The following is a 144,179-nucleotide window of genomic DNA, read 5'->3' as shown; positions in this document are numbered from 1 at the left end:
TTTAACTGTTGGTTAAACTGTCAGATACAAAGAGGTATTACTGATTGGGAAAACATGTTTTTTTTCAAAATGCATTATTTAATAGTGCCGTTGCAGCAGAATTCTGCCCTGAAATCCATTTTTCAAAAGAGCAAACAGATTTTTTTATATTCAATTTTGAAATCTGGTTCTGGTCTGGTTCAGAGGTTAATATTGTTTATTATTTGGTGATTTAAATGGTTGAAAGGGGTTGTTCACCTTTGCATTAACTTTTAGTATGATGTAGAGTGTGATATTGTGAGACAATTTTCAACTGGTTTTTATTTTTGATTATTTGTGGTTTTTGAGTTATTTAGCTTTTTATACAGCAGCGCTCTAATTTGCAATTTTAGATTGCTAGGGTACAAATTACCCTAGTAACTATGCATGGATTTGAATAAGAGACTGGAATATGAATTGGCTGAGGGTTGGAATAGAAAGATAAGTAATAAAAAGTTGCAATACATTTGTAGCAATACAGAGCATTTGTTTTATTTAGATGGGGTCAGTGACCCCATTTGAAAGCTGGAAAGTGTCAGAAGGAAACCGCAAATGATTAAAAACGAAAACAATTAAATAATGAAGACCAATTAAAAAGTTGCTTAGCATTGACCATTCTATAACATATGAAATGCTACATTAATTGTGAACCATCCCCTCTTCTGGAAAAACTCAGTATTTGTTGAAATAAATGTAATTTTATGCCTTAGCAAACCAAGGCCACCTGGAGACCTGTCATTAGAGATCTTATCAGAGGCACAGTGCTAAGTGAATGGTCAATTTGCCTGTATCTGCAGCTCTGTGGTTATGTTCCAAGCTGAATTCACTCTTGGCCCTATGCAAGTCTATTCATGTTGTTCCTCATGCAGCTCTGCTGACTGTTATATTGATTTAGCCCTGACAAGGGAATCCAGAGCTAGTCATACTGTGCAGAACACTGTTCGTGTAATTCAGCTGGGGTTTTCTTGATTTTCACAAGGTTACTTCCCAAAAGGTGAAATCACATAGTTGCACAATCTATGCAGCGTCATCTGTCCCCAGATGGTTGTTATGGAATAGTCTCCTTTCCTAGAAGAGTTGTTAGAGGCAATCCAATCAGTCATGACTTAATGGCTTCTTATAAATAAAAATTAAATTGCACTGGATTTGAAAATGTGACAAAAGAGGGCAAAGTATGTATCAAGATATGATTATTATTTTACATGAGATCACAGAGAAAAGTTTGTCATTATTATTATGTTATATGCCCCTGATAATTATACTCGCCGATGTCCATGTGCGCCATCAAGTACAGGTATGGGACCTGTTATCCAGAATGCTCGAGACCTGGGGTTTTCCGGATAACGGAGCTTTCCATAAATTTCCATAATTTTCATACCTTAAGTCTACTATAAAATCTCGTAAACATTAAATAAACCCAATAAGCTGATTTTGCTTCCAATAAGGATTACCGTATATACTCGAGTATAAGCCGTCCCGAGTATAAGCCGAGGTACTTAATTTTACCTCCAAAAACTGGGAAAGTTTATTGACTCGAGTATAAGCCTAGGGTGAGAAATGCAGCAGCTTCTGGTAAGTTTCAATCAAAAAATTGAGGGTTTCTGCTCCCATTGGAGGTGCCGGCGTTTCGTTTTTGGATGCCGGCGACCATTCTTGGACGCTGGCGAATATTCTTGGAGATTATTCTTGGACACCAGCGACTAATCTTGGACGCCGGCGACTATTCTTAGACGCCGGCGACCGTTTTTGCGTTTGACCCGAGTATAAGCCGAGGTAGAGTTTTTCAGCATATTATAGGGGCTGAAAAACTCGGCTTATACTTATACGGTAATTAAATCTTAGTTGGGATCAAGTATATGGAGTATAATGGAGTCTATGAGAGACAACCTTTTCTGTAATTCAGAGCTTTCTGGATAATGGGTTTCCGGATAATGGATCCCATACCTGTAGCTCCCTGTAAAACATAAGTTGGATAATTCCTAAAAGTTTGGGCGCACATTTTGGACACATGATTATCACAAAAATGAAGCAGTTATTGTGTCCACGTAACAATCACTTGTCGAGAAAGTGCACCCTCACTTTCAGGTGATATCCTTTCAAGTGAGCAAGGGGCTATTTTCAACATTTTGTGCATCCACCAGTGAACTAGCAAATACCCAAGTAACAACTCTCCGAATTTCTTTGTGTACATTTGGTACCAAAGCAGTTTACACAGAAGTGTTACCAAAAGTCAGATTCAAGATTTTAACCAATGGGCCATTCAAAGCAACAATTATATAACTTTAAAATAGTATCCACATGCCAAAAATTATTTTTTAACCATTATCGTGATAGTGAAACATTTTGCTGTAGTGTGGTGGGTACCAAATCACAAGCCTTAAGAAGCTGGTTGAATTTCTAGTGCTGTTTCTGCATGACGTAGACTTTCCTTTTAGTTGTAAAGGCTTGGGAATTTTTTATTAACGTGATTAATCAGCAGTGCCACCGCCTCCTTCTAATGACTCAATTCTCAAACAATATTCAGCTAGAGAATATTCTGTGCTAGTTAGAAAGAGAGGTCATGTTCTGATACTAGAAATCCCATCTTTAAACTAATTTAGTACAGTTATATGAAAAAGTTTGGGAACCCCTCTTAATTCTTTGGAGTTTTGTTTATCATTGGCTGAGCTTTCAAAGTAGCATCTTCCTTTTAATAAATAACATGCCTTATGGAAACAGTGGTATTTCAGCAGTGACATAAAGTTTATTGGATTAACAGAAAATATGCAATATACATCATAACAAAATTAGACAGGTGCATAAATTTGGGCACCCCAACAGAGATATTACATCAATACTTAGTTGAGCCTCCTTTTGCAAATGTAACAGCCTCTAGACACCTCCTATAGCCTTTGAGCTAGGAGTTAATTACACTAGAAATTAGGGACCTGTTTAAGGGACTGTACATACCAGTGCTTAAACCTGTGCTCCCTTGTGTTCTGTTTCAAAGCTTTCAGCTGCAGGGGAGCGCAGAAAGGAACGCAGCCTATTAATTTAAAGGGGCCCGCACTTCATGTGCAGGCACACTCCGTGGAACGGAGGTCAGCCTGAAATGCCTGCTTTGGCATATTTGAGTTGACCTCCACTTTGGTGCTCTGTACTTGCAAGTGGATTGGCACCCTCCAGTGGGCTCCTTTACCTTTACACAAAAAAAAATCAGCACGATTGGCAATTGCAAGTTGGGAAAAAGCCCCTGGTTGTTTATTTTTGAAAATCATGTAATGTCTTAGTGCATGCTCCTTTGTCAGACATAACAACCAGTGAGGGGGTGCAAAATTCAGAGAAACCGCACTTATTTATACAGGTAGCAATAAGAATAAATAGTGAGTTTAAAGTCCCTATTAAAATTGTATAATCTTTAGTCGTTTTTTTTTAATTTTTCAAATATTTAGTTCAAAGCGACACTTTTTATATTGTAAAAACTCTCACTAGAATAAAAAACTATAAAAAAAACAAATAATGTATAATGTAGTTATTACTGACCAGTATCATTGTAGCAACAACAAAGCAATAAACACTGAAAAATGTAAACATACAATCGCTGCCTTCCCCTACCAGGTGGGAGATGCAGTATCCGCCCGTGATATATTGAGGAATCCATTATTCATCTCTGCAAACAGGGAGCAATATAATTTAACAAGCTTTATTAAAGGAGAAGGAAAGGCTTGGTGCACTTGGGGATGCCAAATCGTAGGCACCCCAAGTGATTGTATGGACTTACCTGAAACCCTGGGCCGGTGCTACTATCAGCAGAAAACTGCACCGGCCCGGGGTTATACCAGTGAGTACCACGGAGCGATCCACTTCCGTCTTCTTCTTTCTTCAAATTTCCCTGGGCAAATGCATGCGCAGTTGAGCGTAATAGCCAACATTTTAGTTAAAGTTTAGCTTTTCGTTCTACTGTGCATGCGCAGCCGCGAGGACGAAGAAGATTGCTCCATGGCCCGGGGTTTCAGGTAAGTCAATACAATCACTTGGGGGTGCCTAACATTTGGCACCCCCCAAGTGCACCAAGCCTTTTCCTGGGTGGCAGAGCACTTGTAATTGCCCATCCATAGACTTTTTGTAACTTCCATGACTCAACAGTCAGGTGATTATTATTTACAAGTGACAATAGCACCAGCATGACACATTTTATATAATATATATTTCTATTCTGCTACCCTATACAAATGAAGGGTGTATACTTCAACTATACACCTTGCATACACAGTTATATTTACAGGATGTGAACGAGCCCTGCCCATTAGAGCTTACTATCTAAAAAATGTTCAGGAGAAGTAATATGCATTTAGCTTTGCATAAACAACTGTGGACATAACACAATGCAGATTAGAGTAAATTTAAGCTAAATGCTGCTTGGTCTCTATATATACTGACTGCCTCTAAGTGATACATTATTGCACATTAGCACCTCTCTTATTTATCTTGCTCATAGGGGAAGCCAAAATAAACACATTTGAGACCCCAGGCCTGTGTATAAACAAGCAATGTTCAGTGTATTTATATTGAAGACATAGAGCCCCAGTTGACCGGTTTTTCCCTCTAGGGTTGTCTCTTTCTACAGAAACATATCACAGTGGGAATAAGGCCACACAGAAGACTTGTGTTGCACAGAAAAGTGATGCTTTTTGCCTCGTTGTACGAAGGTAGTGAGCAGAGTCGGCGGTTTGTTGGATGGTTGCTCTGCATAAATGCCTCTTTTCATAGAAAGCAATCAGAGGATCCAAAGCATTGCGGGCAAGTTGGCATGTGGTCTGGAAAGATGCTGCTTTCCAGCACTTGCTTAGAGGAATGGTGAGCACATGCTAGGGGACAACCGTTATGCTTCAACATCTTTACTTGATTTTAGGCTTTCTAAGTAATATTCTATGAATATGTGACTTTGGGTCCTTTTTTACATGTACAGCTGTCGTTATATAAGTCCATATGCACTGGTAAAATGTCCTTTTTTGATGTAGAATAGCGATACTTCTATAGGATCAACTGTCCCCTACATTTGATTCTACAGATTATAGTCCTTCGTGCCAGAGGCACAAAAACCCAGCTACAGTCCTTAGAGCTAGAGGCACATACACCCTGATGTGATTTCATTCTACCTGAACTCCGAACCCTCTATCTGTTTGCCTTACATGATCATTTCTAAGTACGCTGTGTCTTTGTATCCTCCAGTCTACCTGTACATTATTTTTTACATTTTCTTTGTTTGTGTGCCTTGCAAATCCATTGTCTTAAGGTGGCCATACATGGATAGATCCGCTCGTTTGGCGATGTCGCCAAACGAGCGGATCTCCCTCCGATATGCCCACCTTGAGGTGGGCAATATCGGGCAGATCCGATCGTGGGCCCTAGGGCCCAACGATCGGATCCTAGCATTCGCAAACGGGCGGTTGGATTGCGGGACCGCATCAACGAACAGATGCGCCCGCGATCCGACGGGATTTTTAATCCCATCCGATCGAGATCTGGCCGACTTTCGGCCAGATCTCGATCGGGGAAGCCCGTCGGGGGCCCCCATACACGGGCCAATAAGCTGCCGACTTGGTCTGTCAGCAGCTTTTATCGGCCCGTGTATGGCCACCTTTAGCCTGGTAAATTATATGCTTCCTGTAAGGGGCCTTTTCATTGACTTAAGCTCCCCATAGACGCGCCGATTCTTCTTGCCGAACGATCGATTTTAGGGAAGCCCGACCGATCCTTCGAAATAATGGTGCGGTTAGTGGGATTCGAACGATCGTACATCTTACGATTTTTCGGCCGACATCTGTCAGGAAATTGATCGGCCAGGTCAAAAAATCTTTGTTCCCAGTGCAATCTATCTATGTTTGCAGGGCCAAGCAGGCAGCTCCCCTTTGTTTTCCTGGCAAATTGGTCTTTTTAGTTGATGGTAAATTGTACGATCGTTCTGAGAAGATCGTGGTCTCACGATCAGAATCTGATGTTTTAAAAATCTCAACATCTATGGCCAGTTTAACTTAAACTTTAATATCTGTAGTAAATGAGAGGTAGTGGTGGTTTCTTCCCCAGAAGATTTCAGAGCTTTATAATTTGGTCTTATAATGTCTCATTAAAGAAAGAAACCAAATCATGCAAAAGTGACTTAAAAAGCACACTAGAACAAGGAGTATTGCTATATATGTCTGATCTTTCTAGATACGGGTATGGGACCTGTTATCCAGAACCCTTGGGACCTGGAACTTACCGGATAACCGGTCTTTCTGTAATTTGGATTTTCATACCTTAAAGGGATTCTGTCATGATTTTTATTGTGTAGTTTTTATTTCTAAATTACACTGTATACACTGCAAATAATTCACTCTACAATATAAAATTTAATTCTTGAACCAGCAAGTGTATTTTATTTAGTTGGTGTGTAGGCAGCCATCTCGGGTCAGAAAGAGCCAGCACTAGGATGGAACTGCTCTCTGGCAGGCTGTTGATTCTCCTACTCAATGTAACTAAATGTGTCTCAGTGGGACCTGGATTTTACTGTTGAGTGCTGTTCTTAGCTCTTCCAGGCAGCTGTTACCTGGTGTCAGGGAGCTGCTATCTGATTACCTTCCCGTTGTTCTGTTGTTAGGCTGCTGGGGGGGGGGTGGGGGGGTGATATCATTCCAACTTGCAGTGCAGCAGTTAAGACTGAAGTATATCAGAGCACAAGTCACAATACTGAGAGCAGCTGGGAAACCTGACAATATGTCAATCTCCAAGTCAGATTTCAAAATTAAATAAAAAAAACAAAAATCAGTTTGCCTTTTGAGATTTCAGTGCAGAATTATGCTGGAGCAGCAATATTAACTGATGTGTTCTGAAAATTTTTTTTTTCCTATGACAGTTTCCCTTTAAGTCTACTATAAAATCATGTAAATATTAAATAAACCCAATAGGCTTATTTTTAATTGTAAATCAAATGAAGTTATAACCAATCACCTCTCCATGTTGAAATTATATTAAATAATATTGGCAGCCAGCAGCCCTCCAGGTGTTTATAAATTACAATTCTCAGCACACACTGAAAGACTCTGGCCATAGGCTGAACATATATGTATTACAGGACACGGATATATTGCTGACCCCTGACTGGAGGATGACATTTCCACAGGCCTTCAGAATTGTCCTGTCACAGGACTGTGTTTACATACCCAGGTTTTAGACTTGGCTGGAGTTATTTTGCTGATCGAGACAAAGCCCGTGTTACATGATCTTTGACCAGAATGCAGTGACTGATATATTTATTTTTTTGCTGACACTGTGTGGCTATTGTGCTAGAAAAGGCAAATTTAATCTTATAAAGAATACATTTATATATAATGTGAGTAGAGCTGAATACAGAAACCTAGTAGTGCAGGCCATACGGATGAATTATCTTATTAAATAAGAATTACGTACACCTATATAAGTATATTTTATTCTGTTCCTTATACTATTCACTTGTATGGTCTAATTTATGTATTTTGAGTCAGATCTATGATATCTAATTTCACTACCATGGGGAAATACATTCACAGGAAGTCAACCCACATCTGACCCTAACCCACCACTCCACCACCACACAACCCTAAACCGGTGCTCCTCTGAATTTATATATCTGTGCAACAGCAGCCTCACTATGGTGTCACGGAAGAGGCCGATCAGTTGCTAGTCTATACAAACGCTCACTGGAGGCAGAGGCCAGCACAGTAAAGGCATAAATTGCAGAAGGAAGAGTTAAAGGACCAGTAACATCAAAAAAAAATTTAAAACAAATTTGTTTGTATACAATGAAAAAAAACCACCAAGACATATTCAACTTTAAAATAGCAAAGTCTTTTTTTTAAGAAATAACTTACAGAAAGTCCACTTCCTGTCTTCTTCAGAAAAGGCAACAGGGTGACCATCCATCCTGCGGCGCTCGATTTCTCCTCCCTGGCTTCCCTCTCTACTCCAGCTCATGCTGCTCTCAGACGTGGCCACACTGACACTGCGGATCTGGGACTAAACAACCTCTCCTCCCGGGCCGGGCTGAACCTGTCCCTGCCATTACCTTCAGCTCCATCCTGCAGTAATAATGCCAAACCATTATATGTTTCTATACAGAATGAGAAGTATAATTCCCAAAGAGCTGCTCCAGGGCTAGTTCTGCACGTGTCAGGTGCTGCCAGTCTCTGCAACGGAGAAAGAAAATATTTAGTAAGGAAATAATGACTGCGCCGAGTTGTTGCCTATACTTGTGATTATCGCACCGACTAGAGACTTGATCATAAATAACAAACTGCCTAAGAACTGCGCTACTGACTTGTTGCATTTTAAATTCGATCGGGATGACGCAAAGGTCCGATCGTACGAATCCTCGATTTGTACTATTTTCGGATCGTGTGTGGAGTGTACCGACATCTGTCGTGCCATGCTGATTGGTCGTTCAGTCGATCGGACAGGATAGAACATTTCTGTCGGCTGCCGATAATATCTCTGCATGTATTGCTGATCTGACGAACATTTGCTCATCTGTTTTTTCTACTTTATTTGATCTGAAAGGTTAGTGGCAGGTCGGGAGATAGGGGAGGTCCAATCGTTCGATCTTTGCATCTATGGCCAGCTTTAGGCTACTGCCACATGCGGCTGTTTCTTGGCCTGCACAAGCCAGTCTATAAATTAAGGAGGAATACCGGGCCGGGTGGGAGTTGGGAAGGTGGCGGGTGAGGGTCGAGAATTTCTCAACCCGCACACCACTACTTAACCTATAATAGAGAAAAAAACATTTGTAGTTGGCATCCTGTTTTTTCCAGAATTATCTATCAATTCTAAGCAGCTGCACCTAGGCTATATTCCTATCTGCTTCTCATAGTAATCTAAGGGAAAAGCAGGCCTCTGCTCACTGCTCACTTCTCTGTTTACATTATATGTGCAATGTCCAGCTGTAGGAGACCCAGTGAACTGTAAGTTGGAGGGGCCTGGACACATTGTACAATGGCAATAAAATTGTAGCCTCACTAAGTGTTTTTTTGGCTGCTGGGTCAGTGATGCAGCTTTTAAAACTGGCTAGAGATTTAATAATATAGTTAAAAAGACTATAAAATGAAGACCAATTAAAAAGTTGCAGGACAGGATATTCCATAACAAAATAAAATTTAACTTAAAAGTGAACTATCCCTTTAACATATTTGGGAATTCATAGTATAGTTTGCCATCCGCTTTTGGATTGGACTCTAAGGGGCTTATTTATTAAAGTCCGGATGGTAAAAACTCGGTTTTTTTACTATAAAATCTAAATTTTTAGTTGCAAAAAAAACTTACATTTTTCGAGATTTATTATACTCATAGGCTGCAAAAAGTTCAAATCCGAAAATCTGGCATCTCAGACCTGCCAAGGTTGTATATAAGTCAATGGGAGAGGTCCATATCCTATTTGGAAGTTTCTGTGATCTGTGCTGGAATTAGCACAAAAATCTAACTATTTTGGCCAAAAAATTGTGTACGATTCAGAAAAAATGGCGAAAAAAAGAGCGAAAGATCTGAAATCATCATATGATTCAGGTTTTCGCTCATTTTTATCAAGTTTTTCCCCGATCCGATTAAATCAAGTTTCTTTAATAATAAATAAGGTCAAATCGTGGATTCAAGTTTGGTCTGACTTTTTTAAATTAAATAATCTGGAAAATTCAGATTTTAAATAAAATGTAATGTTTTGCTAGTTTCACATGCTCCTAGAATATCAGTGGCTATATAACCATTTAGTTAATTTAAATGAGAATACCCCCAATTACAAAAACTATTACAAGCATGAAAACTGGGGTTTACCGGAATTTGGGATCTTTCCGTAATTTGGATCTCCATACCTTAAGCACTTTCATTATTTAAGTTGACTGTATCTACATTCCTGAGACAATTTTTTTAGTATTTTTTTTTAAAAAAAAATAACAATCCAATTGGTTTTAACATTAATTAACCCCAATAGGATTGTTTTGTCTCCAATAAGGATTCATTTTATATGCTAGCTGGGATCAAGTACAAGGTACTGTTTACAGAGGAGAACATCATTTTTATAAATTTGAAATATTAGATTAAAATGGAGTCTTTAGGCGATTTCCTTCCTGTTACTCAGAGCTTTATGGATAACTGATTCCATAAACGTTTAAAAATAGATATTCCACTTTTTCTAGCAAATAACCAGTGGATGACAGGGGTATTTGAGAGCCATATTAACTAAACACATGCCCCTTTATGTACGATACCTCTGTTGCAGGCGCAAAGCTAATTCAGGAACATGATACCGAAAACAGAGACTTAGGAATATGCTGCTGGGGTAGATGCCGACATGTTCTATTTTTGGCTATTTAAGTGCTTCCTACCTTCATTGACTTTACAGTGGGACAGGTGCCAAGTGGTTCTCAGAATACAGAAAACGAAGGATTGTTGGCTAGAAAGGAGTTTTAAAAGGGATAATCTGATCAGTTCAACAGAAGGGTATATATTCACTTTATTTTCTTTATAAAGGTTCTCTGAGGAAAGGCTAAAAGACTGGGCATTCTACAATGGTTGCTTTATCTACATATGTGTGTTCAGAGCAGTGGGTGCAGCCATGATTGTTCTCATGAGGTCACTTCATCTACAGACTAATGAAAAGCCACCTACAGTCGCCAAGTCATCAGGAAAAATAGTTAATTGCTTGCTCAGATTTAATAAACACTAACCTTTAAACAAATCATCTCACTTTATTACCTTGGCTGCATTGTAGCTCTGTGCTAATGTATTTTTAACAAAGCTCATTAAATGTTGTAACTGGTATAAGCTGTGTGTGGTTGACTGTAAGTCTGAACTGGCAGCTTTTGGTTAGTTATTTATCTAATATAATCTTTTTGAGTTGCCTTTGACTCTGAGCTGTACATGTGATAGCCCACCCCATGATCTAGCCGCTTGCTCTGGGCCACTAACCCCATGGATCCCTCTTCCTCTTTAGATCTGAGGATGCATGTGATTTATTTTGTATGTATTTTATTAATATCTATCTTTTTAATATTAGTTGGAAACAAACAAATATATTTCTGATGAGGTATGATTGTTGGCCTGCCGATTGATTCCAGGGCTCTGCTGTTAAACTTATTTTGAAAATGCTCCAATTGATCTTTGACATTCAAAACTATGGAAAAGGAGGTCTTAAGAGTTCTCATGGTATTCCTAGCGTATAGCTGTATCCACTTGAAAGCCACTAAAGCTAACCATACAGTGGCGTTTTCTATATGGCAGCGCTGTCCAACTGGAGACCCTCCCCTAGTGCTACCCCCCCCCCCACATGAAAGTCTGCCTGCCGTGACTGCTCACCTTGTGTAACCCTTAAAAAGTATTGGTTCTGGGGTTCACTAGCCCCTGTATTGTTTACAGCTCAAATTCAGAATGTAATCCCCTGCATTGTTTACACCTGTAATCCCCCCAGTATTATTCACTTCTATTGTTCATACCCCTAAAGCACTGTACTATTCACATCTCAGACCCAGACTGAAAGTGCCCACATTTGTCACCTGTTCACACCTCAGACAAACTGCTTGAGGGGCACCAGCATTGCAGCACAATATGAACTGTGCATCTAAGAGTGTTCCTGATTGGTTTCCCCATCTCCTGCTGTATTCTGTTTGCCCTATGCTACTTTTGTGTGCCATATTCTGCCTGCCCTATGATCCCTGTGTGCCATACTCTGCCTGCCCTATGCTCCCTGTGTTTGCCATACTTGACCTGCCCTATGCTCCCTGTGTTTGCCATACTCGGCCTGCCCTATGCTTCCTGTGTGTGTCATACTCTGCCTGCCTTGTGCTCTCTGGGTGTGCCATACTCTGCCTTCCCTGTGCTCCCTGGGTGTGCCATACTCTGCCTGTGTGTACCATAGACTGCATGTGGAAGGTGAGCCTTTGGAAATTGTTATTAGGGGCCCCTTAAGTGCTGGGAGGGTGCTGTGTTATCCACATGGGGAGGAGGAGACATGTGGATTGAAGGGTATGTTTTAATATGCCTTACATTTTTCACATATGAGTGATATCTCTGCAGTGGGCACCGACCATTTGCTTTTTTTGGTGTGCTACCACCATTAATGTGGTCATGGTCATAACCGTTCTTGTGGTAACATGGATGTGGTTTAAAAACAGGGAGTGGTCAACACTGGCTTCCATTATGGTCCCTCCACCAAGTAGACCAGACAAATTCTGGCCCTAGGTACCACAGAAGTTGGACAGCACCACTATATGGTATTGAACCGATCAGTCTGCCGAATGACCGGATACCATACAAGGCCACTTTTCAAGGCAGCTCCTCTTTAGTTCCACTTCTGTTAATGCACTGGCAGGCATGATACTTCAACAATCAATATCCATATTAAAAAAGATATTATAAAGATGTTACATGTCACTTCTGTTTCCAGAAGTTGCCTTGCAAGAAAACTTGTGTGTGGTTCCTGAATTAATACAGCAGTTAAATTGATGCTTACATATTTGGGAACACTCCTGATTTATGTGCTCATAATAGTGTTTGCATATGGCTGTATTTTCCAAATGAGAACAGCCTGAACTTCATATATGGAATGAGATACCTTCTTCAGTTTTTAGCTAGTGTTGGGAAGCGATTTCAATAAATCCATGACATTGCTTTGGCACAGGTTAGAATTCATTTATAGTTATAATTGATGTGCCAGCATCATGTTAACGGAACAGTAACACCAAAAAGTGTTTTCAAGTAATGAAAATATCATGTTGTACTGTTGCACTGCACTGGTAAAACTGCTGTGTTTGCTTCAGAAACACTACTATAGTTCAGATAAATAAGCTGTAGCAATGACGGAAATTGTAAAAAGGCTATATGTCACAGGATAAATTGTGGATAACAGATAACATCATTATGCTCCACAGAGCTAATCTGATATCTGCTGTGTAACCTGAGACTTTTCTCCTTTGAATGGCTGCACAGCAGTTTATTTATATAAACAATAATAATGTTTTTGAAGCAAACACAGCAATTTTACCAGTGCAGGGCAACACTGCATTATATTTGTATTACTTAAAGGGATCCTGTCATCGGAAAACATGTTTTTTTCAAAATACATCAGTTAATAGTGCTACTCCAGCAGAATTCTGCACTGAAACCCATTTCTCAAAAGAGCAAACAGTTTTTTTTTTTTTATTCAATTTTGTTGAAATGCTTTCTGGCAGGCTGCTGTTTTTCCTTCTCAATGTAACTGAATGTGTCTCAGTGGGACATGGGTTTTTACTATTAGGGTAAGGACACACGAGGAGATCCAGGGAGATTTTGTCGCCTGGCTACTAATCGCCTTGTCTTTTGAGCAACTATCTCCCTGAAATTGCCTCACTGAGGCAACTTTGGGCAACTATTGAAAACGCATCGCCGTGTGTGCATTAACGCAGGCAACTTTTTATTGTAGCTTATGGGAAAAAACGCTGAGGCAGTTCAGGGAGATAGTTGCTCAAAAGACAAGGCGATTAGTAGCCAGGCAACAAAATCTCCCTGAATCTCCTCGTGTGTCCTTCTTATATCTACCAGGCAGCTGTTATCTTGTGTTAGGGAGCTGTTATCTCGTTACCTTCCCATTGTTCTTTTGTTTGGCTGCTGGGGGGGAAAAGGGAGGGGGTGATATCACTCCAACTTGCAGTACAGCAGTAAAGAGTGATTGAAGTTTATCAGAGCACAAGTCACATGACTTGGGGCAACTGGGAAATTGACAATATGTCCAGCCCCATGTCAGATTTCAAAATTGAATATAAAAAAATCTGTTTGCTCTTTTGAGAAACGGATTTCAGTGCAGAATTCTGCTGGAGCAGCACTATTAACTGGTTCATTTTGAAGAAATGTTTTTTCCATGACAGTATCCCTTTAAAACTCCTGTTCCTTTAACACAGTGTCAATATTATGGCCAGTGTATATAAAATATCTGGTTGCATATCAAGGTATAGATTTATGCCAGGTTGAGGTAATGTAATGTTGTTCAGGCCTGCCCAACTAGGGACCAATGGTCCTGATATGTCTCCATAATTGTCAGCATGGGCGCCATAGACGTGTTTTATAACATCAATATTTTAATATAATTTAGCTCTCAAACATGTCTTCTTTTAGATTATATGTCCACATCATGGAAGAAGGTAGGAACCACTGTTTTAGATCAATGTAATTGGTTATGGAGCAGCGTTACAAGGCATAGAAGAATCGGGGCAAATTATTGGTAGCATAAATGGTAGAGTTATGGGTCTCTTTTGACCAGCTGCAACGCTTCACATACAGTTGCATGCATTTATTGTCAAATAAACACATCATGGGTATATGGCCTGCTTTAGCTATAAATAAAGGAACTGCCCCAAACGCGCTGTGTGAACTGCACTATATGTACTTGTTTAGAATTTATTTTAAACTTTCTGGTGTTCTTGGTCCAAGTCATCCAGTTTTATTACTGGTAATCACATATTGCAAGATTTCTTAGGGCTCTCTGTTACTTGAGGTCCACACCTTCCTCAAATTACCCAATTTCTTCTCAGGACAGATTACCAGGAGCTGCATTGTAAGGAATGTGCCTTTTCCATGAATAGTTTTCACTTTTTCTGTGTGACTGACAGGTCTATGAATAAGAAGAAGCCTAAGGGTGAAAACTTCACATGGGTTAGCAGTGCCGGACTTTTCTTGCTTGTTTTCTTTAAAGATAAACCACTAAGGCTATTAGCACAACTGTCAGGCAACATCTCAGCTACAATTCCTTGTTTTCTACTTGGTTGCATCTGTCACTCTCCTTCCTTCTTGGAGAACACTCATTCTGACAGCTGTCAGTGTTAATGCCCAAACACGTCTATAGCGACTACATTTTTAAGTAAATGGGGCCAGTCTCAAATGAAAAGCCTAATCCCAGCATTGAATGGACCTCTCAGTCTTTACACTTTAGGAGATGGGATGAGAGGTGGGTTTGATGTTTCTTCACTGCACTTAATTCTGATTTTTCCTAAGCTTAAACATTGTTTTGTTACGTTACTGACTGTACAGCCAGCCACTCAATCAGACAATCAGTTCTCTATCTGGCTTTATCTGATCTGGTCAAGAGAAGGCTACACATTGCATTGCATTTTTTATTAAATGGGTGACGAAGGGGAGGTTTTTGGTTGGTTCTATTCCATTAGCACATGGATTATTGCTGCCTATTGTAGTAAAGTCTGTGAGCAAAACTGTGAAAAGCTGCTGGGCATTCTGGGTGTTCTTAATCTGGAGATGTTTTGGGTGTTTTGCTTAATTCTGTTTATGACAATATCCATAGCGTAACACACCTGCAAACACGCTGCCCTTTTATGTGATTCGGCATTGATGAATTATATTTATAGAAAATTATACTGTATTAAAAAGTAATTGATGCTTTTGGTGTGAGTAATGATTTGTACATCAGCTGGATATTTTGTATTCAATGATATATAAGGTATTTTTACTGTATTGCATTGCTGGTAATATTTAAGCTTCTTATGTGATGTTTTTTTTTATTTCTCTGTTTAGATTCTAATGGATGGTTGGAGCTGGAAGTTAACTTGTTTTCCTGGAACGTCCTGTTGAGTAACATTGGGTGCACACGCTTCACTTGTGACTCATTTTCTGGTTGTGAAAAAGCAAATAAGGAGCCTTTTTCAATAGAATAAGGTGCTTCTGTTAAACAACAGATTCACAGGTATAAAAATGCCTATACTTAAGCAGCTGGTCACCCATCCCACTGCCTCAAAGAGGCGCTCACGGGCAGACCTCACAGCAGAAATGATCAGTGCTCCACTGGGCGATTTTCGGCACACAATGCACATTGGAAGGGCGGGTGATGCCTTTGGAGATACATCTTTTCTCAGCAGCAAAGGCGATAATCAACCAGAATCAGAAGAACCTGTTTCCAAGCCAGGGTTGCTTTCTAGAACTTTTCGCAGCAGCAAACGGTCACTTTCAGTGACACGCAGTGACCGCAGAGACATGTTAGGTTCCCTCAGGGACTCTGCTATCTTCGTAAAAAATGCTGTTTCCTTGCCCCAGTTGACTGAGAAGGAGGCTGAAAAGACTTCTTCCAAGAAAATGCCAAAAAGCCTCTCCTCCAGCCCAGTAAAGAAGGTGCATGAAGAGCAGCATTTAAATGGGGCATCTGCTCAAAGTCCAGCAACTGTTCCTGATGCAGCCTCTGTAGAGAGGGAATTTGGAGAACTAACAGACTTGCCAGAGCCTGCACCAAAGAGTAGCTCTGGTATGAAGCATGCAGAGTCTATCATGTCATTCCATATTGACCTAGGCCCATCTATGTTAGGGGATATCTTAAGTGTCATGGACAAAAGTCAATGGGAGAAGGACCTGGACCATAGCCTTGATGACCTTGATGGAAATGGCTCTGTATCTTCTTGGAAAATGGATCCTCCACCAACATGTTACTCATCACGTGCCCCTAATTCAGAAAGCAGAATGCCTAGAGTAACCAACAGTCAAGCTACCAAAGACAACCATTCTAAGTCTAGAGACAGATCATTTGTCGCAGAAGACAAACCAAAGAGGGGAAGAGACTTTTCTTTTATGGATGAGGAAGAAGAGGAAGATGAGATCAGAGTGTAAAAATGACTCATTCTCAAATCCAAAACTCTATGTATTTTTCTAAAAAACAAAAACCTGCTACTATAGCAGCTAATACCACATCCTTGTTGATGTGTGTCCCCAATGCAGAAGTTGACTAGGTAATTATACTTCCATCTATATTCCATGTGGAACCAGGATGAAAAGGTTTTTTTCCCATCAAACATTACAAAAGTATTTCCTATGGATATATAGGGTCAATGAAAAGTGATTTGGGTCTGTTCACTAGGGTACAAGACCTTGGCCCTTGCTGGGTACTGGAACAGAGGATGTCAGATGTAAAGCCCTTCTTAAGTTCACTTAAAACCACAACTGAACAGTGTCTAGACTCTCTTTGAACCTCTGTATATATGCTTTGTCTAGCCTCTTGTCCTTCTAACTTTGATAATAGAAAAATTATTGGAACTGATGTTTAGACTGATTGCAAGAGGAGAGGATGACTTTGCATGTCCGATTCACTTTGTCACATTCCTTGAACTAGCCAGTTTCTGGCATTCTGTGTTTCGCCTGGAAACCACAAACTGTGACAATCTACGATGAATGGGTTGTGTGTTAGGGGCAGTCTGCTGTACAAAGTCTTCACAAATACTGTGTTCTAGTTATTGAGTACTCAATCTTTGCCTAGTGAATAACTAATGGAGGTCTGCCAACACTAAGGGGTCACACGGTTTTGAGTAACATTGTGGTTGCACTTTCATAAATAATAGTCAGTTATGTATACAGGCTGCCAGAGGGTCTCACAAAGCAGGACCGTACATTTTGTCTGACTGTTTAACCGTAGACGCAGTGAATACTAATCTTAAGAGTATTGTCATATTTATAGTGCTCAGTATAATAAAATAAGACACTATGCAATTTGGCCATTAAAAATATGGTTACCCATGTCATATAATCTCTAGAATTTAAATGGAACATTAATTTTTGATTTTTTTTTGTCTGCTGCTTGAAAAAAATTAAGAGCATTGACCAAGGAGAGAAAGATATTGCATGGTCTGTTCAACCACAAAATTGGGGATATTTCTTGCCAAGACACTGACAAATTTACTGTATATGGAATACAGATTTATTTAAGTTCTGTACCTATTTTGTGCTGTTGTTTGCATAAAAAAAAGCTTTTTTTAATTCTTGTTTTTATGTTTTTCAATATCTCATGGATGATTTCATTTAAAGGATTACAACAAGATTCTAGTGAATATGCTGGGGTTACCGACCAGAGAACAGGCATTTGCTGGCTATGAAAGTAAATAAATATGAATTGGAAAATATAAAAAGTAGCATTTATTTGCCATAAATGGAAGCTAATATTAAACCTTAAATTAATATTAAACCTATTAAATTTTTGTGGGCAAGTTTTTAAGGGGAAAAACTAAATTTTTTAGAGAGAAAAAATGTTCTGAAGCTGAAATCCAAAAATACTTCAGCTAAAACGGCAGATGGTCCCTTTAAAAATTGGAACATGTTTTATACCTTCAGGATGTTTGATGTTGGTTTTCATATAACTATTCATTAAATTCGGGTTGTTGAGCCAACAATTCTATCGATTTTTCGGAGCGACAGTTTTCCTTTTTCCCTGCATCGATTTATTGGTAAATTAAGGGGATTCGGGTTTGAGAGTTTGGTTGAGTTTTTTTTTAGTTATAGTGAGAAAAAGGCAAGTTTTAGTAAATACCCGTCATTGGAGAAAAATAATGTGCAGTGGCCAAAACTGTCTGAAAAAATTTAAGACCTGTGAGTGCAGATCTTTCTAGATCAGTATAATCAAAACGGTAATTGATCCTGTCCAATTAGCAGCTGATTTTGTCCAGTAAAGAAATATAATTATGCATAGATATGAGCTAAGCGGATTTCTACACAGGAATGGATAATAAATAGCAAGGTTTGTAGAAATTATGAAGAAATTTATAATAAGCAGACTAATATTTAAACGTAAAAATTCATTAAAGGGGTGATTCACCTTCAAACAACTAGTTGTTTTCAGATAGATCACCAGAAATAATGACTTTTTCCAATCACTTTCTATTTTCTATATGTGAATGTTTTTCTAATATTGAAGTGTAAAGGGTCATTTTTCACCTTCTGAAGCAGCCCTGGAGGGGGTCGCCGACCCTGCAAACTGTTCTAAATTGATACATTTAGTTGATACATTTCTTATCTTTGTCCCTGCTGAGCAGAATCTCTGGTTTTCATTACAGGCAGCTGTTAGAATTGATACAATTGTTGCTAAAACTCTAGAGATGCTGCTGAGAAATGTATCAACTCAATGTTGCAAAATTGTAACAGTTCAGAATCTGCGCCTGAATTACTGAGCTGCCAGACTCAAACACCAGAGACAGGAACATTCAACTTTAAACTTAAATTTTGGAAAAACAGTAAAAAATAAATAATGGAAAGTAATTGGAAAAACAACTGAATTGAAAAAAGTGTTTGGAAGGTGAACAACCCCTTTAAGGCACTTTCAGTTGTTGGTATTACTGCCCATTTAATATGTATAATATTGGATGACTAATCCTGGTTACAACTTGGATGCCATCCACTGGACAGTCTAAAATCAACCTACCGGTATGTGACTGCTGGTATGAAGCTGCCCCTGACCCAGAGAATGCACTGTCCAGGCATTTTTGTTTGCTGATAAACAGTAATTTGCCTTTTAAGATCGCCTTAGAGCAACATATGTGGATCAGCCAGCAACTAAGTCAGCTTGACAGATTCTCCTTCAATCTTGTGAGGCTACTAAAACCGGTATTACCGGACTTGGAGGGGAGAGTAGTTGCGAACATCATATTCTAAAACAAAGCTGGTTTCTTTAAAGAGTTAAGTCTTCCTAGATTACTTTTTAACGGTTTATGCTCCACAATGAAATGTATCTGTAAGAGAGCTGACTGGTGTTCCCCAAGGTTTTCTACTGTTCTTGGAACCCTCAAAGGAAGTTCTTTGAAAAGATAAATTTTTTTTTAGTTATTGCCAAATACTGATAGATTTCAGAGGAGTGGTTACATTAAACTTTGCTTTCCCGGCCCAATAAAAAGAGGAACATTCCCTGTATAACTGGTCATGTTATTCTTTAAGGAGATGACCATGTGATGATGCTTGACACTAAGGGGATTATTTATCAAAATCTTCTGATTTTACTATTACACTATACTATTACTATTTAAAAAAGTCCAACCAAACTAGAATCCATGATTTGACCTAATTTATTATTAAAAAAGCTAGATTTGATCAGATCAGAGAAAAACTCAAGTGAAAATCCTAATAGTCTGATTCGTGATTTTTTTTTCTGGAATCACTCACCCAGAATTTTTCGATTTATGTGCGAAAAGCCCGAAAGTCAGATTTTCGGGCTAAATCCAGCACAGACCACAAAAACTTCTGTTGACTTATATACAACCTCGGCAGGTCTGGGAGATGTCAGATTTTCAGATTCAGACTTTTTGCAGCCTCGGGGGTATCATAAATATCGAAAAATTATTTTACCACTACAAATTCAGAATTTATAGTAAAATAAAACTTGAATTTTTTGAGTTTTTGGCTTTGAATGTCAGTCTTTCATTTTGGACGGCTTATTTTGTCATTTTCCCACTGACAATGTAAGTTAATGCCAATGGGAAAGTAAAGGGGAATATCATTCCATTCTTTTGACTGCAAAAAAAAAATACTTACTTAGAAGAACAATTTAAAAAATGGAACTGATCATAGATGTGTCCCCTAATTCTAAAATGGCACAGATGTGCAACTTAAGTCAATCAAAGAGAAGACTGGGCAGCACATAAGAGAAATATCTATCTGTAAAGTTAGACTGGAAGAATATTTTCAGGTGCTAAAACAGGAGAGATTTAACTATGGGTTTCCTAGGGAGATCTCCTTTAAGATTGCTGTTAAATCACATTTAAGAGGTAGCAATACTGAAGGGATGGCATATATTAAGGTTAAAAAGCAGTGGAATTTTCCATGTATTCCTGTTAAAAACACACATTTTAGGAATTTGTTTTTTTTTTCTACAAAGGGCCCTTAGAGCAAATGGAAAAAGGCAGATGTATGGAAATAGTGAAATAATATTGCTCCTCCTGTCACATGCCAGCTCTGGCTGTCCCTTCTGCTGCCTTGGTACACTAAGGCTTTGTCTGGCATGCCAGTCACATGATCTGAGTCCCGGGGGGGGGGCATAAGAGCGAATGCATTAACTCATTCATCGTCAATTTAAAGTGGGTGCGCTGACAGTAAAGGGAGAATTAGCCTAAGACGCTAATATAGAACAGAACATTGTATGCTCCACTGCCTCTAGCTTCCCTCAGCGCTGCTGAACATTAAACTTTAAGAATATACTACTGTTTAAAATGTTGTGTTTTAATTTAAATCGTGCAATATTCTTATTTCCGGTTTCCTTTTTTAGCAGTAAAGTTATCCTGCTACAGCTTTTGTGTCTGCACAGTTCATGGCTGATTGAATAATGTCTCTGTAGTAATGATGTGCGGGCCAGCCCGATACCCATGGGTTTACCCGCAGGTTCAGACCGACCTCGCTCTCCCATTTATGGGTCGCAGGTAGGGTTGCCACCCGGCCAGTATTTTACTGTCCTAGCCGGTTAAACACCTGCTGGTGCCAGTATTACAAATTTACCGACAATGTAGATCTCTGCCCGTCCCCAATCTGCTCAAAATTTACCTTTTTTGCTGCTTTTTGGCCAATCTCACATTCTGGCTTTGCCCCTTTACATCACAGCCCGCCCCCTTTTACATCACGGCCTGCCACCTTTGTTCCCACCCCCACCACCAGCCAGTGGAAATTTTATTAAAAGGTGCCATCCCTAGTCGCAGGTTCGGGTTGAGCTCTTCTGCCTGCTTTCCCATCCCACGACCTTACACTTCCGGTTTTATAGCTGAACTGATGTAACTATAGGACTGAGCTCTTGATTAATTTGTATCAGTTAATCATAATTTCTCTGTCTTGCTTTCTGCTTACATATTTTGTAAACACTTGCTTGGCTGCTGAAAACATGTTGACTACATATGTCTCTGTTACCGTATTCTAGTCTCACGAAATATATGAGTGGACTGGTCTGTTGTCAGGAAAATAAATAAAGTTCAGTGTTCACAAGAAAAAACCTCTCTTGCTCAAAGGCAAATAGTACACAGGGCTCATTTATCACAAGGGCAAATTGCTAAACACTAATGCAAAGAACCATGGGGCAAATTCACTAACCTCTGAAAATTCGCCAGCGACGGCTTAGCTCACATCGCCACACTTCGTCAGGCGAAAATTCGCCAGGACAAAGCGAAGTTGCGTCCAGGGGGCCGAACGATGGCGATCGTTAGTTTGAGCTGGCCAACTACGTCAGTCATCCCATATCTGGCCAGTCCTATGCAACTTACTTGCTGCTTTCAAAGTAAAACTCCCAAACTTGGCTGCCCTTTTATTAGACACCAGTGGGATCACCTGACTATAGCTGGGAAGGGTGGGAGCTACAACATGGAGCTTGTCACTGCTCCTGTATAACTATAGCAAACAAGGGAAAGTTGTGCTCACCACTAATTTTTAAAACCATTAGGCGGGGGTGCAATGAGGGTGTGACCACAAAATACATATAGTCAAATACAAGAGTCCTCTGCACTCAACCCGTTATCAATATATTTAAGACAGAGACATTTTGTGCATACTGCTACTAAAAAATGCCTTACCCTTTAAAAAGGGTAAGGCATTTTTTAGTAGCAGTATGCATAAAAAGGGTAAGGCATTTTTTAGTAGCAGTATACAGTAGTAGTCTCTGTCTTAAATATATTATGCTTGAAATATTTTATTTGATTTTCACATTAAACAAATAAAATCAATAGACAGCAAATATGCAGAAGAAGAGAGAACGGTACAGTCGACTAAATAGTATGATATTGTCAAAAAGTATACCATATTAGAAAATTAACAAGAGCTAACAAAAATTAACTAACTAACTAAGTCAGTGGATGCAAATATAATAAAAGAAAGAAAGAAAAAGCCCATTAATAATCTGGAATGTCGGATAGATCTTTTACAGTTGAAGAAACCGCATAATATGATCACCAGTTTTAGAGTTGCATATTTCAAAATAAGGAGACCAAATCTGCCTAAAAAAATCTTTAGAATCACTTCCTTGAGATTTAATAATTAAGGCTTCTTGCCAGCAAAGCTGATTCATATAAGAAATGGTGTCCGATAATGAGGGGGGTTCCTTATGTAGCCAAAAATTAAGTAAAGCTTTCCTGGAAGCAGCTAAAAAATAAGTAGTAAGTAATTCATTTTCATGGGAGATAGACATTGACTTAGAAGTTGAAGAAAGCATATTATTATCTAGATGCAGTACTGCAAGACCTGGAGACAATTTAAATTTTATCTTTAATCTTGTATTCAAAAAACTAGTGACTTCCTTCCATAATAAATTAATCTTTGGACAGGACCATAGGTAATGGAAAAGTGAAACATTAGTCTCATCACATTTAGGGCAAAATGATAGAGGAGCATTAGAAATACTTTTAGAAAACATTTTCCCATAGCCTAAATGGATAAGCTTAAAATGCTGAACTCTCCAACTCTGCTAGAATCAATTTATTTTAATTATAAATAGATTTCACCAAGTCTAAGGGAGATACTTGAGTTTGCAAAAACTCAGACCATTTGATGGAAGAATTTGATAATGGGTGTGAGTCTATACTATAAATATTCCAAAATGTTTTAGATAAAGAGCCAATAGAAATTGAACAGGGGTGTCTTAAATATATTGATAATGGGTTGAGTGCAGAGGACTCTTGTATGTGTCTATATGTATTTTGTGGTCACAGCCCCATTGCACCCCCGCCTAATGGTTTTAAAAATTAGTGGTGAGCACAACTTTCCCTTGTTTGTGATCGTTAATTTGGCAAGCAAGGCGAAGTTGCGCTAGCGTTAGCTAATTTGCATACGGCGGAAGGTAAATTTCAATGGACGTATCTGTTGCAGCAAATACATTACACAAGCCCAGGGAACCTTAATAAAAGAAAATCGAGTTGTTATAATACCCTACACATGAGCCCTGTGTATAGTTGATGTGTCATATGTAAGGAAATGTAGGGGGGAAGCCGGGTACCCAAAAAAAAATTTACGATCTTTTGCAGCCTATCACCCTGAAAAACTGAAAAGCTCTCATCTCTCAAAAAAATATAATTATTAACCTTAATATAAATTCTTGGTATGTAATGTAGGCTTCTTACTAACACACACTACGGTCAGTTTTATCAGGAACAAAATTAAGCTGCATATTTGGATTGTGGGAGGAAAGTGATGAAAGTGAGGCAAGCAGAGAACAAACCACATGAGCATAACTCTGGTAACAAAGGCACTGAGAACATCATCAGTGTGAGGCACAATTATAACTACTGTACATCAGCTGACGGACAATGGGTATTCCATATTATTAAAGGCAGTTCATGTTGTTCTGGTGTCTTTGTTAGGGCTTTTATACACCGGAGCAGGACCGGACTGGCAATCTGTTGGTTCTGACAAATGCCAGAGAGGCTGCTATAAGGTGCCATAGAAAGTCAGTATTTAGTGGGCTGGTTGGGGCTGTTTGGGCCTCTATGTGGGCTTATTGGGCCTCTGTGTACCTGAAATGCCAGGGCCTATTTTAATTCTCAGTCTGGACCTGCACAGGAGTTTTTTTTAAACGCATGAGAACGACAAAAAAAAATGCAACCCTCTGTTCTATTAGCTGAACAACATACTGCGTCTAAACAAACGCACTAAAACGCAAATGGAGTACAACGCAACTCGGAACATGAGAAAAGGCAGAATATAATGGAATCAATCAGCAAATGCCTTTATTTGTGTTAAAAAAAAAAGCAGAAAAATATGCCTGTGTGTAAGGGCCCTTAAGGTGGCCATAGATGCAAAGATCCGCTCGTTTGGCGATGTTGCCAAACGAGTGGATCTTTCCCTGATATGCCATTAACAGGCATGGCTATATCGGGGGTAATCTGATTGTTTGGCCGTATGGCCGAACGATCAGATTACGATGTGCCATGGGCTCCTGCGGGATCGGTCGGGTCAAAATGATCAAACCTGATCGATCGACCAAACGACCGATCTCCGCAGGACGAAAGATGCCGGCACACGCCACACACGATCCGAAAATCGTACGAATCCTCGAATCGTGCGATCGGATCTGTGTGTCTATGGCGACCTTAAGAATAACTGGCTTTGCCCCAATTAATAGAACCTCTTTTTTCCTACATCTCCCACATTTTGGTGGCATTAGACAATATAATATGTAATCCTCTTCTCTATTCCATCACTTCCCTCTTATTTTTTTTTTTTTACAGTGCATGAAAGTGAAGTTCTAGCCATATTAGCTACAGCTTCACCCCACTTCTACTTTCTCCATTTAGGTAGAACAAATACATTTTAAGATCCTTCTAATGTCCTTTTCTTCTTCTTTCATTCTGACTTTCACTGACATTTTTTGCAGGAGAACTGTCGTTGTACTTATACATAATGGACGCTGGAGTCTTGGAGGACTAGGCAAGAAATTTCGGATATAAAGGGAGTATGAACAGTACATCTGGTTAAATGAAAATTTGAGGAACTAGTGGTTGTTCTACCATCGTTGAGTAGTATTTCTATAGAAATATGTTAAATCAACTGGACTTGCTGTGTTTTTTCTTGAAGATGTTTCACCAGTCACCCAACTGGCTTTCTCTTCAGAATAACTTGTACATAGGATCTTGCTTCACTTTATATCCTTCAAGCAAGATCCTATGTACATGTTATTCTGAATTGAGCAAGCCAGCTGGATGACTGGTAAAACGTCTTCATGAAAAAACACAGCAAGTCCAGTTGATTTGACTTATTGCTATAGCTATACCATGACCTAGATGAATGAGAAGTTTCACAAACAGGTTGAGTAGTATTGATTTTCATCCTGTGTTCTATGACAACCTTTTGAGCTTTGGTAGTGTAGGAAAATAAATACAGACGCTTAATATTCATGTAAAACTAATACTAAGATACCATCCACCAGATTCTTTATCTGAAAGCCTAGAACAGAATAGAACATCTGATCCCTTCAATGGGAAGAAGTAACAATTAGATGTAGAACAGGTATACCCGTTTAGATGAAAACCATCTCTGTCAATCCTGTCTGCTTGCAAGAAAGATTTTGGCTAGGCAACTACTCTATTGCACTTCACCTGGTCTGAGGTGGCGAAGACAAGTCTGGCGATAAAGGTAACGGTCAGTAAAATCAAAAACGTATTGAATTTGCGTAGTAACACTCTTTCGCCAGACCAAAAATTTGCCTGGCGTTAGAGTGAGAAGTTGCACCAGGGTCTATCTTCCTGGCTAAATTACATCACACTGGTGAATTTTCGCCAGTGTTAGCCACTTTGCCCTTTAGTAAATTTCCCCCTAAATATTTAAACACGTCATAAGCTACCAAATATATCTGTAATATCTGAGATAAAGACATAGGAATGTCAAGCAACAATAAGGACTGGTGGGAGGTAAGTGCCTGCTGCAGGCTTCACCACATTTTAAAGGATAATGTACTGCTACCTAGCACTGGTGAAAGTTTTGTGTTTGCTTCACTATAGTTTATATAAATAAGCTGCTGTTTAGCCACAGGGGTGCCATTCAAGCTAAAAAAAAGAGAAAAGGCACAGGTTACACAGTGAATAACAGAGAAGCCATATAAAACACAAATGTATTCTACAGAGCTTATCAGTCCAGGGCAGCAGTACAATTTATTTTAATTACGTTGATACGCTTTAATTTTTTTTGGTGTTACAGTTTCTTTAAGAGTTTTGATTTTTCTGGTGATTGAGGACCGTATCAGCTAGTTGATGCGGTCCTCGTCCTGTCAGCGCCCATTCTCTCTGCTGTTTATGGGCATATTGGGTAAAGATCTGCTCGTTTGGCAACCTCACCAAACGAGTGGATCTCAATGTATATGGCCACTTACAATGTATTAATTTAAAACAGTTAAAGAGTCGGCAACCCACTCAGAGCTGCTTTAGAAGGTAAAAAATATAACTTTACACTAAAATATTCTAAAAACAGTCACAAATCAAAAATAGAGAGTAATTGGAAAACGTCTACATTTCTGGTGAAGTATCTGAAACGGAAAACCGAATTTTTTTTTGAAGGTGAACAACCCCTTTAAGTCCAGGGCAAAGATCCTACTGCAGTTCTTCCCTGACAGTTCTTAATACACACATTGGTATATATTAGGGCTCTTAAACATAGGCATTTATGCTTGTGTTCCCATACAATGGATTTTTTTCATGTTCCCATTTGAGAATGCATGAGTTAACATTCTTTTCTATTGTGCTTGTACCCAAGGCATTATGCCAAGGGCATTTGGCAGTTCAGTGTTGTTCCCTGGGTACAGGAATCTTTGGAAAGTATGGGCTCTGCCGCATTGTTCCTGCATACGAACGCATACATAAAAGCTTGACTGTGAGAGTCTGGAAAAAACCTGAAGTGTTATTATCAGGTAAAAGAATCCATATCAGCACATTTTTTAGTGTTTTCTAGTAATTTATTATTAGTAATTGCATTTTATTTCCAAAACATTACCAATGTGCATGTGGTAGAGAGAAAAGTTGAAATAAAGGAAAATGTTTCATTATATCCACCAAAATAGTGCTTTGTTTGTGCATTTTCTAAGACTCTAAAGAATGTAAACATACCTGACCTGCAGGTGTGTTGTTCTCAGTGGGTCTCAGGTAGTCTGTAACAGACCTAAACTGCTATCTAAGAGTAGGACTACACGGATGTTTTCGGTGCGATCCGACGCACTGCGACAAATCACATGTGACAGAAGTAAGGTAAGTGAATGCATTGTCGGATGAAGTCACAGCGTTCATCCAACGCGACACGACTGTCGGATGTAGAAGCAGCGTTCAGCGTCTGCATCCGACAGTGGTGTTGCGTTGGATCAAGGCTGCAACTTCATCTGACATTTCTATCTCTTACCTTATTTGCGTTGCAAGCAGTTTGTCGCAGCGCGTTGGATCGAGCCGAAAACGTCCGTGTAGTCCTACCCTAATTCTGTAGGACCTACACAAGGGAGAGAAGCAAATGCAACTGCAGGCTGCCCACCTCTACATGCATAAAACTGTTCACTACTACAGAGAACTGCTTTATATGTCAAACATCCCATACAAGTTTCCAAAGGACTTTATTAAAGAAAATAGACATGATAGAAATATTAAAATGATCATGTTGTAGATCCCTTCATTAAAATGAGAGGGTTAATGTGGGCCTACCTGGAGGGTTTTTTTCATCCATTTTATTTATTTAGACTGGTTGTGTGGCTGCTTAGTAAAGCCAGTGCAAGACATCTTAAATCTCAAATGTGCTGGCTAATAAAGCCCACACTCTGGTTGGGGGTAAGAAAATACTATTGTTACCCCCAACCAGAGTGCATGCTCTATTAGCTCACACATTTGGTTGGGGATAATATTTTTGCCCAACAGGTGCACTTTAATTCCATATTTAATTTTCTCCCCAGCTTTGTAATTTACCATCTGTGTGGCTGATATTAAGGGAAGATGTGGATACCCTTCCTAATATTGGTTTTCACACAGGTTTCATGGGAAATGCATGATGCATTATATATACTAATATCACACCTTCAAGTCACCCTTTAGCTCTCATTCCAGGGCTGGGCCAAGCCAACCAGTTGATACTGCTGCCCCCAATGAGCGCACACCTGATAGCAACCTTGTGTAATCACGCGCCGTAGGTGAGGGACCGTGGAGGGAGGGATGGAGGAGAGAGCGACAGAAGGGAGGGAACACGGAGTAGGCATAGGCAGACGACCTTTTAAAAGGAACCTGCTCAGCGACCCTAGACAGGTGCCTACCCCTAGTTACAGCCCTTCCTCATTCACACAAATGACTACCTTAAGGGCTCTTACTGACGAGTGGTTGAAGCTACGCTCCCCTGCGTTCCGTTTTTCTGCGTTCAGCCACAGGGGAGCGCAGGAATAGACACATTTAGCTTTTTTCAATGGGGCTGTACTCACACAGGCGCGTGTAGGCGCCGAACGCTGGTTGAGACACAACATGCTGCATTTTTCCCGTGTTTGGCGCCTACACGCGCCTGTGTGAGTACAGCCCCATTGAAAAAAGCTAAATGCGTCTATTCCTGCGCTCCCTTGCGGCTGAACGCAGAAAAACGGAACGAAGGGGAGCGCAGCTTCAACCGCTCGTCAGTAAGAGTCCTTAGACTTTGCTTGTATTTCTGTGGCAGCATGAAAATTTCATCTAATTATGCAGTCATTTCCACAAACATTTTGGAGTGACAAGACTTACCTGGAAGTGACAGGTGTGGGTTTTGATTTTCTCAACAAGTCCTATTTAAATAAGCAATGCTTTAAGGGCTCTTCCATGCGGGCATTTTTCCCTGGGCTCCATTTTAACTGGTTCATTAATGCAGTCGACTCTTCCTTATGGCACGTAACTGCAGAATGCAACTTTATATGAGTGCCCCTTTAAATGAATAGGATGCATTTCTTACTGCAGCTGAGCACAGGGCAAAATGGCAGGAAGCCCTAAGGGCTCTTACTCACTGGCGTTCTGACCTGCGCTCCCCTGCGTTCCGTTTTTTGGAGTTCAGCCGCAGGGGAGCGCAGGAATAGAAGCATGTCATTATTTCAAATGGGGCTGTACTCACTCAGGCGCGTGTAGGCGCCGAACGCAGGAAAAATGCAGCATGTTGCGTCTCAACCTGCGTTCGGCGCCTACACGCGCCTGAGTGAGTACAGCCCCATTTGAAATAATGACATGCGTCTATTCCTGCGCTCCCCTGCGGCTGAACGCCAAAAAACGGAACGCAGGGGAGCGCAGGTCAGAACGCCAGTGAGTAAGAGCCCTAAGTATTAATAAGCAAATATATATTTGCTTTTTCTCTGTCATAAACACTGTACTTTGTCCTTGATGATAACTAAGCTGCAAAAATATTGCTGGCAAAACCTTCCTGTTCACCAGAAATAAAGACCTTTTTTCTATTTGTAAATGTTATTCTGGTATTGAAGTTTAAAGTTGTCCATATTTTTGTTTCTCTGTCTGAATTTATAAGGAGCTATGACAGACGTAGAAGTTATAAATGACAAACTATGGGACCTGTTATCCAGAATGCTTGGGACCTGGGGTTTTCCAGATAAGGGATCATTCTGTAATTTGGATCTTTATACCTTAAGTCTACTAGAAAATCATGTAAACATTAAATAAACCCAATAGGCTGGTTCTGCTTATAATAAGGATTATTTATATCTTAGTTTGGATCATGTACAAGGTACTGTTTTGTTATTACAGAGAAAAAGAAAATCATTTTAACAATTTTGGATTATTTGGATAAAGTGGAGTCTATGGGAGACAGCCCTTCCATAATTCGGAGCTTTCTGGATAACGGGTCCCATACCTGTGCTTATTTCCCAAAGGGCAGCTGCTCCTCAGTGTGATATCACTTCCTGCAAACTCCATTAACAGGGCTCCTATACCGACAAAGGGCTACCTTTAAAGTAAATGTAACAGGTAAGTGAATGATCAACGATTTAGAAAACATTTAAATGACAACTAACGCAAGTTTAGTCACAGCCTTCATTAGGAATGTTTCACATTTTAATCAGCTGCTGAAACGATTCCTTTATCCTAAAATGGGGTTGGAACCTGCATTATGGAGCCTACTGAAAATAAGCAGAAAAATCATGATGATTTTTTTTTTGTTTATTGGCATCAAGGTCTGTGAAGGATTCCAGAAAACATGTAGCCTACATGAAAGTAAATCAAGATGTCTTGTCCTTGGAAATGTTGAGTGGGATATAAATATGTAAGTGACTGATTTACGAGATCCAACATAACCTTTTAGCAGAGGTTAAAATAAATTCCTATACAAAGATTACCTTGAGGCAGCCTGTCTTCTCTTCTGCATAATTAAGTCCTAACACTCTCCCAGCTGCTGTTGTAAAGCTAACATGAACTCACTTAGGGCTTGTGCACATTAGCGTTTTTTGTTGCACTCCCCTGCTTCCCCAATTGGAACTCAACATGCTGTGTTTGCTTACATGCGTCATTGTGAGGACGCCATTGAATAAGACAAATAAAAATTAAATAAAAATTGCCTGTATCTGGACCTCAGCTGCCCCACGATTGAACGAATTTAACCCGTATGATGGGGAGCACAGGAAAAACCACTAATGTGTATAAGCCCTTAAATGTACAGTGTTGTGGATATAGGTGTATAGGGGCCCTTAAACACTGTTTTTTTTTAATGCATTTGAAGCATCAGCTAATTGATTCCATTACATTCTACCTGGTTGTCCACAGGAGCACTCAGAGTTGTTTTATTAGATGCGACTTGTGGCATTTTCTTGCACTTGATGCATGTTCAAAAGGCAATAAAATAAAATGATGAATTTGAAACTCACAAAAACATTTAGTTGTATTTTTTTTAAAAAAATGCATATAAATGCAATTTATGTGTTTTTATCACTCAGCATGCATTTGTAAATGCATAAATAAAAAAACTCCTGTGTGTGTAAGGGCTTTTACAGACTAGTGTTTTTAGCTGTGCTCCCCTGTGTTCCGGTTTTATGCGTTCCGCCGCAGGGGAGCGCAGGAGTAGATGCACTGAATTCTTTTCAATGCAGCTGTACTCACACAGATGCATGTAAGCAACGAAAACAGGTTGGGATGCAGCATGTTGCATTTTTTCTGTGTTCTGCGCTTACATGCGTCTGTGTGAGTATAGCCCCATTGAAAAGAATTTAGTGCGCCTACTCCTGTGCTCCCCTGCGGGTGAACGCATGAAAACAGAACGCAGGGGATCGCAGCTAAAAACGTCTGTAAGAGCCCCAAGTACTATTATGCATGTGAAAATTCCCAGCAAGCCACTAATAAAGACAGTAAAAAAACATTTAGGGGCAGGGCTTCCTAAGCAAATGTGATTTTTTTGTTCGTAGCATCTTTCCAGTTGGTCTTCATTTTGTTTGTTTTGTTTTTGCCTTCCAATTCTGTGAGTAGCCAGGTAATTCCAGTTATTTAAAAAAAATCTAAAAACCAGATTGCAATATGTCTTAGATCAGTAAACAGATAAAATGTCTCCCATGATATGCCTCACGCACATCCAGCTTAAAATGTAGTGTTACCCATCATAAAAACAAATGCAAAAAAAGTATTCAGATATTATTATTAAATACATTTTCTGGGTTGCCTCCAAATAAGTAGTAGTAAGGTCAGTTTGAATGTAGAAGCAGCAGATACAACCATATAGAGGAACAAAGTAAGCTAACCTTTTTCAAGAATTATGGCATTTTTACACATTTTCATGAGAAAATACAGGCCTTTCTATATTTATTGACATGATCAGATGGCAATCCTTTTTACAGTAATGCTTATGTCATAAAGGGGCATTTGTAGCTGGTACTTCTAAGGATAATGTGATAAAACCCAGGTCAGATACACTACTGTTTTTTCTGTGTTTTTTTTTTTTTTTTAAATGTACTGAGCGAGGAAAGCGCATATATTGTGTTGAAACGTGTTTTTTTTCTGTTCCAAATACAACCCTCTGTACTATTGATAACTTAACATGCGTCAAGTGAAAGAAAATGCAACATGCTGCGTCTAAACAAACTAACTGAATCACAAATGAAGTACAACGCAACTCAGAATGCTCATGAGTACAACCACTCAGAATATAATGGTCATAATAATAATATCAATTAGCGTATGTGTTTATTTATACTTATTTATTTAAATATACTTACTTATTTATTTATTTAATGCATGTTTAAACATGCATTAAAGGAGAAGAAAAGGTCTTTTTACTTGGGGTGCCAAAAGTTAGTCCCCCCCCAGTGATCGCATTTACTTACCTGAAACCCCAGGCCCCAGTGCACCTATTAAGAGAAAAATGCACTGGCCCGGGATTCTTACAGTGAGCACCATGGAATGATCGGCTCCTAGCTTATTCTTTTTTCTTGTGGCTGTGCATGTGCAGTAGAGTGAAAAGCCAAACTTTAACGAAAAGGCCGGCATCTGCCCCAGGAAATTTTAAGAAAGAAGAATCCGGAGATGATCACTCCTTGGTGCTCACTGGAAGAATCCCGGGCCAGTGCAGTTTTCTCCTAATAGGTGCACCGGAGCCTGGGGTTTCAGGTAAGTAAATGCGATCACTTGGGGTGCCTAACTTTTGACACCCCCAAATAAAAAGACCTTTCCTACTCCTTTAAACACAGACCAAAACACCCCTGAGTAAGAGTCCTTATAGCTAACCAGTAAATGCAGCCATGCTCTGGGTTACTGTACCAAACCATCTTTTATTGCATGACTCCAGCCACTTATGCTCTAAACGTTTATCTGCCTGTATACCTTTAACAGCTACCAACCCACTTATCTGAAAAAAGCATAAGACAAGAATTCAGCTTGACAATAATTTGGTGACAAAAAACTGTTTTTAAGATGCTTATAAATTTTTCCAACTCTTTAGTACATTTTCTGCCATATAAACAAACATTTCACTCCATATAGGAACTAACGTCACTTTTGTGAATTCTGCCCCAGGCTATAGCAAACACATGAAACCTATTAGCAGGCTTGCGTGGACTGTTTAAAAACAGGAATAATCTTCCATAGCTTTCCCTTAGAAGGCAGCAAAATACAAAAGCGATTCACACGAACATATGTTCATTCATTTTCATAACATCTCTGTGTTTCTATATGTATACATATAAGCACATATAATCACTGTTTACCATGGCTTAGGCACAATTTCAACACAGGTTTTTTTTTTTAAAAGGGGATGCAAACGCACTGTATAACAATGTCAAATTGCTCATGGTGCTTTTCTGAGCACTTTTGCAATTTACAATTAGTGATGAGCGAAAATGATGCCCATAGACTCCAATAGGAAGAAAAAAAGTTGCACGTCAAAATTTTTGACGTCCATAGACTTCAATGCATTTCAGCAAATGTTCACCATTTCACAAATTTTTTGCCAAATGGGTCAGATTCGCCCTTCACTATTTACACTTCTCTTTAGAGTCCTGCACCCGTAAAGAAGTGTTGAGGGTGCACCTGTTATACATTCATGATATTAACAATGTGAAAACTGCTTATATCATGAAACTAACGTCCTCCCAAGAAAAGAAAAAGGCCAGACCAGGGCAGGGTAAAAGAAATGATCAAGAAAAAAATTGGAACCACTTCCCTCACCATGCTGGCTGAAATGGAACATCTTCTTTGAAAGCTAATAGGACTGTGTACTTCTGCAAATACGGTGTGCAGTCCTACAAGCTTCTGTAAAGAGTATTCTATTACAATGTGAAAGGTGGGGACAGAAGTGGAGCCAGCAGCTGCCTGGCTAAAACCACCAGGGGAGAACACTGTGACATGTTTGAAAATAAATACAACAAGGAAGCAGCAAGGAATACAGTGTGCAAATTGCAAAACAAATAAGCAGATCGCACCTGTTTTTGCATTTCACAGACTCTCTTCATTGACATAAATGAAGCCTAAGGCAAGGGCCACGCCGCAGGCCGAGAATCTGCTCCTCCACTGCTGCCCTTCTGCTCGCTGTGCCTATACCTGGAAACATTACCTCCACTTGGGTGCAGGTAGATGCAACGCATGTTGGTGCAAAAACTTGAGTGCAGGCATCTGCCTGCACTCTTGTGACATAAAGTATCTGGGTGCAGGAACACAGAGTTAAAGTCATTTGTGTAGACACCTTGTTCAGCTTAATCTTTTGTTACATTTTCAAAATTATACTCTTCACTTTAGCTGATTTCTGCTTTACAGGTTTTGGAGGACAGTTTGAGTCCAAGGAGTTGCCCAGGGCAGGGCATCGCAGCTATGCAGGAACTCATTGCAAGCATAGAGAAGTTCAGCTTCGACCTTGAGAAAGATATTGAAGGTCAGCGGGGTGCACTGCTGCTGCCTTTCCATGGCATGGATAGTAAGTGAATAAAGCTTCCAGCAAAAGATTAAGGCTAATTAGCATATTAGTAATAATGAACTAAGTAATGTAAGGAACTGTAGTATGTAATTTACAACTGTAAATTATACACTCATTTGTTAATTTTTAAGGGGAATTTTGAGTGTGTATACTTAAAGGGGTCTTTCAACTTTAATTTAAAGTTATAATTATTATAAGATAATAACATAAAAATATGCCCGCCCCGACGTTACAAAAGGTATATGAATAGATGTGCCGCTAAGTTCAGAAAAGCTTTGAGGTTTGCTAACTAGGAATAAAAAAACATGGTTACCAATTTAGAATTCGACCGAATGTGTACTTTTTCAAAAATATATTACTGTTACGGGATTTTTTACCTTTGGTACCTAATGTAAAGCGTATTCTGCTGTATTGTTTGAAAATATGGTAATTGACTGCTGGGTGTTTCTGATACTATATATATATCATTAGGGGCTTCTAAGCAGACTGGGAATTAGTTTTATCAGCTCCTTTGAAGTTTTTTGGAACCAGAAGTGACAGGAAGTACTAAAGTAAAACTGGCTTCATATTCTTGTTTAGTGCCAGAAATAACAGAAAACCATAGCTACTATTTAATTGAAAGAACAGGCAACAAGTATGTTCAACGCAAGCTTGATTCTTGTAGGAGCCTGACCTGGAAGCTCTTTCTGTATTTCTCAACCTTGCACTAGTTACTGCTGCTTTTCCTCTCTTCTATCTCCAATGGACATAATTCCTTAATGTGTCTTCACATTATTCCATGGGTCAAGTTGGAAAAAGTTGAGCAGACACACTGTACTACACTCAGGGCTTCCGCTAGAAATCACGGGCCCCCGTACAATAAAATTTGGGGGGGGGGGGTTTCAGCGCTTCAGGACCTCAATTTCTACTGTTTCCGTGACTTTGGGTCTTTTTGCTGCTTCGAGACTTCGGCTTCGGCTATTTTCGTGGCTTCCGGTCTTTTTGGCGCTTCGGGACTTCCACATTTCGGCTGTTCGGGACTTCGGAAGGAGGCGATATCGCTTCGGTGCTGTCAAGGGGGGTCCGGCTCTTTTGAAAAGTTAAGCACTGCCAGGCCCCCCTTTAGGCCTTGGCCCGGTACTCTTGTACCCCCTTTGCCCCCCCTGATGGCAGCCTGACTACACTCCTATATAACTATTGCATCCCAGTTTATAGCAGGTAAAGTGGTGGTTCATTTAACTTTTAAACATGGCTACTTCTAAGCAACCTTTCAATGTTTTCATGTTATTTTTTCTAATTATTTGCCTTCTTCTTCTCTTTCCAGCTTTCAAATGGGGGTCACTGACCCCATCTAAAAAAACAAATGCTCTGTAAGGCTACAAATGTAATGTTATTGATACTTTGTATTGCTCATCTTTCTATCCAGGCCCTCTCCTATTCATATTGCAGTCTCCTATTCAAATCATTGCATGGTTACAGTAATTTGGATTGCCGATATTGCAAACTGGAGAGCTGCTGAATAAAAAGCTAAATTACTCAAAAACCACAAATAATAGTAAATGAAATAATAATAATACATTATCTCAGAATAGTACTCTCTACATCATACTAAAAGTTAATTCAACCCCTTCAATACCCTATAATAGAGTCCTGCACGGGTCCATGTTTTGAAACCCAGACCTGACCCGTAGCCACAACCCGAAATTTAACCAGCATGGTCAGGGAGGGATGTAATGATGCACTCCTCTCTCAGCTCTCGCTCGCATGATATTATGGCTGCACACCACGTAGGAAGCAGCCAGTTCAAAATTTTAAATTAGTTGGAATGCTCAAACCTGAACCAAACCTGATCTAAGGGGCATCAAGGAGATGTCACCTGAAAACCGGTGAAGATCTGAACTTAGGCCCACAACCCTGCCAGATATCACGTATTCCACTGATCTGATGCAGGACTCTACCCTATAACTCACAATTTTTTGCATGAAAATTGTCCATTTGTATGTGAAAATTAGATTTATGATATTAGCTAAAATTCATTTTGTAATACAGGTAAGGTCAGACTGAGCCGACGGGACACATGGAAAAAAACAGTGAGCCCAGGCGGCTCCCAAGTGCCCCCCAGTCCGACGATGGATACAGGCTCATTATTTTGGGGGTGATGATAGATTCTTTTGGAAGCTGATTAGATATATTTTGAATAAATTATAATGTATCCATATAATATAATGACTCTGTTATCTGCCAGTACTGGGCATGGAGAAGTGGAAAAGTCTGCTTCAAGGGGAAACAGAAGGGATATGTGATGAACAGTCAGTCACTGTGTCTTTTGTATCTTATGTCCTCATGCAGAATCCGGAGCAGCTGTGTGCGATTTCTTTGTGAAAGGGGTATGCAGGAAAGGTAAGATTTATGTAAAATTCATATTTGAGGGGCACTAGTACACAGAGCTTTATTTCTAGGGGCGTCCAAATAGGGGCTCAGATACGGCAGCTGTTGCAGTTAAGATGACTAAAATATATTTGTGTAATATGTAAGCACTAGGACAAGATGACACTAAAAATGTATATATTCTGTCATCCAACATGTGGCCCTTTAGTTGCTGTTGATGGCCAATCCTTAGAACCAGGCTTAAAGGGGAACTGTCACCCAAAAAATATTCAAAATTCTATTTTATCACATTAGTCAAGCAAAATGAACTTAAATGACACTGTATAAATTATTTGAATCTTGTTTCCTTCAGTCTGAGAATTCATAATTATAGCAAGCAGGCAGAAGCCATTTTGTGGACATTGTTATTAAGGCAAGCCTTGCATCATCTCAGAATATTGTTTGTGCACTAGAATGGGGGACCTGATGTCCATCCCCATTCCCTGGCTACACAGTTAAATGGTGAAGAGAACTGGGGAATGTGTAGAGTGCAGTGACATCTAGGAAGTGCTGAATGGAAAGTGAAAGTAACTGCCTGCCCCACCTTTATGCCTAAAGCAGACTATATTTGATTGACAGCTGAGAATTTTAAATGAGCTTACAACAGCTATGAATGCTTTAATAAAAAATAGAAATTGGATTTCATGTTTATTTTAAAAGGACTTTTATTATACCGCCTTTGTGTTCGGGTGACTGGTCCACTTTAAGGCTGTGGTTTCTTTAAAACTGTGGGAACTGCATCCTTTAAGCAGTGGCTAGAGACCGAAGTTACAGTAGGATGAAGAATGGATTTTTGCTCTCCTACATAATCCTGTGTTTAATTACAGTGTTATATTGGGTGAACCCATACTTACTGGAGCTATGGCTGAAAGGCTGATTCAGCAATGCTTTTCTACACTGACACTATGAGCTAATAGAGGCCAACTAATCTTACTTGAAAGTCTGCATTTATTATTGGAAATTCTTAGAACAGTCTATAATATCATAAAGTTAGTTTGAGGAGAGATTGCATATTAGTATTACAAACTGAAATAGTTGCAAGTGGCAAGAATCTGAAAAAATTGGCAAATCATGGGATAGCTATGAACTATTTTGATAGATTATGCACAGAAACATGTATTGGCCAATATCAGCATGCTACATTTACCTGGAAATTGCACAATACCTACAAATATCTCGTTGAGTTTAGGAATGAACTTGAACATGAAATGGCACGCTAGAGAGGTACACAGTGTCCAAGTTCTTCTTCATATTATTCCTCCTAACTTTTAAGTTTACTAATATTTCTCTTATGTATATAAATGTATAAATATTAGAGCAGGAATATGACCCCATAATACACTGTAGTTTTATACAGGGGGGCCCTGTGGAGAATACATATATAAAGACTACTAAAGACTACAACTTTGGTATTTCATTTGTCAGAGTCTCATTCCCCCTGAACTTCACAGCCTAGTTTAGCTGCAAATATTCAGCAATGGGCTGCTGGGGAATTTTTGTTTTTAACTTGTTTTTTGTTTTTCACAATAGGCACCAAACACCACAATTCTAGGCACACTCCCTCGGGTGCTTATATAGGAAATAAAGTCCTGTACCTTGTACTGTTATCTTAATAAACTCTGTTAAGAACCTTGAATCTATTCCAAGGTGCAGGCATTCAGTTCTTTGTCAGCACCGCCTGAGCCCAGTTCAAATGCCATAAACCACCAGGGCCAAGCCAAGCCAACCGGGTGCACCCAACTTCACACACCTGACCACGATGGTACATGCGCTGTAGCAGAGGGGAGATTGACAGAAGAGCGAACGCGGACTAGGGGTAGACACTTTAACGGGTACCTGCCCAGCGCCCCCCTATTATTGCACCCTAAACCGGTGCCCAGGGCCGGATTTACATAGCAGGTGCCCCTGTCCCCTTCCCTTCATTTGTGTACATGCACAAATTTTCATTGTTAGGTTGGGAGCACTGGGGATTGGTGCATGGGAAATTAAAAAACTATTGTATCTCATGATCAGCCCCAGAGCTTCCAAACAAATGTGGGTGTGGTTGGGCTTCATGCTGCCCCCTAAAATCCTGCTGCCCTATAGGCTCGGGCCACGTCCAGACTGAGAATTAAAATAGGCCCTGGCATTTCAGGTACAAGAGGCCCAAACAGCCTCCACCAGCCCACTAAATACTGACTTTCTATGGCACCTTATAACAGCCCCTCTGGCATTTGCCAGAACCCACAGATTGCCAGTCCGAGCATGGCCTGGGCCTTGCTGGCCTTTCGATAAATCCGGGCCTGCAAGTGCCTCTTCTGCCTACCCCTAGTTATGCCCATGTAAACCATTAAAGAAAGAAGCAGTTCTTACTGCTAATAATATCTCAATCATATTCATACCCTTGTTGGTTATTCCTCCCAGGAGCTAAGGGCAAAAGCTTCACCGTAAGATTTAATATATATTAACATATCACTGAGAAAGCATCCTTCTGCTTAAGGTTAAACTTTATGAACATGAATCAGCCTCCCCTTTTATATAACACACTTTGGGTATTCTAACAAAACAATTATTATTTGCTTTACTGCATAGAAAGGATTACCTTTACTCTATTGTAGGGATCTACAATCAGTGGCACTTCATGTGTTACCGGACTACACCTACCAAAATGTACTACAGGCCAGTGCTTATTAACAGCTGTAATTCAACAGTAAATGATAAAAACAGCTGGTCTGAGCCATAAGACTTATTTGGAGTGTCCCTCTGTTCTAGGTCCCATGTGTCCATTCCGGCACCTGAGTGGAGAAAAGACTGTAGTCTGCAAGCACTGGCTCAGGGGTCTGTGCAAAAAAGGCGATCAGTGTGAATTCCTTCATGAGTATGATATGGGCCGCATGCCTGAATGTTACTTCTACTCTAAATTTGGTGAGTAGAAAAGACCTATATTAAATCCGGTTTATTTAAATATACATTGGTTCCACAATTTCATTTACATAGTAACATAGTTAGGTTGAAAAAAGATCACACGTCCATCAAGTTCAATCTTTTTAGTCTATATATAACCTGCCTAACTGCTAGTTGATCCAGAGGAAGGCAAAAAACACTCATTCAAAGTCTCTCTAATTTGCCTCTCTAAAATTCCATCCCGACTCCAAGATGGCGGGACAAGTCTCTGGATCAACTTGTACTATGATCTATCTTCCATAACCCTGTATTCTCTCCTTAGCTAAAAAGCAGGGCCGGAACTAGGGGTAGGCAGATGAGGCACAACCTTACTTGCCCTTGATGCTGCTGTCTGGCATTGCTTGCTACAGCCAGTTTTATTATCTACAAGGACTCCAATGTCCTTTTCCATTATGGATTTGCCTAGTTCAGTCCCATTAAGGGTATCATATTTATCATAGTCCATCAAAACTGGTCTGGATTTTACTCTTCACTGGATTTAGGTTCCTTAGTGGGAGGTGAGATGAAAGCCGTACTTCCAAAAATCTGATTAATGGCTTATCCATGAATCCTACATTTGCAGGCATCTAATTGTGCAGTCCGTTAAGTTTGTGTTCCTAATTATTTTAAATCACCTTTGTGATGACTGAAGGTCAAGTGGCTGTGGGGTGGGAGGCAGATGCATTACAGAACAAAGTCAGGACAAACCTAAATAGAGGTGTACCTACTGAGCAGTGGGTCCGTAAGAAAACCCACAAACCCAGCGGGTCAAGTTTTGCACAGGGGACCACAGGTTTCTGAACCTAAACAAGAATAAAAACATCCACTATCATCCTCCAGAAATTTATATAAATACATTGAATTGAAAAGCATGGTAGGACACTGGCTAACAGATACCTGGCGTTCAGTTATGTCCAGGTGCTCTGGTTCCTTCAACTGAAAGCTACAGAAACCTGCCTAGGGCCCCACTAATGCAAGGTAGCACATTTAGGGCAGAAGAAGAAACTGTGGAACATAGATTTCTGGCTTCTGTTGTAGCTCTGAGGCAGCTTTAACAAAGGCAAAATCAGATTTGAGAGAGAGTCTGAGAGAGTGAAAGAATGGTGCCCCAAATTGCAACTCTGGCTTGGGCCCCATGTAATCTTGATCATTTTCATTTTCCCACATCTCAATTTGTTAAGCAATTCCAAGAATTCACTGGCACTCACAGCTGGTTCAAGCAGGGATAAACCCTTGCGTGTTTATTTGCAAATGTGCAGCGTTTCGGGGTTGCACATTTGCAAATAAACATGCAAGGGTTTATCCCTGCTTGAACCAGCCGTGTGTGCCAGTGAATTCTTGGAATTGTCTATTTGGGAGGGTGTCGATCCCTCCATCACTGGGCACCAGGCGCTAATTCCTGAAGGCCAGGGTGTGCGAGCGGGCCATACTGTCCACTAGATTTGTTAACCACTGTGAATGCAATTAGTGTTTGTGCTACAAATGAAAAAACAATAATAATCCCTGCAGCACTTTTTTCATGTATCTCCAAGGATAATTCCCTGTTCTTAGTCTGACATACATTGGCGCACAAATTCCGAAACCATTCAACACTCACATTATTTGCTGAATAAACATTGTTGAACTCAAAACTTCCTTCTGGTGTCTCATAGTGCTTTTTTACTGGAATGGAATGGAATAATCACCCAAGTAGTTATGCCTTAGGCTTTAACTTCAGAAGGGATGCAAGGATTTCAGTAACCTTTCTTCAGTTCCCATATAATAAATTATGTGTTCAGTTACCAGCACAAGAACTTGGAGAGACCATTGTTCTCCTCTAAAATGGTTCATTAAGTGCTTTAATCTCGAGACAGACAGGCATTGGATCACTGATTTTTCTCAATGCCACATCTCCTGATCTTGCCTATTCCTTCCTTTCTGTCTCATAAATGAATAAATGGCCCTTTTTACCACCTTTACCACCTGTCCGTATTCATATGTAATATGTTTTGTGTATGCACACTTCTATAGTACATCACTAAAAGAGCTAAATGTTGTTTAAAAAATTAGCAATAAAGCAAACCAGAGGGGTTTGCATATAATTCCCAGGTCTTAATCAGTTTTAGAACTTCACTCAGAGATTTGTTAAAGAAAGCTGCATTAATTAAGCTGGTACAGGATATCTGCTAGTATTGGCAGGGTCAGACTGATGGGTGCAGGACCACTGCCCTATGGGTATTGGTATTCCCATAGATGTTCAATTTGTATAAAGATCTGGTGACTGAGCAGATCACTGTATTTGAATAAATGCAGTGTCATAACTGATAAACCATTAATGGACTATTTTTATTTTATGGTATAATAATCTCATTTTTGCAATGAATGAGGCTACTTGTAGTTGGATTAATATGCCAGTATATATTGGACCCCAGTTCTGTTGATCCCTCCTTGCCCTGATGTTAACTGCAGCATGTTTAATTTATATTTATTTTCACCTGCTTTAATCTTGTGCTCAAAATGTATACATAATGTACCAAATTTGGATCAAAACTGTAAGAATAAACTGATCAGAATATATACAGAGAGCATCATAACCAATCTGTGTCCAAGACACAAACATCAAGCAAATTCTGTTGAAGAATTGTTGCCACTCAGCTTTTTTCCACTTTTAAAGTGCGCCACCTGAGTTCAAGTTTACCACTTACCACTGGGTATTCTTTTACTATCCACTATTTGTTGGCCATGACCTCTACGGATTCCTTGTAAAGGGTTTATGGAACTACAAGAGAGTGACCAACGTTTGTTTTCTTTGTTTTCTTTCAAACTCATAATGGGCCCTGGCCACCAATGTTTTATTATTGACATGTGGGGCCCCGGGCATCAATGTTTTTATTTTAATGTGTAGGAAATCACCAATAGTCCGTATTCAGACTGGTTATTTTTTTACCACAAGTCTGTGTGGTCTTTGTACTGTGTGTGTGTGTAGGGGGGACAGGAAATTTTGTTGTCCAGGGCCCGTGATTTCTGATTGCAGCCATGGATGCGAATGATGTATAATCCTGTAAATCGCTGCACCATTATATAAATACAGGATTACAATATTCCGTTTGGAGTAATACTGTAGCATTTTATTTTTAGTTAATGCAGACCAGTTATTTTAAGTGCACTAGTGGTCAAAACATCCTTAATCACCTGTCTCTGCTTCCCATTTAAAATAATGGGAATCTCTGGTGGCGACAGACAGGCTCTTTTATATAATGCTCCCTTTGGCATTCTGAGTTACAGTATGTGTTCTGCCTATGAGAGTTTCCCATTACTTTCAGTGGAAAGAGATGACAGACGATCAAGGACATTTTGCAATTAGTACAAGATTAGTTACCTAGGAGCACTCCAATATACTCAAAACTCCATGTGCCACACGTGAAAGGCTACCCCGGAACAGCTCAATAGTCCAGAACCTTTAGAAGTAAATACGGTGCACCATGGAGGGAGATACATAGACTTGAAAGTCTCTTTAAAAATCCATATTTTATTATTCCATTAATATTCCATTAAAAAAGACATCATACTGTATATAAAGGAACCATAGCTTAATGCATTTCGTGGCACACTGGTTCACATAGAAATCAGACATAAATACACATAGGTGCAAGTAAAACCCACCCCATAAAATCATTAACCCTCAGTTCTCCACAAGGAATATATTAACCCTTAATTCACCTTGAAATAATGTGTTAGAAAACACTGATACAAAAGACATATGAAAACTATAAATACCTAAAAACATTATACATCAGGTCAACCCATTGTTCAAGGTGACAAAATGCTAACTGAAAAAACAAGACAATTCCCAATCCCGGTTCATACCACCATGTTCCTCTGTAGTCTTAAGGTGGTATATCCAGTACCCCTCTTTGCCCAAAAGCCTTTTGTTCACATCTCCTTTCCTAATCTCCGTGCGTGGCTTATCAATAATTTAGAACGAGATGTTCACACTGGCTGAATGTTCCAACTTCATATGTCTGGCTATGGCTAATTTCTCATCACCCCTATCTATTGCTGAAAGATGTTCTAAGATCCTAACTCCTGCCGCACGGGTGGTTTGACCCACATATTGTGCCCCACACTAAATATACCATCCCTTTTGTTAGGCAGTTAAAGTACTGGGGAATTTTATATGGCTTTTGAGTAGATGTACTAACAAAATTTTGTGAAACTCGAATCACATTACATGCCTTACATCTGCTGCGTCCACACTTATAAGATCCTTTATATTTTAACCAATTTTTATTTTGCACATGATATAAGCTTTTAGAGATCCAGGAAGCTATATTTTTCCCTTTTCGGAATACAAATGAAGGTACCTCATCTAAAACATTTGCTAAATGGGGATCTTGTAATAATATGCCCCAATGTTTTCATATAATACGTTTAATAATATATGACTGATTTGAGTATTTGGTACTAAAAACGTAACTTGGCCCTACTTTTGTGTATGTTGGCCCTCATCTCTCTTAGGGATACATACTCTAGGCCTGCCATTGAGTTCAGATTCAGGGATCTCCCTATAGTTCATGGGGGAATTGTGTACTGTATGGTGTTTTTGTTTCAAAAGACTAGTTCTGTCACATCTCATCGCTTTCTCAAACGCTTCCTTAATAACTGTGGTTTCATAACCCTGTTCAACAAACCTATCCCATAATTCCATTGACTCCTTCATAAATGCATCCCATGAGGAGCATATACACCTGAGTCGAATAAACTGTCCAGTGGGAATGACCCGTGTGCACGGGGTAGGATGCCCACGTGAGGCATGAAGTAAGGTATTCCTTAGTTATAGGCTTACCGAACAGGGTTGTATGTACCTTCTCTCACATTGAGGAAAACAATATAACTAAAAACGGGATGTTAGAATCACTGATCTCATATGTGAATGATATGCCTTCCACTGCACAATTGCAAAATTCAATGAAAGCATTGAAAGATGTCTCATCTCCCTCCCATATTCCGACACAATCGTCTATCTAGCGATAAAATTGCACAATGTGGGATCTATAGGGGTTTGTATCCCCAAAGACGTGGCGCCGCTCCAACTACCCCATGAAGAGGTTGGCAAAGGATGCCCCCATCGCGGCACCACTTCTTTGGAGAAAGAAACCACCATTAAAATAGAAATAGTTAGTATGTAGGAGATATTCTATGGATTGTAAAATAAATTCATTCTGAGATAAGGGCAAAAGGACATTTTGCCCAATCTGGTTATGCCTGTGAGCACGATGATAGTGGTAAATAGGGTTGCCACCTGTCTGGATTTCAACGGGACAGCCCAGTTTTTGGGGGGCTGCCCAGGTGAAAAGTGCCTGTCTAAAAACTAAGAAATCTGGACAGGACATTTTATTGAATGAAATGGCCGATCAGCCAATTGCTGACCGCAACATCATCAGTCCCGCCCTGACGTCACCCACCTCACCCCCGTCATCATCCGTTTCGCCCCTGACATCACTGCCCTGCCTCTAATGTCACAAGGTCCACCCCCGACATCACCACTCCTCCCCCACCGTTGACCCAGCCTGCCCCTGTCCCCTCCCTACCCATTTCCAGAAACAATAAAGATGCCAACCCTAGTGGTAAATGTACTGTATATGTTTTTCTACTCTAGCTGTGGACTTTGCTATATCTGAATTTTGAGGGCCCCTGTTTTGTTAGGTTGTGTTATTGGACTAGCTTTCTATTTTGTTTTTAAAAAGTAGGACCCTGTTTCAAGTCATTTGGAAACATTAAGCAAATAATTTAGACTGGAACAATAAAATCACAGTTTTGACATGAATTTTCTGTGCAGGTTGCTCTATGTAAAATTGTAAGGGCACAAAGGCGCAGTTTGGAGTATCGGACCAAAGAGGAAGCAGTTAGTCCAATTCAGTTCACAGTAACAATGGGGTTAGGCAAAAGAATGTCCAGGCAAAGGGGTCAATCCAGGCAGAAAGGTTCAATATCTAAATAACAGGCCGAGGTCAAAACAGGAAATCCAACAATAAATCAGTAAGTCACACCCAGGCAAAGTTTTCAGTGTTCTGGCGTCTTTTATAGGCCCAGTTTTGCGCCAAACAGGCTTTATGACGTCATGACGATGCATCCATTGTGAGGCGCCCGCGTCAAGAAGCTGCGCACGCTTGTCGCACTGGCGTCAGAGCATGCCACGTGGAGACCATGGGCGATGTCATCTTGGATGGGAACTGGAGACGCCGACAGGGTAAGTAGTATTCCTTACAAAAATAACTTTGCCCTGTATAGCCTGAATAATAGGGATTCATTACACTCTTAAACTAAACCCATAAACGTTGTTTCCCCTTTTCCATATTATTAATATTCCGTCCTATTTAGCGCAGTTGAGTTGAGTGCAGTTTTGTGTGAAAAAAAAACATCTCTCTATATGCAGTTGTTGTGTGAAATGAGTAACAAACAGGGTCCCCATTCATCGATCTGTTGCTTCCCTCTGGTGGTCAAAATGAGAATTCTACCTTGAAAATTAGTACACATATGGCACCTGTTATCCAGAATGCTCAGGACCTGGGGTTTCCGGATAATGGATCTTTTCATAATTTGGATCTCCATGACTTATGTCTACTAGAAAATCATGTAAATATTAAATAAACCCTATAGGCTGGTTTTACTTCCAATAAGGAGTCATATTATACTTCTGCCCATTCTCGTCTGCAAGACTTCTCTCGGGCTTCTGCTTTTCTCTGGAACTCTCTGCCTTTAGCTGTCAGACTTTCCCCTTCGTACCAAACTTTCGAATGCTCCTTAAAGACCCACCTGTTTAAAGAAGCTTATTCAATGTATCTTAATTAATCAATCTTGCTGTATCATAAATCCCCAAATTGTTTATAAAATCCTAATGTCTCAATTGTACCCTAACCTAGTTTGTAAACTCTAATTTGTAGGGCCCTCTAATTCTATTATACTCTGTAAACCCTGGTTTGTTATCCTCCATTTATCCCCGTTTGTTATAACTAAGGTAAAGCACTACTTATCTTGTTGGCGCTATATAAATAAATGATGATGATGATTATATCACGTTAGGATCAAGTACAAGGTACTGTTTTATTTTTACAGAGAAAAAGGAAATACCTGTACTTCATCCCAAGAGTAAGGTTTTCAGTTGCCAGGAAAAGGCCATTCTGTTATAAGAGAATGGTTGGCATTCTGATGGAGCATTTTGTCTCCACTTGCATGCTGGAGATGAGAAAACTTTTTTAGAATATTCACATTTTCAGCTCAATAATCAGACCCATGACGAACAGATTCCTAACATATGTGATTGTGTAGGGGTATACAGCAAGTGTGACTGATTCACTACATATTTATGGAGAAGAAATCTGTCATTTATTTCAGACACTGTCATTATAAAGCAATCTGTTAATGGTAGATATTGTTTTCTTGTAACTGTGTTCCAGGTAGATTTGATAGGACTTGAATGTACCACATAAATACAGTGCTTTTACGGCTTTTATGTAATTTAACACATTATTATACTAGCCTTATTTCTCAAAATCCAATTATTTTTGAGTATTAAACAAAAAAAAAAAGTCCTAACAGGGGTGTAACTAAAGAGGAAGCAGACCCTGCGGCAGGGGCCCCAGGATATATAGGGGCCCCAGGATATATAGGGGCCCCATGAGGTAATTCATATACATTTTCAATAAATATTGGTAAAACAGGTCAACTTCTAGACATTTTGGGGGCCTGAAAAATAATTTGCTGTGGGGCAAAGTAATATCTATTTACACTATTGAGTCCGACCAAACTAGAATCCACAATTGGACCTTATTTATTATTAAAATAGTACAGCCTGCTGAGCTTTGAAACTGTTCAGGTTTCCAGGCAATTGTTTAAAACTTTTCATATCTCGGCAATACTTAACCTGTGTTGTAGAATATCATGGCCCCTAGGAACTAAGTGTGAAAATATTTAATATTTCAAATTGCTTTGATATAATTTTAATTCTTTGTAATTTACATGGCAACCTTGGTTGTAATTGACCTCGCCTTCATTACGTGTACAGAGGTCAGCAGTACCCAAAAATAAGTCTGACACAGAGATAAACGCCCTGTAGAGACACACACTGCAGCCCCTATGATATTGCCTATATATAGACTGCTATAATACATAATTTTCCATAAATATATGTCTTACAAGGTTGAACTTGATGGACGTGTCTTTTTTCAGCCTAACTATGTTACTATATTCAGTACAGGTATATAAAATATCTTTTGCTATAACTTTTAGGAGAATGCAGCAATAAGGACTGCCCCTTCTTACACATTGACCCTGCATCTAAAGTGAAGGATTGTCCATGGTATGACAGAGGATTCTGCAAGCATGGTAATTATCATGTTTAGTGACAAATCTCCAATGAAAATAGTACAATTTGTTATAATTCTACAGAATAAAAGGAGAAGAAAATGAATCACAGGGGAATGCCAGATGTTAGGTACTCCGGGTCATTATAATCACTTACCTGAGACCTACCTGCTACTGTTGTCTAAAAACGGCACTGGCCCAGGGCAAAACTGTAGGACCACCACGGAGCGATCTTTTTCCTCTTCGCCACATCTGGGTGCACATGCATAGTAAAGTCCAAAGCCAAATTTAGTAATAAAAAAGCTGTCTACTGCGCCCAGGCCTATAAAGAAGACAAAAGCAGAAGACAGTCCTAACGTGGTGATCCAAAAAGTATCATGTACTGGTACAGTTTTCATCACAGAGGAACACCTGCCCCAGGGTATCAGGTAAGTATTTATAATCACCTGGGATTTCCTAACACTTGGCACTCCCCAGTGATTTTTACCTTTCCTTGTCTGTTAAGGACAGTATTGTAGACTTGATATTTGGAAATGTTTTGTTGAGAGAAAAGAATGACCCAAAATATAACACCACCACATTCAATATTCCATAAATCCCACAAACAAAAAGGTAAAACTTAACCTTTATTGGTATGTGTTAAAATGAACCAAGGGTGAAAAACAAAAAATTTTTAAAATTACAATCAGGAGGAGTACATTATTAGCTGAATTATGTAGTATATCCCAGATGCTTATAGGTTAATCATGGTCAGAGTTGAGAGTATCATATGAAAAGCATCATAGTAGGGATTAACTACATTAAGTCATGTGAGTTGGAGCAAAATCACCCACAGTTACCCAAAGGGTTTGTTCACTGTTGAGTGTGAAAATAAACAAGTTACAACCACTTGTCCGACAGAATTACAGCGTGGGCATCACTTCCCATTAGTTCTGCACGCCCAGAGCCACTCGCGAGGTAACCCTCATTAATCAGGAAGCGTGCAGTTTACAGCCCTACTAATGTAAGCCAAGTTGTCAGCGTTTCATTCTATCGATAATAAATGCAAATTACTATGGTGCCATTCTCCCACCAGCCCTTGACGCAACCCCAGATACGCTGTGTTTTAGAAGGTAACGTCTGTTGCCAGGAAAAGTGAAATGGGTGTGGCTAGAACTAATGTATAGCCATACTGACTTGTGATGCCATACTGACTGAGTGCCTATAATTATTTTATACTCCGTGAATAACAAACTTTAAAATGGGTGGGGCTAGATGATGCCATATTGACTGAGTGCCTATAATTATTTTATACTCCGTGAATAACAAACTTTAAAATGGGTGGGGCTAGATGATGCCATATTGACTGAGTGCCTATAATTATTTTATACTCCGTGAATAACAAACTTTAAAATGGGTGGGGCTAGAACTAACGTATAGCCATACTGACTTGTGATGAGTGTGTTGGATGTTTTTATAACAGCCAACTGTTTGACTACCCCTAAACCCCTGCCTCTCAATTCGCAGCCAACCCTGCAAAGTCCTCTTCCATTTCCGATCCACCCGACTCCCTGATAACATCATAGATAAGTGGGAACAATCACCAGAGGGGAGGAATTGGTACAATTACATCACCAAAGTGGTGAAACCCTACTTAAAGTTTGACCTGCCACAAGCACAACTAGGGCACACCTTTTTACTAAAACAGCACATTAAAGGAACAGTAACACCAAAAAAATAAACTGTTTTAAAGGAATGCCAATGTAATGTATTGTTGCCCTGCACTGGTAAAACTGGTGTGTTTGCTTCAGAAACACAACTATATTTTATATAAACAAGCTATTGTGTAGCCATGGGGGCAGCCATTCAAGTACAAGTCCCACAGTAGATAACAGATAAGTTCTGAAGAATCACACTGTAAACTAAAGAGCTTATCTGTTATCTGCTGTGTATCCTGTGACGTTTATCTTTTTTCAGCTCTGAATGTCTGCCCCTATGGCTACAAAGCAACTTGTTTATATAAACTGTAGTCTGAAGCAAACACACCAGTCTTACCAGTGCAGCACAACAGTACATTATATTTTCATTAGTTTTAAAGGCTTTCATTTTTTGGTGTTATTGTTCCTTTAAAATGTTTTTAGGAATAAGGGTCAGGGGGTAGAACAGACAATTTGATCAGCACATGAACATGGAAAAACACAAACACTGTAACACAGGAAAATCACGGGGAACGAATATTTATATATTGTAAAGCTTCCCTCTGAACAAATTGCACCTGTTAGTGCATATGTATAGTGCAAAATGAGTTAAATCTCCCACATGCAGTGGAAGGCAATGGGCACACACTGAGCAGACAAACCCAGTGTGTTTCTTTGGATAAAACACTTTATTGCAGTTGTAAATATAAGAACGGTTTTCTCTCAGCTATAAACCTTGCTTACTCTGTGCAATGCTATATTACTTTCATTCCTTCAATTTCATAAAGTCACAGCAATAAAAACTCCTTTGGAGTCAGGTTTAAAGAATTATTTGCTTTCAAGCGTTATAGTTCTTTTCTGATCTCTTACTTTAATGTGACACTGATTCAAAATAACTGCGAGCAGTGACACTTGCTAAACATGTTATTACTTCCTAAATATTTGAAGTCTCAACACTTCCTTTCACAGGAAATTAAAGGGGAAGGTGTGGATTATTTTAAAATCAATTAATAGCATATTTAGATTTTTTTTAAGCTGTAGAAAAACATTTAATTGTCCATTACTCCATGCTCTTTGTGCCTGCCTTTTATTTAACATTAATAATGGGTCTTTTGATCTCTTTCAGTATGGCCTGTCCTGTTCAAAATACACAGAATGTTTTATGTGCTGAAGGGATTGGTGCTATGCAATTAGAATCAAATGTTTTGCCAATATTACCATTTCCCTTCTATTTAGAGAATGTGTGTCCAATTCACAATGCAGATCAAGGAACCAACCTTACTATTTATAAAAGTAGCAATAGGTTCCAGAAAATAAATATGATAATACAATTTTTGTTTTATTTTGTAAACAGGGCCAGCGTGCAAGCACCGGCATACTCGCAGAGTCATGTGTACAAACTACCTGGTTGGTTTCTGTCCAGATGGCCCCAAGTGTAAATATGTACAGTAAGTTGCATCTGGTACAAATGGAAAGCAAACAGAAAATTATAAATGTGTGTCACGGAAATCTGGCAAGCACAGGAGAAGCATTGAACATTGCAGGGGCACTTTCATCATTACATTTCTGAAATAATATTGGGAAAAATAATGGAATGATCCATACTGGGGCTGATAATATCTGCCAGTTTTGCTTCTCCGCAGCTTATTGGCAAATTAGACAAAGATTCACTAGTTTTCCAGCAAAGAGTTTAGCACTGTGATTTGCAAAACTGTTTACTTAATTGTTCCAGTATTCCTGATTAAAAAATTTATTTTCAAAATATTATTCTACATTAAAAGTTACATATAAGTCACGTTGATTGTTTTTTGCTGATAGTTCTGCTTTTGTAAGTAATTGTTGCTTGAAGTTCCTAAACTTGACTGTTTTGCCAACCTGACTGTCCCATTTCAGTTTTTAATGCTAACAGACTACTGCTGCACAAATATGGCAGCTCCCTCATAGAAGAACATGGGGTAAGAAAGGTAATATAAAAGCATCAGGCAAATACTTTTATGGCAAAATTATAAATAGCATTTAAATGCAATGTTATGATGGATATTAAAAAAAAGGTTATTTTCTGGTGTCAGTATCTCTTTAAGGTCTGGCATGGTGCCAAGAGATTGGCTAATCGCTAAATTGGTGCTATTCTAAAAGGGATGCCATTCAGCCTGAAACTATATTCCTCTTAGTTTGACATCAGTGGTTAGAAAACTTTTGGAAGGGGTAATATGGGATAAGATACTTTAATACATAGTAATTTAGGCTAAAAAAAGGTTAAAAGTCAGAATGGATGCCCTTGTGTCTACTAGAATGACCTACTGGTAAATAAAGCATTAGATCATCTTATTTTTATCATGTTCCTCCTGAAGCACCTCTTCTCCAGCATGAAAAAATCCAACTTGGGCAATCTTTCTTCATAATTGAGACTTTCTGTAACATTTGCCTGCTTAGTTGCCCTTCTGTGTCTAATTCAATAATATCCCCTTGAGCCATGGAGATATTGCAAATCACAACACTAGTCTAGGTCTGTATAGGCATGTGTATGTATGTATATGCATTAAGGTTTGTTTGGAGGGGTTGAACTTGATGGTATTTTTCCAATCCAAATGAAATATGTAACATGGGTAAAATGTGCTTATGCTCCTCTATGCTTGTGCCAAAAGACTGGTTGCTTCCACAATGCGTCCATGGTCCTAGAATTACATAGGTACATAGAGTAAAAAAAAAAACAAAGTCCATCAATATACTGTATATACTGTATACACACACTCACACCAACCCCATACACTCACATAAACTATATATAGAAATAGCTATACTTATTATAGATTTCAGTATCACAATAGCTTATGATATTATGTTTGTCCAAGAAATCATCCAAGTCCTCTTAAAGGCATTAACAGAATCGACCATCACGACATCACCCGGCAGTGCATTCCACAACCTCACTGTCCTGACAGTGAAGAACCCCCTACGTTGCTTCAAATGAAAGTTCTTTTCCTCTAGTTTGAAGGGGTGGCCTCTGATACAGTGATCCTCTTTATGGGTAAAAAGATTCCCCGCTATCTGTCTATAATGCCCTCTAATGCACTTGTAAAGAATAATCATGTAACCTTAAAAACATCTTATTTTGAACCCCAACATGACAGTCTACCCATATGATTTAAATATTCCATCCCTTTAACTACTTTAGTTGCACATCTCTGTACTCTCTCCAGATCATGTATATCCTTCTTAAGGTACGGAGTCCAAAACCGCTCTGCATACTTTATATGAGGCCTTACCAGGGATCTATAAAGAGGCATAATTATGTTTTCATCCCTTGAGTTTATGCCCTTTTTATGCAAGACAGAACTTTATTTGCTTTAGTAGCCACAGAATGACACTGCCCAGAATTAGACAACTTTTTATCTACAAATCCCCAGATCATTCTTAATGAAGGAAACCTCCGACACACCGCCATTTAGTATATAACCTACATTTATATTACTTCTACCAAAGTGCATAACTATGCATTTATATACATTGAACCTCAGTTTCCAGTTTGCGGCCCAGTTTTCCAGTTTATTCAAATCACTCTCTCAAAGTGGCAGCATCATGCATGGAACTTCTGCACAAGTTAGTATAATCAGCAAAAATAGAATAGAATGACCTCCAGGTCATTAAGTGCTAGAGCAATAAGGGGGCCCAAAATCATGTTTTTTTATTCAGTTACAGAGCAACTTTTGTGTGTTTTAGCACTTAGTAAATAACCCTTTCATGTTTGATTTCCATTGTCCTACCATGTAGAACTCTGTAAATAAAATGTAATCTTAGAACATCTAACTATTCTCTTGATTTCTTCCAGCCCTAAAGCTGACTTGGTTCTGTGCAATACGGACCATCCGAAGGTTAGTGGCAGGGAAATGTGTTCATACTTTATACTTGCATACCTTATATTATGTTATTAATTTTGAATATAATTTATTTAATCTGAGGCCACTTTCAGCATTTGTGTCCTCTCATCCTCCCCAAATCAGAATACAACTGTTCAGCAGAGATTACCTGCTACGTCTTTGCATTGTGACCTGGAGACCATAGCAAAGCACCAAGGACTGATGTTTGACCATTCTCGCCTGTCACACCTTACAGTGATCAGCATGGTGCAGGAGCGCATCCGGAAACTGCAGGAGAACGTCTATGGTGGACTGAGACCTCTGGAGCAAGTTACCTGCTTTAAGGTTAGTCTTAAGTTAGTTGGTAAGGACAGGTTGGGCAGAAATGCATTAGATGGGCGTTAACATAGTACCACATATCTTTCTATGTTTTGGAAAACTCCCGATGGGCCCAGGTGTCAGTGGGCCCTCTTGCTTCTAACCATTTAAGCCTATTTCATGATCCTTGCCTATTCTTTTATGAGAAAAATGCTTAATTATGGAAAAATATAGCAAGTAGATATAAAAGAACAGAAAAATAAGAGCTTGAAAGAGGAGAGGAGGAATAATAGTTTGGAAAGTGGGCCCACTGTCTAAGGTTTTCCGGTGGGCCCACAGTCTAAGGTTTTCTGGTGGGCCCCTGGCATCCCAGTCCGACACTGTTTGCATACACTAATCTTCTATAATTTATTGTGTATATAAAACATCCCTGCAGTGGCATATCTAGAAGATATTGGGCCTGCAGAAACATTTTTGGGGATTCCTATTCCTGAACCTTGGGGATCATTGCTTTTGCATTGATATAATAAAACTGTGCGTTAATCAGGACCCTAACAGAACTCCTTTAAACTTCTAAAGTCCCCAGCAGCAACTGTGTCTATATAACTTGCCTCAATGTAAGTATTTTTGGTGTATGAATGCAATATTGTTTAGTTAGGCAGTATAACCTACACTGTCCTCTAAAATGCTGGACTTGCTTTTTGCTATATTGTCCTACTCCAAGACGGTGACATGTTGATATTGTTTGTGTGTGCTCATCAATAGATTATAAATAAAATAAGCCAACTGCAGTGATGCTCACTGTGATAACATGTGGACACACTCATTCGGTTATACCATCCGTCACACAGTACGTAGGGTTAGGGTTTCGGTGCTAGTCTGAATGCACAGCAATAGTGTAAAAGTATATAAACCCTCACTGTAAGGTGCTTTGTACACACAGCTGGGGAAAGAATAGGGATGTACCTTAAACCCTCTGCTTTCCTCATTCTATACAACTTATTTAGAAGAAGTAATTTGCATTTCAACACCACCTTCACATTGATGATACACAAATCAACCTGTCTGCTCCAGACCTCTCTCCTTCTGTCCTTACCCAAGTTACAGGTTGCCGTTGTGCTACCTCATTCTGGATGCTGAAATGCTACTCAAAGCTAAAAGGGGTTGTTCACCTTTAAATTAACTTTTAGTATGTTATAGAATTCTAAGCAACTTTTCAATTGGTCTTCATTAATTATTTTTTATATGGTTTTAATTATTTGCTTTTTTCTTCTGACTCTTTCCAGCTTTCAGGTAGGGGCCACTGACCCCATCTAAATACAAATGCTCTGTAAAGCTACAGATTTATTGTTATCGCTACGTTTTATCGCTCATCTTTTTGTTCTGGTCCTTCCCTATTCAAATTCCAATCTCTTATTCGTATCAGTGCATGGTTGCTATGGTAATTTGAACCCTATCAACCTGATTGCTGAAATTGCAAACCAGAGAGCTGCCTAATAAAAAGCTAAATAACTAGAAAACCACAAATAATAAAAATCAATTGCATATTGTCTCAAAATATCACTCTCAACATCATACTAAAAGTTAGCTCAAAGGTGAACAACCCCTGTAACCTCTCAAAAACTGATGACGTATTTCTACCCCTGTACCACAGTCACCTTTCATTTCACACAGACTCACTGCCTAGAAATTATGTTTAACTCCCATCTGTTTTTTACTGTGACATTCACCCTTCTTATCTGCCTGTATGCATTCTTAGCTTAATAAGCCTATTAATAGCCTCTTACATTTTAATAACATATTAAAGCTACTCACTCCAAGAGGTAAATAGGACTACCTGGGGTTTCACTTTTCAATTACTTGTAAGCCTGCTAATTCACTGATAATTGTTTTGTACACCTCTTGATCTATAGCCAATGGTATGTCTCATAGAACTGCAGATACATCCTTTTATAAGTAATTTCCCCTTAATATGTTTTGATGTGGACTTTTCCTGGTACATTACAGATCCTAGATCTGAAAAGTCGATTTTAAGCAAGCTTTGCTGTTGGTAATGCCTCCATCTAGTGGCTCCTGTACCATATTAATACTTAGAACCTGATCTGTGGAAGGCTTTCTAAGTCAGTGTTTAGAACATTAAAGAAGCTGTTAAAATACAGGGTTTTCCGTAAGACAGTGGGATAACTAGTTACATGGCTCCAAGCACAATCATTTTAGGCAGCCCTAAACTTTTAGTTTTTTTTATTCAGTAGAGAGGTCTGTGGCTATTGTTACATAAAGCTACTTGGGCCTCATTTTTGGCAGTAACCACATCCAGGCTTCCCTCACAATGCTATTTTCCCACAATGAAACCTTTATGTTTTGGACCTAGTGTGGAGAAAGAGGTCACTACGCCAACAAGTGCAACAGAAGCCGTCTTGCCTTCCTGATGAGAAAATAAAGAAGCAACTGAGGCTGGTGAAGGGGAAATGGTTTTGAAGCACAAGCTGGGTGCAGTGAAAGGATCTTTTTTTTAAGCACTTTGGTTAAAAAAATTGGAAGAAAGTAGGTAAATATGGCTGTTATTTAAGATCTGTTGGACAGCAGATTTCCATCACTGATTACTTACAGTGCTTGCACAAGCCAACTCTGTATCTTATAAGGCTAGTTTTTCATCACTTATGCTAAGATTTTCAAGTGATTCAAGTGATATTCTGTACCTTGAACATTCTAGCTACTTTACTACACTGCAACAAAAAACACCAGACCTTGCCAGCAATTCGTTGTGACCATTATTATTGCACTGTTTGTGACCGAACACTGTGAAAGATTTTCAGCTATAGGAATGTACAAGGAGATCTGTAGCTGTTTTGCTTTTTTGAATGACTACCTTAGCAATAAAGGTGTGAATGGATGCTGCTAATATAACAAAATTTTCTATTAAGTATTACTATATTATAATAAATGTGTTTTGCAAAACCTGGCATGTTTTTTTCAGAAATCCCCATATACAAAAAAGTTAATGTCAATATGTTTATTTTTAAATGAATGGTTAGGGGTTCAGGCTGCATTATAACTCAACAAATGCAAAAAAATATAAGTTGTTTACTGAAAGAAAATGTCATTCTAAGAAGCTTTTGGTGCTTATAAAGTTGTTTGTAAATGTAATTGTTGTTGAATGGCTTTTGCTATAGATCAGTGATCCCCAACCAGTAGCTCGTGAGCGACATGTTGCTCTCCAACCCCTTGGATGTTGCTCTCAGTGTCCTCAAAGCAGGTGCTGATTTTTGAATTTCAGGCTTGGAGGCAAGTTTTGGTTGTATGAAAACCAGGTGCAGGAGTCTCAATCTAGGTTGCCAATCCCCATAGGGGCTACCAAATAGCCAGTCACAGCCCTTATTTGGCACCCCAAGAACATTTTTCATGCTTGTGTTGTTGCTCCCCAACTTCTTTTTCTTCTAAATGTTGCTCATGGGTTCAAAAGGTAGGGGATCCCTGGGCTAGATGATTAGCATGCATTTCTTTCAGCCATGTTGTTTGTCAGAACCATAGACAACAAGGGATAAACGTGTAATATTCTCAACTGCAATAATATTTACAAATAACGTTGAAACCTATTTTTAATTTATAACTAAGCACTTTGGGTGGAGGACTGCTTTTTGAGTTGGTTGCATCCTATATCACACACAATGACAAAATTTGTAGAAAAACACAACATTAGTAAGGCACTTGTCAAATACTCTGCAATGTTGTACAGTCTCACACAATAGCAGGAGGGCACATCAAATTGTGTAGGGCTAAGGCTTTGAAAAAGGAGTTGAATGTGTGCCTTTCTTAGTGGTACCTCCTCCAGCGATCTTGTTCTATGATTTAAACAGAAAATACATCTCAGTGACATATTTGCAAGAAGCAAAATAAGTATTAGCTGTATAATTTGCACATAGAGGCAGACTTTAGGAATTTATCTTAAATAAATTTCAATTACTGCAGGCTGGTGCACTTTCCACCACAATATATTTTCTGCTTTTGGACAAAATGTTGTTTTGCTAATTGATTCTTTTAAATAGTGACTCATGGAAACTGACTAAATTAATTAAAAGTGACATTTTAATTTTGCTGGCTCCAGCCTGTGTGAGGTGAAATCTGGCCAATTATCTGCCTTGAACATAATGAACTTCTGTTCATGTTATAGTTGAGGAACACTGCAGCTCACAGAACAGGGAAAAAGCAATGTATTATTTTTTGGCATCGGAAAGAATATGTTCCAGAATGTTCTTTTTCATGAACAACACACAAAAGAAAGAGTTAGACTATGTTAACTAACCATATACAAAAGAACACCTGACTGTGGAGACTAATTTGTGGCCATATATTTTTCCAGATATTCTATGTTTTAAGAGCGTTAAGTAGTAACACAAATATCTTTTTGTCTCATAACAATAACACAAAGTAACCATAGTGACTTACACTTATGAACTCTTTCAATAATATAAAATATACATGTCTGGTTATTATGCGATCAAACTGTGATATTATGTCCCTGTTACAATCTGAATAAGGCAGTTTTAGCAGATGAGATGACATTATATTTAAAAGCCTTGGGTTTTGAAACCAGATGTTGGTCAGGCAGGTCCACATACTGTACTCCTGACCATAGCTGCATCATATCCTTAGTGAGAATGTTTCCTTGCCTTATGCAAAGCTTAAAGGCTCCAGTTCTGTAATTTTAACACTCACTAATGGTATTAATTAACCAGTAATCTTAGCTAATGTCATTAGTAGAAAACACTCCAGGACTGTTGTTTCAATAATAAATGTTGTTGCATAGCTTCTTCATAAAGTTAAACTGCCATTAGTTTCTACTTCTCATACAGGACTCATACTACCTGTATATTGTAAAATAAAAAAGGGAAAAATAAAACAAGACTTACTAATGTGACCGTAGTTCCATGAGTAGCTCAAGATACAGTATCCAGCCAGCAACATGGTCAGACCTCCCATTCCTCCCTTCTTCACATTGATATACTTGGAGTAATACTGTCCCCAAGCTGGCAGAAAAAAAAAGAAAAGGTATGTCTTTCTAGAACCACCAGGGACAGTTTTGTCTCACTTCTGTGTGAAGTTGAACTGCTCAAGGTTGAGGGACTATAGCCTCTAGGCTTAAATAATTAGGAATGTATATAGTGCTTGTGCTGGGGGCAGACAGTGAGTGCTCCAGAGTCCACCATATAATTTATAGAAAAGAAAAAAAGGGTACTCCTATGTTTTCTTTTGATTGATCTCCCCAGCAGCAGAAAAAGTAATAATACAACTTAGCTTTTAATTCAACACATGCAAATAAGGACTTAAAGGGGTTGTTCACTTTCCAAACACTTTTTCAATTCAGTTGTTTTTAGATTGTTCCCCAGAAATACAGACTTTTTTTCAATTACTTTCCATTATTTATTTTTTACTATTTTTCCAAAATCTAAATTTAAAGTTGAATGTTCCTGTCTCTGGTGTTTTGAGTCTGGCAGCTCAGTAATTCTAATGCACTCTCAACTGTTACAATTTTGCAACATTTAGTTGATACATTTCTCAGCAGCATCTCTGAAGTATTAGCAACTATTGTATCAATTCGAACAGCTGTCTGTAATGAAACCCAGAGATTCTGCTCAGCAGGGACAAAGATAAGAAATGTATCAACTAAATGTTTCCATTTAGAACAGTTTACAGGGACGGCGACCCCCCTTCCCAGGGCTGCTTCAGAAGGTGAAAAAAAAGACACTTGACACTTCAATATTAGAAAAACGGTCACCGATAAAAAATAGAAAGTCATTGGAAAAAGTCATTATGTTTGGTGATCTATCTGAAAACAACTAGTTGGTTGAAGTTGAACCACCCCTTTAATAAAAGCCACCAATGTTTTTTTAAATATTCTATGGGGCGACTGGTGCCAATTTTTTCTTTTTTTTTTCTTTTAGGGGGGGCCCGGGCCACCAATGTTTTTCTTTAAGTTGTATGGGGGCCCTGACCACAAATGTTTTTGTTAAAAACTTTTATGTGGGACCTTGGTCACCAATGTTTTTTTTAACTTATAATGGAGTCCTGAACACCAATGGCTTTTTATAACTTGTGCGTGGGGGGGATTTACCATTTTTAGTGCTGTCTTTGTGGCTGTTTTATTGTGGTGTGGGATCTGGGGTGGGACTTGGGTTGGGGTGGGCGGGGACCAGGGGGCCCAGTATATTTTGTTTTATGGGGCCCTGTGATTTCTGATGGCGGCCCTGCTGAAATGCAACAGCAATAGGGAGTTATTTAGCCACTTGTTAATTTTAATTTTCCTAAAAGACTTTAATATAAAAAGGTCTGCAGGAACTGTTGCAGTTTGTGTAGCGCGACACAAACATGGCCGTCTTTTGAAACTGATCTGAATAAACATGCTGAGATACTGTTCAGTCAGACACAGCAGAGGTGGTGAGAGTGTGAGGCGAGTTTTGGCACCATGCATTATTGGATATGTGAACATCTACAAGATGGGTACATAAGGGTTAGATTGTAGGTCAACTTCAGGGGAAAGCCCCAGATTATATACTACTAATGTTATTCCCATGATATACTCCACACCCATACATAATTGTGCCATAGATCTGAGTTGCTCCCATGTGAGAAATATATTCACCTTGAGACTATGTGTGTGGTGCCTGGGTGCTAAATTGCAAGCTTTTGTAAGCAGTATCCTTGAATCCTATTTTTATCTTTCAGCCCTTGTTTGTTATAAATTATTGTAAAGAGGTGGCTAGCAGTATATGAAATTATATACAGTATATATGTCACTCACCTTTCTGTACTGCTCCAGGTAAAGTTTTGATGGAGAAATTATTAACTATCCAGGTTGGAAGCTCCTTCATCCTGACATCCATCAAATTTCTTAATGCAAGGGGGATTTCTGTAAGGCATAGATGCAAGTTACACTTTTATTTTTTTATAGCAAGAGACATTTACTAATGACTTTTAGTATGTATGAAAAAAATTGGTGTGCTTGGACATGGCTGTCCACACTGGGAGCTCACATGGCTCTGCACAATGTGAAATGTATATTGAACTACAATTCCCACCCAAGCAGTTGGAATATATATACTTTCCACACAGCACTTTAAAGGGGACCTGTCACCCAAAAAAATGATTCCAAATCCTATTTTATCATGTTAGTCAAGCTAAATTAACTTTCATTACACTGTATAAATTATTTGAATCTTGTTTCCATCAGTCTGGGAATTCATAATTATAGCAAGCAGGCAGGAGCCATTCTGTGGACACTGTTATTAAGGCAAGCCTTGCATCATCTCAGAGTCTTGTTTGTGCACCAGAATGGGGGACCTGATGTCCATCCTCATGGACTGGCTACACAACTAAATGGTTAAGAGAACTGGGGAAATGTGGGGAGTGCAGTGAAATCTAGCTGAATGGAAAGTGAAAGTAAATGCTTGCCCCGCCTCTATGCCTAAGGCATAGAGGAGGGGCAGCCAATATTTGATTGACAGCTGAGATTTTTAAATGAGCTTACAACAGTTATGAACGCTTTAATAAAAAAAATTATTTGGTTTTATGTTTCATTTGAAAAGGACTTTTACTATACAGCTTTTTATGTCTGGGTGACAGGTCCAATTTAAGAGGAGGTTTATAAATGTGCGAGTTCAAGAGGGGAAAAAACAAAATGTGTGCAAACTTTCTAAAGCAACCATGTTTTTTACGTTTCATTTTATTTTACAGTTTTTAAATTATTTTCCCGCAAACAAATGTGGGTCACTGACAAGACCTCTCCTATTACTCATTTCAGTCTCTTGGTCAAATCAATGCTAAAATACTAAAAGTTAATTCAAAGGTAAACAACCAATTTAAAGACCATTTAGAAACACAGAGCTTTTAGCATACCAGGCCATAAATACTCCCACCCACAGAAAAAAACATGTCGTTCTAAATACCATGATGTGCCTTCTTGGGTGTATGAATCTTGTTGGTATTCCACTCTATGTTGCCATGGTTATGTCTGCCTAGAATTAATCGCAGACTGATATAATTAGGGTACAGCTCAGGAAACCACTGCAGTCCCAGAGAACAGGCTGGCACCACACTCCTTGTCAAAGTAGCTTGTTGTTGAAGAACGGGCCCAGAGCTGTTCTTGAAGAGTTGTCTGTTTCTTTCCATTGGTTGAATGCTACAAATAATGTCATGGTTTATAACTGTGTTTTGAATTGAGTCCATAGTAGAGGTAGCTCTTAAGGATTTTTTTGCATTTTCCAGTGCTAAAGTACCACATGGAACACATGAAGTGGATAAGTGGAAGGCAGCTGTGGCTGATTGCTCTTGTTCATCCAAGTTCATTCTCTCTAAAGAATGTTTTATGTGGTCCCATACTTCTTTTTTCCCAGTAGCAAGAGATTCACCCGTGCTCCATTCTGTGGTGGACTCTGTACTGTGAGGTAATTTTGAGAGTGTCGTGTCATCTGCTGTACCATGTATTTGATGTCCTAGATCTGTGGGGTTTGACCATGTGCATCCTTTGTGTTGTACTCCTGTATTACCAGTCCCATTCCATTTAGTATCCATGTTTTTGAGGATTCCTGCAGGCATTGCTGAATGATTTTCTACCTCTTTTGATAACTTTACCTTCATTATAGGGTGAGGCTTTTGGTCCTTTTCAAAACATTCTCTCTCTGAACTTAAACTTTCTTTGGTTCCAAAAATGCTTAAAATGCCTGAATGAGGAATACCGGAGCCACTGCTTAACTCTTTTTGTGCCCTTAGGTGTCTTCTCTGGTCTTTCTCGGTGGTTAGGCTCACTTGTTGTTGCTGTTCCTTTGGTTTGAGGTTTGGCTTTTTCTTTTTAGTAATTTTGCTCAGCACGTTGGATGGTGTAGAATGTCCACTGTCATCCAGAAGCAGCTTGCCTAGTTCTCCTGTCTTTCCAATTTTACTCTTGTTTTTTTTCTCTGAAGATTCTAACAACATATTCTTCTGTTGCTTTGTCTTTTTGCCTGTGAGTTGGCTTTCAGCTGCAAGTGTCTTAGTGCCAACAACATCAGTGCCATTATTTTTGTCAACCTTGGCCAACTTACAGTGAGGTAGATGGGTCTTCAGTCTCTTAAATGGTTTCTTGCAGAATGGGCAAACTTGCTGAGAGGGACTGCTGACAGCCTTCATTTCTGTAGGAAAGGATAACAATATATTTTAACTTTTTGTTGTCTTGTATTAAAGGCTGGAATTAGGGTGTGGTAGGAGAGGGGCATGCCTAGGGATGGGGGGCACTTGGCATGTACCTTCCTGTTTGACAACCCCCAAGATCTGGCCCCTCTGAAGCTTGTCATTTGCTTTTCCCTTCCCCATCTGCCAAACCTCTTGCTCGTTATGTAGGGTGGGTAGTATGTAGGGTTGCCACCTTTTTGCCTCATGGAATCCTGGCAGGGTCGTGACGCGACAGTGACCCGACGGCGGTGGTGCTGTGACATAAGGGGCTATGATGCGACGGTTGGTCGCTGCGTCAATTATAGGAAATCCTGCCCTGTTTTCCTACTTTGGAAAAACGGGAAAGCAGTTTTGACCTGGGCAGCCCAACCGGGCTGAGTCAAAACCGGGCAGGTAACCCGAGTCTTTACCTGCACCCGGAACTACTACCCGCAACCCGCAGGGTTCCACAGGTTTTTGCGGGTAACCCTCGGGTAGGGTTGCCACCTTTTCTGGAAAAAAATACCAGCCTTCCTATATATTTAACTTTTTTCCCATTACCATTATTTTTACAGGCCAGGCTGGTAAAATACCGGCCAGGTGGAAACCCTACCCTCGGGTACCCGACCCGCTGCAAGATGCTACCTCAAACTGACCATAATGTGTGAATGTGATGGAGACTTCGAAAGGTCCACTGGGGCAGGAATAGGTTTGCCAATAAATGACCTGCTAAGGCTGATATTACAGATGTACCAGCAATGTACGGTAATAGGTGGTAAACTACTCATTGCTCTGTTTCTTAAATTTTCCTCCTGCGCCATTATCTCCTAGTAATCTGACCCTCTGTACTGGACCCTCAGTCCTGGAGAATAACAACTCTCCAGGACCTCCCCACTGACCCTGTATTTCCTTGGGGCACTAAAATTCTCCCTGTATATACATGAGTTTCCTCCAGGCACTAAAGTTCTACCTGTATATATGTGAGTTTCCTCCGGGCACTAAAATTCTACCTGTATATCCGTGAGTTTCCTCCGGGCACTTACGTTCTCCCTGTATATACATGAGTTTCGTCCGGGCAATAAAGTTCTCCCTGTATATATGTGCGTTTCCTCCAGGCACTAACGTTCTCCCTGTATATCCACGAGTTTCCTCCGGGCACTAAAGTTCTCCCTGTATATACACGAGTTTCCTCTGGGCACTAAAGTTCTCCCTGTATACACGAGTTTCCTCTGGGCACTAACGTTCTCCCTGTATATACGTGATTTTCCTCTGGGCACTAACGTTCTCCCTGTATATACGTGAGTTTCCTCCGGGTAAAGTCCTGCGCGGGTCCATTTTTTGGGACCCTTACCCGTTTGGAATCACTACCTGACCCTACCCGCAAATACCTTATGCGCTGACCATCAAGAATCAGGAAGTGCTGTCATTGTAAACCGGAAGTGACATCATCGGAAGTCGTCATGATCAGAAAAAAAGGAGTAAAACAGGAAGTGCTGTCGTTATAAACTGGAAGTGACGTCAGCGGAAGTAGCCGTGGCCAGAAAAAAAGAGTAAATATCACTACTGAGAAGACCCGCGACCCGCGTCTTTACCCACACCCGGAACTTCTACCTGCAACCCGCAGGGTATCACAGGTTTTTGCGGGTAGGGTTGCCACCTTTTTTGGGAAAAAAATAGCGGCCTTCCTATATATTTATCTTTTTTCCCTATAAATAAAATTGGGATCAACCATTATTTTTACCGGCCAGGCTGGTAAAATACTGGTCAGGTGGCAACCCTACCCGCGGGTACCCGACCCGCTGCATGACTCTACCTCCGGGCACTAAAGCAACACTCCAAAAACATAACGGCAGATCAATTGGATTCTGATCAAACTGTCCATAATGTGTGAATGTGATGGAGATTTTGTAAGGTCCACTGGGGCAGGAATAGGTTTGCCAATAAATGACCTGCTAGGGCTGATATTACAGATGTACCAGCAATGTAATAGGTGGTAAACTACTCATTGCTCTGTTTCTTAAATTTTCCTCCTGCGTCATTACCTCCAAGTACTCTGACCCTCTGTACTGGACCCTCAGTCCTGGAGAATACTCTGACTCTGCGGGACCTCCCCATTGACCCAATGTGCAATTTCCCACACCCATTCTCTGCCCCCTAAATGCCCACCCCCGAAACATCCCATTTTCTTCTCTCTTATGTCACTGCCATCCTTCCTTCACCCTGGTTGTCATGTTTGGGAGGGGGGGGGGGAAGGTGGCAAAGCTAAGCAGAAACTGTAAAAAACATCAATGTAAAATTTCTGTAAAGTGCTGCAGAATATGTTGCTGCTATATAAAGAAAAATAAAATAATAGTATTGCTAATGGTTACCCTTCTGGGGAATACATAGGGGGAAGCAATAGGGTAATAGGACATTTAAATGTGCTTCTACTGATTATTATTCAAAGCAACACAGTAAAGCACAAAATAGCAGATCACTAAATACAGCTTTTACAGCACCACATGTTGTTCTCTGCATTTGTTGGGCAGTCAGGACTAAAATAAACGCTTAGCCTGAAGTATTTCTGCTCCACACAAAGGTCATAAGTAGAAGTTGCTGCTGGAAGGACAGAGACATGATTTCATGCAGTTTATACACTTGCAAACCATGTTAATACTAGTAGGGAGAAATCTTTGACACTTTATGTATAAAAACGTTGTATTAATTCGAGCAGTCTCCTACAGACAGAACACTACTATCCTTGTACTACTCACATGCTTCCTCCGGACTGTTGCAACTCTAAAATAGGACGTACTCGCTGATGTCACAAACTCTGACTGAGGGGAGGATCTGAGACTCGCAGTTTGACACTGAAGGGGCGGGGTTAGATCCAAAGCAGAGGAAGTGTGCGCTCAGAAACCAGGAAGCAGGAAATGATAATAAAGACGAGCAGTGGTGGGGAAGGAGGCAAACTGTGGGCATAGAAAGGGTTGTTCAGGGATGGTGGCAGGATGGTAGGGAGCAGAGTCTGCTATGCGAGGATAGGGGCAGGCAGGTGGGCAGCGGAGAAAATGGAGCAGGTGACTGCGGGATGGAGGCAGTGTGGTTGGCGAATGCAAGGATGCAGGCAGTGTGGTGGGCAGCAGAGGCAAGGGCGGAGATGGAGGCAAGCTGTTGGGCAGGGCAGGTGACTGTGCGGGGATGGTGCAGGTTGGTGGGCAGCAGAGGTGACTATGCGGGGATGGGGGACAGGCCGGTGGGCAGCAGAGCCGACTGTGTGGGACAGGCTCATGGACAGCAGAGGCAAGTTTGTCGGGATGGGGGCTGGTGGGCAGCAAAGTCGATTGTGCGGGGATGGGGGCAAACTGGTGGGCAACAGAGGGGACTGCAGGGATGGAAGCAGCTGGGGGCACTATGCATGGAGGCAGGCTCTTGTACAGCAAAGGTTACTGTGTGGGGATGGGGGTTAGTCAGTGTCGGACTGGCCCACAGGGATACGAGGAAAACTGCCGGTGGGCACAGGTGTCATTGGGCCTCTTGCTACTAACCATTTTGCCTATTTCATGGTCTTTCCCTATTTCTTTATGAGGGGAAAAGAGGCTTAATAATGGAAGAATAGATTATAGTATGTAGAGAAAAGAGAATAAGGAGGTTGAGTGAGGAGAGGATGAATAATAGAATGGAAAGTGGGCCCTCAGCCTATGGTTTTCTGGTGGGCCTCTGGCATCCCAGTCCGACACTGGGCTTAATCTGGTGTTCATCAGAGGCAACTGTGCAGGGATAGGGGCAGGTTGGTGGGCAGAAGTGTTGACAATACAGGATGGGCTGGTGTTCAGCAGGGATGACTGTGCGTGGATGGGGAAAGTCTAGTGGGCAGCAGAGGTGCCTGTGCAGGGATGGGGGCAGGCTGTTGGGCAGCAGAGATAACGCTAGTAATAAATCATATCAACTGGACTTACTGTATTTTTTCTTGAAGATGTTAAGCTGGTCTTTTGACTAGCTTTCTCAGTTCATTTATTAATCTGACTGACTTTTTCAATTGAATAATATAAAAACTGATACAATAATGCATTTAGGAAAGTAGCAATACCAAGAAAATTGGTAGGACTTTGCAAAAGGAGAAAATCCTGTGTAACTACGTTGCAGAGAAGTGACTGCCAACTTCCCTGCTGATAGTAGCTGCCCCTAAAAATGTAAAAGAATATTTTTAGAAAATTCTCTAGCCCTTTCAGACCTAGAATCAACAACCACTCTCACAGCCTTTCATCTAGTGATGTCCAACCCAGGGCCTCTCCTGCCATGATGATAGTCAAGTAATCACTTTAACATCAAGCACTCACAGTATTGGATTTTCTTCTAGTACACACTTTTCTTCTGGTAGAAAGAAGTGTGACTCTAGTTATAATTTTGATCCATGCACTGATCCACCCCCCTCCAACTTGCTGGCTGTACCTGTGTGTCGGGGGAGAGTGATGTCAGTTCTGAGGGAAGCCAAGGCACATTATGCCACAAATATTACATGCCTACCAAGAAGTAGCCTGAATAAAACCCAATGCACTATATAGCTGGCCTGATTAGGTAACTTACTAATTTATGAACAAACAAAGGGCAAATAACAAAATGAAAGGGCCATACAGTGCCTTGCAAAAGTATTCACCCCCCCCCCTTGATATTTTTCATTTTTTGTTGCCTCACAACCTGGAATTAAAATGGATTGTTTGAGAGCTTATACCATTTCATTTACAGAACATGCCTACAACAATGAAGATGTTTTTTTTTTTTATTGTGAAGCAAACAACAAATTAGACAAAATAACAGAAATCTTCAGCGTGCATCCCCCCTAAAGTCAGTACTTTGTAGAGCCACCTTTTGCGGCAATTACAGCTGCAAGTCGCTTTGGATAAGTCTCTATGAGCTTACCATGTCTTGCCACTGGGATTTTTGCCCATTTCTCAAGGCAAAACTGCTCCAGCTCCTTCATGTTGGATGGTTTTCGCTTGTGAACAGCAATCTTCCAGTCTGACCACAGATTCTCAATTGGATTGAGGTCTGGACTTTGACTAGGCCATTCCAACACATTTAAATGTTTCCCCTTAAACCATTAGAGTGTTGATTTAGCAGTATGCTTCGGGTAATTGTCCTGCTGGAAGGTGAACCTCGACTCGGACCAGTTTTCCAGTCCCTGCTGCTGAAAAACATCCTCACAGCATGATGCTGCCAGTGTTCTTGGGGTGATTGGGTTTGTGCCAGACATAGCATTTACCTTGGTGGCCGAAAAGTTAAATTTTACTCTCATCTGACCAGAGCATCTTCCTCCATACATTTCGGGAGTCGTCCACTTGCCTTTTGGCAAACTAAAAATGTGCCTTCTTATTTTTAACTTTAAGTAATGGCTTTTATCTGGCCACTCTTCCACAAAGCCCAGCTCTATGGAGTGTATGGCTTATTGTGGTCCTATGGACAGATACTACAGTTTCTGCTGTGGAACTATGCAACTCCTTCAGGGTTATCTTTGGTCTCTGTGCTGCCTCTCTGATTAATGCCCTCCTTGCCCTGTCTGTGAGTTTTAGTGCGTCCCTCTATTAGCAGGTTTGTTGTGGTACCATTGTTGTTGTACCATGTCAGAAAAGGTGTGTTTATACAGAAAGATCATGTGACAGTTAAATTGCACACAGGTGGAGTTCACTTCACTAATTATGTGACTTTGAAGGTAATTGGATGCACCAGGTTTTTAGGGGCTTCATGGTAAAGTTGGTGAATACATATGCACATGCCAATTTTCAGATTTTTATTTTTAGATATTTCATTTCAGTTCACCAACTTAGACTATTTTGTGCAGATCCATCACATAAAATAAGATTAAGAAACATTTAAATTACAGGTTGGAATGTAACAAAATAGGTAAAAAGCCAAGGGGGTGAACACTTTTGCAAGGCACTGTATATGCACGCATATATATGTGCTGTTACACTGCACTGCTAAAATTTGTGTGCTATGATGGGGCTGCTATATTTCAATAAGTTTCAGTAACGACAATGGCACAATCAACTAGGGATGAACCGAATCCCTCACTAAATCCCTCACAGGGGGAAATCTTCCTGACTCCAAGATGGCAATTGGACCAGTCCCTGGATACACTGGATAGTCCATTAGAATACTTATAGGCATTGTAGCACGTGGCATGTGAGCTTACATATTTTGGCGTTGTATTAACAATTGTTTTTTTTTGTTGTAACTATTGTATATGAAGACTAAAACTGTCCTGGCAGTCATTCTTCTGTTTATGTGCAAAAAGCTGTGTTTGAGCAGATATTCCCTTTAAAGAAGATCTGTCATAAAATGTAGGAGCTTATCATGCGTGACATAGGTGAAAGTTGAGCAGGCCAGTTGAGGAAGTCAGCCAGTTCAGATGGTAGGGATGAGTGATGCTGTGTGGCTAGTTCTTTATGAGTCTTACCAGACCCAGTAATGAGTATCCCATGTTTGGGGGAAGCCACAAAAGAGGGACTCCTAAATGAAGAACTCTGAGTCAACTCCTCATGCCATATCAGAACTGGCCTCAGACTCCAGTCAGAGAATATTTGAGGCCCTTATGCAATATGTGGACTGGTAAATGTTCCTGTGGGCACAAAGTAAAGGCTGTAATTGGCTATTCGATAACCCCTATGTGAACTGGCAGCCTACAGGAGGCTCTGTTTGGCAGCACATTTGGTTTTATGCAATCAAAACTTGCATCCAAGCCAGCAATTAAAAAATAAGCAACTGGGAGCAGCATCCAGTGGGTTGATGAGCAAGTTGTTGCTCCCAAGCCACTGGTTCGGGATTAGACAATCACTATTTGGTGTGCTGGTAGGGGTCTGTTTGCGCCTCTGTGTACTTGCAATGCCAAGGCATACACATTTTGAATCTAGTTCAGTTTGGAGGTCCTGCCTCCTTGGGGAATATCTCGGGCTAAGTTAGATGGGTGTAGCAGCAAGTAAAGTAGTCTTCTTCTCCCTCTAGTTTCCTACTTCCTGGCAGTAAGTTGCAGGGCAGCCATCAGGGAGGAGAGTTGTAGGGGGCCCGAGGGTAAGGGGGGCCAGGCCACGCCACACTTACTTGATTAGCCAGGCCCCCATCTTTCTGAGAGCTGCTGACTTCTGGAAGGCATGGACGTTTAAGGGGCCCTGGACACCAATTTTCTCATAATGTGGGGGGGGGGGGCCTGACAACCAATTTTGGCCACCAATTTTTTTCTCATGTGGGGTCCTAGCCACCAATATTTTTTAATGGGGGGCCCTGGCCACAAATGTTTTTTTTATGGGGGGCCCTGACCACTAATATCTTTTTATTAACATGTGGGGGCCAGGGGCCCAGGAAATTTTGTCGTATGGGGCCCTGCGATTTCTGATGGCGGTCCTGGTAAGTTATACCCCATGGCCCCTGTGTCCCATAGATCTCTGCAATAGAAGAGATCCCCTTTGAAGAGTCATGAAAATGTAAAACCTATAATTATTCTTAGTAGTATAATACATTTCATTAGTACAATACATCTATACTAGATTGCATCACATTTGTATTAAAAAAAACATTTGTACATTATAAAAACCTTGTATAAAATACAACTGTTGCTGCTGTAATTTTATTTACAAGTAGGTGCTACACAACAAGCAGTATATAAATTTTATATGCATTTATTCGTGTATTTTGTTGCTGTCTGATATTTTTATTCTAGGCTGTGGTCAAGACTTGGGGTAAACACTTGAATAGCAAGTGACTGACCGGACAAAAACTTGTGCTTTTCTGCAGGCAGAAATGCCACTGGGCATTTTATTATTCTTTATAGGCCTTTTATCTTTCTCTGCATTTAATCAGTGTACAGAGTATCGATGTACAGAGTATTATAGTTATTTAGTACTTTTTGAGAGTCTCATCACCTGCTATAACGTAGCTGTATAGTGTATACCATAAGTAATTTAAGCAATTCCTTAAAAAAAATGCTCGCATTTAGTCTGCCTTCATTTTTGTTAATGAAACATTTCAGTGTTACTAATCCTAAACAGGTGATCTTCCTGTTTATAGACCTAGTTACACCACAAATTGTTCATGGTCAGGCACATTTAACTTATGTGTACCAGTCTATAGTGCTGCTGTCTGCTCTCTTGAAAGCTGATTTCATCTAAACACCTCTTAGAGCCATTATATTTACCAGAGTAATCCAGATTAATTAAATACAAGGGAGGGATGAGACACAGGAGTCACCTGACTATTGCTTTGCTTGTTCGTGCCAAGAGCAGCAGATCCTCTCCACTTTTCAACTGCTGATGCATCATACTGCCTGACAAAGTACAACAGCAGATGAAAATGTTCATACCTGCCGATTCCTAAACTGACATTCATAGAATCCCGGAACTTTCTTTTGCTCCTCTCCACTTCTGCATGCAAATAAAATGCAGAGGTAAAATATAATACAGTTAGATATATAGAAGATAAAAGGAGAGAAAAGATTGCTGGGAGAGTAGAGAAGCATTAAACAGATAAAGAAGGTGGAGGCATCAAAGAGGGTTAAAGAGAAAATGAAGCTATTAAACAGCAGCAGATTACGGAATAGTGAGAGAATGATATACTATATGAAATAATTTTGGGTAATATAGAATATGATGGGATTTTATAGAAGATAAAATGAGAGAAAATATTGCTGGGAGAGAATTAGAAACGAGATAGAGAAGCATTAAACAGATAAAGAAGGTTGAGGCATCAGAGAGGGTTATTGAGAAAATGAAGGTATTAAACAGCAGCAGATTACAGAATAGTGAGAGAATGATATATATGAAATAATCTTGGGTAATATAGAATATGAAGGGGTTGTGCTACCCTCCTCTTAGTTCTGCACAACCCATCCTGCTAACCATCACTTTGCCTCTTGCATCTGTAGGGACCATAGGGTTAATATGGCCCATGGCTTTAATTCCCTACACTTCTTGATCTTCCTAGTTGCTGGGAAGATACCCATGTAGCTAGATGAAATTAGCATAGTTGTGCTATTGGCCAGGAGGCGCTGTGACCACACCTTTTCACACTTTGGTATAGTGAGTGAGAAGTGGTGGATCTTCCTCTTTGGCTGAGCCTGGGTACAGCAAGGCCCAGAAAAGCCATGTGCTCTAGAGGGACCTGTACCTCTGGAGAGAGAAGTCGGGGAGCAGAGACCCCTTGAATGAGGCTAGTGAGTGGCAGGAATATATTGTTATAGACTCTCTAGGAGAGTAAGGCAGTGAGGAAAGAGAGAAAGAGCAGCTTTGAGCTCCATCAAGGAGGTGTAGCAGGGAGTAGCTTCCCAGGCTGTAAGATTGCCTACAGTGAAGGGACCACAGTGGATAGGGTGTCAGGCATTAGGTTCTCTTCCCTGACCACTCCATTGGGTGGGATCCAGACCACATGTGAGGTATTTCTGCCTGGAGGTGTTGTACTGCCTTGACTACATCCTGAGGGAATGCACCTGCATCTACCTGTGGAGCTCTGTGTGAGCTATTTTTGTGCCATATATTCTGCAAATGCCTCTGTGCTGATGTAAGTACCCTGACTCTGACAAATAAACATTTATTCTGTTTGACTTCAAGAACCTCCTGGTGCCCACTCTCTTCCTGTTTTATTGCACAGTAGCCTTTGGGAGTTGAACTTACACTACACCACACCTAGGGTTGCCACCTTTGTAAAAAAATGTACCGGCCAGTGGGGGCGGGAACTAAAGGGGCAGAGCCGCGATGCAAAAGGGGCAGGCCACATTGGCGAGGGCAAGATGAGGGGAAAAACGACGTAAAAAGGGGCGGAGCCGCGACACAAAGGGGGCATGTTTATATAAAATATATCTGGAACGGTCTACTTCCTATGACGGACGAATGGCTAGTGTCAGAGGGTTGATATTTGTTACCCCCGCCCTCTATGACGCCATAATGCTATAGGGCCCAAGGCAGGATGGACTATAAGGGCTAATGGTCAACTGTGGACAATGGTCACTCATATAACTTATACTAGCCCATACAAATAAATGATCACCACTCTGTTACTTAGAAGAGTGTCAGCATAGTGTCAGCATGTCTCTTGGGGCCCCTTTTGCAGAAGTGTTGCTCAATTACTGGCTGTACCACAATGGCTATGTTTAGCCAACAGACGTCTACGAGGCTATGGACATTTGGAACCAGAAATCTCTTATGTTGCAAAACTGCACATCTTACAGGAATGTATAAATATATATGCCAGTAAGTCTCCTCGCCAGACCATGTATGGTATTTCCGTATACCCCTTGTCATAATTACTGTAAATGCCTTCTGAAAGCTATATAACGCTTGGACCAAGAGGTGTGTCTTTGGTAAGTCCTTGGGTGACATTATGTGTGTTACTCCAACAGCTTACCCAGACAAAACAGTTATGTTGTATTCTGTAAGAATAAATTGCCTGACTATTACTAAAGGTTTTCCTTTACTGAGTTTTGTCTTACACGAGGTCAAAAATGGTACTACTAAAAATACCATCAGGCAGGACCACATCAGCGAGGGCAAGATGAGGAAAAAAAAGTACGTTTCCACTCGAGGGCAAGGCCTTTTCTTAAGGGTATTACAAATTACAGGCAGCTACATTACCGGTAAATTTGTAATACCAGCCCCGGCCCTGGCAGGTGTTTTACCGGCTAGGCCGGTAGAATACCGGCCGGGTGGCAACCCTAACCACACCTGAAACTTCCAGTTAGCGAAGGCTCTAGCCTGGAGTGTCTGAGTCACATGTAACCCATGCTCTAAACCAGGCATATCCAAAGTGCGGCCCAGGGGCCAATTGCGGACCGTTTTAAAATTTACACCGGCCCTCAGCCTCCATCATGAAATTAATAATAATGAGGCCTCCCCCCCCAGCACAGTGCGAACAGGAATCCCATAGTAGTTATATTTGGGCACATTGGTGAAATGATCTGCCCAGGGCCGGAACTAGGGGTAGGCAGAAGAGGCACTTGCCTAGGGCGCAAAGGTTTTGGGGCGCCAGGCACATACCTCTTCTTCTGTCTTCCCCTAGCTCAGACCCTGGCAGTTTTTCCTCTTCGGCGCATACCTGCTCTCTTCCGCCCACACACGCTTGTGCGCTTGAGTCTTCACATCCTTAGCATCCTCGGTGTCCACTTGTGTGCTTCCGTGCATGCTTGTGTGTTTCCACGCATGTGCACGTACGCGCTTCTGGGCATGCGCACGTACGCGCTTCTGGGCATGCGCACGTACGCGCTTCTGGGCATGCGCACAAATGCTTGAGGAGTGGGCGACGTAGCCGGCTGGGTTGCCTAGGGCACCCAGCGGCTTGTCCCGGCACTGGATCTGCCACTTGGTCTATACTGCTGCCTGTGTGCTGAAGGTGTTAGCAATAGACACGTACTGGCACATAGTGACTCGCCAATCTCGCATACTTCTTTAGGGCTGAAGGTGTCAATAGACGTACTGATGTGCCAGTACAGTAAACTAAAGATGTATGGCGTCACTATGTTCCAGTAAGTATCTATTGCTAACACTTTCAGCACAAAGACAGCAGTATAGACCAAGTGGCAGATCATTTAACTAATGTGCCCAAATATTACTGCTACGGTTACGCGATTCCTGTAATTTAATGTTAATGGTCCAAAGAATGTCGGGCTGAATGGTCGGCCCCCGACACATTTTCACCTCACCAAATCTGGCCCTCTTGCAAAAAGTTTGGGCACCCCTGCTCTAAGCACTAGCTGGACATCCACATCATTAGCTGGAAGTTCCACATCATTAAACACCATTTGCCCTAATTATGCGCTACCTGCTCCAGCTTACCTTCCCATACAGCCCTTATATCCCCACACCCCAACCCACCCCCTCAAGCTGGCATGGAACCTACTGCTCCACAGAACTCCAGACCAGCCTACTCCAATCCACTCCTTCTGCTCAACACAATTTTGCTCCCATCCCTGCACAGCCCCCTCTACTTTCTGTCAGTCTTCTCCCATATCTGCACATCCACTCCTGCTCCCCACCAGACAGCCTGAGTCCAGCACTGTATGCAAAACTCCCACAACAAAACACTCTATGCTCCTATTACCATTTTTAACCTAAGTGCATAGCCCGCCCCCATGCCTGCCCCTCTGCTATGCTCTTCCCTCTGTTCCACCCACTCTACTGCCGATCACATGGCAGTGATGTCACTCCCACAGTAACCTGAAATGCCGGTATGTGCTGTGCAAGTGCTGCTGTACCCACGTGAATATGCTGTCACTTAAAAGTCTGTGTGCGCTCCGCCTTGGACGATGTCTTAGTAATGTGGCGTCTAAAAATCTTGAGGGACAAAGATTAATGGTAAATGGGCTTCTTGTCTTACAATGTGACATTTAACACTTATGTGACCAGACCTGGCAGCCATATTGGTATGGGAAATATGTGTAATTAACTATGAGAGGCAGTAGAGGTCATTTGTGACTGCAAGTGTATTGAGTCAAGTATGATTTTGATGGCTATCACCATGTTTTGCTCCTGACAATGCAGTGGTTTCAGCAGAATTCCGGCACCTTCGCTGTCACCAGGGGGAGTTGCATATGATGCCATTGCGGCTGATGCTGCAAAAACTGCACATGCATTTCAAAGTAAAATGTATGCATTTGAGTTGCAGTTTTGCTGGAAAAGCCACGATCCCCTCTAGGGTTGCCACCTGGCCGGTATTTTACCGGCCTGGCCGGTAAAAATGATGGCTGATCAATGTTATTAATAGGGAAAAAAGATAAATATATAGGAAGGCCGGTATTTTTTCCAGAAAAGGTGGCAACCCTATCCACTCACCATCTGTACATCACCCTTTAGATGTAACTGCACTGTACCAATTAATGCAGGACTCTGTGGGGACCCTGGAACTAGTGCCTTGGCAGGGAGGTGCCTCCAGGGTTTGCCTGTGTCAATAGGAACAGATGAATGCAGTGCCGTAAAGCACAACTATTACGGAACTGCACGGAGGACATGTTATCATAAGTACCTTGTGAATTATGCTGAAGGAAAAATATATATGTAGACAGAGAAAGAAAGAAGGAGATATGCATAGTTATTCTTTAGGTGATAAGCAATCTCCTGTACAATTCATTTATATGATTATGTTATTATTATTCTTAACATTTATTTATAAAGAGGCAAAATAACACAGCGCTGTACAATAAATGTATGTGTAAATTGAGAATACGATTAACCATAAAAAAACAACCATTAACCAATACAAGCGGTCCCTGTCCAAAAGTATGTTCTGTTTTGTTTAAGGTGTTGTAATTTAACCTTAATCATATGTCCATTAACAGGTGGTTGGACTGGGGAACTATATCATGGCAGGAACCCGGCACAGCATTGGCATGGCTGTGGTGAATCAGTTAGCCCGCAGACTGAATATTTCAGATCGGTGGAAGGCAGACAAAAAAACAGGAGCAGACCTTACTGACACTGACATTGATGGGATGCACATTGTGCTAATGAAACCCCGCCAGTTCATGAATCTTAATGGAAAGAGTGTGGCAAATGCAGGTATTTAAGTGCTCACTTTCAAATATGTGTGTTTTTTTACTTACAATGCATTTTGTTGCCATGATCAATCCCCTCCACAGCATGCAACTACATGTCAGACTAATACAATATGAATGTGAATCATCACTTCATGTGAGTGTAAAATCGATGGGTATTGCCACCAGTAATCTACATATATTGCAGTTTCCTAACATTTTGTAGCCCTTGCTGGAGGAGATTAAGTATAAGGGACAAAATATTCAGTTTACCATTGCTGTCACTCAACAGTTGTGGCAGATTGAAAATCCAGAGTAAAGGCAATCTCAGGAGGTGCAGGAAATCCCTGCCCTTAAAGGAGAAGGAAAGCTAAGGAGGCATTTTATTGCGAATAGATTAGCTGCAATAGTGCAAGCTAGAATGCTATGTTTATTCTGTAGAATGTTTTACCATACCTGAGTAAAAAGCACTAGAATCTCTCTGTTTGTTTGGGATAGCAGCTGCAGTATTAGCTTGGTGTGACATCACTTCCTGCCTGAGTCTCTCCCTGCTCACTTATAGCTCTGGGCTCAGATTACAGCAGCGAAGAGAGGGGGGGGAGAGGAGCAAATTGAGCATGCTCATGCCCGGCGCAAGGAGGCCTAAGCTGAAGGCAGGAAGTCTGATACAGATGCCCATGTGTACACAATAGAAGGAAAGAAATGCAGTGTTTCTTTTGACTCAGAGCAGCACTACTTTGAGGATTTACTGGTATATTTAGGTTGACCTTTCTGGTAAGGCTTACTTAGTTTTAATCTTTCCTTCTCCTTTAAAGGAAAACTATACCCCCCAAACAATGTAGGTCTCTATTAAAAGATACTGAGTAAAACAGCTCATGTGTAAAACCCTGCTTCATGTAAATGAACCATTATCATAATAATATACTTTTTTAATAGTATGTGCCATTGGGTAGAAAATAGAAAATTGCCTTTTTAAAAAATAAGGGCCGCCCCCGAAGATCGTAAGATTCACTGTGCACACATACAAACCAGATGTAAGGTCACATGAGCCAATTAACAGACAGAGTTCTGCCTTTTGCTTCCTCACTTCTTCCTGTTACAGTTAGTGTTGTAGTATTTCTGGTCAGGTGATCTCTGAGGCAGCACACAGACCATCACAAAATGGTGGTTCAAGGCAAGAGATGTAAAAGGGCAATATTTATGTAAATATATATTCCAGTTTGGTAAGATTCTTTAATATGTCATTCAATTTGATATAAACTGTCTGTTGCTTAAGTATTCATTTTGGGAGTATAGTTTTCCTTTAATGCCTGCAATAGCACAGGATATAAGGACAAGGCCCCATTGGCTGCGGCCCTCGCCTCCTAATGCTTTCTAACTTGCAAGTCTGAATGACACATGAGTTAGGTCAAGAGTGGGGAGAGCTCTTCTCCAGGTTGTAGACTCTGCCCTCCAAAATGGAATTCAGAGGCCTGTTTACAAGAGAACACAGTGTGCAAAAAAAAATATGCCAACATTGTGGGGGGGTTTTATTTTGTGGATGCTTAAACAAGCAGGATGGGGGGTTGGAGTTTGCTCCATACTACAGAACAACCTGCTGTTTGATCTACTTATGTTCATACAGATCTATGAAATATGGCACTGAACTTGTTATTGCCTTGTGATTTCTCTTGCTTCTTTCACTAAGCTTCATTTCCATTTAAATACAAGCCGCTTTTATAATTACTGCTTTTTCTGGGTATTTCTTTTTAGTAATACATCTGTTTCCCATAGCTACCAAGTTTCAACTAAAACCTGAGAATATTTATCTCCTGCATGATGAGCTGGACAAGCCTCTTGGCAAGGTATCCCTGAAGTTTGGAGGAAGTGACAGGTAATCCAATTCAATAAAATTTCAGAAAGCTTAAATGTAAATAAACTATACTTGTAGGTTTATTACAAGGTGTATTCTCTTACTTTTTACTATAACAGCATTTATAATGGGATAACAGAAAAGCATGCACATATAGAGTACAACATTCATTCACCAATTTATTATCAGTGATGGCAAAACCAGTACATTTAAAGGGGTATCCTTCAGAGGTCACTGTAGAAGATGATATCTAATATAAGTAATTATAAAACAACTGGACTTGCTGAGTAATTATTGAAGATGTTTCACTATTCATCTGAGCAGCTTCTTCAGTTCAACTGACTGGAGTTCAACTGACTGGAGTTCAACTGACTGGTGTGGGAAATTCTCGGCATTTAAACTCTTCCACTAATCCAGTAACAATGGCACAAGTCTTGATTCTGTGTAGTTACTTAGATGGGATTACCAATGTGTCATGCAACTCCTAGAAAAAGGTGTTAATTGCGAGAGTTGCATGAATGGATGTGTGAAGTGTTCTGGAACCGCCGGGGTACAGATGTGAGAACAGCATTGTAGAAGATGATAAAACAATGTTTTTTCTTTTAATCTTGTATCTGGGTTTTTCTAACAGAGTAGAGGCTCTGTCAGGCCATCCAAACATTACAAGTCAGGGAAGTTCCCCTATGTCAGGTTCTAATAAGTGATATATGACTAATAATGGTGTGGCATTAGTTTGCTGGTTGTAGGCCTGTGGTGTTTACAGGGAGAACTACAAACAAACTGGAAATAATGATAATGGCATTGTCAGGCACATGGTTTCCTTTTCTTAGAAAGGGAGGGTGTGATGGCAAACTGGGAAGAGAAATATGACCACCACAGTTGTCCATGAGAGAACCATATTACTGTACCCTTTCCTCTGTGGGTAACTATTTTTTATTATAGTAAGTATGGAGTTTTAAAGGGATATTGTTTGCTTCACTTCCTTTACAGTAAATATAAAGGCTTAGACTATCACGTCCCATGGAAACCTTTAGTTTACATGTATATACTAGAAGTCTGTTATAATACACAATTATTTTCTCTTTGTTATAGAGGCCATAAAGGTGTTCGCTCTTGCATAACAAGCCTGCAGTCAAATGTAAGTTTTTGGGTTTTTTTTTTACATCCTTAAAGACATTTGAAACTGTGCTTCTAGTTCTGATGTAGTCTGCCATTTTCTGTAGATCATGACCCGTCTGTTAGTTGGCATTGGACGTCCTGCTGATCGCTCCTCAGTAGAATGGCATGTTCTTGGGCGGTTCACCAAGGCTGAGCAAGACCTTCTACCAGATATTTTGGAGAGGAGTGTAGACCTGGTGCTATCACACATCAAACAAAACACTGGATCAGAGCCTTCCAGAAAACCTGCAACCTCGCAGGACCCCATCAAGTCCTGAGAGGAAGAAATGCACAAAATTATGACTGATACTCACTGATATTGATTACAGCTTTATCCAGGGAAATGTGTGTCGAAGGCCAGTATCCTGCCTTGAGGTGTTTATATGTTCAAGAAAAACTTTTTGCAAAAATATTTCTAAATCATACATGACTTGGAATGCGTTCTGCTGCCTTGTAATGGGAATAACACTCGCACACCCTTTGTGCTGATAATAGTGATAAGCTTGGTGCCCAGTGTTTGGAGGATACGGCAACCTCCTGATACTTGTAAAGAAACACACTGGCACAAAAGACGTGTAGTTGCAAAAGTTTTTCTGCTGCCTTGTTCCTGTAACATTTTTTGGATTTACATAGTGGACCTGCTCAATGATTTTCTGTGCCAAATGATGTAGTATTGTATTCATCAGAAAAACACAGGCTCAAAATACAAGAAACAAAATCTAGCTTATATGTATGTCATTGATATAATTACTTTTTATATTGAAATAATAGAAAAGCAAAAATAAAAATGTCCAGAATGATATTTTTACAAAACACTGCTTATGCTTGCCTATGTCTGTTTTGTTCATTATGAAATGTTATATTTTTATCCTCCTTCTTTTTTACATACAGATTTTTCTTGGTCTGCTTTGTGTTTCTCTTTCTTTAATTTTCTGATCCCAAGTTCTTCACTACTTCATCACATCTATTGTCACCTACCGGCTTGCTTTCCTCATTTTCTTGTTTTCGGCTTCTCTTTCCCATCAAATAAGGGAAAACTGTGGTGGAGATCAGGCAGAAATAAAAGAAAAAAGGAAAGTAGAATAGAAAGGAAGTGGTGTGAGAGAAGAGATGACCTTCCCATAATTTATCACATCGTTCATATCAGTTTTCATAGTTTTGTGGATATTGGGTTTCCAGAAAAGAGACTTACCGTATATACTCGTGTATAAGCCGACCCGTGTATAAGGCGAGGTACCTAATTTACCTAAGAAAACTGGAAAAATTTATTGACTCGTGTATAAGCCTAGGGGTGAGAAATTATTTTAGGACATGGCCAATTTAAAGCTTTAACGTTGCTGCTTACTCACTGATCTGAAGCATGCATTAACTCCTCCATGCTGCTGCACATACTTCTCCCCCCTCCTCGCTTAATTCTGCTCCAGCCCCTGCCCTCTCAGCTCTTGTCAATCAGTCCTCCCTCTTCAGCCCTTCCCCTCCGTGCTCAAATCACAATGGTAGCTCTTCTTTCTGACAGGCACCATAAAGTATTTAAAAAGTACCGTATAACTCCAGAGCTGCAGCCCCTCCCGCAACTGAAATCAGGCTACAGTGAAGCGCAGGATACGAACGGAATGTCCTCCTCCTTTCCCCCTATTACGAGGCTTCAGCGTCCCAGGGCAGCGTCAGAGACTCCCTGTACAGGTGTGTGCTCGTATCACAGAGTGAGCGCGCACCTCATCCCGTCTCGAGCGCTCCTCTTCTAAACTCTTGTGCGCTCCTGCGCGCAATACGGTAATGCGCACACATTGTCCCACATCTCCTGCGCAAAAAGGGGAAGGGCTGAGGAGTACTGTGTGACGAGAGCTTAGAGGGGAGGGGCTGAGGAAGCCACGAGCGGGGAGAAGTATGGGCAGCACGGAGGAGTCACTGCACACTGAGTAAGCGTCAACCTTTTTAGCTGACCCGCGTATAAGCCGAGGTAGAGTTTTTCAGCACATTTTGGGTGCTGAAAAACTCAGCTTATACGCGAGTATATACGGTAACCATTTATTACAGAAAGTATGTTGACAGGTGGGAGCTTGTGAGCTGCAATTCAAGATGTGTCTTGAAATCGCTCTTAACCTCTGAGCTTTTTAGACCCTGGAAAATCACTGTGCAGAAGCTTAACTGGACAGGCTGCTTTGAATAGCAAGGGTTCACTCTACCTTCGGATGACACATAAGCAGCAGAAATTACCTTAATTACCATCAAACTACTCAAAGCCAGGCCCGGACTGGCAATCTGTGAGTTCTGGCAAATGCCAGAGGGGCTGCTATAAGGTCCCATAGGAAGTCAGTATTTAGTGGGCTGTTTGGGCCTCTCTGTGGGCTGATTGGGCCTCTGTGTACCTGAAATGTGAGGGCCTATTTTAATTCTCAATCCGGACCTGCTCAAAGCATTGCATCATACCTGACAAGGCATTGGAGACCCAAACAAGCTCCAATTGCTTCTTAGATGGATTCCTGGCCCTGACGCGACCTTTCAACTAACCCCTACAGCAAAGGGCCCTACCTATGACTCTGCTCTGCTTGATACATTTAAAGCCATGTTGCAACTGGTATTGTCTTCCACAGCAGCTATTTCCGCAGACATTGCTAAACTGTAGAAGCTCGGGCAAAGCAGAGAAGTCATTGAACTCAAACAATACATTTCTACTTGAAGCTGGCTATGAAGTACTCTTTAGGTGGTACCTCATGGATAAGAGTGTACAATTCAATATATGTTGTCTTGAACGTTAACCCACAAAAAGACTTATATGTTGCATTGATAGGCGCTTTACCAGAAGGCGCTATTAACACTCAGAGACATAGTAACATAGTAAGTCAGGTAGAAAAAAGACACCTCCATCAATTTAGGTATGAATCCAAAGCGTACAATGAGATCCTCTGCATACAGACTCCAAAGTGGGCCAATCAAACTCCATGTTTAAAATCTTCAAAGCTTTATTGAACAATTGTTAAAATAAAAAAAAAAAAAGATCGGGCAGGGAGAGAGCACGGTTTTATGCATTTCGCGACCAATGCGAGTCACTTCATCAGAAGCCTGTTATTATAATATATATCTGGAACGGTCTAATTCCTAAGACGGACAAATGGCTAGTGTCAGAGGGTTGATAGTTGTCACCCCCGCCCTCTATGACGCCATAACGCTATAGGGCCCAAGGCAGGATGGACTATAAGGGCTAATGGTCAACTGTGGACAATGGTCACTCATATAACTTATACTAGGCCATACAAATAAATGATCTCCACTCTGTTACTTAGATTCCAGAGTGTCAGCATAGTGTCAGCATGTCTCTTATGCCCTTTTGCAGAAGTGTTGCTCAAATTACTGGAAATACCACAATGGCTATGTTTAGCCAATAGCTGATTGCTAGACTGTGGACAGTTGGAACCAGAAATCTCTTATGTTGCAAAACTGCACATCTTACAGGAATGTATAAATGTATATGTCAATAAGTCTCCTCTCCAGACCATGTATGGTGTTTCCGTGAACCCCTTGTCACAATTACTGTAAATGCCTTCTGAAAGCTATATAACGCCTGGACCAAGAGGTGGGTCTTTGGTAAGTCCTTGGGTGACATTCTGTGTGTTACTCCAACAGCTTACCCAGACAAAACTGTTATGTTGTATTATGTATGAATAAATTGCCTGACTATTACTAAAGGTTTTCCTTTACTGAGTTTTGTCTTACACAAGGTCAAAAATGGTACTACTAAAAATACCATCAAGCCTTCTTGTACACTTTGGATTCTTACTGAATTTTCCCCGGGAGCCAGAAGGGGAGTGATCCGTCTGCTGTGATGAGCCATTCCCCTTTATTTTCTTCTATGGCAGCGTTTACTTCTTTTGTGACTTCCATAAAGTTCAAACTTGTCAGTGAAAGAATTCCACAACTCTCATTGTAAAAAAAACCCTTTCTGACTATTTAGACGGAACTGCCTTTCTTCTAATCGGAAAGGGTGCCCTTGTGTCAACTGGAAGAACCTACTAGTAAATAAAGCATTTGAGATTATTATATGATCCCCTTATATATTTATACATAGTTATCATATTAAGTGCCTCTTCTCCAGTGTAAACAACCCCATACATTTTACCAGCTTAGTTGCCCTTCTCTGGACACTTTCCAATTCAATAATATCCTATTTGAGTGTATCAAATATTTTGGCAAAACTCATCATAAAAAGCAATCACATTTGCCTGGCATGACCTATCCTTCATAAAGCCATGCTGATTACTGCTCATAATGCCATTCTCCAGAACATAATTTTGAATGTGATTCCTAAACAAGCCATTAAGTAATTTGCCCACTGATTAATTTAGATGATTAATAAATTAAAAATTCTTTTGCTTCTATACAGGGGTTGGAAGGATCCTGTAAATCTTCCTCCATAATCTACTTAAAGTGATACTAACGCGAAAAAACGACTTTTTAAAATATGAATGTACATTTAAAGTTACCTATAGGTCATGTTGATCATTTTTTGCTGAGAAGTCTGTTTTTGTAAATAATTTTTAGTTGATAAAAGTCAAATTAAAGTGCCACACTCACACTGATCCGCTGTTTGGAGCATCGGGTGCATGCTGTAATCATCTCTGCAGAGGTAAAATCCACATGAAAATAATTGCTGCAGCAGCACTCCTATCTTTGATTTAAACTTTTATTTGTGCAAATAACACGGCAACGTTTTAGTTGATGTTCCTAAACCTGACTGTTTTGTCAACCTGACTGTCCCATCTCAGCCTGTCAGTTAAAGTTTCTAATGCTAACAGACTTCTGCTGCACAAATATGGCAGCCCCCTCATAGATGAGTACAGGGAATCAGATGGGTAATGTAAAAACTTTGAGCAAATACTTTATGGAAAATTATAAGTAGCAAACAAAGCCTATATTATGAAAGATGTAAACATGGTTTAATTTCTGGTGTCAGTAGCTCTTTAAACCTAAGATCAAGTGGATCTTCATAAATAAAAAGCTTATCACTATTGTACTGGATATATAGCCATTGTTGTAAAAGTATGGCAACCCTGCATAGATTATCGGTTTCGGAGTACGTTACCTCCCCATCTACTATCACAATAACTTATAAGAGAGCAAAGTCGAACTATTACTATTTCTGTTAATCTTACTTGTTAAGACTGTTATGGTTTTATTTATTTATTTTCCATTTCCCTTTTTACTGTGCGGGCTATTTCGTTCAACTGTGCAATCGTTTGCCCCGGGAAATTTGAAGAAAGAAGCCGGAAGAGGATCGCTCCACAGTGCTCACTGGTATAAGCCCAGGCCGGTGCAGTTTTCTGCTGATAGACGCACCGGCCTGGGGTTTCAGGTAAGTCAATACAATCACTTGGAGGTGCCTATTATTTGGCACCCCCAAGTGCAAGAAACCTTCTCCTTTAACACTGTCAATGATGTATTGCTGCCTTGTAGCCCTGGTCTACTCTTGATATTCACCCATACTCAAAAAAACGTACACTCTCTTCCTCTCACGCCACCATGAAGAAATGAGCCTAAAAGCTTTATCTTACTTTTGGTTAATTTTACCTATAGAACTGTTTGTGCCTGCATGTTAAACAATAAGGCCCTACTTTCATAAAGATCTTTTACAGAAAGAACTGGGACAAAGGATTGGACTTTTTTTTAATTCTTTTTTTTTTTTTGCAGTAGGGGAAAATATGACGTGCGCAAGCTGCGCAGCACAGAATACCGTACTTTCTGTACACTTTCAACTTGTTTGTTTGCTTGTTACTGTCAAAACGCCGCTACGTGCCGCGTCATTGTGCTATAATACGTGTGACGTGGTCAGTCTCGCGATACGAGACTTGCGCTGCCTTGACTAGAGAGCCGGCAGGAGTCTGGGAGCTGTACGCCTAAACAGCGATCCGGGACTGAGGGCTTTGAAGAGAGATTCAAGAGTGTCCCGCAAAAAAGCGGGACTGTTGGGCGGATTTGTATTCCAATGTTAGTCACCGGCATTAGGGTCTGTGGGGAAGGAACGTTTCAATTTAAATTGATTTATTTCTATAGTGGCTGAATGTTGGTTCACAGAGTAGAAATAGTCTAGAGGGGCCTGTTCAGAAGAGATAATAGTCATAGAGAGGAAGACGTTATCTACAGATATTGTCCAAATAAATTCTCTTTTTCCTGCCAGATCAGGGCAAACAAGTAAAACAGTGTGAAGAAATCCTCCAGGGGCGCGGGTGCGGTTTGCTCTTTCCAGTCACTTCAGTGTAAGAAGTAGACCCAGCGCCTGTCCTTTCTCTGCCGTGGATCACTACTCAGCACAGGGCCCAAATGTTGCCAGACAGCAGGTAAGGAAATGCTTCTGTTACTGTGCAATCATACAGGCCTTTGTGCTTGTGGCATCGGGGCATATAGATGGCGAATCTGCTCACTAGTGTGTTTGCCTTTTTTCGTGTTTTTATGTTTGTTGTAGGATGAATACTGCTGTGTCCCTAACAGTCACTGCTGTAAACTTGAGTCATTTATAAAGTGTCCCCTAAATGGCACAAGAGGGGCATTAAAGGGATGGTGGTGTTTTTATTTTTTCATTACACTGCAAATAATTCAATCTACCACATAAAGTTTCATTCCTAAAGCTGGCCACAGACGCAAAGATCCGATCGCAAGCATCAATGTACGGTCGTAATCCCCATCTCCCGATCAAATAAAGTAGAAAAGAACAGATCAATGTTCTGCCCCTGACAGCAATCATATGAAAGTTATGTCCGCCCAAAGCTAGTGACAGTCTTCCACTGAAAATCGTACGATCGGCAATACATGCAGAGATATTATCGGCAACCGACAGAAATCTTTTAACCTGTCTGTCCGCTGGATGAAAAATGTGCGGGACTCTCCACACACGGTCCGATCCACACATGGTCAGATCTTTGCGTCTATGGCCAGCTTAACCCAACAAGTTGTAAAATTGGTGCGTAGGCAGCCATCTCAGGTCATTGTGCCTGGTCATGTGCTTTCAGAAAGAGCCAGTGCTGCACTATGGAACTGCTTTCAGGAAGGCTATTGTTTCTCCTACTCAATGTAACTGAAGCAGTGGGACATGGATTTTCACTATTCAGTCTTGTTCTTATATCTACCAGCGAGTTATTTAGTTACATTCCCATTGTTCTGCTGATGAGCTGTTGAGGGGGGAAGAAGTGGTTATATCACTCCAATGTGCAATGCAGTAAAGACTGACTAAAGTTTACCAGAGCACAAGGCACATGACTGGGGGGCACCTGGGAATAGAGTCCTGCACGGGTCCATTTTTTGGAACCCATACCCGACCTGTACCCGCAACCCACTACCCGACCCACAAGTACTTTATCCCCAACCGGGACCCCTGACCTGCTGACCATTAAGAATCAGGAAGTGCTGTCATTGTAAACTGGAAGTGACATCATCAGAAGTAGACGTGATCAGAAAAAAAGCGTAAAAGTCACTATTGAGAAGACCCGCGGCCCGACCCGCGTCTATGTCCGCACCTGGAACTTCTAGCCGCAACCCACAGGGTACCGCAGGTCTTTGCGGGTAACCCCCAGGTATCCGACCCGCTGCAGGACCCTACCTAGGAAACTACACGGGTGATTGTGTAGTATACTGCGCAACAAAATACATTGTATAAGTCCGATGTAGTCCAAATGTAATGGCACTGATAGAGATTTTTTTTTTCCGTTTGAATACATTGAATGTCAAATGTAGATGCCCAAACAAGCTACAGGTATGGGATCCAATCCAGAAAGCTCCAAATTACAGAGAGGCCGCCTCCTATAGACTCCATTTTATCCAAATAATCCACTTTTTGAAAAATGATTTCCCTTTTTCTCTGTAATAATAAAACAGTACCTTGTACTTGATCCCAACTAAGATATAATTAATCCCTGCTGGAAACAAAACCAGCCTATTGGGTTTGTTTAATGTTTACATGGTTTTCTAGTAGACTTAAGGTATGAATAACCCTTAGCGAACACACTGAATGGATGTTGACACAGAAATGTGCTGTTGAAATTGAAAATAAGTGTTTGTAGCTAATTTGAATAGATCAGTCACAAACAAAAGGGAGGGGATTGATCTTCTGGCCCCTTTTTTCATATGTAATTTAGTTTGCAAGTGCATGTATGTGTAAAAACGGGGTTTTAGTTACAAAGTTATGATTATAAAATTTAAGCCACCATGCCACATCAAGGGAGACCCCTTAATTTGGTCCTAAATATTTGTCATATTTTTCAAAGGCTGGCACCTCCCTGCATAGTATAATTTCTTAGGATAAGTGTCTCCTGACCTAGACATTTGTTTTATTCAGAGGGCTGTCCTCCCCCACCATTAAGTTGTATAGAGAGAGAATGCCAAGACCACAGCATTGGTTCCACATGCTTAATCCATTTTACCAATTTATGGTCAACTTTGTAATAGGGACCTTTTAGTGTAAGCTCCACTGGACCAGAGACTGATATGAATGATCAACAATCTCTGTAAAGTCCTGTGAAATATCTTGCTGCTAAGGGTTTATATTAACTGCTACTTTGTCATTTCCCTTGACACATTTGGCATTTGACACTCGTAAACAGTAAATTAAATATAAGGATATTCGATGACCATATACATACATTTATTCAGGTCATGGAACTCCGATATAATATAAATAAAGTTTTAGTGATTCGTGTGACAAATATAACATCACTGCTCACCGTTATAACTGATGACATCACTAGTCACCATTTATAAGGATATAATTTACAAGATATTCATGGCTTTTGTATATTATAATAATGCATTCCCTGCCTCTAAATTTAAGGATATTAGCAGTCACCTTGGAGATCCGTGCCCTTTATAAAACATTTTATTCATGGAACTCCCAGGTGACCTGACATGCCCATATATTTTACAGTGGGGGTTTATTTCTCACCGATGTGGATATAACTACATTCAGTTGGTAGTTGTACTGTAGGTGTACATGTGGGATATTGATTACTTTTGATCTTTCTAGATTTCTATTTTAGGTGGCCGATAAGTCCAGTCCAATTAATTTGAATGGTATACTTGTAGTAGTAGCAGGGCCGCCATTAGAAATCACGGGGCTCCGTACAACAGCCCCCAAGCTCCACCACAGTTAAAAAAACACACAGACATCAGGGCTAAAAATGGTAAACTGCACCCCACACACAAGTTATAAAAAGCCATTGATGGTCAGGGCCCCCTTACAAGTTAAAAAAAACTCTGGGGCCCCAGGGAATATTGAAAAAAAAAAAAAAATTGGTGGAAGGGGCTTTAAAAATAAAACATTGGTGGCTAGGGCTTTAAAAAATAAAAAAAACACACATTGATGTTCAGTAGAACTAAACTTGTGGCTTCAGGACTTCGGGTTCGGCTCTTTTTGTCCCTTTGTGTCTTTTTGTGGCTTCGGGATGTCAAGATCGGCTCTTTTCATCACTTCGTGTCTTTTCGCTGCATTGGGACATCAAGATCGGCACTTTTTGTCACTTCGGGTCTTGTGGCTTCGGAACGTCAAGTTCGGCTCTTTTCACGGCTTCGGGACGTCAAGATCGGCTCACTTCGGGTCTTTTCGGGACTTCGGCAGATCGCTCTTTTCGTGACTTTGTGACTTCATCCGTTCTGGACTTTGGCTTTTCGGAACAGGACTTACAAAGAGGCAGCATGGCTTCGGCGATGCCCAGGGGGCCCCAACTATTTAAAAAACTGCAGCACAGCCGGGCCCCCCTTCAGTTGTAACTCCTGATGGCGGCCCTGAGTAGTAGTTGTAGTGGTACTGGCCCTAGTGCACCTAAGATGTTAATCTGCAGTACATTTATTAATTCCTTTACATTGTCAGCTCTCTTCTCTCTTCTCATTCTACTTATGCTCGAAACCAGACAGCGCTTTAAATGACACACTGTAAGATAAATAGTAGAAGAATAGTAGAAAAATAAGTAAAAAAAATAACATCAACTTCCCTGTGTCACAGACATTTTATTGGGTAGTCAGATATACAGTAGTATATAGCCACACTTTTATTACATGAAAATGTCATACAATTGTGTGTATGGAGCTCTTGAGTTTAGGATAGTTTATTGAACAATAGTGAAGGAGAGACCAACTGCCATGTGTGGGTATAGGATCTGTTGTCCAGAATTCTCAGGACCTGGGCTAATCTGGGTCTATATACCTTAAATCTGCTAAAAAAATTTTAACATTAAAGTTTTTTTTTTATTATTAAAGACTGAAAGTTAAAAACTTGAAAAAAAAATTTTTTTCTATAAATCCAAATTTTTAGTTGGGGAAAAAACTCTATTATACCCTGAGGATGGAAAAAGTCCAAATCCAAAAACTGACATCTCAGACCTGCCAAGGTTGTATATAAATCAATGGGAGAGGTCCCTATCCTATTTGGAAGTTTCTGTGGTCTGCCCTCAAATTAGCCTGAAAATCCGAGTATTTGGACAAAAATATGAAAAGTCTGAGGTTTCTTGGAAAAAGCCTGAAAAAATGGAGCAATTCAGGGGAGAAAAAAAACTCAGAATATAAAACTAGTGGAATTGTTTTTCCACCAATATGGTTCATGCAGCTTAGTTAGGATCAAGTACAGGCATGGAACCTTTTGTCTAGAACGCTCAGCACCTGGATTTTTTTTCCATAATCTGGAGCAACATAAAATAATGTAAACATTCATTAAACCCAATAGGTTTGTGTCCAATAAGGATTCATCATAGCTTAGTTTGGATGATGTACAAGGTACTGTTTTATTATTACAGAGAAAAAGGAAATCTGTTTTTTAAAAAATTATTTGGATATAATGAAGTCTGTGTGAGATGACCAGAATTCGAAAGTTTCTGAATGGAAACCCCCTCTCTTGCACCGTAAAAAGTGACTCTTCCAATTAACTGTATAGATTGGAGTTGATGCAACATAGTGTGTTTTGCCATCACAGAGTAAATAATATGGCAGCCCCCATCTACTGACAAATACAATTATGTATATGTGTAAAAAGTCGTTTCCAGTGTGGACCTTGTCTGACTGGATTTTCTAACGTCCAATAGATATTGAACTAATGTCATACATAGGCCAGTAAGCCATATTTAAAATGTACTTACTTATACAGGGTTGTTAAACTTCCAAACCCTTTTTTTCAGTTATTTTCAGACTGTTCACCAGGCTTTTTTTCAATTGCTTTCCATCTTTTATTTATTTTTTTACAATTTTCCAAAATTGAGCCGTAAAGGGGTGGTTCACCTTTAAGCTAACATTTGATGTTATAAAATGACCAATTCTAAGCTGTCTTTATTAATATTTTTTTTATATATAGTTTTTCAGTTATTTGCCTTCTTCTGACTCTTTCAAGCTTTCAAATGCGAGACACTGACCCCATCTAAAAAACAAATTCTCTGTAAAACTACACATGCATTGTTATTGCTACTTTTCATTATCTTTCTATTCAGGTCCTCTCCTATTCATATTCCAGTCTCTTATTTAAATCAATGCATAGTTGCTAGGGTAATTATGACCCTAGCAACCAGACTGCTGAAATTGTTAACTGAAGAGCTGCTGAATAAAAATCCAAATAACTCAATAACCACAAATAATAAAAAATGAAAATAAATAGCATATTGTCTCAGTATATCACTCTCTACATCATACTAAAAGTTAACTCAAAGGTGAACAACCCCTTTAAAATTAAATGTTTCTGTCTCTGGCGTTTGAGTCTGAATTTTTTCAGTTCGAAATTGTTACAATTTGCTATATGTAGTTGATCCATTTCTCAGCAGTATCTTTGGAATATTAGCAGCTATTGTATCAATTCTAACAGCTGCCATTAATGAAACTCTGGATTCTGAAAAGAAATGTATCAATTTAGAGTCACCACCCCCCCCCCCATAGAAATGCTTTTGAAAGGCATAAGGTGAAAATTAAACTGCTCTTCAAAATTCGAAAAACGCTCACAAATAGAAAATTGGAAAAAGTCTTTATTTCTGGTGAATAACCTGAAAACAACTGAACTGAAAAAGTGTTGGGAGGTCAATAAGCCTTTTTAACCAACATATTGCGTTATTGATTTGTGACTGTATTTTTTTAACTTTATTGGCAGGAAAAGGCGGCGAAATTCTAATGAAGTATCTGAACTACCCCCCTCCAAAAGGAATACATGGAGCTCTGAACTGCAGGAGTGGGAGACAGAGGTGAGTTCAGCAGTGACTAGTTATTTTATCATATGCTTATAAATGAATATAGTCATCCCTTAAAGACTGATTAATGTGGGCTGGCAATTAGGGTTGCCACCGGTCCGGTAAAACACATGCCAAGGCCGGTATTACCATTTTTTTTTACCCTTGGGAAAAAAAGCCCTTGGGCTGCCCCCAATTTGCTCAGAACTTGCCTTTTTTTTCAGTCTTCTGGACATTGCTCTGCCCCTTTTGCATCACTGTTATGTGGCTCCACCCCTTTTCAAACACCATAGACCGCCCAGTAAATTGCTCCAGCCGCACATGCGCCGGTCTCCGTCTCAGCTTACCGAAGACCCGGAAGATGGCTTCGGTGAACTCCGATGCTGTGACTCTGTTCTGAGGGGGGGAGGCAGCTAGGCTGGGGGGGAGGGGGGTCTACGTGGGGTGGGGGGTAGGGTTTTTTTGTAAAGGGTTTGCTTCTCCTTTAAGAGGGATATTAATGACCTGGAGAGACGTGCCGCTAAACTGGTTAGGGGATGGAACACTTAAATTATGAGGATAGACTGTTAAAGGACCAGTAACATAAATGTTTTTAAAAAAATGTGTTTCTTTGTTTTAACTTTTAAATCGTAAAGCTTTTATTAAAAAAATTACTTACCGGTTCTCTGCATGCGCTCCTCTTCAGAAACGCAGACAGGGCGACAATCCATCGTGCGGTGCTCGATTTCTCCTCCCTGGCTATCTCCTATAAAAGGCAGGGAGGAGAAATCGACCGCACAATGGACAGTCGTCCTTTCTGAAGAGAAGCGCATGCAGAGAATCGGTGAGTAATTTCTTAAAAAAAGCTTTGGGATTTAAGTCTTCCACCCCCCTAACCAGTTTAGCTGCACGTCTCTGCACTCTCTCCAGCTCATTAATAGCCCTCTTAAAGGAGAAACAAACCCTTTATCAAATCACCCCCCCCCCAGGGGAAATGCCCCTTACTTTTTATACCCCTCAGAGCAGAGTAACATGATTACACTTTAGAAGGCATTATAGACAAATTGTGGGGTATCTTTTTACCAATAAAGAGGATCACATCAGAGGCCACCCCTTCAGACTAGAGGAAAAGAACTTTCATTTGAAGCAGTGTAGGTGGTTCTTTACAGTGAGGTTGTGGAATGTACTGTTGGGTGATGGCGGATTCTGTTAATGCGTTTGGTGGTGGTTTGGATGATTTCTTGGACAAGCATAATATCAAAGGCTAGTGATACTAACATTTACAATAATATACATTTTTGTATATATAGTTTGAGTGTATGGAGGGATTTAACTTTTTATGGACTTTGGTCTTTTTTCAACCCAACATAACAATGACTGATGTAATTGGACATCTTGAATGTATTGCAATATTCAGACTAACCATTTGTTTGAAGGCATTTTTAGTAGCTTAATGAACAAAAAGTCTTGCAGTAAGATTTATTAAAATGTGACATTAGATCTTACTGCAAAATTCTCACCCACTTTCTATTCTTTACCATTTTTAGAATTATGAGAGTATTCATCATATTCTGAATGAAGAGAAAGTGGGTGCATTTTTCTTTAGCAAACTTACATTTTGAAAAATCTGCCCCTTATTGTCCTAAATATCCCAAAGTGCAGATGGGGGGAGTGCAGAGGATTTTAAAGCTCTAGCCAGCCTCATTAAATAAGCAAATTTGCGTTGACATTCCGTTGACTGCAAATATAATCAATTCAGTGCATCCCTAATAAGACAAAAACCATGATAGATGCCCTGAATATATGCCACTGACCCCTAGCTCTATTCCAATCTTCGCTTTTCTAAGTCTGCCTTTGGATTATATTGTTACAGTCTTCAGGGAGTGAAAGCAGCAATAGCAACTTCAGCCTTGAGAGAAGCAGCTGCTCTGAAACCTTTCAGACCATGGCAGGCTCAGGCCCAGCAACTCCACAGCCTGTCTCCAGCCCAGAACAGTCCGCACTGAATCGGGGGCCTTATGTCCATATCAACCAGATCCTGAAGGAAGCGCACTTCTCAAGCTTACAGCAGCGCTGCTGCAATTCCTCTTGACCAGACAGGCATGGAGCACGATCACTGAAAAGACACTCTGCACTCGATTATTACAGCCTACAGCATATCTACAGAACAGCTGCACAACAGGATTCCTTTTTGTGCTCGGAGGAGGCTGTAATAAGATTTTTTCCTTTAATACATTTGAGATGGGGATTAAAAATCCAGTGAGAGAGAATTCAAAAATTTCTGTCCATTCAGCTAAGTATCTTGGGTATTTTATATGTTTGAAAGAAAAACACAACTAGCACTTTTCGATGTATATATTTTTAGCATTTTTCCAGCTTTTTGGCTGTAGGTGACTATCAATCTGCCCATGTTTTCAGATTGAGTTTATTTTGCAGAGATTTTGTTAACCAGTTCATTTTCAATCAAGGTTCTGGCTGGCAAGATGATACCCCTTAGTTTTTTTTTACAGTCTCATTTGCAGCATATACAGTTTTCATAGATGGGTGAATTTTTATTGCAGGCCTGAGTAGTACAAAGAGCATTACTAGGAGTGCTTCAGTATGTTCAGTAAATGTTCCTCCTCCTACACATATTCCATACAGAAGTATCCCCCCCCCTCCCCCCCAGTGGCAGTTTTACCGTTTAGCAGATAGGCCTTTGTATTTGACCCTCCAGGACATCGCTATATACTAAGGCTAATAATTTCCACTAGGTTTAAGCTTTACTGGAGTAATGAATGTTTGGGTTGTGCCAAATATCTGCTGCAAATTCAAGGACATCTGGCATTTAAAAGAAAAAAAAATATTGGGAAGGAGGATTTTGTACAAAGTTGCTGACTGATCTGAAAAGTTTCTGAAACAAAGGTCACTGATCCTCAGTATGGATTCAAACACAACATTGATTGATGCACAATAAAACTATTTAATTTGTGGAAAAATGTTTGTTGTCCGTGTGTAATGCCAATATAACATGGTGTTTCCGTATACAGTCATCAACCCTGCCTGAGCCATGACTAAAAAGTGCATTTCCATGTAGAGCAGCCAGTTCCCTAGTCTCACAAAGATTGATGCACATTAAAGTATTTTGCTCTTTTTTTAGTTGCTGAAAAATATATGTTCATTTGGTCATGCTGGAAAGCCAGCCTAACTTAAATAATGATTGGGAAGGTGCTTCTTCATCTTGAGTTGCCAGTTGTCTGAACAACGAGCCGGGTCTGAAACTTTCCTCTTCTGAAGATTGGACTGGTGATGTCACCTATAAACATTGGGTAAAAAAAAAAACATTACTACATATTATCTTTGTCAGAGAAATCTTAAGGTTATTAGAATCATGGAGCAATATGTAGCCTCTGCACACCAAAATGCAGTCTCATGTTAGCTTGGTATTTTCTAAGGTGAAGGCTTTAGCAAAAACAACATGCAGAGAGCAGGCAGTAATAACCCTCACCCTAGTTGGGCAGTAGCAATCACTGTTTAGCTGTCAAACGGCAAGAACAGGCCCGGATTTACAAACAGTGCGCCCCTAGGCCGCCTCTCCTCATCTCTCCGTCCGCGTCTCCCTCCCCTTCCAACTCAGCGTGTCTCTCCCCGTCTGCCTTCCCTTCTGCTTCCCTCTTCGCGTCTTGCTCCCCTTCTGCTTCCCCCACAGCGTCTCTCTCCCCATCCGGCTCCTCTTCTGCATCCCCATCCCTTTGTGCAGGTATATGCATATCTTGAATATGCGAAGTAGGGATGCACTGAATCTAGGATTCGGTTCGGGATTCGCCCTTTTTCAGCAGGATTCAGCCAAATTCTTCTGCCCGGCCGAACCCTAATTTACATATGCAAATTAGGGGCGGGAGGGAAATCGTGTGACTTTGTCACAAAATAAGGAAGTAAATGTTTTCCCCTTCCCACCCCTAATTTATATATGCAAATTAAGGTTTGGGTTTCGGCAGAATCCTTCACTAAGGATTCGGGGTTTCGGCCGAATCCAGAATAGTGGATTCGGTGCATCCCTAATGCACAGTTGCACGTGCACAACTGACTATTTCTGCCGCGATAGGCCCGGGCCTGGGCAAGAACACCCATTTTCAAATTTAACTTGAACCCCAGACTATATTATTCAAGCATCCATACTAGTTATAAACATTTTAAAAGTCTCACCTGTCAAACATATTACCTGCCCCTCCTCTAGGCATAGATATGGGGCAGGCAATTACTTTCACTTTCAGTTCTGCCCTTCCTAGATGTTACATCACTCCGTACCATCTACCTGTATAGTCAGTGCATGGGCACTGGCATCAGGTGCCCCATTTTGGTGCATAAACAAGATTTTTGCATGATGCAAAGCTTGCCTTAAGTGTGCACAAAATGGCTCCTGCCAGCTTGATGTGATTGTGAACTCCAAGACTAAAATAAACAAGACTGAAATAATTTATAAGGCATAAGTGAATTTAATTTTGCTTGACTAAAATAAATAAATATAAATAAATACATTTTAGGATTTGGCATTATTTCTTAGGGTGACAGGTCTGCTTTAAAATATTGCTGACTGTTCTATTCAAAGATAATCTACAACTGGTCTACATTTTCTGTTTCTTAACATCTGAATTGTCAGTTTGGAATTGAAATATCTAGTTTTATAAAGTGACTGGACAATAAATAGAGAGGATTTTAATATTCTGAAGTTACTAAGATTTTAATCTAAAAATTAAGGCTTTCCTTGTCCTTCAATAATCAAATATATGGGGCAGGTTTAATTTGTTTTGCCCACATATAAACACAGATGTATGTCCATGAAATGATGCTACATTAAATGTTAAGAGGAACTTTGCCTTTAACATAGCACTTGAAGTAGAGTCATCTGCACTTGGCAGGGTGCCTATGTAATTAGATGCATGTTTGCCAAAATCAGTAAAACATGAACCCCAAAACTGTGTTGATGGCACAAATTAATTAAAAGAACCGAATTATAACTTCTAGATGCTTCATGTTACTGCTTGAACATCAGCACAAAAATCCACATTACTGTATACTACACGTACAGCACTTTCTTGGATGTAGTGCTATAGTGTCTGATAGTCTAGATGTGTAGCTATGGCTCCAGAAAACAAAGACTCCTGCACTTGTGCCAAAGTGATTATTAATAGACTGTCCACCAGTTTCAGACTTTGGCTTCACTGAATCCTTTCCTTCTCCAAAAGGGGACTCATCTCTGTACTACAATATACTCTACGGCCAGAGGGCAGATTCACTAAAGGGTAAAGCGTCAATTCGCCAAAAATCCTATCTGCAGGGACATCCCCAATTCACTAACAGGCGTAGAGGACAATTCACTAGCGAACATGACCATCAATATCTTTAGTTCGCACTATATCGCCAATTGATTTTATGCCCGGTCGAATGGTCGTTACTCTGCAAATTCAGTAAAGTGCCTATTTTACTGAACTCTTTCACCAGAGTTTACTTTGCCAGATCAGACCAGGCGAACTAAGAAAACGAAGCTAAATCTTCCTCAATCTTATGTCTTATATTCTATAGCCGACAGTATCTATACACTGGGGCAGACTCAAAGGGCTAAGTGGCCGACGCTAGCGTCAATTCACCAGAAATCCTATCTGCAGGGACATCCCCAATTCACTTACAAGCGTAGAGGACAATTCACTAGCGAAAGTGACCGTCGCTAGCATTTGCACTATATCGCCTAGCAACTTTGCTCGGGCAATACTCTGCAAAATCAGTAAAGTGCGTATTTTACTGAACCTTACCTCTTTTGCTAGAGTTTACTTTGCCAGCTCAGACCAGGCAAACTGAGTAAACAAAGCTACATCTTCCTCAATCTTATGTCCGTTACATCATATCCTGTACGCCAGAAATGCATTAAAGTTGTTAAAAAAGCTGGTGACTTTTCTTTTTTTAAAGCAGGATTGCCTTCAAAAGTCCTAACTATTAAAGGAGAAGGAGAGGCTGGAGGTGCCAAACTTTAGGCACCCCCAAGTGATTGTAGCGACTTACCAAAAACCCAGGGCCAGTGCTCCTATCAGGAGAAATCTGCACCAGGTTATAGGAGCGAGCACCAAAGAGATATCTACTTCCGTCTTCACGCAGCTGCTCATTTCCCCGGACTGACGCATGTGCATTTGAACGGAAAAGACGACTTTAAAGTTCAGCTTTTCGTTCTAATGCGCAGCTGCGTGAAGACGGAAGTAGATCTCTCCGTGGTGCTCGCTCCTATAACCCGGGGCCGGTGCAGATTTCTTCCGATAGGAGCACCGGTCCTGGGTTTTTGGTAAGTCTCTACAATCAGTATGGCACCCCCAAGTGTCTCCAGCCTTTCTTTCTCCTTTAAAGAAGTTTGTGTTAACATTTTTTCCCCCAGACATTTGAGGTGCATGGCACATTTGTTTTAGGGTGGGCTCATGAGTAAAATCTCTACTGTCTTCATTATGGTTCTATGGACATTTGTATTAAAAAGTGGCCACTTCAAGCATTTGAGCCAACGTTACTAATAAATACGTACATACGGCTTTTAGGTACTCGCTCTATTCAAATTGACCTAAATGTAAGAGTGCTAGCGAAGTTTTGCTAGGCAGAAATGAACGCTAGCAAAAATTCGCAATGGAAGGCTCATGCATCTTAAGTAGCACTAGCGGAAATTCGCCAGCGTTCGGCTGCCAAGACGCAACTTCACGTTTTAGTGACTTAGTGTAGTAGTAACAAATATGCGCCTGGAGGAGTGTGGCGGTCGCTGGCGAAAATGCGCCCTTTAGTGAATTTGCCCCACTGTGTCTAAAAGTACATGTCAGCTCCCTATTGGAACTACAGATACAGAGCATGGGGCTTTTATAGTTGCAGAGAGGCACACAATTCTATGATCACCATGGTAAATGCCAAGCATGGCTGGAGTGGTGTAAAGGGCACTGCCGCTAAACACCAGATCAGATCCTCTGAAGTGAAAAATGGTATATCACAATCTGACTACAGTATAGTTATATTCTTGATAAATCTATGGCAAAATAATCCTACAATTACAAAGTGAGGTTTACATAGATGGGAGTGGAAGCACTTGACTTGCCTGCAAAGAGGCGTAACCTCAACCCTACTAACTTCCTGTTTCTTCGCAATGACAATGGGCACCAATTGGTTAACCTCCTGTCACGTGATTTAAATTAGCAAGCACTGGACACAAGATATCTGACGGATGCAAACGAGTCCCTATGATGCCCCAAAGTGCTTTTGTCTCCCCTGCTATTGAGACTGGAAGGAGGTTGGGTGAATAGGACACCAGAGCACCTGTTGCTGGATCAACGTGTTGATTAGTACTCATTCAAGCAGAGAACTTAAATCAGGTAAGGTGTTCAACTACACAGTTACTTTTATCACATAAATGAAAAGTTTCCATCATCAACAGAGGAGTGTGCAGCCATTTCAACTGCCAAGCGGGTTGCATTCACACTCCACCAGGGAAAGTTTGGTAACGTAGCATGTGCTAGGTTCACAGCTTGATAGAGCAGATAAGATGTGCTGTCCCTTTAAGGGAAATGCTCCTAATGCAAATAGAGGCTGGTGCACACTAATTGCCCCCTGCATGCCTCCAGATTGCCTTCTGAACCTTTTGGGAGTTGCTGCAGGTGTATGAGCTTGAAGTAGCAAATTGGCTGGCTGTACCAGTGAAGGATCTTAATACAATTAGAATTGTTTTATCCGCTACTAGTAGGCTTTAGTCAACCAAATCCCTGGGATATACACAGTATTATTACTCTCTCAACACTGTTTCCTAATGCTAAGGCTCTATTAAACCTGTTACCTCGATATTGTTAATAAGAATTTGTCGGTAAATTACCTAGAGAAACTCAGGTTTTCACTATGTAGCTATAGGGAGTATCTCAATGGGACTCATTATTTGAAGGTATAATCCCCATGACTGTTTTTTTTTTTTTTTTTCATTTCTTAATTGCAATATCTGCCATTCAGATATGAATGCTAAGTGTACATCTGCAGTAGATGTATTATTACTATATGTCATCAATGCTATCATGATATAGCCATTCAGTGTGTTGTACTAATCACACCCTTGCACTTTACTATGCAACTGTACTGCAAAATCCTCTTTATTTATATGTTATACTTTGAGTTAATTGCCTTTTTTTTCTTCTTCTAACCCATTCAAATGAGGTTCACTGACCCCATCTAAAACAAATGCTCTGTAAGGCTACAAATTGATGGTTATTGCTACTTTTATTCCTCGTCTTTCTATCCAGGCCCCTCCTATTCATAGTCCAGACTCTAATTCAAATCCATGCATGGTTGGATAATTTGGGCCAGCCAAAGCGACCAGACTGCTGAAATTGCAAACTGGAGAGCTGCTGAATAAAACGCTAAATAACTCAAACCACAAATAAAAAATGAAAACTAATGGCAAATTGTCCTAGAATAATTAATTAATTAATTCAAAGGTGAACAACCCCTTAATACATTGTTATAATTATTGAACATGTTTTAGGTGGTAGTTCAGAAGTGTATATGGTACGTAGCTTCCTTCAGTAGGGCTTATGTGAATGTGAACTTGCTCATGCCCCCTAATGGAAGCTGGTACAGGTATGGGATCCGTTATCCTGGAAACCCGTTATCCAGAAAGTTCCAAATTACGTAAAGGCTGTCTCTCAGACTCCATTATAATAAATTAATCCAAATTTTTAAAAATACTTAGCTTTTTCTCTGTAATAGTAAAACAATACCTTGTACTTGATCCAAATTAAGATATAATTAATCCTTTTTTGGAAGCAAAACCAGCTTATTCGGTTTATTTAATGTTTACACGATTTTCTAGTAGACAAAGTATGGAGATCCAATTACAGAAAAACCTGTTATCCGGAAAACCCCAGGTCCTGAGCATTCAGGATAACAGGTCCCATACCTGTATTTATGTGAATAAAAATAAGCAACAACTGGCAGTCCAACTGGTTTTTGATTATCCTTTGACTACCAAATATTAGGAAACTGGTTATAGGGCTCCAACACATGCATGGTTAAGTGATCCAAGGCAGGTAATGGTGTTTTTACCTTAGCCACAAACAGTGGTCTACATGGTCCGTAAACATTTTCCCTTACAAGAAAAAAAAGCAAACAAACTGTAGACCTGTTCTTGTTGAGCAAAAGTTCCAAATAGTTATCAGTAAGGGTAAGGTGAGACGAGGAGATTCGGGGAGATTGTTGCCTGGCGACTTATCACCACGTCTTTTGCGCGACTATCTCCCTGAACTGCCTCAGCGTTTTTTCCCCATAGGCTACAGTGCAAAATCGCCTGCGCTAATGCACACGCGGCGATGCATTTCAATAGTCGCCCAAAGTTGCCTCACTGAGGCAGTTTGGGGAGATAGTCGCGCAAAAGACGTGGCGACAAAATCTCCCCGAATCTCCTCGTCTGGCCTTACCCTAAGGGCTGAAATAAATAGCACTGCAAGGCACAACACAATGTAGCACTGAAAACACACATCACACATGAAATACCCCACTGAGAGATTTGTTGTTCTAGAGCAGGTCAGCACTGGGAGACAGCTGAAAGTATATTTATACAATTGAGATTATGCATGAATCATTGACTTTTATGCCAGGAACTATAGAATAACAGCAGGAGAAGACAAACAGAACCAATGAATGAATTGCTAAATGGTGCTAAAAACCTTTGGCTATTTAAATTAAGATATCTATTTGTTTATATATTTCTAGCACTAAATAAAGCAACAGTAAGGCATGAATATTAATTATTCAGCTTCCTGATTCTTCATGGCAAAAATCCTCCTTATCATTACCTGAGACACAGGCTGCAGCTTGAGGTAGGTTGAGGCTAGTTTATTGCGAATTTAAACATAATCTTTTACTGCTTTTTAATTTAAAAAAATATATCTCATCCTATGGGTATGTAGAACACAGTCCACCCACCTGAATCATAGTATCTTCCTCTGCCCTGCCCTTTGTCTTTCGGGAACTTGACATACTGAGTGGGAGCAGACCAAACCTTTGAAAGAAAAGTCATTTTAAGCAAATCTTAACAGCCATAAGAAATATGGAAAGACCCAATATCCTTCTGCATTTATGGTTTCTTACTTGATACAAAAATTGGTTCACCTTTAAGGTAACTTTTATTATGTTATAGAATGACCAATTCTAAGCAAATTTTCAATTGGTTTTAATTATTTATTTTTTATAGTTATTTATGGGTTTTTTTTTTCTGATTCTTTGCAGCTTTCAAATGGGCGTCACTGTCCCCTTCTAAAAAACAAATGCTCTGGAAGGCTACATATGTATTGTTATTGCTACTTTTTATTACTGATCCTTCTATTCAGACTCTCTCCTATTCATATTCCAGTCTCTTATTCAAATCAATGCATGGTTGCTATGGCCATTTGGGGCCTAGTTACCATATCGCTTAAAATGCAAATTGAAGAGCTGCTGTCAAAAACTAAATAACTCAAAAACCTTCAATAATAAAAAAGGAAAACAAATTGCAAATTATCTCAGAATATCACTCTCTACATCACACTAACAGTTCTCAAAGGTGAACAACCCCTTTAAGGAATTCTGCACTTGCATAAAAATCTTAGACTTATTTTGTATCCAATTAATAGAAGTACCATAAGGCTAGAACCTGGCAGGACACTAACCACCAGGTGGAAGTTAGTAAAATTCAACTCATGGCCCCTTAACTGAACAGTCCGCAGTGGTAACCACAGATCAAATCTTGTAACTGGTCAGCTTAATTCAACAGAGAAATTCCCCATAGATAGTTGAAAAAAAGACAATGTGGTGCTGTCAACTTTTTGTATTAACATTAACATAAGGGCATATAGAGGTTTAAAGCAAGCCTGGATCATACCTCCTGATCCAAAGGTCTCTGGAGTGTAAAAAATAAATAGCTGTTTATCGTATATGGATGACAGCTCCTTGTAACTCATGGGGGGAACTGTACAGGCTGTATGGACTATATCTCAATTATAAGTAGAAGAATTCTTCTTTGCCAATCCAGGTAGTGCCCTTCACATGCTTTGAAGGTGTATAGAGTGGTCCCTGGGGTACTTTAGGGGATATAAACCTTTTGCGTTCCTAGGCCTCCCTGTTTCTCTGACCCCACCTCTAACAACCCCCACCCCACACTGCTCACACCATCTCACCCATCTACTAGTCCCCATCTTGCCCCCACTGTTCCGGCATGATCACTTCCACTGGGGACTGGGCTGTCAGGAGATTCAAACAGCTTCCAAAATCTCCCCCCCAAGTGGAAATACAGCCCCCCCTCCGACATTTGACACCCTAGACCCAGGCCTTTGTGGCCTGCCCACAAAATCTGGGACTGGCTACTGTCATTTTATCAGTTTCATATTTCCTTGAGATGTTGCAAAAGGATAAATGTAACAACAATTAATTTGTGAAATGCCTTACCGTATCTGGCTGGACGCCAACGGTAGCACGTTGTGCGTTTCCTGCAGGCCTACTGTGGAACTCCTAGTGATAAACTGGTTTTCTGCTCCTGTTAATAACCCAAACAAAACCTGCATACAAAAAAAAAAGTTAAATATTTTCTGGAAGTAGATGCATTACCCTGGAATTAAATTATTCTATTAATTTCAAGACATGCAGGCTCTATTAAAGGGGTTGTTGACCTTCCAAACATAATTTTCAGTGGAGTTGCTATCAGATTTTTCACCAGAAATTAAGCCTTCTTTCAACTGCTTTCCAGCTTTTATTTTTTACCATTTCTCCTAAATTGAAGTGTAATGTTCGTTTCTCTGGTGTTTTAATCTGGCAGCTTCATAATCCAGATGCAGATTCTTGACTGTTACAATTTGCTACATAAATTGATACATTTCTCAACAGTATCTTTGGAATATTATCAACGATAACCGCTGCCTTTAATGAAACTCGGGAATTCTGCTCAGCAGACAAAGCAAGTCCGAAATGGCGCGCTCCTGTAGACAACTGAAGGCTTGGATCATAACTGTTGTAGCATACAGAAGTTGTATATATATATATATTAGGCTTTAGCTCTCTTGTAAGACTGTATGGCATTTGTCTATATATATATTATATATCACAATGAGTAATCAGACTCACGGAGGTCCTTTGTGCAAACCGATTCAGGTTTCCATTCAAGTGTGGCATAAAAACATCTAGGTCAAAAGGGTCGATACAGCTTTCTAGCTGGTCAGTCACTTGCTGAATTCTGAAATAAATATATTAGAAAAATTTTTAGCAAATAAAGAAAACATTTGCATTCCCTTAGTATTAATTGCTTTGAATGTACCATGTAATATTGCTGACTGCTCATACAAGTCACTCACCTGGACTCCTGCTTGTTCTTTTTGCTTTTCAAATCCTCACTGCGAGAGCTGAAAATGAGGTTCATGTAGCGCAGGTCAAACAGCAGTTGTAAAGCCCTTGCCTGTGTAAGGGAAGATGGTTGCTTCTACCCCAAACGAACAGCAGCAAAAGTAAAATACGTTAAAAATCTACTTAAACCTTGGTTTACAAACAGTTTATCTGATGATCAGACTGGAATGGTTTATATTTTTAAATCTATTAAAGGGAACATTGGAATAAAATAGTAGGCCATTAACTCCAAAAGAAAAACATTTACAGAGTTAATATGGCTCCTTCCATTCTACACAATATAAAGGTGAAGTTCCTCCTGAAATTATGTGGATCTGAAGAAAATAGTAAACATGACTTGTTTGTACACCAACTATTACACTTTACTTCTCTACTTGTATACTAATATAAAGAAGCATAAGTTGCAGGTGTGATGGACTCTTATTGGCCAAATAGTTTTGATGCAGTTCTTCTGGGGGATGGCCCAAAAGTAGAAATATGAATTTGAACATTAGTTCCCCTCTCACTTCCTTATTTGTGGATACCATATCTACATGCCACAAAGGTACATCAAGCTGACTGCAGGTAGACTGGAACTAAGAACAACTGTGTGTTGAGGTGGCCATATATGGCCAGATGATTAGGCAGTAAGAGGGAGATCTGCAAAACTTAGTAATCAGAGTTGCATGCATACCAGACTTATAGTACAAACTCACGGTTTTCAGCTTGTCCGGGCTCTTGTAACACAGACTTTCATAAGCGCCAACCACTTGTTCCAGGCAACTCCGTAATAATTCCTGCAGAGTCACTCTTGGCAAGGCATGTCCTCCCACATGGTTCACTGCTTGACACACGCTGAACAGCAGCGTCTGTACATACCAGGAGCACTACAGGGGGAAGAATAAAAACAATTAACTACACATGGTTATCAACAGAAAAGTGCTTTTGGCCAAAACACCATTTCCGTTCGATTGAATAGGAAATATGGTATCTATGGCAGACACTGTCAATTGGTGGGTACAACACTCTGGTACATGGAAGTCACGATTTTAAAATCAATATCGTCCAAGCAGCAGAGGTGTTTCCATTTAAGTGAATTTGAAGGAGCTGACAAAATAAAGAATTCTTTTGTTTTCCCCCCTGAGAAGAATACCACAGTCAAAATACTCTGTGTGCCATGGGCCTAAAGGAGTTGACCAGTAGTTAATTCAGAAAAGCAGCTGCACACCTGTCCAGGCAAACGTATTTTTGAGGTCACGCTGCTCCCTGCCTCAGTCTCCTCCTGGATTTCTATCTCATCCCAGTGGGTAGCGGTAGCCAATGCGGATCCGGCTTTGTTGAGCAGCAAGGTGTGTGTAAATGAAGTCACTAAGTGCTGTTGAAAAAACAGGAAGTGTTACATAGAAAAAGTCTTTTTTTTTTTTCAAAGTACTGCAAATATAAAAGGAATATATTTTGTCAAAGCTGTAGAAATGTAAAAATAAACATGCAAAATATTTATTGTTTTAAGAGTAGCTGTGTAGTATAGGGACTAATCTTAGAACTTCTGTAGGCCTGCATAGAAAATATATTTAACGCATTCATCTGTTGTTTAACTAAGGTCAAATCCCTGAACCCATTCCTAAAAAGGTGAGAGAGAAAGCAGAGCATCACAGTTAAACGACCAGCAACATCAAAAATTTTCTTGAAACAATTCGTTAGTACACATTGAAAAAAGAAAAAACCAAGACAAATTAAAATTTTAAATTGCAAAGCCTTTATTAAGAAATAACTTACTGGAACTCCACTTCCACTCTTCTTCAGTAAAGCGAAAATCCATCATGCGGCGCTTGATTTCTCCTCCCTGGCTATCTCCTATAAGGAAGGCAGGAACGAGAAATCGAGTGCAGCACGATGGATCACTTTCTGAAGAGGAGCGCAAGCAGAGTTTGGGTAAGTTATTGCTTAATAAAAACTTTGCAATATTAAAGTTTAATTGGTCTTGGTGGGTTTTTCTCAATGTATACTAACAAATTTTTTTTTTTTTAAAAAAAAAAAACCATTTGATGTTACTGGTCCTTTAAAGGGGGGGTTCACTTTTAGGGTAACTTTTATTATGTTATAGAACGACAAATTCGAAGTGACTTTTCAATTGGTTTTTATAGTTTTATAGTTATTTGTCTTTCTTCTGATTCTTTGCAGCTTTCAAATGGGCGTCGCTGTCCCCTTCTTAATAAAACAAATGCTCTCTAAGGCTACAAATGTATTGTTATTGCTACTTTTTATTACTGATCCTTCTATTCAGGCCCTCTCTTATTTATGTTTAAGTCTTTTATTCAAATCAATGCATAGTTGCTAGGGTAATTTGGGCCCTAGTTACCAGATTGCTCAAAGTGCAAATTGAAGAGCTGCTGAATAAAAAGCTAAATAACTCAAAAACCTTCAATAATAAAAAATTTAAAACAAATTGCAAATTATCTCAGAATATTATCTACATCATACCAAATGTTATCTCAAAGGTGAACAACCTCTTTAAGTCCTTATTCAAGCACTGGGGCCTGCTGGATTCCCTTAGTCTAGGGGAAGTTTCTGGTAGGGTTAATGTCAAACCCACTGCCTGTCAGATTTGCAAAAGTCCATAATCCTAACAGTTTCTGTAAAAGATTTTGGGGCAGGCATTAAAAAAACCCAATGACTATCAAGAAAGCCAACCCTGAATCCTAGTCGAAGCAAGGATCACTTAGAATCCTGTGTCTATGTTTTAAATATTTTTCAAGATTAAATAAAATAGATATACATCAGCAGATTAAATCGTTTAAGAAATTTTAATGCAGCTGTCTGTACAGATTTAGAACCCAGCTGCATGATGTGCAGTGATAGTGAAGCCTAGAAGCTTGCAATGTACTGCAGATGTCTGGCTGGAGTAGGGTGTTCATTCTGAATTGGAAAAATACCTTAACCACATAAGAGCTCCAAATGCTGTATGCTTCCAAAGACTGTTTCATCAGTTTCTCCTTTAAATCTTGCCACTTGCAGGGCATAGAATGTGAATCCACTGTCTTTCCTTTTCCTGTCTTTTTGGTTGACCTGGATTCACGAAAACTCTGCTCTGTGCTGCCCGATTTACCCAGAATGCACTGCTTTAAATGAGGACACAGTTCGCAAAGTGACTGACATAGTCTGGCAAGGAAGAGAATTGCAGTCAATTTAGGGCTGGACAAAGCAGTACTATGGTCAGCAAGACCCAGCACCGCTGACTGAAGTGCAGTATTTACAGAGTCCTGGATTTGTTGCATGCAGGAGAGGCAGTGGTGTCTGAGCATTTCCTGCACTGTGCTGGCATCACCATATCTATCAAAGGCAGAAATTGGAGCAGCGGATGTCAGAAACTCATTGTGCTTCTCTGTCACTGACTCCCCAGGAAGGTAAGCGCACAGATCCTCCAGTTTCACCTTGAGCTGGGAATCAAGAGTTGCACATAAGCTTTGGATGCAAGGGGTGACTGCTTGTGCCTTCAGGGATAAACCTATTTGGCGCTGTGAACCACGACTTCCCACATTCACCCAGGCTGCATCTGGTGGTAGGTCACTTGGACCCTCCGACCAGAGGAAAGAGCAGATGTTACTCTCATGCTGAACATGTTTAAGTGTTTCAGGATTTCCTTCAAGCTCCTGCAATGAAGACAAGATCAACTGCACCGAATTTCGGGATATGGATTCAAAGCCTTCCTTAGTAAGTGCCTGAAAATACACAAAACAGCCTTTAGTCCAGAATAGCACTATACTGCTAAAGGAATGTCTTCAACATGAAGCACTATGTACTGATGAATCTGAACACTGAATTTAATAGTGGATTGCTTTGCTCCTACCTGCAGCCTTTCCAGAAATAGCTGCTGTAATATATCCTCCCAGAAGCGGATAGGATGACCCAATAGCCTATGGCACACCTTGTCCCAGTTCTGGCTCATGGATTCGCTGGTCAGTAATTCCCATACAGCATCTCTGATGCCAGCAAGTCCCTTCAGGCTCTTGACATATACAAGCAGAGCAGAGATACCAACTTTTATATCTTCATTGCACCTACAGGAGACATCAAGGAATTCATTTATACTGTACTGTGGTTACCAGGGGGAAAACTGTAGCTGGTAACCAGAAGTGTAAAGTTAGCACTCCACCACCCAAATTTACACATTTTAGTAAATGGAACTTTTCACACTTAAATTTGGCATTTATTTAAAAAAAAAAAAAAAAAAGATACTTTTAATTTTCTATACTGTCAAGTACACTAGATAACTATTCCAATATTTAATAGTAATAGTGTCAAGCATCATTTTAATGGTAAAGTAACCATAACGTAACCATAGCCCATCACCCCCACCCCAATGCAGAGATAATCAGCATGCAGCATATCAAATATCAGCATGGCAGGAGGCTGACGTAAGACAAATATCCAGCAGCATTGTACTGAACAAAATTCATACAGAATTAGTTTAATAAAATACCAGTGAATTTCTTGAGGGGCATGCACAGTCAAAATTAGTGTCTTTTTTTATTAGAGTCTTTGATAAAGCTTTAGAGGCTGAATATAGAAATCCCACCAACATCTAGAGGAAAGAGAATCTACCAAAGAGTAAACGCCGATACAGGAGAAAAGTGAGGACAAATTTCATATTAATACCCTTTACTTTAGACTTGCTTGCATGCTTCTGAACACTTTTGGAAATATAGTAGAAAATAAACCATCATCTTCACCAATTTTGCCTTTAAAGGAGAACTAAACCCCCCAATAATAGAAAACCCCTACCCACTACCCTATAAGTCCCTGCTCCCCCCATGAATAGGCGATTACCCCTGAATCATTACTCACGTTTAGGTGCAGAGTAAGCACAGCGGAGCTCAAGGGCGCAACCTTCCGGTATTCTTCGGGTCCTCTCCTCTTCTGCAATTTTGGCACATGGGCAGTTGCTTCTAACTGGAAGACTGCTCCAACTGCGCATGCGCCAGTACAGCACTCACTTCCCGAAGAACCGGAAGATGTCGCCCATGAGCTCCGCTGTGCTTACTCTGCACATACACGTGAGTAATGAATTAGGGGTTTTCATTATTATTCATTAACTCACACACACTCACAAACCTTTTTTTTAAAAACATGTATAGTCTCAAGGACCATTAAATGCCTTACATGCTAATCCACTGCTGCAGAGTTTCACAAAGGTATTCTTGACTAATAGGGTGGGCAAGTGTACTTCGTGCCGGCTGAAAATCTACAACAGATGATGGAAGGTGCCTGAACCAGCTGACAGATTTCATTTCTTCCTTTAGAACTTTAATGCCTTTCCCTAAAGAGAAAATTTTGGTCAGCGTCTTTTTCTAGAGCTTAATTGTCCTTAACTCATATTTTTAAAACTTCTAGTGTTCAATCTCATACATGCAAGGGTGTCCATTAAAGGAGGCTCTATAATTTGATACCTGCAAACTTCCCAATGACAGTTTTGAGGCTCACCTCCTCCTTGCTGCCCAGTGACAGTATCAAGCATAGAAAACAGCAGCCCACAGGTTAGAGAGGGGTCAGGTAGTTCCTCCTCAGGGTGTGTGTAGAACAGGGCATGGGCTTGATAGAGAGTGTTAGCTAAAAGTTCTACCAGCGAACACACCTGTGCCTTTATACCTGAACCTAAAAATAAAGAAACAAAATGAATCTGCACACCAGAGCAAAATGTACTACTCACAGATAAATAACTGCTATAACAAGATCTTAAAATAGGTAACTGATAACAGAGTTAGAGAATAAAGATTATAATGGATGATGACAATTCATAAGCTTTATACCAGCTCATATTGATGTGGGTTCCTGAAGTTACACAGATTTACATACCCAAATTCCAAGGATCACAGATTATCTGCAGAGAGACATCGCTATCCCAAAAATCAGATGTGCAGTAATATTTTAATGAAGCATTCTTTTTATTTACCATGGTGAGGCTGGTTTAGCAAATGTTGGATTCCAGCTTTCCTAGCCAATAAAAAGTCAGTAAGTGCTTGCCGTGGAGAGCTGCCTTCTAGCAGCATGATTGAACAAAGGGCTCCAGCAACTGCTTGATCCGAGGCAGAGGGACACTTTAAAAGTGACTTGCTCTCCTGGAGTATGGTGGTTCTGTAGTGGAGGAAAACAAAATGCCACAGTTTACAGTTGATTTCTTTGGAACACATCTCATCAATAATATTATTATATTTGTATTTTATTATTACTATCATACAGCCTGGAAATTTCCAGTTACAAGATCCTAAAGGGGAACTCCAGTTTCCAAACCAATATTTGATACAGGCCACACAGAAACCCCTAATATAGACATCACAGTTACCGGTTTCTTTAAAAATTATGAATATATGCCATTTTATATGCTGAAATCCAGCTGTTTAACAGTAGTTCTCTTTCTGCATCATTTGAAATCCTGGCTGGGAAGGAGGGACTAAACGCTGATGTTATGAATTGTAACAACTTCTCCACAGCTTACAAACAACATGCAAAAACTACATAACCCACAATGCATTGCACTGTGATGTTCCATTCCTTGTTGAAATCACATATGCAGGGAATTGTGGGGTTTGGAGGATGAAGGCTGCTGATACAAAGAAACAGTAGCCAGCCAGCTCAGCAAAGTAGTCAGACAGATCAGCAGGAGAGCTTAGGGAACTGTTCCAAACCATGAAAAGTGTGAATATTTTTTAATTGATGTATATTGCAAAGTTGCTTGAAATTAAGTTTGTGTGGAGTTCCCCTTTAAGTATGCCATAAGTGGGCAGATTTGTTTGGCTAGGTTGGCTGTTTTATTTCAAATTGAACTTAGATCTGCCCAAGTGTAGGGGCTGAAGTGATTTCATAATGCTCAATGCATGTTTTATATAGAACCCAGCAATATATTTGTCAGCGGATCCTAATCAGCAAATATATGAGCTCTTAGCCCGATTTTTCACATCTGTATGTTTAGCATCCTGCCTATGTAGCGGTCTACAGGGTAAGCCATTGGCATCCTCCCAGGCATACCCTGCCCCATATCAGACTTGGCGAATGTAAAGTCCCAACTTTTTTGCCAAGTTTTAGGACTGTGCATGCATCAAGTATAACAAGTCCATTAAGGTTAATGGTAGCCTCCAGAGGTAGTCATAGGATATTTTCAACCATCTGAAATACACGTTTTTTTTTATTTTTTTTGCTCCAATTAGCAAAGAAAAACAGGAGTTCTATTGCTCACCGGAAGGTGCCAGCAGCCGCCACCTGCCGAACAAGGATGGGAAATCGAGAAAGAACTGGGCTGTAGCGGGATGGGGAAGAATCAAGGTGCAAGAGCGAGTGAAGGTGACAGCATAGCAAATAAAGCTGTGTAGCATGCAGGTACTGAGAGGCTTCCATTGCACTCCAAATCTTCTCTGGGATTTCCAACAGGAGCTTGATCTGGGCAGCAGTGCTGTAAAATTTCTCTTGGCACTGAAAAAATGAGAGAGTTCTGCTCAGCCAAGAGTGTCAAAACTATAATGGAATTACCATTTCCATCATCCTCAGCCATGATGGAGAGCAGTTCTGCAGCAGAACTCACAATGTTTAACCATGCACTCTATATCTTCCCTATACTTGGCCTCCAAATCAGAACCATCTTGTTCTGTACACATAACTTTTGTCTCTATCAACTTTCTATTGTATCCATTGCCATTTCCTTCTCCCTACACTCTCCATCAGTGGCCAGAAGCATCTTCTCTCTACTCTGAATTGTCTTCTGCCATGTCCTATCAACATCTCTTTGCCTCAACCATCTGCTTTGTTCTTTCATCTAAATCTTCCTGCCCTATACTTTGCCCGTTGTCATCTATATATCTCTGCACTTCACCCTCTGCTACAGGGGTCCCCAACCTTTTTTACCTGTGAGAACATTTAGATGTAAAAGGAGTTGGGAGGCAACGCAAGAATGAAAAATGTTCCTGAGGGTGTCAAATAATTGATTATTTGTTAGCCCCTATGCAGACTGGCTGGCTCCAAGTTTGGCAGTACCTTGTTTTTATGCAACTAAAATTTGCCTCCAAGGCAGGAACTTAAATAATAAGCACCTGCTTTGAGGCCACTGGTCGCAACATATTGCTCACGAGCCACTGGCTGGGGATCACTGCTGTACTGTATGCAGAGCCACTTACTGTTCCCTGCCTTTTGCTTGGTCCTGTATCAGTGTATCCCATGCCCTCTCCTTCTCCTGCACTCCATGCTGGGATGTGACCTTCTCTCTCCTTTGCAAATTGTCAGATTTTGTCCAGCAATGGTAGGGATTCATTTACTTGTTGTCTCCCTTCCTATCAGCAACCAGTGAGGGCTTTTCCCCCATTCACTCATTGCCTGAGCAAACAGGTTTTGTTCTGGCTACATTTTGTGAATTACTGCAGCTTTGATTCTTCAGCTGCTTGAGCACATTCTAAAGGGGGTAATACCGGAACCCTGCACTCCATGCTGTATGCTGTGACTTGACGTACTCTGCTTTTTGCATTCTTTTATTTAGTACCAACTTTTCTTTGCCCTGCCCTTCAGTATCCAGTGCCATCTCCTTATCTGTGACTATATTCAATGCAATTCCTTATGCCCAGCATTTTCTACTTGAGTGCAATCTTTCTCCCTCCAACACTCTCTCCTGTCATTTCAATATCTCTGCCCTACATTAAGTTCTGTACACGATTCCATTGTATTTTCACTACTCAGTATACAGTGCTATGTTCTCCAGTCATATCTGCCATCAGTATAATCCCTGATTACATGTCCTCCTAGTATCAGAGCCACCACACTGTTCCATGTCACTGTCCTTCAGTCTGATCTACACCCAGTGCCATCTCCCTCCACACTACATGTTAACCATCTCAACAATCATCTGCCCCACATTCAGCTCTGTTCTCTGTTCTTCAGTCTTATTTACATGCAGTGACCCGTATTCCCCAGTCTCTGTGTGCCCATTGCAGACTCCTGCACCCCCTTCTGTTTCCTTGGGAATCCGGACTGTCCTCATCTTACCTGGGAGGCTACACAGTCCCGCTGTGCTCCTGCGGCTCCCGTACTTTGCTTACACTTCAGGCTTCCACAGTATTTCTCCATATCACGCACTGCCCCCACCACTAAGCCAGAGCTGCGCCTCATTTCTCCAATAGTATCCGCCGCCTCAATCAAGTCCCGGTAGCGCTCACCGACCATCTGCCGTAGCTCCTCCTTCTTCTGTTCGATCTCCGCCCGGACCCTCTTTTCCAAGACCCTAATCTCTTCGGCACTGTGCACCTCGAACAGAGCGCCCGGGTCTTTTACTTCACTCAACTTCATTGTGGCCGCCATGGCAATTGCCACTACATACAGGAAATGGTTGGAAGTTTGTCAGCTGTTGTATGACGTTCTTTGCCACGTGACCAGGAAGTGTCAGCGAGAACAGGGACTAGAGATTGTGCCCTATCCTTATCCTTGCAGTCATTTGTGTACTGGAATAGAATAACAATAACCTACTCGTTATCTGGTGGCAGTTCATTCCTTCTCCATTGCTCACAGCTACCAGCAACGTTCCACCCTCGAATATCAGAAATGACATATAGTTTCCCTTAAAACCTGATGTTTTATCAACAAGAACGCCGAACTCTGGAGAAATCTTTCAGTGGGAGGGAGTAGGTAGCCTGAAGAATGCTGCAGCATAGACGAATCAGGGAGGAGGGAGTATGCGACGAGGAAGCAACAGGGTTGGCGGTTTTGCAGCCAAATTGGGCTACTAATTTAATTTAGTTTTGAAAATACAAACTAGCCAAAGTACGGATTTGGGCTACTTTTTGGGACTTTGGACAACGTTTTTTCTTGCTCTAATGTGCCAAGCCTGCGTCTCCCAGTGCATGTTGGGTAATGTAGTTTTTGTTTAAGCTGACTGCTAAGTTTAATGTAAGACTACAATATCCAGCATGCAATGGAACTGACTTGTGTAGAAATCAGGAGTTACCAATTTTTGGGCTTTGTACCCCAGTCTCCCGTCCCTCTTAAGCATTCCCCCATTTTCCGGCGACTTTCCTTAATTTCAGACCATTTTGAGGCAAAAATCTGCTGGTCACCAAAATGTCTAGAGGCTGGCTTGTTTTAACAATATTTATTGAAATTGTATATGTATTAGGGCCTTATGGGGCACCTGATAGGCTTTTTAGCTTCATTTGAAAAAAGCATATTTTCATATATATTCATTTATTTTTTTTAACTGCACATATTGTGCTATTTTTGGGCTACTTATGAAGTGCCTCTTGGCAAGTTTTGGGCTGGTTTTGTAGCTGACTTTGGCTGGATTTAGATTAGACCTGGCAACCCTGAGGAAGCAGTACAATATATACTACAGCCAAAAACAATCCTTTATACGTATGGGGAGAACTAAAAGGTGCACTGGGGAGGTGCTATAATGTATTAATACCTGAGATTTAGGATTGGGAATTAGGGTTGCCACCTGGCCGGTATTTTACCGGACTAGTCAGTAAAAATAATGCTTGATGCCAATGTTATTAATAGGAAAAAACAACGAGAATATAGGAAGGTGGCAACCCTATTGAGGAGAGAGTAGGGCACAGTGTCATTTTGCACAGAGGAGTCCTAAAATGTACACAGATTGTTTTGGGCTGCAGCATACTTTCTCTGGCCTGTACCCTCATTTCTCCAGTCTGTCACATTATACCACAAATTTCATCCGTCCTGGGGAGAACAAGCTGAACTTTGGGAGGAGAGATAAAGGTGGATTAAGCAACACCTGAGAATTTAGATTGGGGAGGGAGTAGAGGGCTCCAGACACAGGCCGATATAACTGCCAACAGACCAAGTCAGCAGCTTATTATTATTCCTTGATTGATATCTGGTCCAAAGTCAGGCAGACATCAATCGGGCAGGTTTAAAAATCCTGTCAAATCAGGACCACATCAGTTTGTTGATGTGGCCACCTGTTTTTTCAGCGTTGTGATCCAATCGTTGGGCCCAGGATCGGATCAGCCCGATATCAGCAACCTCAAGGCGGACATATCTGAGAGAGATTCGCTCTATTGATTTGAGGGCTGGCCCAATACCCTGCTTGTTTACTCTCGGTTCGGGCCAACCTCGGGAAACCTCTTGAGAGCCGTCGGGTGGGTTCGTGTTGAGCTCTTCCGCCTGCGACCTTACACTGCCAGCTTACGGTTTTATAGACGTGCACCTGCCCTGCCCCTTTTGTGAAATCATTGGTGGGTCGATGCAGGACTATAAATGGAGGGGGGAAAGCCGGATGCAGGCGGGCACGAGTCAGGGTCGGGCGTGGGTCGAGGTTTTCTCAACACGCACATCACTAGTCTGCCTGTTTGACAACTTTATGATATCTTTTTGCACACAGGTGTCCCAAATTTGACACTACTCTCATAGCAAACCTCACCTTTTCATAAACACCTTTGATGTGCTGCACCATAATGCAATTTTAACATGGTGCAACCACAGTTCCTCATTTGGCTTCTCAATTTCTGCAATATAAAACACCTCTTTCCTCCAGGCTGTGGTTTAGCCAGCTCTGTAGTTTAGAATATAGACAGAGCTAGAAACCCCGCCCACATCCTGGTGACATTGCTAGTCAGCTTCTCGCTGTGTGTTTGTCTCTGCCTGCCCTTTCTCTGTACCTCCCTCTTTTTGCATTACAATGAGGTTACGTTAGAGATTTACGTTATCGATGGCCATGTTGTTTTGCTGTGACCGCCCTTCCTATCGCCATCTTGTTTTGTATTTCCAACGACAATCAAAGTAATCTTGTACCTGTTAAAATCTTGTACTTGTGAAGAGTGGGGGTAATTTCTTGCATATTTAGCTGGTCCTCAGCCTGGAACCAAGGTGAGTGCCTGTGTACAGCCAATAAGACAAGCTTGTATTTGCTACTGAGTTTCTTTTGTTGTGTGGTACATTGTCATATTGCCTAACATTTCAATTAGGTTAATTTATTTTTCCTTCAGTTTTCTCTAATGTAAATCTGGGGTGGGCATTGAAATTGTCAGTTATAACCAAACCCAATTGCCTGGTAGAGTCAGTGGGGTTGATTTATTAATTACATTGGGATCAACCATCATTTTTACTAGCCAGGCCGGAAAAATACTGGCCAGGCCGGTAAAATACCGGCCAGGTGGCAACCCTAGCAGTTACCCATTGACCCAATCACTGTTCTACAGTTCTTAAAAGGAAGAACTAAACCCCCCTACTATACATAGTCCCCATCTAATAGCCCCCTTTCACCCCCAAAAACAAACCTTTACACTTATGAGGAGAACTAAAAGGCGCACTGGGGGTCGGGATGTGCTATAATGTATTAATACCTGAGATTTTGGATTGGGGAGATCGTAGAACGCAGTGTTATTTTGCACATCGGCGTCCTAGAATGGACACAAATTGTTTTGGGCTGCAGAGTACTTTCTCTGGCCTGTTCCCTCATTTCTCCAGTCTGTCACATTATACCACATATTTCATCCGACCTGGGGAGAACAACAAGATAAACTGGGGGTGGAGAGATAAAGGTGGATTAAGCAACACCTGAGAATTTAGATTGGGGAGAGAGTAGAGGGCTCCAGACACGGGCCATATAAGCTGCCAACAGACCAAGTCAGCAACTTTATTGGGCAATGTATGTGCCCTCCGACAGGCTTTCTTTTTGATCAGGCAAGTTTAAAAATCCCATTGAATCAGGACGACATCAGTTCGTTGATACGGCCACCTGTTTTTTTGGCATTTTGATCTGATCGTTGTGCCCAGGGCCCACAATCGGACCAGCCTGATATTGGCAACCTCAAGGCGGACATATCAGAAAGAGAATCAAATTAGTGATTTGCAGGCCAGCCTGATAACCAGCTGGTTTACCCGCGGTACAGGCCAACCTCAGGACACCTCTTGAGGGTCGCGGGTGAGTTTGGGTTGAGCTCTTCCACCTACTCTCTCCGCCCGCAAGCTTTCACTGCCAGCTTCAGGTTTTATAGACATGCGCCTGCTCTGCCCCTTTTGTGAAATCATTGGTGGGTCGGCACAGGACTAAAAATGGAGGGGGGAAGCCGGAGTTAGGGTCGGTAGTGGGTCGAGTTTTTCCCGACCGGCACATCACTAATCTGCTTGTTTGGCAACTTTGTGCTGTAATTTTGCACATAGGTGTCCCAAAATGGACACCACTCTCATAACAAACCTCACATTTTCATAAACCCTTTTGATGTGCTGCACCATAACTCAATTTTAACCTGGTGCAACCACAATTCCTCAGTTGGCTTCTTGATTCTTCTTTCCTCCAGGCTGTGGTTTAGTCAGCTGTGTAGTTTAAACTATAGACAGACAGAGCTAGAAACTCCGCCCACATCCTGGTCACATTGCTTTGACGTTGCTAGTCAGCTTCTCGCTGTGTGTTTGTCTCTGCCTGCCCTTTCTCTGTTCCGCCCTCTCATTGCATTACAGTGAGGTTACGTTAGAGACTTACGTTATTGATGCCATGTTATTTAGCTGCGTACGCCCTTCCTTTCGCCATCTTGTTTTGTATTTCCAACGAAATCTTGTACTTGTGAAGAGTGGGGGCAATTTCTTGTGTATTTAGCTGTTTCTCAGCCTGGAACCAAGGTGAGTGCCTGTGTACAGCCAATAAGACAAGCTTGTATTTGCCACTTAGTTGCTTTTGTTGTGTGGTACATTGTCATATTAACTAATATTTCAATTAGGTTCATTTACATTTCCTTCAGTTTTCTCTAATGTAAATCTGGGGTGGGCATTGAAATTGTCAGTTATATCCAACCCAAATGCCTGGTAGAGTCAGTGGGGTTGATTTTTTTATATATAGTAGACAGATTTTGCACCTGGGCAATAACTATATATATTTAGCTTTTTTTCCCTATTAATTACATTGGGATCAACCATCATTTTTACTTTTCCTTCAGTTTTCTGTAATGTAAAATCTGGGGTGGGCATTGGAATTAAGTTATACCCAACTCAATTGCCCAGTAGAGTCAGTGGGGTTGATTTATCAATAGTAGACACATTTTGCACCTGGGCAGTAACCCATGGGACCCAATCATTGTTCTACATTTGGCTGACAAAAAGCTATTGATTGGTTGGTAAGGGTTACTACCCTGCTGATAAATTGCCCAGTCGTGATAAATTACTTCACCAGGCAATCTTTAATATGGTGAAGTGGGAGCTGAATAGAAACCAGAGTGCAGCTTAAAGGGATTCTGTCATGAGTTTTTTTTATTTCTAAATTACACTGTTTACACTGCAAATAATTCACTCTATAATATAAAATTTCATTAATGAACCACCAAGTGTATTTTTTTAAAGTTGTAATATTGGTGTGTAGGCAGCCATCTCACGTCATTTTGCCTGGTCATGTGCTTTCAGAAAGCACTTTAGGATGGAACTGCTTTCTGGCAGGCTGTTGTTTCTCCTACTCAATGTGACGCAGTGGGATTTGGCTTTTACTATTCAGGCAGCTGTTATCTTTCGTTAGGGAGCTGTTATCTGGTTGCCTTCCCATTATTCTGTTGTTAGGGAAATGGAGGGGGTGATTTCACTCCAACTTGCAATACAGCAGTAAAGAGTGACGGAAGTATATCAGAGCACAAGTCACATGTCTTGGGGTAGCTGGGATACTGACAATATGTCTAGCCTCATTTCAAAATTAAATATTAAAAAAAACTGTTTGCTCTTTTGAGAAACGTATTTCTGTGCAGAATGCTGCGGGAGCAGAACTATTAACTGATGCATTTTGGGAAAAAAAACATTTTTTCCCATGACCGTATCCCTTTAAAGGAGAACTAAAGCTGAACTAAAGAAGTAGCTAGAAATGTTGTACATTATGTTTTATGCCTCTGTACCAGCCCAAGGCAACCACAGCCTTTTAGCAGTAAAGAACTGTCTCTCCAAAGATGCCCCAGTAGCGCCCCATCTTCTTTTGTGCTGATTCACTGCACATGCTCTCTGTGCTGCTCTCACTTACTGAGCTTAGGCACCCACTCACAATATACAGTACACATAGAATAAAAATGTCCCAATATAAGGCTTATTAGTAATTAATATAGATAATTACTACATGGTAGCACAGAAACCAGTGCAATTAGCATCAGAATTTAATAATCAGCCCTGTAGCATCAGCTTATATTACAGACAAACCTCATTTTTTGCTGGATAATTTGTGACGACCCCTAAGCTTAGCTTCTCAACAGCTGCTCAGAGCCCACTGAGCATGTGAGTCACAGACACTTTCCAAGATGTTGACCCTCTGTGACAAGTTTGAAGTCCTGGATTATTGCTGCTATTGAGAAGCTGAAACATTAGGCTGGTGCAATAAATTCAGTATATAAAACATGGAATTTTTTGCCATATTCATGTTTAGGGTTTAGTTCTCCATTAAAGGAGAACTAAACCCCCCTCCTAAAGAGATTCCCCATCTAATAGCACCCATTCACCCCCCTCTCTGTTTCCTCCCTGCTTAGTCCACTATTTTAAAAAGTGTCGCAGAAAGTCGCAAAGACCTCCCCATGCAGAGTAGTGCAGCGGAGCTCACAGGTGCCATCTTCGGATCCTCTTCTTCCCTTTGGTTATTTACGGAGCATTTCAGCGCATGTGTATAGCAAAAATCTCCAACTGCAGATGCATGAAAACGGCGGCCAATTATTGATTTATTTAATTAAACTGAAGATGAAGTATTTTTTTTACAGCACAATCTTTTTGTGGAACTGTGACATCGAATAACAGAGAAATAGTATGGCATCGGCTGTTGTTTACCAATCGATTGTACTAAAAAAAGATTGCTCTTCACTAGGGTAAGTGAAACTTTGCTTGGCCACACACTGAGTTACCATAGGACCACAACAGATGGGCACATTGTATCACCTATACAGTGTAGGTTGCTGTATCTCTAGTCATTTGTCCACTTAGTTTTACATTGTGGTCCATCAACTTTGGCACCGTCAGCTTAGAGTTTATGTACATTTTAAGTATACAAAACTGATTATATACCAGGCTTGAATGAATTAATAGCAGTTTGTGTCATATGTACCTGTCTATCATGCCATTCACCTGCACCAATGTATCTTATGATAATGAAATGTCAATTTTCTTATGTGGAAATCATCTATGTTTAGATAAGTTTAGTGTTGGTAGCAGGGGCACAGAAAGATAAGTAACGTTCCCAAGGAAGCAAGGAGATCATTTAGTTGCACAATAGAGTGTTTTTCTTTTGTGATGATGATAAATTATAATCTTTTATTTGTAGCTCTACTAATGGATTCAACGTTAATGTAGAAGAACAGGAACTTGCAAAGACTCTCCAAAAAAACTGTAAGTCGTGTAGCCAGTTCCTAGATGTTTTTCTGTTTTGCTTCCCCTTTAGTGTTTGCTTAAGTGGCACCTGTTACCCATATTACTCAATGCAGTATTTACATGTGAGAGATGTCAATGGATTTTCATTTTGGAATTGAACTGCAGACTCTAAGGGGGGTACTTGTAGCACTGAGAGTAGCAGCTAACAAGGGGGAGGAAAGGAGGCTTGCAGAGCAACCACTGGCAGGGACCTGTGTAGTGGGGGGTGGAGAAGGGGCAGTGGAGGCTAAAAAGGGAGATAGGTTTGTGACAGTCAGGAGGGGAAGTAGGGAACAAAAGTGTAGGGGGGTCTGGTCTACAGCTTGTCCAAAGCAACAGATTAGCCATTTTGGCTGAAGATGCATGGGAGGAAAGCTCTGAACTGGCATGTATGGAGCAGGCTGATTTTCAGAGCACCCTGGGAGGCAGTGGCTCTAATATGGGTGGTGGGGGGGAGTGCAAGAAAGGAAAGGCAGGTTCTAGTTAAAGGGTATTCCGTTGTTAGAAATGTGGATAGGGTTATCTGCCGCAAGAACCCTTCATGCAGAAGAGTCTGTTGCTTGCCTGGTGCTAGCATGTGGGGGAACGAGTGGACAGATTATTGGGAGTGGCTGGGTAAGACCCGGCAGTCTTGGTACAGATAGGTACCAATGACAAAATTAGATGAGGTGGTGAAGTCCTCAAGAATGATTTAAAAAAAACTAGGTGTAAAGTTGAGGGCGAGGACTTCCAAAGTAATTTTCTCTGAGATATTACCTGTGCCATGATCAATGTTAAAAAGACAGTGAGAGATTAATGCATTGCTGAGAGATTGGTGTAACGAGGAGGGTTTTGGGTTTTTGGAGAACTGGGCTGTTTCTCAATTGGCTACAGGCTCTTTTCTAGGGATGGGCTGCACCTCAATGAAGATGGTGCATCTGTTTTGGGGGAGAAAATTGCTAGAGGCTTGGAGGAGATTTTAAACTAGGTGTGGGGGGGGTTCAGTAAAGAATTCAGTGGAAGACAGGTTAGATGAGGTAGTGGGCAAAGGAGGTAGTGGGCAAAGGAAGGGAAAATTGGGGAGGTGATTTGGTTGGGGGTACTGTTAAGGACAGGGAGGACCACATGTCATATGTTCATTATAGTGCCAGTATTAAATGTATGTTTGCAAATGCAAGGAGGCTGAAGAGCTGAAGAGATGAGCAGCACAAAGGGAGGGAGGACAGGGAGAAGAACATCGCGAAGGGAGGGCTGGCTGGGCTGAGCATGAAGGAAGGGAGGGAGGGCTGGCTGGGCTGAGCACAGAGGGCTAGAATGCATATTCCCCTCTCCCACCCTGAACTGGTAAGTGCAGCAGTACAATGGTATGCAGTTTTTATTACTTGTACTGCCTGATACACGTCCCCCACTAACTCTTCCCTAACTCATTCCTTACACACATTTGCCTGGTGTTTTTTCCAAAGTTACTATTAACTCTTTCCTTGCCTTCTGTGAATCTGTCACTGCTATGACTTCTGGGAGTATTTATACATGAAATTGGCACTGTGCCATTTTGCTATGACTTCTGGGGGAATGAATTTGACATTAATTTGACACTGTGCCATCTGGCTGTGCGTTATGGGGGTTATTTATACATGAAATTGCCTCCCTTCTATGATTTCTAGGGTATTTGTACATGAAATTGCACAATACAGGCTCGTCTGCTTTCTTCTGCCTCAGGTTAGCGCACTATTTTTATCAAGGTAGATCTCCTGATGGGGGCCAGGTGTCGATAGTAGATCCCAGGGTAACAAAGTCTGGGCACCCCTGTCTTAAAGGAATTGTTCAGTGTAAAAATAAAAACTGGGTAAATAGATAGGCTGTGCAAAATAAAAAATGTTTCTAATATAGTTAGTTAGCCAAAAATGTAATGTATAAAGGCTGGAGTGATTTGATGTATAACATGTCAGTCAAAACACTACTTTTCAGCTCTCTTGGTTTACACTGACTGGTTACCCTGGTTACCAGGCAGTAACCAATCAGAGACTTGAGGGGGGGCCACATGGGTCATATCTGTTGCTTTTGAATCTGAGCTGAATGCTGAGGATCAATTACAAACTCACTGAACAGAAATGTACCATGTGGCCCCCCTTCAAGTCGCTGACTAACTCAGAGTTATAGAGCTGAAAAGCAGGACGTTGGATTATGGCTGTTTTATTAGAGATCTGTTCACTCCAGCCTTTATATATTACATTTTTGGCTAACTAACTATATTAGAAACATTTTTTATTTTGCACAGCCTATCTATTTACCCAGTTTTTATTTTCACAGTGAACTATTCCTTTAAGGAGTAAATGTAGAAGCACTAAGAATCACCCTATGTGGCTTAATATAGAAGTAAAGAAGTTAATAGGATAGAAGAGAGAGATATTTAAAAACAAGTATGTTGGGACAGAAGCTGCATTTCATGAATATTAACACTATAATAAATTTTGTCAAACAGCAATCCGGTAAAGATAGGAAATGAAGAGTGTATTGCGACGAAGGCTAATCCGAAAACGTTTTTTTAAGTATATTAGTAGTAAAAAGATGTGGGTTGAGAGTGTTGTTCCTTTAATAATGGTACCAGTATGGTTGTCAGAAAAATAGAAAAAATTGGGGAAGGTATTGGTACTGGCCTCTTCCACCGCCAGCAATAATATAATGCAAAAAATGAAATAACCAATACCTTGTTCAGATGCGGGGTGATCCCAAATTTATTGTAGTGCTCTTGACATGTGAGTCATGTTCAAACGTTTCGGGACAAACAAATGCCCTTCCTCAAGTGACTTGAGGAAGACCAGTATGGTTGTAACAGATACAGAAAAGGCAAATGTGCTAAATCAGTTCTTTTCTTCAGTGTATACAATAGAGGAGTCTGAGTTCCCAGGCTCACTTCATAGCTGCCCTGTTGGCTCAGATCAATCCAGTCAGTGGCTGACTCAGGATGTGATTCATAAAGCTTTAATAAAAGTTTGTAAACAAGGCTCCAGGACCTGAAGGCATACACCCCTGGGTTCTAAGAGAGCTTAGTTCAGTTTTAGACCGGCCCCTATTTCTGATTTTCTCAGATTCGCTTTCATTTGGTATAGTACCTATGGATTGGAGAAAAGCTGATGTCCATTATATAAAAAGGGATTATGATCTCAGCCTGGCAATTATAGGCCAGTAAGTTTGACTTCTGTGGTGAGCAATTTATTTGAAGGCTTGTTAAGGGATCACATTCAGAATGTTGTCCTAGTGAATGGTATTATAAGTAGCAATCAGCATGGTTTTATGAAGGATAGGTCATGTCAGACACATTTGATCGCTTTTTATGATGAGGTAAATAAGATGCTAGTGGGGGAGCAGTAGATGCGATCTATTTGAATTTTGCCAAAGCATTTGATACCGTGTCCTGCAAATGACTGCTTTCTAAACTAAGGTCTGTTGGGTTTAATGAAGACGTTTATACCCAATTCTGTAGCCAGTTTCCTATCCATGTGCAGAAAGTGGTTCTTAATGGTACAGTCTCTACTTGGAGTAAGGTTCTTAGTGGGGTCCCTCACTGCACTGCACAAACTGGCAATCTGGGCAGCTAAGTGGCAAATGAGATTCAATGTTGATAAATGTAAATTCATGCACCTGGGATGTAAAAATTTTCAAGCCACTTAATGGGACTGCACTAGGCAAATCCATAATGGAAAAGAACCTTGGAGACCTTATAGATAATACACTTGACTGTAGCAAGCAATGCCAGTCAGCAGCATCAAGGGAAAATAAGGTCTTGAGCTGTATTAAAAGGAGCATAGATTCAAGGGAGGAGGGGGTCAGTCTTCCACTGTATAGAGCACTGGTAAGGCCCCATCTAGAATATGCTGTACAGTTTTGGTCTCCAGTGCTCAAACAGGACATTATTGTATTAGAGAGGGTCCAGAGAAGGGCAACTAAGCTGGCAAAAGGTATGGAAAATCTGGCCATATTGGGGTTGTTCACACTGGAGAAGAGGCAATTAAGGGGTGATATGATAACTATGTATAAATATATAAGGAAATCATATAATAATCTCTCTATGCTTTATTTACCAGTATGTCTTTCCAGCTGACGCAAGGTCACCCATTTCAATTAGAAGAAAAGAGGTCCCACCTAAATATTTGGAAAGGAGTTTTTTTTATAGTGAGAGCTGTGAAGATGTGGAATTCTCTTCCTGAATCGATTGTACAGGCAATCTTATGATACATAAGATAACTTTAAGAAGGGGCTGGAGGGTTTTTTATCAAGTGAGGGAATACAGGGTTATGGAAGATAGCTCATAGTACAAGTTAATCCAGGGACTAGTCCGGTTTTGGAGTCTGGAAGGAATTTTCTCCCCTCTGTAGTAAATTGGAGAGGTTTCAAATGGGGTTTTTGTCTTCTGGATCAACTAGTAGTTAGGCAGGTTAAAATAGTTGAAAGGTTGAACTTGATGGACGTGTGTCTTTTTTCAACCTCACTTACTATGTTATTATGTTATTGTGTTAAAGAAGAACAAAACCCTACCCATACTCACACTCTTCTTCACTCCCCCTCCAAGTTCCCTTGCTACACAAGCTATTCTCCTCAGAAGTCTCCCAATCTGCTGAGCAGCAGAGTTCAAAGGCACCATCTTCTGTCTGTATTCTGACCTCTTCTGTCAGTTGCCATACAGATCTCGTGGGAGCATGCGCAGTAGAAGCCGAATAAGGAACTGTGCATGCTCCTTCAAGAACTATGTCGCCACCCTAACAGAAGAAGACTGGGGAAGAGGGCCCCTTTGATCTCCATTGAGCAACTGTGCAGATAAACTGCAGGTCAGGAGACAGTCAGACCAGGTAGGGAGGTGTAGGATTTAGTCCTCCTTTAAATATTTTCTCCACACCAAATGTGTGGGCTATCTGTCAAATCTGTCAGACTGCCAGGTGGTAAAATGTGATATATCCCTTCAGAAACTGTTTTCAATTAAATTACTTTTTTGCACATGTTAATATTATGTTTGTATCCAGCTGCCCACCCTTTGAAAACCCATTTTGATAAACTATTGAGTATTTGCTGAGCATGAGCAGATGTTGCTTCAAGGGACAGTTTTGAACTATATTAGTTCCAGCTGAATTATGCATTTTTCTCAAACTGCATTCTTGGCTGTCCCTTTCTGTGACCTTCCACTCTGCAACATAACCGGTTTTGTCCTAAATGTATTTACTTAATTTACAATTAAGTAGGGCAGATATTTGAAAAAAACTGACTTGCTGGAAAGAAACAAAGTAATGCCGTGCAGGAAGTGAGTTCTTCATTACGACTCCTTCAGTTGTCCGTTTGCTGCATATTTATTTTTTTATTTAAACACTTGTGTTCATTGGAGACTGTGGGTTACTACACTGAGGAAAATTTTGCCCAGTGTTTGTAAATGGGGCCCAGTGAATTTTAGAATTTGTGTTCCTTTTGAAACTTTGTGTACAAAAGTAAAACCGCACTTAGAAATTCTTTAGTTGAAAAGGGATAAATATTTAGTTTCACACAGTTTTGCAATAATTAAACTGGCGTTTATTCTGTGATCAAATATATAGTATAATAATGTAATACCCAGTACTTCAATTTTGCAAAATATTAAGAAGGATCACAGTCCTAAAAGTTTGCACTGGCATATTTCTATATTAGTCATTAAAAGGTACATTTTTGCCACTGTTTTACATTTTCCAAATGACATCAGTTTATAACTATGTATTTTTTGTTTTCCTTTCTGTAGCGGCTGACCTGAACTCTGTCTCCAAATATGTCCAGAGAAATAATGAGAAACTACTCTTTTTGGAAAATGGATGTTGCCTTCGGATCTGTGATTTAAATGGGACTGTTTATAGGGGTCAAAATTATATGTTGGAAAGCTGGAAAAATCTCTACTTGCCCAAAAAGACTAATATAGTGGTTCTGGGGGCTCTGGACAATTTTCCGAGCATGGCACCAGGCATGCAAATGATTGTATTAGTTGCTGAAGATGGTCGCATCTTTCTTTATGAGGATGAAGAGATGCATAAAACTGCTGACAGTTTGCAAGAGTTTTTTAAGGATGGCATAAAATTTACAGGTGAAACGTACTGCTATTGTTCTCCACCAAGTTCTGTCACAAGTGTTGAGGTAAGATCTTACAAAAATGTATTGATGTTGATATTGTTTTTTTTTTTATTATATTGGGGCTAAGTGATTTTTGTGCATTTGTGCTTTTGCTTACCTTACTGTTCTTCACACCCAGGATAAAGAAGTGCAGCAAGAAGTATTAAAGCTACGGAAAGAAGCACAACAGTTTGTGGAAAAACATGCTAATGAGCTATTGAGCTTGCTCGATAAGCTTTAGAGCCTTCCTTTTTGTTGTCTTAAATTTCCATATTAAAGGACAGAACATTGTACAGAGAATTGCTAAAAGGAAGTTAAATCTGAACCTACGTGGCCACAGACACTGGATGTTTTGGAGCCTCATGATTTTTTACCTTACTGCGACGTGATATTTTTTCCATGCTCCCTGGCTACAATATTAGGCTTTGTTCTTGACCTTACTGTTTTGCACACACAGGATAAAGAAGTGCAGCAAGAAGTATTAAACCAACGGAAAGAAGCACAACAGTTTGTGGAAAAACATGCTAATGAGCTATTGAGCTTGCTCGATAAGCTTAAGGGCTAGTCCACACGGGGAGATAGCGACGCGTTTGCGGCGACAAAGCGCCGCGACAGTCGCCGCGACCGGCGCAGGCGACAGTTTTGTATGGGCGCCTATGTAAAAACGCCTGTGCTAACCACACGAGGCGATGCGCTTTTCAACAGTCGCCTGAAAAAGCCTGGCGAGGCATTTTTACATAGACGCCCATACAAAACTGTCGCCTGCGCCGGTCGCGGCGCTTTGTCGCCGCGACCGCAAACGCGTCGCTATCTCCCCGTGTGGACTAGCCCTTAGAGCCTTCCTTTTTATCGTCCCTTAAATTTCCATATTAAAGGACAGAACATTGTACAAAGAATTGCTAAAAGGAAGTTAAATCTGAACCTACGTGGCCACAAAAACCGGATGAACAGTTTTGGAGCCTCATGATTTTTTAACTTACTGAGACGTGGTATTTTTTCCATGCTCTCTGACTTCTGTTCTTGACTGTTTCAGTCTGTGGTTACAATAGTTACAATATAACTGCACCAAATACCTTTGATTTTATTCTGTAAATAAACAAATCATTTAAAGCACATGGAAAAGGGTTGTGTGAATGCTTGTACAGCTATGGGAATCTATTTTGTGCAATGCTTAGGACCTGGGGTTTTCAAGATAAGGGGTTATTCAGTCTGGATGAGCCATGCGTGCCCACACAAAATCTTCCAAAATACTTCCAAAAGCCACCAGTTTTCAAGACTAGCTCATGTGCCATGTCAAGGCCTCTCGATGTAAGTAAGTCCTACACTATCTATTAGCATTCCATGGGACTTGATTTTAAATGCATTACAAACTTATGTGGTACAAATAGAGGCACATTTATCAAAGGTCTAATTTCGAATTCATGTGAGTTTTTTTAAACTCCTTTTAAATTCGAATATACTCAAAATTCGACTGGGAGGTTATTTGATAAAAAAATTAATAAAACAAAAATAGAATATCTGAAACTCGGACGAATTTGACCGATCCGAAAACTCGATACTGGATTTAAATAACGTTTGAGATATGAGCAGACTTAAGCTCAACATGGCATTATCCTCCTAAAGCAGATTAAAGAGCTCTATGTCTTCAGATGCATTTACAGCTTGCCAACAAAGTTGGTTCAGGAAAGAAATTGGTTGGAGATCGATATGGCCCTATGGAACCCTACACTCATTTAGCCTTTATACAAGAAACATTTCAAGGATGGCTGTGCCAAAATGGAACCAAACAGACTGATACTCCCAAAGGTACAAGGAGCTGTAATCAGTTTCCTTCTCTACTTTTAATTTAATTACAGTAAAACCATGATTTTAACATTATCTGTTAAAATTATTAGTGTAATAAAGAGGTTTAAAATACTAACCAGATGCATATTTTGCCATGGTTTTGTCTACAAATAATCAATTCCAATTACCGGTAGTCTGCACCTCATACTGCCATGCACAGGGCCGCCATCAGAAATTGCAGGACCCAGTACAACAAAATTTCTCGACCCCCCCCAGAGCCCATCCACACACTTTAAAATAAAAAAACATTCAACTTTAAACTTAGATTTTGGAAAAACAGTAAAGGAAATAATGGAAAGTAATTGAAAAAAGTTTTTATTTCTGGGGAACAATCTATTCAATCTGAATTGAAAAAATTGTTTGAAAGGTCAACAATCCCTTTAACTGAAATGAAGAGCAAGATGCCCCATAAAGATGCTTACCAGTAGGTTTTACCGCTGCGGGCTGCAGTTCAGGGATGCCGCCTGTTGGAGATGCCATTTTCTGGGCATCACCTTCCTCTAAAAACATCAAGAAAAGAGAAAAATTTTGGATACATACATTACAGACTATGCACCCGAGAGGACTCAATAAAGAGTACGACCTGTATGCTTTCACTTAATATGAACTATATGGTCAGTTATGGTGGAATTTAGAAAGATAAGGGATTGGGACACAGTTATACGGACACACATCCTTGCATTCATTGCAGATTGTTTGGGATTTCACATGTCAATTGTATTTGGTTAGGTCTTTTAACCTTTAACTAATCTTTATCGTTGAAGGCGATGCATGCTTAGATATATACGAAATACTGTTTAACATACTAAAGTGAATTGATCTGTAACACAAGGGAACTGATTTACATAATGATGTGAGGGGTGTGTACTAACTATGCTTTAAAATAGGTTGTGATGTCATAGCAATCATTAATGCTTGAGAAAGAAGCGGGAGCTTCGAAACGTCGCATGTTTGCTGTTACCTGTTGGTAATTTTTTTTTTTTATTTGCACAAAGTTGTCTTGACTTTTTTGTTGGTTATATAATTTGGACTAAGTCACGGACTAAGGGTGAGCTCCACTCCAGATATATATATATATATATATATATATATATATATATATATATATATTACCCTTTAAACAAAACAGGGATTGTTTGTCCATATATAGCAATATATTTCTGGCCAGTCCTACACTCAATTTTAATGTGATTCATTAAGAATTCTATTGCTTCATTATACATTTTACAAAGGGACTAAGTAAAACTCCCAAACTTGGCTGCCCTTCAATTAGACACCAGTGGGATCACCTGACTATAGCTGGGAAGCTTTCCCTTGCTTGTTATAGTTACACAGGAGCAGTGACCAGCTCCATGTTGTAGCTCCCACCCTTCCCAGCTATAGTCATGCAGTCATAGTATGCACAAAATGTCTATGTCTTAAATATATTGATAATGGGTTGAGTGCAGAGGACTCTTGTATACTCTGAAAACTGAGCTTGCATAAGGGCCAACTACCTGAATAAATTAGACAAGCTGAAAATAGCTGTGGTATTGCTTCTTTTAGCACAAGCAACAGAAATGCATTCAGCTCAATCCACTAATGGCTCAGAATTACCTAAACCTCCCAAATGGTCAAACATGCCAAGAAGGGAGAGTAATTCTTATTGTCCATCAATTTGTAATTCTTTGCTTCACTGCATATCTAACAATACTGTCAGCATCACTGGGCTCCTGTACCAATATAGAGCCAGTGGTCCCCTTACAGCAAACATGGGAATCTTAAAGGAGATAAAGCATAACTAAAAATACCCCCTAAAACTTGCTGACAGATATGGTTTCACTCTGGGTTAAAAAAAATTCACATCCTATAGATCTTGCCTGTGTTTCAAATGAGCAGTGAGGTGCCTTCCAGAAGCACAGTAGGAGGAGGAGGAGGATAGCCCATTACATCTCTGCTTACACACAAGCAAATACAGGCTTCAGTTCCCTATCAGGTCACACTCTTTTTATGCATCCAGGGAAATACAACCTGGAATTACAAAGGAGACACAAGTAGAGTGCGGTCAAAGTAGGAGATTGAGGGGGAGAAATCGGACTACCCACAAACAGCCCTATACTTACTAGTTTGTAATGCATCACCCAATTAACTTCCAGCCTACATGAAAAACAAAGCAGCTACGTTAGTGCAAAAACATTTCAGAAGGCATGTTATGTGGCAACTTAAAGGTTATGGCCCTGGCCTAATTCTTTGCAGTGTCAAGCTCAGCACACCATCCCATCTCGTTGCACAGCCGACACCCCAAAAGCAAGTCTAACCAAAGCAAGTCAAACACCCCATACTTCTTTAGAACATGCAAATATATTAGCACTGCACTCGGCGCAGAGGTCCCTTACACTCCCAGCAGAAAAGCCAGAGTATTTGTCACTTACCAGCATTTACAGAGGTTTCAGAATGTGGTTTCTGGTCTGGGGGAAAATTTTCTGCATTGGTCACTTACTTACTATGTTACTATGTCACTTGGTCTAAAGAACAGGCGGCAATGGAGACACATGACATGTGGCAGGCAACTCAAATATATAAATCTGTCCCATGAAAAAGACTGCCATTATGTTGAGCTTCTGTTATTGACCTACAAATCCCAGCATCCCTTGTCGCACCTCTAGCCTATAGTACAAATCCCAGCATCCCTTGTCTGACCTGTAGCCTATAGTACAAATCCCAGCATCCCTTGTCGGACCTCTAGCCTATAGTACAAATCCCAGAATCCCTTGTCAGACCTGCAGCCTGTAGTACAAATCCCAGCATCCCTTGTCAGGCCTATAGCCTATAGTACAAATCCCAGAATCCCTTGTCGGACCTTTAGCCTATAGTACAAATCCCAGAATCCCTTGTCACACCTGTAGCCTATAGTACAAATCCCAGCATCCCTTGTCAGACCTGTAGCCTATAGTACAAATCCCAGCATCCCTTGTCAGACCTGTAGCCTATAGTACAAATCCCAGCATCCCTTGTCAGACCTGTAGCCTGTAGTACAAATCCCAGCATCCCTTGTCAGACCTGTAGACTATAGTACAAATCCCAGCATCCCTTATCAGACCTGTAGCCTGTAGTTTTCTAGCGGTTACTGAACTACAAATCCCAGCATCCCTTGTCAGACCTATAGCATATAGTACAAATCCCAGCATCCCTTGTCAGACCTGCAGCCTATACTCTTTTAACTGTTACTGACCTACAAATCCCAGCATCCCTTGTAAGACCTCTAGCCTATAGTACAAATCCCAGCATTCCTTGTCAGACCTGTAGCCTGTAGTACAAATCCCAGCATCCCTTGTCAGACCTGTAGCCTATAGTACAAATCCCAGCATCCCTTGTCAGACCTGTAGCCTGTAGTTCGAATCCCAGCATCCCTTGTCAGACCTGTAGACTATAGTACAAATCCCAGCATCCCTTATCAGACCTGTAGCCTGTAGTTTTCTAGCAGTTACTGAACTACAAATCCCAGCATCCCTTGTCAGACCTATAGCCTATAGTACAAATCCCAGCATCCCTTGTCAGACCTGCAGCCTATACTCTTTTAACTGTTACTGACCTACAAATCCCAGCATCCCTTGTAAGACCTCTAGCCTATAGTACAAATCCCAGCATTACTTGTCAGACCTGTAGCCTGTAGTACAAATCCCAGCATCCCTTGTCAGACCTGCAGCCTCTAATCTTCTAACTGTTACTGACCTACAAATCCCAGCATCCCTTGTCATACCTGCAGCCTGTAGTTCAAATCCCAGCATCCCTTGTCAGACCTGTAGCCTATAATCTTTAACTGTTACTGACCTACAAATCCCAGCATCCCTTATCATACCTGTAGCCTGTAGTACAAATCCCAGCATCCCTTGTCAGACCTGTAGCCTATAGTACAAATCCCAGCATCCCTTGTCAGACCTGTAGCCTATAGTACAAATCCCAGCATCCCTTATCAGACCTGTAGCCTGTAGTTTTCTAACGACTACTGAACTACAAATCCCAGCATCCCTTCTCAGACCTATAGCCTATAGTACAAATCCCAGCATCCCTTGTCAGACCTGCAGCCTATAATCTTTTAACTGTTACTGACCTACAAATCCCAGCAACCCTTGTCAGACCTGTAGCCTATAGTACAAATCCCAGCATCCCTTATCAGACCTGTAGCCTGTAGTTTTCTAGCGATTACTGAACTACAAATCCCAGCATCCCTTCTCAGACCTATAGCCTATAGTACAATTCCCAGCATTCCTTGTCAGACCTATAGCCTGTAGTACAAATCCCAGCATCCCTTGTCAGACCTGTAACCTATAATCTTCCAACTGTTATTGACCTACAAATCCCAGCATCCCTTATCAGACCTGCAGCTTGTGGTCTTCTAACTGTTACTGAACTTCAAATCCAAGCATCCCTTGTCAGACCTGTTGCCTGTAGTACAAATCCCAGCATCCCTTATCAGACCTGTAGCCTGTAGTTTTCTACCGATTACTGAACTACAAATCCCAGCATCCCTTCTCAGACCTATAGCCTATAGTACAAATCCCAGCATCCCTTGTCAGACCTGTAGCCTATAGTACAAATCCCAGAATCCCTTGTCAGACCTGTAGCCTATAGTACAAATCCCAGCATCCCTTGTCAGACCTGTAGCCTGTAGTTCAAATCCCAGCATCCCTTGTCAGACCTGTAGACTATAGTACAAATCCAAGCATCCCTTATCAGACCTGTAGCCTGTAGTTTTCTAGAGGTTACTGAACTACAAATCCCAGCATCCCTTGTCAGACCTATAGCCTATAGTACAAATCCCAGAATCCCTTGTCAGACCTGTAGCCTATAGTACAAATCCCAGCATCCCTTGTCAGACCTGTAGCCTATAGTACAAATCCCAGCATCCCTTGTCAGACCTGTATCCTATAGTACAAATCCCAGAATCCCTTGTCAGACCTGTAGCCTATAGTACAAATCCCAGAATCCCTTGTCAGACCTGTAGCCTGTAGTTCAAATCCCAGCATCCCTTGTCAGACCTGTAGCCTATAGTACAAATCCCAGAATCCCTTGTCAGACCTGTAGCCTATAGTACAAATCCCAGCATCCCTTGTCAGACCTATAGCCTGTAGTTCAAATCCCAGCATCCCTTGTCAGACCTGTAGCCTATAGTACAAATCCCAGCATCCCTTTTCAGACCTGTAGCCTATAGTACAAATCCCAGAATCCCTTGTCAGACCTGTAGCCTATAGTACAAATCCCAGCATCCCTTGTCAGACCTGTAGCCTGTAGTTCAAATCCCAGCATCCCTTGTTAGACCTGTAGACTATAGTACAAATCCCAGCATCCCTTATCAGACCTGTAGCCTGTAGTTTTCTAGCAGTTACTGAACTACAAATCCCAGCATCCCTTGTCAGACCTATAGCCTATAGTACAAATCCCAGCATCCCTTGTCAGACGTGCAGCCTATACTCTTTTAACTGTTACTGACCTACAAATCCCAGCATCCCTTGTAGGACCTCTAGCCTATAGTACAAATCCCAGCATTCCTTGTAAGACCTGTAGCCTGTAGTACAAATCCCAGCATCCCTTGTCAGACCTGCAGCCTCTAATCTTCTAACTGTTACTGACCTACAAATCCCAGCATCCCTTGTCATACCTGCAGCCTGTAGTTCAAATCCCAGCATCCCTTGTCAGACCTGTAGCCTATAATCTTTAACTGTTACTGACCTACAAATTCCAGCATCCCTTATCAGACCTGTAGCCTGTAGTTTTCTAGCTGTTACTGAACTTACAAATCCCAGCATCCCTTGTCAGACCTGTAGCCTATAGTACAAATCCCAGCATCCCTTGTCAGACCTGTAGCCTATAGTACAAATCCCAGCATCCCTTATCAGACCTGTAGCCTGTAGTTTTCTAACGATTACTGAACTACAAATCCCAGCATCCCTTCTCAGACCTATAGCCTATAGTACAAATCCCAGCATCCCTTGTCAGACCTGTAGCCTATAGTACAAATCCCAGAATCTCTTGTCAGACCTGTAGCCTATAGTACAAATCCCAGCATCCCTTGTCAGACCTGTAGCCTGTAGTTCAATTCCCAGCATCCCTTGTCAGACCTGTAGACTATAGTACAAATCCAAGCATCCCTTATCAGACCTGTAGCCTGTAGTTTTCTAGAGGTTACTGAACTACAAATCCCAACATCCCTTGTCAGACCTATAGCCTATAGTACAAATCCCAGAATCCCTTGTCAGACCTGTAGCCTATAGTACAAATCCCAGCATCCCTTGTCAGACCTGTAGCCTATAGTACAAATCCCAGCATCCCTTGTCAGACCTGTATCCTATAGTACAAATCCCAGAATCCCTTGTCAGACCTGTAGCCTATAGTACAAATCCCAGAATCCCTTGTCAGACCTGTAGCCTGTAATTCAAATCCCAGCATCCCTTGTCAGACCTGTAGCCTATAGTACAAATCCCAGAATCCCTTGTCAGACCTGTAGCCTATAGTACAAATCCCAGCATCCCTTGTCAGACCTGTAGCCTGTAGTTCAAATCCCAGCATCCCTTGTCAGACCTGTAGCCTATAGTACAAATCCCAGCATCCCTTTTCAGACCTGTAGCCTATAGTACAAATCCCAGAATCCCTTGTCAGACCTGTAGCCTATAGTACAAATCCCAGCATCCCTTGTCAGACCTGTAGCCTGTAGTACAAATCCCAGCATCCCTTATCAGACCTGTAGCCTGTAGTTTTCTAGCAGTTACTGAACTACAAATCCCAGCATCCCTTGTCAGACCTATAGCCTATAGTACAAATCCCAGCATCCCTTGTCAGACGTGCAGCCTATACTCTTTTAACTGTTACTGACCTACAAATCCCAGCATCCCTTGTAGGACCTCTAGCCTATAGTACAAATCCCAGCATCCCTTGTCAGACCTGTAGCCTGTAGTACAAATCCCAGCATCCCTTGTCAGACCTGCAGCCTCTAATCTTCTAACTGTTACTGACCTACAAATCCCAGCATCCCTTCTCAGACCTATAGCCTATAGTACAAATCCCAGCATCCCTTGTCAGACCTGTAGCCTATAATCTTTAACTGTTACTGACCTACAAATTCCAGCATCCCTTATCAGACCTGTAGCCTGTAGTTTTCTAGCTGTTACTGAACTTACAAATCCCAGCATCCCTTGTCAGACCTGTAGCCTATAGTACAAATCCCAGCATCCCTTATCAGACCTGTAGCCTGTAGTTTTCTAGCAGTTACTGAACTACAAATCCCAGCATCCCTTGTCAGACCTATAGCCTATAGTACAAATCCCAGCATCCCTTGTCAGACCTGCAGCCTATACTCTTTTAACTGTTACTGACCTACAAATCCCAGCATCCCTTGTCAGACCTATAGCCTATAGTACAAATCCCAGAATCCCTTGTCAGACCTGTAGCCTATAGTACAAATCCCAGCATCCCTTGTCAGACCTGTAGCCTATAGTACAAATCCCAGCATCCCTTGTCAGACCTGTATCCTATAGTACAAATCCCAGAATCCCTTGTCAGACCTGTAGCTTATAGTACAAATCCCAGAATCCCTTGTCAGACCTGTAGCCTATAGTACAAATCCCAGAATCCCTTGTCAGACCTGTAGCCTATAGTACAAATCCCAGCATCCCTTGTCAGACCTGTAGCCTGTAGTTCAAATCCCAGCATCCCTTGTCAGACCTGTAGACTATAGTACAAATCCCAGCATCCCTTATCAGACCTGTAGCCTGTAGTTTTCTAGCGGTTACTGAACTACAAATCCCAGCATCCCTTGTCAGACCTATAGCCTATAGTACAAATCCCAGCATCCCTTGTCAGACCTGCAGCCTATACTCTTTTAACTGTTACTGACCTACAAATCCCAGCATCCCTTGTAGGACCTCTAGCCTATAGTACAAATCCCAGCATTCCTTGTCAGACCTGTAGCCTGTAGTTCAAATCCCAGCATCCCTTGTCAGACCTGTAGCCTATAATCTTTAACTGTTACTGACCTACAAATCCCAGAATCCCTTATCAGACCTGTAGCCTGTAGTTTTGTAGCTGTTACTGAACTTACAAATCCCAGCATCCCTTGTCAGACCTGTAGCCTGTAGTTCAAATCCCAGCATCCCTTGTCAGACCTGTAGACTATAGTACAAATCCAAGCATCCCTTATCAGACCTGTAGCCTGTAGTTTTCTAGAGGTTACTGAACTACAAATCCCAGCATCCCTTGTCAGACCTATAGCCTATAGTACAAATCCCAGAATCCCTTGTCAGACCTGTAGCCTATAGTACAAATCCCAGCATCCCTTGTCAGACCTGTAGCCTATAGTACAAATCCCAGCATCCCTTGTCAGACCTGTATCCTATAGTACAAATCCCAGAATCCCTTGTCAGACCTGTAGCCTATAGTACAAATCCCAGAATCCCTTGTCAGACCTGTAGCCTGTAGTTCAAATCCCAGCATCCCTTGTCAGACCTGTAGCCTATAGTACAAATCCCAGAATCCCTTGTCAGACCTGTAGCCTATAGTACAAATCCCAGCATCCCTTGTCAGACCTATAGCCTGTAGTTCAAATCCCAGCATCCCTTGTCAGACCTGTAGCCTATAGTACAAATCCCAGCATCCCTTTTCAGACCTGTAGCCTATAGTACAAATCCCAGAATCCCTTGTCAGACCTGTAGCCTATAGTACAAATCCCAGCATCCCTTGTCAGACCTGTAGCCTGTAGTTCAAATCCCAGCATCCCTTGTCAGACCTGTAGACTATAGTACAAATCCCAGCATCCCTTATCAGACCTGTAGCCTGTAGTTTTCTAGCAGTTACTGAACTACAAATCCCAGCATCCCTTGTCAGACCTATAGCCTATAGTACAAATCCCAGCATCCCTTGTCAGACGTGCAGCCTATACTCTTTTAACTGTTACTGACCTACAAATCCCAGCATCCCTTGTAGGACCTCTAGCCTATAGTACAAATCCCAGCATTCCTTGTAAGACCTGTAGCCTGTAGTACAAATCCTAGCATCCCTTGTCAGACCTGCAGCCTCTAATCTTCTAACTGTTACTGACCTACAAATCCCAGCATCCCTTGTCATACCTGCAGCCTGTAGTTCAAATCCCAGCATCCCTTGTCAGACCTGTAGCCTATAATCTATAACTGTTACTGACCTACAAATTCCAGCATCCCTTATCAGACCTGTAGCCTGTAGTTTTCTAGCTGTTACTGAACTTACAAATCCCAGCATCCCTTGTCAGACTTGTAGCCTATAGTACAAATCCCAGCATCCCTTGTCAGACCTGTAGCCTATAGTACAAATCCCAGCATCCCTTATCAGACCTGTAGCCTGTAGTTTTCTAACGATTACTGAACTACAAATCCCAGCATCCCTTCTCAGACCTATAGCCTATAGTAGAAATCCCAGCATCCCTTGTCAGACCTGTAGCCTATAGTACAAATCCCAGAATCCCTTGTCAGACCTGTAGCCTATAGTACAAATCCCAGCATCCCTTGTCAGACCTGTAGACTATACTACAAATCCAAGCATCCCTTATCAGACCTGTAGCCTGTAGTTTTCTAGAGGTTACTGAACTACAAATCCCAACATCCCTTGTCAGACCTATAGCCTATAGTACAAATCCCAGAATCCCTTGTCAGACCTGTAGCCTATAGTACAAATCCCAGCATCCCTTGTCAGACCTGTAGCCTATAGTACAAATCCCAGCATCCCTTGTCAGACCTGTATCCTATAGTACAAATCCCAGAATCCCTTGTCAGACCTGTAGCCTATAGTACAAATCCCAGAATCCCTTGTCAGACCTGTAGCCTATAGTACAAATCCCAGCATCCCTTATCAGACCTGTAGCCTGTAGTTCAAATCCCAGCATCCCTTGTCAGACCTGTAGCCTATAGTACAAATCCCAGAATCCCTTGTCAGACCTGTAGCCTATAGTACAAATCCCAGCATCCCTTGTCAGACCTGTAGCCTGTAGTTCAAATCCCAGCATCCCTTGTCAGACCTGTAGCCTATAGTACAAATCCCAGCATCCCTTTTCAGACCTGTAGCCTATAGTACAAATCCCAGAATCCCTTGTCAGACCTGTAGCCTATAGTACAAATCCCAGCATCCCTTGTCAGACCTGTAGCCTGTAGTACAAATCCCAGCATCCCTTATCAGACCTGTAGCCTGTAGTTTTCTAGCAGTTACTGAACTACAAATCCCAGCATCCCTTGTCAGACCTATAGCCTATAGTACAAATCCCAGCATCCCTTGTCAGACGTGCAGCCTATACTCTTTTAACTGTTACTGACCTACAAATCCCAGCATCCCTTGTAGGACCTCTAGCCTATAGTACAAATCCCAGCATTCCTTGTAAGACCTGTAGCCTGTAGTACAAATCCCAGCATCCCTTGTCAGACCTGCAGCCTCTAATCTTCTAACTGTTACTGACCTACTAATCCCAGCATCCCTTGTCAGACCTGCAGCCTGTAGTTCAAATCCCAGCATCCCTTGTCAGACCTGTAGCCTATAATCTTTAACTGTTACTGACTTACAAATCCCAGCATCCCTTATCAGACCTGTAGCATGTAGTTTTCTAGCTGTTACTGAACTTACAAATCCCAGCATCCCTTGTCAGACCTGTTGCCTATAGTACAAATCCCAGCATCCCTTATCAGACCTGTAGCCTGTAGTTTTCTACCGATTACTGAACTACAAATCCCAGCATCCCTGCTCAGACCTATAGCCTATAGTACAAATCCCAGCATCCCTTGTCAGATCTGTAGCCTATAGTACAAATCCCAGAAACCCTTGTCAGACCTGTAGCCTATAGTACAAATCCCAGCATCCCTTGTCAGACCTGTAGCCTGTAGTTCAAATCCCAGCATCCCTTGTCAGACCTGTAGACTATAGTACAAATCCCAGCATCCCTTATCAGACCTGTAGCCTGTAGTTTTCTAGAGGTTACTGAACTACAAATCCCAGCATCCCTTGTCAGACCTATAGCCTATAGTACAAATCCCACCATCCCTTGTCAGACCTGCAGCCTATAATCTTTTAACTGTTACTGACCTACAAATCCCAGCATCCCTTGTAGGACCTCTAGAATATAGTACAAATCCCAGCATTCCTTGTCAGACCTGTAGCCTGTAGTACAAATCCCAGCATCCCTTGTCAGACCTGCAGTTCAAATCCCAGCATCCCTTGTCAGACCTGTAGCCTATAATCTTTAACTGTTACTTGCCTACAAATCCCAGCATCCCTTATCAGACCTGTAGCCTGTAGTTTTTTAGCTGTTACTGAACTTACAAATCCCAGCATCCCTTGTCAGACCTGTAGCCTATAGTACAAATCCCAGCATCCCTTATGAGACATGTAGCCTGTAGTTTTACTAGCGATTACTGAACTACAAATCCCAGCATCCCTTCTCAGACCTATAGCCTATAGTACAAATCCCAGCATCCCTTGTCAGACCTGCAGCCTATAATCTTTTAACTGTTACTGACCTACAAATCCCAGCATCCCTTGTCAGACCTGTAGCCTATAGTACAAATCCTAGCATCCCTTATCAGACCTGTAGCCTGTAGTTTTCTAGCGATTACTGAACAACAAATCCCAGCATCCCTTCTCAGACCTATAGCCTATAGTACAATTCCCAGCATTCCTTGTCAGACCTATAGCCTGTAGTACAAATCCCAGCATCCCGTGTCAGACCTGCAGCCTCTAATATTCTAACTGTTACTGACCTACAAATCCCAGCATGTCTTGTCAGACCTGCAGCCTGTAGTTCAAATCCCAGCATCCCTTGTCAGACCTGTAGCCTATAATCTTCTGACTGTTACTGACCTACAAATCCCAGCATCCCTTATCAGACCTGTAGCCTGTAGTTTTCTAGCTGTTACTGAACTACAAATCCCAGCATCACTTGTCAGACCTATAGCCTATAGTACAAATCCCAGCATCCCTTGTCAGACCTGTAGCCTATAGTACAAATCCCAGCATCCCTTGTCAGACCTTTAGCCTGTAGTACAAATCCCAGCATCTCGTCAGACCTGCAGCCTCTAATCTTCTAACTGTTATTGACCTACAAATCCCAGCATCCTTTATCAGACCTATAGCCTATAGTACAAATCCCAGCATCCCTTGTCAGACCTGCAGCCTATAATCTTCTAACTGTTACTGAATTACAAATCCCAGCATCCCTTGTAAGACCTGCTGCCTATTATATTCTAACTGTTACTGACCTACAAATCCCAGCATCCCTTGTCAGACCTGTAGCCTATAGTACAAATCCCAGCATCCCTTGTCAGACCTGCAGCCTGTAGTCTTCTAACTGTTACTGACCTACACTTCCCAGCATCCCTTGTCAGGCCTGTAGCCTAAAGTACAAATCCCAGCATCTCGTCAGACCTGAAGCCTGTAGTACAAATCCCAGCATCCTTTGTCAGTCCTGCAGCCGCAGCCTGTAGTACAAATCCCAGCATCCTTTGTCAAACCTGAAGCCTGTAGTACAAATCCCAGCATTCCTTGTCAGACCTGTAGCCTGTATTACAAATCCCAGCATCCCTTGTATGACCTGCAGCATGTGGTCTTCTAACTGTTACTGACCTACAAATCCCAGCATCCTTTGTCAGACCTGCAACCTGCACTACAAATCCCAGCATCCTTTATCAGACCTGCAACATGCACTACAAATCCCAGTATCCCTTTTCAGACCTGCAGCCTTTAGTACAAATCCCAGCATCCCTTGTCAGACCTGCAGCCTATAATCTTTTAACTGTTACTGACCTACAAATCCCAGCATCCCTTGTCAGACCTGTAGCCTATAGTACAAATCCTAGCATCCCTTATCAGACCTGTAGCCTGTAGTTTTCTAGCGATTACTGAACAACAAATCCCAGCATCCCTTCTCAGACCTATAGCCTATAGTACAATTCCCAGCATTCCTTGTCAGACCTATAGCCTGTAGTACAAATCCCAGCATCCCGTGTCAGACCTGCAGCCTCTAATATTCTAACTGTTACTGACCTACAAATCCCAGCATGTCTTGTCAGACCTGCAGCCTGTAGTTCAAATCCCAGCATCCCTTGTCAGACCTGTAGCCTATAATCTTCTGACTGTTACTGACCTACAAATCCCAGCATCCCTTATCAGACCTGTAGCCTGTAGTTTTCTAGCTGTTACTGAACTACAAATCCCAGCATCACTTGTCAGACCTATAGCCTATAGTACAAATCCCAGCATCCCTTGTCAGACCTGTAGCCTATAGTACAAATCCCAGCATCCCTTGTCAGACCTTTAGCCTGTAGTACAAATCCCAGCATCTCGTCAGACCTGCAGCCTCTAATCTTCTAACTGTTATTGACCTACAAATCCCAGCATCCTTTATCAGACCTATAGCCTATAGTACAAATCCCAGCATCCCTTGTCAGACCTGCAGCCTATAATCTTCTAACTGTTACTGAATTACAAATCCCAGCATCCCTTGTAAGACCTGCTGCCTATTATATTCTAACTGTTACTGACCTACAAATCCCAGCATCCCTTGTCAGACCTGTAGCCTATAGTACAAATCCCAGCATCCCTTGTCAGACCTGCAGCCTGTAGTCTTCTAACTGTTACTGACCTACACTTCCCAGCATCCCTTGTCAGGCCTGTAGCCTAAAGTACAAATCCCAGCATCTCGTCAGACCTGAAGCCTGTAGTACAAATCCCAGCATCCTTTGTCAGTCCTGCAGCCGCAGCCTGTAGTACAAATCCCAGCATCCTTTGTCAAACCTGAAGCCTGTAGTACAAATCCCAGCATTCCTTGTCAGACCTGTAGCCTGTATTACAAATCCCAGCATCCCTTGTATGACCTGCAGCATGTGGTCTTCTAACTGTTACTGACCTACAAATCCCAGCATCCTTTGTCAGACCTGCAACCTGCACTACAAATCCCAGCATCCTTTATCAGACCTGCAACATGCACTACAAATCCCAGTATCCCTTTTCAGACCTGCAGCCTTTAGTACAAATCCCAGCATCCCTTGTCAGACCTGTAGCCTATAGTACAAATCCCAGCATCCCTTGTCAGAACTGTAGCATTTAGTACAAATCCCAGCATTCCTTGTCAGACCTGTAGCCTGTAGTACAAATCCCAGCATCCCTTGTCAGACCTGCAGCCTGTAGTCTTCTTACTGTTACTGACTTACAAATCCCAGTATCCCTTGTCAGACCTGCCCCCTGTAGTCTTTTAACTGTTACTGACCTACAAATCCCAGCATCCATTGTCAGACCTGCAGCTTGTAGTACAAATCCCAGCATCCCTTGTCAGACCTGTAGCATAAAGTACAAATCCCAGCATCTCTTGTCAGACCTGCAGCTTGTAATACAAATCCCAGTATCTCTTGTCAGACCTGCAGCCTGTAGTACAAATCTAAAAATCCTTTGTCAGACCTGAAGCCTGTAGTACAAATCCCAGCATACCTTGTCAGACCTGCAGGCTATAATACAAATCCTAGCATCCCTTGTCAAACCTTTAGCCTATAGTACAAGTCTAAGCATCTCTTGTCTGACCTGCAGCCTGTAATCTTCTTTTTTTTTTTGTATTTCAAAAAGATTTTATTCATAGAAAATAAACATGTTTACAGTAGACGTGCTTAGGTGTCATTTACAATTGTCACATATAGTTGTAAACATTTGCAAAATCAAGATCATGCAAAATAGAGTAAACAGAGAGAACTTTAGAATTATAGAGAGAAAAAGAAAGTGGGGTGTGAAAAGGATGGGAAGGGGTAGGGGGGGGAAACTTGAAGGCAAGTATCCTGCAAATCTATGTTATATTACAGTTCGTTACGTATATGCAAATAGGAGATCCAGGGCTGCCAGGTCGATATAAAATTATCTTTTTTCTCAGCTAGGTAAGAGGTAAATTCCTCCATAAGGTAGATATCCTTGACGTTGGCGATCCATTCCTCTAAGGTCGGGGGAGTGGTTTCTTTCCAATGTCTTGGTATTAGTATTTTTGCCGCAAGCAGCAGTTGACTTAGTAGGCTATGTTTGAATGTATGTTCTGGAGTCTCAGTATGGAACAGCAATAATAATTGGGGTGTGAGAACGACCTGATAGCCCAGAATCTCCCGACATGCCACTTGTATGTCATTCAAAAATACCTTTAAATGGTCACAGAAAAACCAGATATGAGAAATATTTCCCCCTGCTTTATGACATCTACAGCATTTGTTATTTGGTAACGATATTAAATGGTGAGGAAATGGTGAGGAACATTTCTCCTATCACAAAGGAGTTCAAACTCAGTCAGTGATCTCCTGGCTTGTTGGAGCAATGGGTTCAGTTGTAAGAAATGTTGGATTTGATAATATCTCCAGTGGTCTCTGTCGTCCGATGTGTTCTTGGATTCTTCAATTACAGACACCGAGGTTTCTGTTTTGAGGACATGTTTCAACCGTAAATGTTGTACTCCAAAGGCTGATGCCATGCCTTTGTCCATAATTCCCGGCATAAAGTCTAGATTTTGACTTAAAGCAAGTAATAGAG

General features: G+C 40.8%; 7 protein-coding genes across 14 annotated transcripts in view; 5 read left to right on the top strand and 2 right to left on the bottom strand.

The window, feature by feature from the left end:
* cdc42ep4.S (CDC42 effector protein 4 S homeolog) overlaps window positions 1-17,775 on the top strand; it is a 20,410-nt gene extending 2,635 nt beyond the window's left edge. The window contains exon 2 of the mRNA NM_001091399.1: window positions 15,556-17,775. Coding sequence (NP_001084868.1) covers window positions 15,733-16,635 — 903 coding nt within the window. The 5' untranslated portion in view covers window positions 15,556-15,732 and the 3' untranslated portion in view covers window positions 16,636-17,775. The remainder of the gene's footprint in view (window positions 1-15,555) is intronic.
* Window positions 17,776-30,034: 12,259 nt separating this feature from the next.
* cpsf4l.S (cleavage and polyadenylation specific factor 4-like S homeolog) lies at window positions 30,035-57,086 on the top strand. Its single transcript, XM_018238316.2, has 9 exons — window positions 30,035-30,191; window positions 34,455-34,611; window positions 36,940-36,990; window positions 39,769-39,921; window positions 48,208-48,303; window positions 51,313-51,406; window positions 53,788-53,830; window positions 53,960-54,160; window positions 56,505-57,086. Exons 2-9 carry the CDS (start codon window positions 34,509-34,511, stop codon window positions 56,571-56,573), a joined length of 810 nt encoding a protein of 269 aa, XP_018093805.1. The 5' UTR covers window positions 30,035-30,191; window positions 34,455-34,508; the 3' UTR covers window positions 56,574-57,086.
* Window positions 57,087-57,131: 45 nt separating this feature from the next.
* LOC108702697 (uncharacterized protein C17orf80 homolog) lies at window positions 57,132-66,221 on the bottom strand. 2 transcript variants are annotated; one of them, XM_018238313.2, is made up of 5 exons: window positions 66,070-66,221; window positions 62,077-63,297; window positions 60,933-61,040; window positions 59,044-59,160; window positions 57,132-57,975 (listed from the first exon to the last, which is right to left on the bottom strand). In XM_018238313.2, the coding sequence occupies exons 2-5, from the start codon at window positions 63,293-63,295 to the stop codon at window positions 57,947-57,949; spliced, it is 1,473 nt and encodes a 490-aa protein (XP_018093802.1). In that variant the 5' UTR covers window positions 63,296-63,297; window positions 66,070-66,221; the 3' UTR covers window positions 57,132-57,946. The 2 variants fall into 2 exon arrangements, with proteins under 2 accessions (XP_018093802.1, XP_018093804.1); XM_018238315.2 differs by lacking the exon at window positions 66,070-66,221 and adding an exon at window positions 64,705-64,741.
* A 9,216-nt stretch (window positions 66,222-75,437) lies between these two features.
* Window positions 75,438-80,616, top strand: ptrh1.S (peptidyl-tRNA hydrolase 1 homolog S homeolog). 2 transcript variants are annotated; one of them, XM_018238310.2, is made up of 5 exons: window positions 75,438-75,627; window positions 76,608-76,827; window positions 78,555-78,675; window positions 79,747-79,792; window positions 79,878-80,616. In XM_018238310.2, exons 1-5 carry the CDS (start codon window positions 75,538-75,540, stop codon window positions 80,088-80,090), a joined length of 690 nt encoding a protein of 229 aa, XP_018093799.1. In that variant the 5' UTR covers window positions 75,438-75,537; the 3' UTR covers window positions 80,091-80,616. The 2 variants fall into 2 exon arrangements, with proteins under 2 accessions (XP_018093799.1, XP_018093800.1); XM_018238311.2 differs by having other exon boundaries at window positions 75,439-75,627; window positions 78,576-78,675.
* A 5,017-nt stretch (window positions 80,617-85,633) lies between these two features.
* LOC108702695 (protein FAM104A) lies at window positions 85,634-94,945 on the top strand. Of its 2 annotated transcripts, none has more exons than XM_018238308.2 (4): window positions 85,634-85,794; window positions 85,985-86,144; window positions 91,913-92,003; window positions 93,841-94,945. In XM_018238308.2, exons 2-4 carry the CDS (start codon window positions 86,128-86,130, stop codon window positions 94,057-94,059), a joined length of 327 nt encoding a protein of 108 aa, XP_018093797.1. In that variant the 5' UTR covers window positions 85,634-85,794; window positions 85,985-86,127; the 3' UTR covers window positions 94,060-94,945. The 2 variants fall into 2 exon arrangements, with proteins under 2 accessions (XP_018093797.1, XP_018093798.1); XM_018238309.2 differs by having other exon boundaries at window positions 85,637-85,794; window positions 85,990-86,144.
* Window positions 94,910-114,101, bottom strand: cog1.S (component of oligomeric golgi complex 1 S homeolog). Of its 3 annotated transcripts, XM_041578335.1 has the most exons (15): window positions 113,376-114,100; window positions 111,586-111,818; window positions 110,305-110,486; window positions 109,836-110,006; window positions 109,515-109,671; window positions 108,202-108,412; window positions 107,288-108,073; window positions 105,583-105,729; window positions 105,071-105,241; window positions 104,327-104,451; window positions 104,100-104,208; window positions 103,428-103,537; window positions 101,931-102,006; window positions 101,499-101,546; window positions 95,167-95,262 (listed from the first exon to the last, which is right to left on the bottom strand). In XM_041578335.1, the coding sequence occupies exons 1-14, from the start codon at window positions 113,685-113,687 to the stop codon at window positions 101,520-101,522; spliced, it is 2,817 nt and encodes a 938-aa protein (XP_041434269.1). In that variant the 5' UTR covers window positions 113,688-114,100; the 3' UTR covers window positions 95,167-95,262; window positions 101,499-101,519. The 3 variants fall into 3 exon arrangements, with proteins under 3 accessions (XP_018093791.1, XP_018093790.1, XP_041434269.1); XM_018238302.2 differs by lacking the exon at window positions 101,499-101,546 and having other exon boundaries at window positions 94,910-95,262; window positions 104,327-104,427; window positions 113,376-114,101; XM_018238301.2 differs by lacking the exon at window positions 101,499-101,546 and having other exon boundaries at window positions 94,910-95,262; window positions 113,376-114,096.
* LOC108702694 lies at window positions 98,716-127,076 on the top strand. 3 transcript variants are annotated; one of them, XM_018238305.2, is made up of 5 exons: window positions 98,716-99,337; window positions 120,056-120,160; window positions 120,613-120,677; window positions 126,436-126,821; window positions 126,937-127,076. In XM_018238305.2, exons 2-5 carry the CDS (start codon window positions 120,102-120,104, stop codon window positions 127,036-127,038), a joined length of 612 nt encoding a protein of 203 aa, XP_018093794.1. In that variant the 5' UTR covers window positions 98,716-99,337; window positions 120,056-120,101; the 3' UTR covers window positions 127,039-127,076. The 3 variants fall into 3 exon arrangements, with proteins under 3 accessions (XP_018093794.1, XP_018093792.1, XP_018093793.1); XM_018238303.2 differs by lacking the exon at window positions 98,716-99,337 and adding an exon at window positions 115,939-116,210; XM_018238304.2 differs by lacking the exon at window positions 98,716-99,337 and adding an exon at window positions 117,431-117,962.
* The last annotated feature ends 17,103 nt before the right edge of the window (window positions 127,077-144,179 follow it).

This window comes from Xenopus laevis, chromosome 9_10S (assembly GCF_017654675.1).
Source record: "Xenopus laevis strain J_2021 chromosome 9_10S, Xenopus_laevis_v10.1, whole genome shotgun sequence".
Taxonomy (NCBI): domain Eukaryota; kingdom Metazoa; phylum Chordata; class Amphibia; order Anura; family Pipidae; genus Xenopus; species Xenopus laevis.
Note: the sequence above shows the minus strand (reverse complement) of the source record. Positions and strands in the feature narration are given on the sequence as shown.

Bases quoted from the DNA above. Each gene is read 5' to 3' on its own strand.
- LOC108702694 (XM_018238305.2), top strand. From the start codon at position 120,102: ATGGCATCGGCTGTTGTTTACCAATCGATTGTACTAAAAAAAGATTGC. The intron at 120,678-126,435 runs GTAAGTCGTGTA...TCCTTTCTGTAG, and splicing joins AAAGACTCTCCAAAAAAACT to CGGCTGACCTGAACTCTGTC. The intron at 126,822-126,936 runs GTAAGATCTTAC...CTTCACACCCAG, and splicing joins GTTCTGTCACAAGTGTTGAG to GATAAAGAAGTGCAGCAAGA.
- cog1.S (XM_018238301.2), bottom strand. From the start codon at position 113,687: ATGGCGGCCACAATGAAGTTGAGTGAAGTAAAAGACCCGGGCGCTCTG. The intron at 105,242-105,582 runs GTGTGCAGCTGC...TTCCCCCTGTAG, and splicing joins AAATACGTTTGCCTGGACAG to TGCTCCTGGTATGTACAGAC. The intron at 102,007-103,427 runs GTAAGGCATTTC...TTTCTTTCAAAG, and splicing joins TTGGCGTCCAGCCAGATACG to GTTTGGTCTGCTCCCACTCA.
- LOC108702695 (XM_018238308.2), top strand. The intron at 92,004-93,840 runs GTGAGTTCAGCA...ATATTGTTACAG, and splicing joins TGCAGGAGTGGGAGACAGAG to TCTTCAGGGAGTGAAAGCAG.
- ptrh1.S (XM_018238310.2), top strand. From the start codon at position 75,538: ATGCTGTCACTTAAAAGTCTGTGTGCGCTCCGCCTTGGACGATGTCTT. The intron at 75,628-76,607 runs GTAAATGGGCTT...GTCCATTAACAG, and splicing joins TTGAGGGACAAAGATTAATG to GTGGTTGGACTGGGGAACTA. The intron at 78,676-79,746 runs GTAATCCAATTC...TCTTTGTTATAG, and splicing joins AAGTTTGGAGGAAGTGACAG to AGGCCATAAAGGTGTTCGCT.
- cpsf4l.S (XM_018238316.2), top strand. From the start codon at position 34,509: ATGCAGGAACTCATTGCAAGCATAGAGAAGTTCAGCTTCGACCTTGAG. The intron at 51,407-53,787 runs GTAAGTTGCATC...GATTTCTTCCAG, and splicing joins CCCAAGTGTAAATATGTACA to CCCTAAAGCTGACTTGGTTC. The intron at 53,831-53,959 runs GTTAGTGGCAGG...TCCCCAAATCAG, and splicing joins GCAATACGGACCATCCGAAG to AATACAACTGTTCAGCAGAG.
- LOC108702697 (XM_018238313.2), bottom strand. From the start codon at position 63,295: ATGAAGGCTGTCAGCAGTCCCTCTCAGCAAGTTTGCCCATTCTGCAAG. The intron at 61,041-62,076 runs GTATTTAGAACG...TATGCCTTACAG, and splicing joins ACCCAAGAAGGCACATCATG to AAATCCCCCTTGCATTAAGA. The intron at 57,976-59,043 runs GTAAGTCTTGTT...TTTAAATCATAG, and splicing joins ATGGAACTACGGTCACATTA to AACAAGATCGCTGGAGGAGG.